A 139,511-nucleotide genomic window follows, 5' to 3' on the forward strand; every position below is an offset into this window, starting at 1 on the left:
GTTTCAGGTTGGCAGGTTGTCTGTGGGCAAGGACTGGCCTGCCACACAAGGCCTATGAAAATGTGGGATCATTGTCCAGGATGGGTTGTAGATCCTTGATGATGCGTTGGAGAGGCTTATGCCAGCAATGCCCCTCTGCTATGTACATCGGCCAAACTGGACAGTCTCTACGGAAAAGGATAAATGGACACAAATCAGACATTAGGAATGGCAATATACAAAAACCGGTAGGAGAGCACTTCAACCTCCCTGGCCACACTATAGCAGACCTTAAGGTGGCCATCCTGCAGCAAAAAAACTTCAGGACCAGACTTCAAAGAGAAACTGCTGAGCTTCAGTTCATCTGCAAATTTGACACCATCAGCTCAGGATTGAACAAAGACTGTGAATGGCTTGCCAACTACAGAACCAGTTTCTCCTCTCTTGGTTTTCACACCTCAACTACTAGAACAGGGACTCATCCTCTCCTGATTGAACTGACCTTGTTATCTCTAGCTTGCTTGCTAGCTTATATATACCTGCCCCTGGATATTTCCACCACATGCATCTGAAGAAGTGGGTATTCACCCATGAAAGCTCATGCTCCAAAACGTCTGTTAGTCTATAAGGTGCCACAGGATTCTTTGCTGCTTTTACAGATCCAGACTAACATGGCTACCCCTCTGATACTTGAGTCCTAGGGAAGCACCTTTCCCATCTTTGTTCCCACCACCTCCAAAGATCATTGCAGGGAAAGCCCTTCCAAGCACCTGCTGGTGTACAAGGAATTAGTGAACTTGGGGTCCTAGGCCTGTCCCACTCTCACAGGCCACTTACCTTCTGGAGACCTGGAAGAAGAGTAAGAGGATTCAAAGGGACAGTGCAGGGTCAGTTTGAAGATTTTATTTAACTGTCATAAAAGGGGAAAGCAGATGATTCCAAATCTGTTAATCTGGGTCTAAGATTTACAGACAAAATGCACCAAATCAAATTAACAAAACTCTCTCTCTAAAGGGCAGGGGGAGAGGAAGAGTTGGGGCAGAAGATGTAGCTACAGGAAAACCACACACATTTGGTCCCAGTTTGGTACAACATCAGTGTTATCAAAGCAACCAGAGAAGATGGCTGCAGAGCTGGAACATGCTTGTCCAGTAGCCAGAGGGTCCTGGAGAGTTCCTGCCCTCCGCCTACCGTGCCAGTGTGGGTGTTAGGGATGCCAGGCTGCAGTGCTGTGAGGGTGCAAGGGGAAGAGGAACTGCTCTGGAGACGGAGTCTACTTGTCAAGGCAATAAATACTGACAGGCCAGGCACAAGATTTCAAAGGCAGAATTGATATATAAGGCATTAACCGCTCTTGAATATTTGTCCATTGCAAGCTCTTTGTTCTGACCAGGTTGTGAAAGCAGCTGCAGAACTGGACTGATTTATCCCCCAGCTGAAAACCAAACCAAGAGATGGGGCAGGAGCTGCCCTGGCATTTCAGTGCTTTACAGCCAAAAAATGGCTGTAATAAATGAAATAATTTGGAGGTGACAGCAGCACTCATGACTCCCGAACCCACCGCAGGAAAGATGCTGGGGCAGACACAGGAAGGCACTGGGCTGTTGAGAGATCTACACTAACAGCGCCAACACCTCCGTAGCAGAAAGTGGGAGAGTTCTGCCAGTACGGCTTTCTCTGGACATCCCCAAGGATGGCTCTGTGAGGGTTGGGACCAGCACAGGATGCCACAAGCCCTCCTCCCCTCAGGGCAGTAGGCTCAGGAGAATGGGCCGGCAGCAAAGTTAGTTGTGACTCATTTCTAATAAACCAATTCAATGAGAGTGACTGAGATGAGAGGGCAGCATGCTAACAAACCTATGGGGTGGGAGCTAACAAGGTCAGGGCCCTTTCCTAGAAAATGCATGTTACACACATTAAGGCATCATGGTTACAGGAAACAGCCACAAATGAAGCTGCCAGCCAGCGTTCAAGACACTGGCTGGAGGGGAGGAGATGGGAGGGGCAGGGCAGGCCACAGACATGATTTTAGCCTACAGAAAGGTTCAGCGACTGCCTGGCATCACAATTCCTCAGCCACCCAAAATGAGGCACCACTCTATGAGCAGGAGCACTAGGAAAAGCCCCCTACGTGTGGGGAGCAGCTTGGAGAGTCCCTCTCCTTCAGCACCTGCCTATGGTTTATTCCAATGAAGAAATGTCAGATGCAGCAACGGGAGAAGACCCTGACCACGGCCCTGGGAGGGCACGAAGCACTCCCACTTCTGTGTGTGGTGGAGAGGCCTAGGGGACAGATGCCCCTGAGGCAGGCGGCTGGAGGTCAGATGCAGACAGCATGGTTTGGTCAGCTCCATTCAGTGATTCTCTGGGGGGAAGGAGTGGGAGGGTTACTGAGCTGAGAGCTCTTAAGAAATGGGAGGGAAAGGTGAGGTTCCAATGTCAGCACTTTGATACAGGGTGGGATTTCTACTGTAGCCACTGCCTGGCTAACTCTCTCTCTGGGGACTGGCCTGTGGAGGGGCTACTCCTTCCACTCCTTCTTGATGGTCAGGTTCCACTCCCAGGACAGATGGTCAGTCTTATCATCATCTGTGAATTTGGATTTGATGTTGTAGCTGCCCCGGGCCAGCATACCCTTGGGGGCTTCCTCCATAGGGGTCAGGAACTCGTATTCCTCTGCTCGGGGCCCATAGCTCCCAACCATGTAGTCAGTCTTGTCAACTGGAAAGAGACAGGAGTGGGGGTGGAAAAAAATGAGCCTCCCCAGAGCAGATGCTGAACTGCATGAACAGATTTTAGCCCCTCCCGACTACCTTGCCATCTCCCCACAGAAGGCACACACCCGGGCTCAAAGCTAGAGAATTCAGACACTCCATGCTATCTGAGCTCCTTCCACACGGGGATGGACACCCGCCCACCCAGTGTGGCAGGCCAAGCAACAGGAGGGGAAGAACCCACTATTTGTTCAACGCTAAGTTTTGCTTCATTCGAGGCCGATCGGCTCAAATGCAGCTGGAGCCATTGACATCATCCAGGCCCTTGCACTGCAGCAGAGCCTGAAAGAGGTTTCCCACCGCCAGTGTTGAGCCAAAGGTGCACATGAGCAGTGGTTCTCAACTGGGGGACCCCAAACCCTTTCAGGGGGGCTGCGGAGCCACCAAGTGAAACCCAGTGCCCTGATCCCCAGCACTGAAGCCAGGAGTGGCATGGGGCTAAAGCTGGGAGCCACACTGGGACCCTCCCAACTCGCACCGAGCTACTTCCCTCACTTTGCACAGCCCCTAACTACCCCATCTGCACACAGTCCCTAGCTGCCCCATCCTGGCACCCTGAGCTACTCCCCTCACTTTGCACAGCCCTAGCTACCCCCTACCTGCACCCTGGGCAGTTTTCAAACTTTTTGAACTGAGTACCCTCTTTGAGTTATATTTTTGGTTGCATCCCCCCACAGCCCAGACAGGCTGGGTAGCCTCCTGAGTGAGTCAAGGGGTGGAGGTGGCGCTGCCTCCCTGGACCCTGCTGTGTGGAGCTGGCTTGAGCCCCGCCAGCCCTTGCCCCCTCACTCCCCAAACAGAAGTAAAACTATGCCTATGTCCAAGGGTCCACCACTGGCCCAGACTCCCACGCTCCCCCCTAAGGCCCTGGCGATTTTATAGCATGTTGAGGGGGGCCTCAGCAAGAAAAAGGTTGCGACTCCTCTGTTCTAAAAGTAAAGAGCCTCTTCCCACTATGCCAGAGCCAGCTGGAGAGGGGGGGTGGCACATCTCACTGCAGTGGGCCTGGCTGGGAGACCCCACCCTTGCAAAGCAATGTCTGGGACAATGGAAGCACTTACTTTTCACTCCTTTCCTGAACGTGTGCTGAATGTACTTCAGCCCCGACACGATCTCTTTGTTCACCTGTAGAGATAAACAAGACTTCACAGCAGAGCGGCCACCGCCCTCCCCATATCTGGGGAAGAGCAGGGGCTTGTCTCAGTGCATCCCTTGGGACTGGTGACCTCCCTCTTTCAGACAGGCTTGGGTCAGTGACACTCAAAAGTTCTTACCCGAAAGGAGATTTTTATCCGATATTCCACACCCTCCTTCAGCACAAATGACTGCTTCTTGTAGCTTTCCAGGTTACCTACAGAGAAGGGAGAAGTTTGCTCAGATTCCCTAGGGACTGTGCTGTGGGATGCATTTGGGGTGGGCCCTGTACCAGAAACCGTAGCTATTGGAATATAAACGAGTGTGACATTACAGGAAGGGGACGCGTCCCTTCCTTCATGTCAGGGTCCTCCCTTGCCCCAGCTCCTGCATTAACGCCTTTGGTTTCCACAGAAGACTGCAAAGCCCAACAGGGGAGAGCACCCCAGATGCTCTTCTCCCAGTAAGGAAGAGAATGTGATTTACTCATGTGTGTTCCCATTTAGAGATCTCACCACCTCGCACCCACCCACGCTGGAAGCTACCACCATTTCTAAGTTAGGCCATGCAAGCCCTAACGAATCCACCTATCCACACCAGAGGATATGGCTCAGTTTCAGAATGACTCGCTCTCTTAATGAGATTCAACACCAAGCTCCTCTTCCCAGAATCAGCAGGAAGAAATGTGATCCTCAAACAGAGAACCTGGAGACCTGTCTCTGACATTAAAAATCTGGTATCCCAGTGGGACCACCAGTCCCATTATCAGGAAGCTACTGGTTATGCTGTAATTCCAGCCTCATGCCACTAGAGGAGGCTGGTGCAACATTCCCCATGGATTAGAACCCAGGGAAGCCTTTAATTCAACAGCTTATTTGGGAGCAGTATTTTTAAGAGTTCTGGCAACAGTAATTTGTTTGTGGAGCAATTTGGAATACTTCGTTTAGCCTGGGGCTCAGTCCTGCACCCCCCTGGCCTGGCGCAGAGTTTGGTAAGAGGAATGAGGAGTTATGGCAGGATTAGGGCCATGGGTTTCCTAACTTTAGGAAAGCAGGTTTCAGAGGGGTAGCTGTGTTAGTCTGCATCAGCAAAAACAACAAGGAGTCCTTGTGGCAACTTAGAGACTAACGTTTATCTGGGCATAAGCTTTCGTGGGCTAGAACTGACTTCATCAGATGCATGAAATGAAAAATACAGGAGCAGGTATAAATACATGAAAGCACGGGAGTAGCTTTATCAAGTATGAGGTCAGTCTAACAAGATAAATCAATTTACAGCAGGATACCAACGGAGGAAAAATAACTTCTGAAGTGGTAAGAGAGTGGCCATTACAGAAAGTTGACAAGAAGGTGTGTGTAACAGTAGGGAGAAATTAGTATAGGGAAATTAGGTTTAGGTTTTATAATGACCCAACCACTCCCAGTCTTTATTCAGGCCTAATCTGATGGTATCCAGTTTGCAAATTAATTCTAGATCTGCAGCTTCACATTGGAGTCTGTTTATGAAGTCTTTTTTGTTGAAGAATTGCCACTTTTAGCCCGTGCTTGCCAAGTGGCTCCTGGGCTCCTCCAGCTGGTAACATCTAAGTAGCGCTTACAGGACTGAATGCACAACCAACAGGAGTCCTAAAGGTACTGTGCTAGGGGACCTTCACACTGCAGTTCAGGTACAGGGAGCAGAGAGGCTGCAGTACTGTCCACCAGGCTGGAAGCCCCAAACTCACAGGAGGAGCCTGGCCCCCTGCAAGTTATATTTGGAAATACGCGTTTCATCAGGTCACTTCCACCTCTGGGCTCCAGGTTAGAATGGACAGTGGACCTGACCTGGCCCCCTGCCAGAGCTGCTGATTGTCTTCACTGAGCTAGCCTGGGTCTGTCTCCCATGGAGGATACACCGCAGTGCCCATCTTCTGCTTACCTGTCAGGTCCAGCTCCAGAGGACCAGGGGCAGTGGCACAGACCAGTGTCAGCTTGGTCACCACCACATTAGGAGTACTGGGATCTAAGATGAAGAAGAGACTGTTAGACAAGTCCTAAAAGTGCTAATGACATCCTCGCCCCAGGTCCCAACCCATATACATCCTCTCTCCTTTCATTCAGTTCCTGGAAACACAAAGAAGCAGGTAAGAACTAGAGAGAATGGGCCTGCCTGGAGCAGAGATCCAGGGTTCCCCATGTTTTATACCCAGGGAAGAAAGATGTTACTTCTGAATGAAAGGTTCTGAGACATCCCAGAAGATACTGACTCACAAGCTTTAGTCAAAGAACCGATCAACCAGTCAAAGAACCCTCGTTGGAGGGTTATTCACAACTGGTCATTTGCATCCTCGAGTTAAAGCTGGGCTTTCTGCAGCATGTATGAAGAGAGATCTAGGAGGAGGGTGGGAGGGTTCTTAGTGTCTGCCTGAAGCAGTTAGAGGTGTAAAGAGGTCTTGGCTGTTATAGCTGTTTGCTACAACTTTAATGTCTGCACAGATAGAACCACACGCTCTGAGATAACACCAGAACTCACCAGTAGCTACGCTGACAGATCCCAGCAGAGCCTCCTTGTATTTCCGTAGACTCTCATCATCCTTGTCCAGCTCCTGGATCTCTTGGATGCTTTTCTGGGCAGGTGGTTTGTAGTTGACTGAGTGTTCATCTTCCTCATTCTCTGCTGCAATCTGGGCCAGCTGCTCTGCGGTCGGCTCCTGCTCTGCCATCTTTACACACGTGAGTTACACCTAGGAGGGGAGAGTGGGAAATGGGATCAGTGGCCTGATGCAGCTGCTTCCTGCACTAGAGGCCATTCTGCTGAGAAGTCCTCAGGGCTCTTCAATAGACCCCTCATTCCTTCCTCAGCCAAAGCAGAGCTCCCCACAGATAGCTGGCCAGTAACTCCAGCTTTCAGACGGCTCAGTTCAATGCACTCTTGTTCCCAAATGCCTGTAGGAGGTTTTGCTAGCTGTCTCAGGGGAATGAATTCGGCAGGACATTCCCAGAATACCCAGCTCTCTGCAGCCTGTGCCCTCTTACAAGCGCCTGAGTCAGAGTTTGGCAAGCAAGTGCAGAATCTTTGGTTAACCCATGGAGTCCCAACTGCACCAGGGGGTGGGGAGACTTCAATCTCTGCATGCTGTTTGTTAAATTGCTAGGACAACAGATAGCCTTTCAAGAAGTGTGATTAGATAAACCTTCTACCCACAGGAACAGCTGAGTGGAGAAACCCAAAGCGTAGATCTGGGCCATTGTCACATTCTGCTTCCCTACAGCACTCAAGTCTATCTAAGAAGAGATGTCTGCTCCGTTGTTGGCCCAAGTCCCAGAGGCCTCAGCGATGATCAACAGGCCTGTAGCTCAAAATGCAACTGGATCAGTCTGTTCTAAAAAGGGACACTGGCTGTCCTCAAATTGCGAGGAAAGGCACCTGCCTTGGCCAATCTCACACTTAGTCCTTTCCAAAGGCCTGAGCCAAGGCAAGGCCAGTGAAAAGCAGCAGTTATCGGATTAACAGCATTTGTACTAACTTGGCTCAATGGTGCAAGTCTCCAGCCACTTTCTGAACAGACAGTAAGAAGCAGTGTGTGGAGCAGCCATCGTTAAGGGTGAAGCACCATTCCTACTATAAAAACCATTCACAACTCCCACCCCACAATCCCCCGCTCAAGCTTCACGGGCCACATAATCCAAGGCGAATTTTCCTCAAAAATATCAGAAGAGTTTAAAGTTAATGGTGAAGACTTTGGAAACCCATGACTGTTTGAAGCTTCCCTGTAGTGGGCACCCCAACTGTAAACACTCCAGAAGTATCACACTTTACAAACAAGCAGTGAAGGGATCCAGACATTTCCCCACCTTTTAGCCTGGTCTACGCTTAAAAATTAGATCAGCCTAGCTACATTATTCAGGCTGCGAAAAATGCTGTTCCCTGTGCAATGTGGTTAAGGTCAACCTAACCCTCAGTGTAGACTCAGCTAGGTCAACCTAGCCACCACCTCTTGGAGAGGCTGGTTAAATACATCAATGGAAAAACCCCTTCTGTCAACATAGGAAGCGTCTATATTACAGGATTACTGCAGCACCATAGCTGTACTGCTGTGGTGCAGACATACCCTAAATCAGTGGTTCTCAAACTTTTGTACTGGTGACCCCTTTCACATAGCAAGCTTCTAAGTGAGATCCCATCCCCGCCCCCCCTTATAAATTAAGCACTTAATATATTTTACACCATTATAAACGCTGGATGCTAAGCGGGGCTTGGGGCAGAAGCTGACACCTTGTGACCCCCTGAGGGGTCCCAACCCCCCAGTTTGAGAACCCCTGCCCTAAATTCTTTGTTACTCCCTATCATCCTACATGACTTGCCATCCATTCTTCATTTTGCCTCCTAAAATTTTGCATATATAGATGCAGATGTCAAAATGGGTAAGATTTATAAAATCCTGTTCACGACTGAAGGGAGCCATTTCCAATATACTGCATCACATCTACTACAAAAATACTCCAGGCTCAATCAAGTTAAATACAACCTTGTAAGGACTACATAGACTTACATAAACCTACAATACCTCTACACAGATACCCAGTGGCTGGAGGTTGAAGCTAGACAAATGCAGGTGAGACACAGAACACAATGTAACACTGAAGGAATTAGCCACTGGGAAAACTCAGCTAGAGATGAAGATTCTTACTCATTCGAAGTCTTAAAATCAATATTTTATTTTAATTTTTTGAAAGATATGCTATAGCTCAAACAAGTTCTGGGTTTGATGTAGAAATTACTGGGTGAGATTCTCTGGCCTGTGTCAGGCACGATCATCATAATGGTCCATTCAGATCTTAAAAGTCTATGAACCTTCTAATCAACATATTCCATAACCGAAGATCAATTATTCCATTTCTACTCCCCCAATAGATCACCTCAAGGAAAAAGCTCCCAGACCTCAGACATGACACACACACTGCGATTATACATCAGTTAGTTTCTTCTACTACACATCTGATACACGAGAGTGACAAAAGCATATACTGCATTCTAGAAAGACATGTCAATGTCAGGTGTGAGTCAGGTGGAGAGTGGGGGATCAGCCAGACCCATTCATTTCCAGACTCCTTTGGGAGGAAGTTTTGGTAAGGGAAGCGTGTGGGGCTGCTAGATGGACTCCAGTGAAACGTTCAACCAGGATGTTAACTGCACTTATTTTATTTAAGTCTTCTTTGGGAATAAGACTGAGGAACCAGTTCTGCTCCATTTGTGATGTTCTCCGCCACCTCCTGAATATCTCTGCTACATGAGAAGCAGCCCCAGCAGGACCATCAAAATAAACAAGAGAAAGTTTCAGCTGCCAGGGCTCTCAAGTCCAAGTACGGCTGCTTACATGGCCTGAAAATCAACTGAAGAGCCTAGAAACCCAAGCATGGCACAAGCACACAATCTCCACCTAGGAACAGAGCTGTGCATTTCTGAAGAGCTGGCCAAAGCTCCCAGGAACTAGCTTTTTGGGGTGGCAGTTTCAGTGTGCTCACTCAACACTTCCAGACTTGAGGTAAAGATTTTCTGCCTGCTCCGGCTAGCCACAAGAAAGCAAATCAATCAAGAATGGAGCAGCTTCCTTTAGTGAGGATGGAGTTGCTTAGCTAGCATCTTGACAGGGTGTCCGTGATGCATTTGGTATTGAGAAAGCCCAACAAAAAAGCCTCAGGATCACATCACAAGGCAAGGAGAGAACAGCCAAAGCATTCAGGATTATTCTTACACAGATTTTCTAACTCAGAGATGGATGGAAAGCAGGTGGCTCTTGGGCATGAACAAGAAAACTTTCCATGGCCAGTCTGCACTTAATATTCCACAATTAGCAGCATTGACCCAGCCTCTGAGCTGATGCTTCTGCTGCCACAGCACCATTGTAGAGAGCCTCTTCAGACTAGATGATCTACTGGTCCCTTCTGGCCTTAATCTACGAATTCGGTGGGAAGATGTCTGATCTCTGGAATATAACCTTTCACCTGTTTCCCTGTATTGAGCCCAATAATATGTTTGGCTAATGCATCTTTTAAAAAGGCATCCATCTAAGTCTTCATCTGAAGACCAGAGATGAAATCCACCACTTCCATTGGTTAACCTTCCAATAGTTAGTCAACCTCATTGTTAAAAAGCTGCCTTATTTCTAATTCTAAGTTTGTCTGGCTTCAGTTTCCAGCAATTGGTTCTTGTTCTGCCTTTCTCTGCTAGATTAAAGAGACCTTTAGTAGCTGGTATTTTCTCTCCATCGAGATATTTACACACCACATTTTTCTGGATTAGTTAAGAAGATTGGTCTCACTCTAAAGCATTTTCTCCACCCCTCACATTGTTTCTGGCTCCTTTCTGCACCCTCTGCAGTTTTTCAACACCCTTTTAAAAAACATTGACTCCAGAACCACACACACTAGAATCAGTCTCAGAGGTAAAAACCACCTCCTCATTCCGACTCACTACTCTTGGTTTAGACAAACAAGGGTTACATTAGCTCTTTGCTGCAGCATCACACTGAGAGCTTGTCCACTCTGACCCCTAAATCCTTTTTGGAGTCAGTGCTTTCCAAGATATAGTAACCAATTTTATAAGTATGACCTACATTTTTTATTTCTAGATGTCTGACCTTTTATTTGGTATATTGATGAATTTTCTTTGAATGGGCCCAGCTTATCAAGTGATCCACATCAGTGGTTCTCAATCTTTCAGACTACTGTACCCCTTTCAGGAGTCTGATTTGTCTTACATAACCCCCAAGTTTCACCTCACTTAAAAACCACTTGCTTACAAAATCAGTCAAAAATACAGAAGTTTTGTAGCCCGCTACTACTGAAAAATTGCTTTCTTTTTGATGTTTACCATAGAATTATAAATTAATTGGAACATAAATATTGTACTTGCACTTCAGTGTGTAGTATATAGAACAGCATAAACTAGTCATTGTATGAAATTGTGGTTTGTGCTGACTTCACTGGAGCTTTTTATGTAGCCTGCTGCAAAACTAGGCAACTATCTAGATGAGTTTAGTAACCCCGGAAGACCTGTGTGTACCCCCCGGTTGAGAACCACTGATCTAGATCACGCCGTAGGACTTCCCTTTCCCCAGTTACCATTCCACCACAAGTTTTTATCAACAATGATTTTATACTTACTTCGGGATCCTTTATAAAAATATTGAAGAGCATCAGACCTAGAACTGATCTCTGCTGAACTCCACTAGAAATACTCTCACTTAATGAATCCCCACTGACAGCTACTTCTCATGATCTCAGTTAGCCAGTTAATTTAACATGTGCTTCACTCATGCTGTCTAGTTCTCACACTTTACAAAAGTCTATTACACCTACAAAGTTACCTTTATCAACCAACTTTTAGTTTCATCAACAACTAAGGCCATGTCTACATCTAAAATTTTGCAGCGCTGGTTGTTACAGCTGTATTAGTACAGCTGTATAGGGCCAGCGCTGCAGAGTGGCCACACTTACAGCAACCAGCGCTGCAAGTGGTGTTAGATGTGGCCACACTGCAGCGCTGTTGGGCGGCTTCAAGGGAGGTTCGGGGAACGCGAGAGCAAACCGCGGCGAAGCTGGTCTCCTTTCCCGGTTTGCTCTCTCGTTCCCCGAACCCCGAGCAAGCAGGTCTCCTTCCCTGCGGTTTGCAGGGTGGTTCGGGGAACGCGAGAGCAAACCGCGGCGAAGCTGGTCTCCTTTCCCGGTTTGCTCTCGCGTTCCCGAACCACCCTGCAAACCGCAGGGAAGAAGACCTGCTTGTTCGGGGAACGCGAGAGAAAACCGCGGCGAAGCTGGTCTCCTTTCCCGGTTTGCTCTCGCGTTCCCGAACCACCCTGCAAACTGCAGGGAAGGAGACCTGCTTGCTCGGGGTTCGGGGAACGCGAGAGCAAACCGAGAAAGGAGACCAGCTTCGCCGCGGTTTGCTCTCGCGTTCCCGGAACCACCCAGCAAACCGCGGGGAAGGAGACCTGCTTGCTCGGGGGTTCGGGGAACGAGAGAGCAAACCGGGAAAGGAGACCAGCTTCGCCGCGGTTTGCTCTCGCGTTCCCCGAACCCCCGAGCAAGCAGGTCTTCTTCCCTGCGGTTTGCAGGGTGGTTCGGAGAACGCGAGAGCAAACCGCGGCGAAGCTGGTCTCCTTTCCCGGTTTGCTCTCTGTCACGGAGTAACCGGGCGATGCTCCGGAACTGCTCCCCACCAAGCCAGTCAGGACTTTGGGGAGCCTCCTCTCCCTTGGAGCAGACTTGTTCAGGGCAAGAAGCTCACACGTCTTCACCTCCTGGGTCTCTCCTTGGAGCATTCAGCATCCTCTGCCCCTCCGTGCGCTTCCCACAGCGAGTCCACCCCAGCGGGGTCCTGGAGAAGCCACCGGGTTCTGCACCCCCACTTTGCAGTCAGACGTGACTCTCAGCCAGCCAGTAAAACAGAGGTTTATTCGATGACAGGAACAGGGTCTAAAACAGAGCTTGTAGATACAGCGAACCGGACCCCTCGGCTGGGTCCATTCTGGGGGGCAGTGAGCCAGACCCCCAGGTCTGCCCTCCACCCTTGACCCCAGCCAGCTCCAGACTAACAACCCCTCCCAGCCCCTCCTCTCTGCTCAGCCCCTTTCCCGAGCCAGGAGGTCACCTGATCCCTTTGTCTCCAACACCTTCAGCTGGCACCTTTGCAGAGGAGGGGCCCAGGCCATTAGTTGCTAGGAGACAGAGGGTCAGGCATTTAGGTGCATTGGCCCTTTGCTCTGCCAGATACTTAAGAACTGCTATGGGGACACTGAGGCACCAACACAGTATTCAGAGCAAACATTAAGAACATTCCCAGTTCGTCACATCTCTCCCCCCTTCGAGACCGAACTGAGCGAGGTCACTTTAACCAGTGACCTGGGGAAGTTCGAACCCACCAACGTTCCCATGGATGCCCCAGCATCTCTCCCATTCCTCGGTGTGAGTTACACCAGGACAGTCCAGTCTCACGCCCTCCCTTAGGTCGGGTGTGCTTGATGGCACTTGCAGGCCACATGTGGGAAGGTTTATGTGGCTTGAACCCTTTTGCTATCCCCAATACCCATGGGGTTCAAACTGGGACGGGGTCTTCTCCCAGCACTCTGGGCTGCAATTCGGGCTCCCTTGGTTAAGAGCCCTCAGCTTGGCCTTGGCCAGCTCTGGGCTTGAGCAGCCGCTTCCCACCTTGTGGCCCAGACACAACGCCTCTGCCGTCCCCACCTTACACTTTCCAGCTTTTACCGTCAGTCCCACTTCCTTGAGGCAGCCCAGCCCCCTCTTCACCTGGGACACCTGTTCCTCCCAGGTCTGGATAAAGATGCACGTTATCAGTGTCTGCCAGGGCCAAGTTCTCCATCGCCCTCTGCTTGTCTAGAATCTCCCCAGGCCTAGGCATGGGGTGGGCATCGGACACTGTGATGGCTTTAAGCTTTTGATAGCCCCCATAAAACCACATCATCCTGTCTCCCTTGGGGATCAGCCCCACGGGTGAGGCCCATGGGCTGTAAAACGGCTGGATCCCATTTAAAGCCAGCATGTCCCTGACCTCTCTCTCCAGGATTTGGGCTGCTTTCCCAGTGACTCTGAATGAGGAACACCTGATGGGGAGATTGGCTCCCACCTCAGGGAAGAGATCCCCCCGGGGGTCTTCCCCCTTCTCCATCCAATCCTTCCTCTTCAGGTCCAGGGGTCCCCTCACTCTCCTCCCATCCAGCAGCTCGAAAGGGAAGAACCCTGTGGATTCCTGGGGCACCACCAGCTGTCTCCCGATTTCCCCCAGTTCTACTTCCCCTTGGGGAGCCCATTTCCGGTACAGGAATCCCTCCTCCTGCAGGACTCTGTCCCTGCAGCCTTCCCCAAGGGGGTTTGCAGCGCTGTGGCCAGCAAGTTCCCTCAGCTTCTCCAAGGAGGGATCCCTCTGCAGCTCGGTCTGGGATTCAGCTGCTGGGGCAGGGAGTGGGACCTGCTCCCTCTCGCTGGCTGGGCCTGGGGTCACAGCCCCCCTGAGCCCTGTCCCTGGTAGCTCCCTCCCTGCTGTGTAATCACTTCCCAGCAGCACGTCTGGACCAGGCAAACCTGTTTGGCAGCTGACCTGCCCTGCCTGGGTGTCCCCCCAATCAGCTGGGGTCTCAGCTCCCCCCGTGCTCAGCGCTGCCCTTGCTGTCCCAGTGGGGGCAGGCAGCGAGCTCTCTGTTCTGGTCACAGCATCAGAGCCAGCGTGAGCCCCCTCTCTGGTGTGCAGGGGGGCGGGGAGCATCTCTCCCTCCCACTCAGCCCCAGGGGGCTCGTTATAGGTAGGCAGGTATCCTGAGCCCAGCAGCCCCTCCCCCCTGCCAGCCAGGTTATTTGCATTTTCACTGACCATTTCCATCCTAGCCAATTGGTTCCCTGGATTTGAATTCAAAACATCGGCCGTTACAGGAGCGGGGCCTGGATCCTGTCCCATGGGGAGACAGTCACCCCCCAACAGGGCCTCCCAGCCGATATCCTGGAGAACCCCAACTACCAGCCAGCCCGACCCCTCCTGGGTCTGCACAGGGATCTGGGCCATAGGCAGGGTGAGGGGCTTCACCCCAGGGACCTTCATCCAGGTCCCACAGTCCCTCAGCACCTGCGGCTGCACCACCACAGTTCTCTCTGTCCCAGGGTCTTGCCCCCACAGGCTTGTTTCCCCACTGACCCCTGGGCAGCCCCCTATGTCTCTCTGCTCCACCATCACCAGTCCACGCTGCTGCTGCTTCTCCTGCAGCTGTTCCTCGGGCTCTTGCTCTCTCTCACGGTCCTCCCGCTCTCTTGGGCTCTGCTCCCACCCCATCCGTCTCCAATCTCCTGATGGGGAACCCAATCGTGAAGACCCTCGTCTGATTGGGGACCAGACTGCCGGGGATGCCTGGCTGATGCTCCAGCTGCTCTCAGATCCTCTTGTAGCCCCATCTGGGCCAGGAATCTGCTCCTCAGAGCGGTGCTTCACCTCCAACTGCACGATTAACTGTGCCTTGGTGAATTTCCCCATGCGTAACCCTCTCTTTGTGCACAGGATCACAATGTCCTTCTCAAGGAGATGGTGATAGACCATCACTTCACCGATCCCAACTGGCTCTAGACTCACAGGCCTGCGTGGTCTTGGCTCCCCCATGGTTTCGAGGAAGAACCCCTGGTGTGCCAGCCCTTCTCGTGATTACCACCTCTTTGCCAGAGTCGAGCTGCAGACTCCTCCGCCCCTGGGACTGCTCCTGCAATCCCCTGGGGAACCCTGCTACTGCAAAAATCCTTCTCTCTCCCAGGGTCGAGCGGCAAGCTCCTCCGCCCCTGAGACTGCTGGCTGCAGTCCTCAGGGGGACCCTGTTACTCCAACAGTCCTTCTCGCTGGTCACACACTCCCAGAGGTTAACTGCCCCCTGAAACCATCCCTCTCTGAGCCTTCAGTACGCCTGGTCCTCATTATCCCTCCTTTGTTTTACTGCTCCCCAGTCACTTACTGCAAGCAGCGCCATTCACGGGGTGCAGTACATCCCACCTCTGCCACCAGTTGTCACGGAGTAACCGGGCGATGCTCCGGAACTGCTCCCCACCAAGCCAGTCAGGACTTTGGGGAGCCTCCTCTCCCTTGGAGCAGACTTGTTCAGGGCAAGAAGCTCACACGTCTTCACCTCCTGGGTCTCTCCTTGGAGCATTCAGCATCCTCTGCCCCTCCGTGCGCTTCCCACAGCGAGTCCACCCCAGCGGGGTCCTGGAGAAGCCACCGGGTTCTGCACCCCCACTTTGCAGTCAGACGTGACTCTCAGCCAGCCAGTAAAACAGAGGTTTATTCGATGACAGGAACAGGGTCTAAAACAGAGCTTGTAGATACAGCGAACCGGACCCCTCGGCTGGGTCCATTCTGGGGGGCAGTGAGCCAGACCCCCAGGTCTGCCCTCCACCCTTGACCCCAGCCAGCTCCAGACTAACAACCCCTCCCAGCCCCTCCTCTCTGCTCAGCCCCTTTCCCGAGCCAGGAGGTCACCTGATCCCTTTGTCTCCAACACCTTCAGCTGGCACCTTTGCAGAGGAGGGGCCCAGGCCATTAGTTGCTAGGAGACAGAGGGTCAGGCATTTAGGTGCATTGGCCCTTTGCTCTGCCAGATACTTAAGAACTGCTATGGGGACACTGAGGCACCAACACAGTATTCAGAGCAAACATTAAGAACATTCCCAGTTCGTCACACTCTCGCGTTCCGGAACCACCCTGCAAACCGCAGGGAAGAAGACCTGCTTGTTCGGGGAACGCGAGAGCAAACCGCGGCGAAGCTGGTCTCCTTTCCCGGTTTGCTCTCGCGTTCCCGGAACCACCCAGCAAACCGCAGGGAAGGAGACCTGCTTGCTCGGGGTTCGGGGAACGCGAGAGCAAACCGGGGAAGGAGACCAGCTTGATTACCAGAGGCTTCCTCAGGTATGCTGCGATACCTGCTTATTCCACGGAGGTCAAGAAAAGCGCTGGTAAGTGTCTATATTTGATTACCAGCGCTGGATCACCAGCGCTGGATCCTCTACACCCGAGACAAAACGGGAGTACGGCCAGCGCTGCAAACAGGGAGTTGCAGCGCTGGTGGTGCCCTGCAGATGTGTACACCTCCTAAGTTGCAGCGCTGTAACTCCCTCACCAGCGCTGCAACTTTCTGATGTAGACAAGCCCTAAATCAGGTTTGACAAGAGCTATTAACAAGAGACTAGGGAGAGGCAGAGTCTCCCAATAGCTGCCATTGAGATGCACTGCGGAACTGCAGAGGGAGAGTCTCCTGTTTCTCCTGGGTGGATGATGCATCATTTGCTCCCAAACTCCAACTATTCCCCTCACACCAGAGGAAGGGAAGCCTCCACTTTGAGTTGTCATAATTAATTACTAATTAAACTTCAAGTCAGAGCAAAGGGAATCTGGAGAAGGCCAAGCTATCCAAAGGTAGAACTCGAATCCAGAAGTGACCTCCCCTGCAGACACTTGTTAAAGCGGCCCAGTTAGAGTGCCTCTCTAAGGCCACTACCTGCACTCTGGCCAGTGCTGGACACTGGAAAGTTGTCAGAATTTCAATGCAAAACACAGCAGACCAGCACAGTGCTAATGCAGCTCCTCCCAGTCCTGCACTCCGCTCTGGAAGCTGGCTTGGCTCTGCATGGGTGTGTCCGCATGCTTTGGACATTACCGAAGAGCTGCTGCCACCAGCAGCAGCAGCAGTCTTGCATTGGTCAGAGCAGGAAACCAGTTTGACAGGCCTCTGTCTGCACCCCAAGCATGGAGCTGTGCCCCATTTGCTCAGCCCTCAACAAAGCAGCTGGGGGTATCCGTGTTGTCCCCTCCCCTAGCAATACCTAATCTCCATCAGCAGGGCCAGCTCCTGCTTTTTTGCCTCCCCAAGCAGCGGAAAAAAAAAACGCACCCTGATCAAGCAGCCTCTGAAGAGCTGCAGATGGAGTGAAGGACTCACCACCGAAGATCTGGACATGTTGCCCCTTTCTAATGGCTGCCCCAGGCACCTGCTTCCTTTGCTGGTGCCTGGAGCTGGCCCTATCCATCAGACTAATCTTCCCAAGCATCCAGACCTCCCAGCCCCCACAACAGACACATTTTGAATAAGCATCCTGCCTCAAGGGGGACAGAGGTGCTGCTCTGCTAATCACCACCTGTAATTGCCCTCATTATAGAATTAGACTCATTGGCATGGATGGACGGGAACACCAGAGAGCCTGGATGAATACTTTAAGGACCATTGAAGTCCCCCATTAGCCACACAGGAACCAGCCCTTTCTCTGTCTCTCACACTGACAAACTAGAGAATTTCTAAGGCCAGGAAAAGTTGCTGCAGATAACAGCTGGGAAAAGCAAACCCCAGCCCGCCAGTCACCTGGGAGGTCAGGGCTGTTGAGCCCTGTCCTGAGCTGCTGGGTGTATCTCTCCTCAGAAGAAATGGACAAGAGTAATGCTGCTGCAGTTTCTTCAGCAAGGCCCCTAGGCAGAGCTAAGAACAGTAACTTCATAAATCAGAAGCCACACAATGCAGCAGAGCTCTTGGGAGGGGAGGCCTGTGAGACCCCTGTGTGGGTAGAAGGGTGCAGAGGTACACTGCAAAGTACTGGGAGGGCAGGGGGAAGAGGGGAGAGCAAGGCACTTCTACCTACACTGAAAAGCACATGCCTGAGGTCACAGTCCCTCCGCTGTTTCTTCAGGAAAGGCACCAAGCCAGAAAGGAAGGAGGCTTCCAGGCACACAAAACTTTTCCCAAGGCCCCTGACCTCTTCCTTTGGGCTTCAGAGAGAAGCCATTTACCACAGTTTAGGGCTAGGAGGATAGTGGGGGCCTTAGGGTAACAGGCACTTTGCTGTTCATTTCCAGGTGCCCCCTGCTGGGTGACATTGCTAGACAAACCAAAATCAAGGAATCATTTGGAACTAAACTTCCCAGAGCCACCCTATGGCTTGTGCTCACGAGTCCCATACCATCAGGAGCACAGGCCTAATGTGTTTAGCAGGCACAAGACCTCCTGCAGAAGAGGCAGCCGCCCCACCACATCTTAATTCCTTCTTCTAAGGACATTACTCATTTTACTGGCTTAGTGGCGCTAATGTCCTGATGTGATAATTGATAGTGTGTGACAGATCACAGGTCAAAACACAGGCATTGCAGGGAAACTCCCTTCTCAGGCACCTCCAGATCCTAGCTGCCTAAGAATGCTCACTGTTAGAAGGTTCTGTCCTACAGATGCTGAGAAGGTTCTGTCCTGCAGATGCTGTAATGGACCTAAAACATAACCATTGCCTAACATGGACTGTCATTTTCTTCCTGGTCTTAGAATCCTTCTGATCGTTGTCATTGTCCTGAACACTGGATTCCCTCCCACTAGCCTAGCATCTCATCTCTGATCACCTTCCTTTGGACTTCCCCAAGTTGCAGTTTTCAACCACAAGGTCAAACCAGAAAGATATTTAACTGCAGACAGATCACCATTTACCATGACAATAGGTTTCTGAGTAGTAGCCATGTTAGTCTGTATCAGCAAAAAGAATGAGGAGTACTTGTGGCACCTTATGACACCCAAGAGTCTACAGTAGGGAAGAACCTCAAGCCAGTTTTGGCAGGATCTTCCAGAGTCTGTCACCAAACTTAATCTGTAACACAGCTAAAGAGCCTCCAGGCTCCTGAGAGAGTCCGACTGTCTAGAACAGGATAATACGTGCCTGTTGCTGGCTAAAGCCACTTCTGAGTGGGAAGAGAACTCCCAGACTCTACTGCTTCTGGAACAGTCAGGTTCTAGCCTGTCTTGCTCCAAGCAACGATGCAGCTGCACAAGGCTCCAGATGCACCTCATGCTATCCAGAACCTTGGAGATCACAAAAGAGGAACCAATGCTTGTGAGAAATTGGAACAGGTTGAATCACTTCCCAGGAGAGGGAACTCTTACTGTCTTTATCTGTCTATCCAAGAGCCCTGCTGTTTCAAAACTTACAAACTGTTAGTTCCTCCAGGGTTAAGCAGGCAGGACATGAGCACTAGAAAGAGACCCAGTCTCCTAAGAAACTGCAACCTGGCTACAGTTACAGCCTGATTAATGATGTAGCAACAGAGAAGCCAGCAGTATTGCAAAGAAGGACATCAGCCTCTGCTACCCAAGAAGTCTGCTGGTGAGAAGATATGCCCCAATTTCTGCCTTTTACACGAACAATCCCCAGAACAGAGACCTCTACAAAGCAACTAACACTACATGCTCTACATTAGAAGCTCTGTGGCCGCATCCCCAGTCAAAGCCCTTAGACATTGTGTCATAAACAGATAGTTAAGGGTTAATGTCTCTTTTACCTGTAAAGGGTTAACAAACAGGGACTCAAACACCTGACCAGAGGACCAATCAGGAAACAAGATACTTTCAAATCTAGGCGGAGGGAAGCCTTTGTTTGTAGTTTTTGGGTTTTGCTTTGTTCTCTCTAGGCTCTGAGAGTGACCACACATACCTACAGGCTCTCTAATCTTCTGTTCCAATTTTATAAGTAGAAAGACAGTTTAGTCTTTTTAATTGTTTTTCTGTATTTGCAACTGTGTATCTGGCTGGTAGAGTTTTACTGTGTATTTGGGTGAAAGTATTCTAAATTGTGTTTCTGCTGGAGAAAGCTTCTTTCTATTGTCTATACGCTAAAAAACCCTGTATATTGACCATCTTGATTACAGAGACAGTTTTTATGTTTTTTCCTCCTTTATTAAAGTTTTCCTCTTTTTTTTAGAATCTAATTGATTTTTTGGTTATCTTTTGTAAGACTCCAGGGAAGGGAGCCTGCACTCACCAGGGAATTGGTGGGAGAAAGGAAAGGGAGGAGGGAAGAAAAACCTGCTCTCTGCGTTTCTCTCTGGGGAAGAAGGGAGGGGGAAGGGGTGATTCAAGGAGTTGAATCACAGTGGTCTCCTAGTGTACCCAGGGCGGGAAAGATCTGGGAGGAGGTAAAGAGGGGGGAGGGAATGGTTTATTTCCCTTTGTTGTGAGATTCAAGGAATTTGGGTCTTGGGGTCCCCAGGGAAGGTTTGGGGAGACCAGAGTTTCAGAATCCTGATTGGTGGCAGCCTATCAGATCTAAGCTGGTAATTAAGCTTAGGGGAATTCATGCTAGTACCCATATTTTGGACACTAAGGTCCAGATTTGGGAATCATACTATGACACACTGCTAGAATACAAATAAATAACTGAGTTTGACAGAAGGTCCCTTCAAGCAAGCTACAATTCTGGTTGGCCTGGGGGGTAAATGTGTTATGCTCAGTGAGGGAGACTGGGGGTCAGAGATGAGTTTAGGCTCATCACCGTGCTATCCCATGGTGGCAGCGGCATGGATGTGTGCGTCACCTGGCAAAGAGAGCAAATGAGGACTGACTAATCACACCAGCAAGCAGGTTGACAGGACATTTCACATAAATTGCTCCCAAGCCCATACCCACAAGAATTCAGAAGAAAGGGAAAGTTAGAGGCTGATCATCCCACAGGGAAAGCCCCTCTGATGCCCTGGCACAAAGTTACTGCAGAATTCCAACTGTCAGGATTCCCAGCTTATCTGGAGGCTTTAGGTCCACCCACTGCCCAGTCATCAGTAATAACGAAAGGACTCTACAAAGGCCCTGCATCCCCTCAGGCATGCTGCAGTTTGGATCCAAGTGTCCAAGAAGCTTCTGACCACCAGAAGTTGGACTGGACTACAGGGTTTGGATCACTCGCTAAATTGCCTTACTCTCTTTACTCCCTCTGAAGCATCTGGGACTAGCCACTGTTGGAAGACAGGATATTAAGGTAAACGGACCATTGGTCTAACCCAATATGGCCATTCTTATGATCTCTTTGCAGATGACCCAGCTTGGGGCTAGAGTAAGTACACTAGATAACACTCAGCAAGTGGGGAGCAGTCAGATAGTCATGTCAAGACCCTTAGCACTCAATGGCAGATGATTATTAGCTGTACTCCCCATTAAAAGTTCTTGTAGTCCTGTACTGAACAGTGGTAACTGTCTGAATTCTGTGCATGCTGCAGTCTGGTTAGTGACACCAGTTAATGCACAAACTTTTCATCATGAGACAGCTGCACATATTGACAAGAATAAAAGCAAAAAAGGTGTGGAGGGTCTTTGCTTATTTCCCTATTGGAAACATTACAATGCCACCCCACAGTGTGGTACAACTGATGGAGTCTCATGTCGACATAAGGGGATTACACAAACCCTATAGGTGAATGATATACGCAAGGTCAGACCAATGCAAAAACCAGAAACCTGGTTACATGTGGAACAGACAAGATTGTCAATGACCATTGCAGACTCTTGTATCTTTGCTGTGCACTGTTCACAGTTTTCACATAAAGTGTTAACACACCTTGTGTCAAAATGGTTAACAACATCATGACAAATCTGCTACCACCTTGCTCTGTCACGGGCTGTTGCTTCCCAACTGATGGGGGTCAACCTGATATGCTTTCAAGTCTGACTTTATTGGGTTTTTATACTGTTTGTACTGGCCACCATGAGAACAGATGCCTTGCATTATTTGACCATAAAACATGGTCTTGGGTACTCATGAGTTGGCCGTACAAGTGAGATTCCAAAACCACTGCTGCTGAGTTTTGATGAGCACGCTTTGAATGCCTGACGTCCAAAAGTGATTAAGGATTTTGAAACTGGGAATTTTGTCGCACCATTTGCAGGGTCAACTGGAACAAATACGGCCCATGTGGAAGTTTCCCGAGGTAGCAGCAACATGTTGCCAATATCTCACAACCATGTAAAACTGCTACAAGTGCAACTGCCAATAGGCAGCTTATCGCTTATTTTGATGGTCTTATTGTTCCATAGGTGGTACAACTAGTACAGGGCTAGAATAACTGGGGTTCTGAATACTAGGACTGAGGTGCACTGCAAGAACTCTGGGAAACACAGGACTGAAACAGCAGAGCATTCTGGACTATAACTGAAATTTAAGCCAGAATATAGGTGCTTCAGGTTGCTGAGAGCCATAAGGCTGTAACAGTAGGGTGTGCTGCAGGTGAAGCTTGAAAAACATCAACAGAACTGTGTAGGGAATGTTTACACAGCACTTCCTATACTATGCCGAGCTGTGGCCAGCACTACCGCAATTTCATATATTTAGTTTTAAAAAAGGGAAGCTGCCATTTTCAGGGCTGTTAGGAAAGAGGCTGGAAAACCATGGAAGCCATCATCCTCTCCCTCCCCGACAACTTTCTGATGGGGCTTTCACATACTGGAAGCAAGTACTTCAGGTATCTTAACAACCAGACTGCATACTCTTCATGTATATCTGCTTTGAAATGCACTGTGTCTGGCATTACAGAAGAAACAGCGGGACTTACTTTAACCATTCTAACAAAGCAGGAAGGCAACATAGGGAAACCACTTCCAGATTTCCCATCACCAGAGCAATCCAAAAACAAGCAGTGAAAATACCCCACATTTGAGGGAGGCTAGGAGAGCACCTAGTTGGTTGAGAAGTACAAGGATATGAACATTCACTGCACTTATTGAATGATGCTCAGAAAAGCAGGTTGCCACTAAAATCAATTCTGAATCTAAGAACAGCAGCACACAGCAGTAATGAGCCATCATAAAGCAGTTTCCCATATGCAAATACTCTGAGTCTAACACCCTAGCAGTCCAGAGACCTCCTCCCATTGAAGTCTAGCAACAAGTTTTAATTTGCTTCTCCCACACCATTGCACCAGTTTTTAAAAGACTCCACCAACAGTACTCTAAAGACTGTGCTGTAAAGTGGGGGGAATTCATACTCATGTGTATGGCCTCTCTCCACTCCAGGTACTAAAGATAAGCTACAAAGGGGAAACACCAAGTTACTACCAGAGGCGTAGCCACGTTAGTCTGGATCTGTAAAAGCAGCAAAGAGTCCTATGGCACCTTATAGACTAACAGACGTATTGGAGCATGAGCTTCTGTGGGTGAATACCCACTTTGTCGGACGCACTGAGTTAGTGTCCTTTATGGTACATAAAAATAGTGTAAAAAGGTTCCGCAGATCTTATATTAAGAATTCTGTTTGATATTCTGTCTCTGAACACTCTGGATGACTGCAGAACTACACATGCCCTAAAAACAAACCTGATTAACTGAGAAGGGAAATGGTTAAATGGTATTTAATTCACAGCCAAAAAACAGCTGGAAGATTAGATTAATGAGCAACCCAACTCCTTCAGGGAAGGCTTTTGGATGCACCCACTTCATGTATCGGGGCTGTCAAAAAAAAGTGTTCAGCAAAACGGCCAAGATGACTTTATATTCCTGATGTTTCAAGGCAGCCAAAAAGGATTTTTTTGAGACAGTCAAAGTCCAGGCGCCCGTCCCTCCCATGACGCCAACTAGGGCGGCTACCAGAAACAAGGAAGTACCCGCTGCTCCCAAGCACCAGCCAGTACCGGGGCTGCTCGCCGCCCCGCGCGCTCCTAGCGTCACCAGGATCCCGACTCAGCCGCTCTAGGGCCTCCTTCCGGCTGCTCCCTGCGGGCCTGACAGGGGCCTCGCACCGCGCGGGCAGCAGGCCGGGCACGTGCCACCCCAGGGGACACCCGGCCCGTGAGCGACAAGGGGGCCCGCCGCCGCGCCCCCTCCGGCCCGGGGGCCGAGAAGCAGCGCAGCTCGGGGCCGCCCCGCCCGCGCATCCCAGCCCCACCCTACCTGGCCCGTTCGCCTCCTCGCGCTGCTGTGACAACGCCACCCGGATCCGCCCAGCCGCCCCCGCGCGCGCCCCCGCACTTCCGGGACACTGCCGTCACTTCCCGTTATAAGAGGACAGCCAGTGCGTCACTTCCGAGCAGGACTCGCCGCGCTGATTGGCCAGAGAAGAGCGTGTGGGGCGCGCGACCGACGGTAAAAATGATAGAGTTCGGATCCTGGATAGAGCGTCTCCAGAGGCGCCGTTACCCTCCAGACTAGGGAGCGCTGGACTTCCGGCTTCTGAATTGTTAGCGGAAGCCCTAGGGTAGAACCCCGCCCTCTGACGAGGATGACGTCACCCCCGGCGGGAAGCCGGACCGCTGGGCGGGAGTTTCGCTGGAGCTGGTCCCTGCTGCTGACCGCGCCGGGGGGCACGTGGTGGACGGGGCAGCCCCCTCACGCTGCACCAAGGGCCTGGAGCCTCTTCCCTCGCCACCAGGACACAGTTCAGGGGCGGGGGGGCCCTTAACTCCGCCCTCCCTGGTTTTCTGCGGACTCTGCCTTGGTCGCTCCATTCCTTGTCCTGGTTCGGGTGGCTTTCAGCTGCCGCCTAAGGGGAGTGTAGGGTGATCAGACTGTAAATGTGAAAAATCGGGACGGGGTGGGGGTAAGAGGAGCCTATATAAGACAGACCCAAAAATAGGGACAGTCCCGATAAAATCGGGACATCTGGTCACCCTAGGCAAGTGGGGCAATAGGCCCCGCGAGCCCTGGCCCGGCAGCGGTCCGGCTCTTCAGTGGCATTTCAGCGGGGGGCACTTCAGTGCTGCTGAAGACCAGTACCGCCACTGGGTGACTGCAAGCGCCGCAGCTCCCCCGCTTTGCCCCAGGCCCCCTGAATGCTCTGGGTGGCCCTGGCTGTCTTTCACCTTCTGGAAGGAAATGAGTTAAAATTCCTCTTTAATGTTTTGTTGATTTTTTTTCCTGTGCTGTTTTAGAAAGGGTCAGTTAGGGGGCCACAGCTGAGAGGCAGCTCACCCTGCTCCCAACCTCCTCATTGCCCCAGTAGAGTTGAAGGGAAGTTGGTAACTAAGGGCCTGTGAGGAGCACATCCATGTTCCATCCTGGGGGGAAGGAGTAGCCCCTGCTCACAGTGGGGATCAGTGCAGAGTGAATTTCCATAGTCCCCTTGAGAGGGTGCAAGGGGATCCTAAAGCCCCTTTTCTAAGGGGGAAGCGGGTCAGTATGCCCCTGTGCTCTTCAGGCATAGGGAAACTCCTAAATACCTTTGAGCCTCCTTAGATTTCCAGCAGGGGACAGTTTGGCGGGATGTTGTCCCTTTGCCAGCATTATATGCCTGTGGGGATGCACTGAGTCTACCCCTTTTCAGCTCCCTTTGTCTGAGGGAGTGTCTGTCCCACGCAGCGAACCCGACCAGTTCCTACTTCCCCATCCTTGTCTCAGGGTGTCTTAAATGCAGGCTCACCCAAGCTCTTGCCCAGGTTTTAGCCCTGCTTCCCTAATTTCCTTACACAACCCTTATAGCTGGTCTTATGTGTTTTGAACCTAGGCTTGCTTACCTGGCTGGGGATATAGGTACCCAGAGCTCCATGAAGATCTTCCTCATGTAGAAGTTAATCTAGAGTCACTGTTGCTCATCCTAGGTCTCCATGATGATATCCTACCTCACTGTGCTAGTTGTCCTGCAGCATGCTGCATATATGGGGAATCCACAACGATCAAGCAAGCATCAGCTTTCTCCACTCTTGTCATCCAATATGCATGACCTCTCCAAGATGTACCACCACCTTCCACAGCTCAGCAACCCCTCATAAAATGCCCTCCTTTGTGTCCCATAGTGCAGCAGGATGTAGGTAAAGGCTAACAGCACAGCCACAATCAGGAACAGCTCATCTATCTGTGCTGCATACACCCCTTAGCACTAGCTGGAACAAACAATTGAAGAGCATGCAGAGCTGGAAGTGCCTCCATTAAGTATGCTGGTAGGCTAAGAACACTTCTGCACAGAGGCCCAAAAGACAGGTTCAAGTTTTCCAACAATACATTGCAAAACAATTCTAGGGTACTTAGTATCCTTGGACCCACTCTAGAAATACATTTGCAGAAATCCTAGTGCCAAATCCAGGTAACTGGGGGACCCATATAGATGCAGCTGCACAGATATGAGTCATGCAATTCTGCAGTGTGGATGCTCAGAGGCAGGCTTTGCAAACCTGGGTGTCTGTGTCGCAATACAATCTACAGTGATGTCATTCCCTCAGTGCTATATCTGTAACATAGATTGAGCTGTCTTTAAAAAAAAATGTCATTTGGGACGGGGATCTCAATCTCATGCCTAAGGCACACAATTTTCAGCATGGAAAAGCTGAGTCTACTTAACTCTCCAAAAAAGAACAGGAGTACTTCTGTATTTTCCACTGCATGCATCTCTAAGGTGCCAGTAGGAAGATATCTGATGAAGTGGGCTATAGCCCACAAAAGCTTATGCTCAAATAAACGTTAGTCTCTCAGGTGCCACAAGTACTCTTGTTCTTTTTGCCAATACAGACTAACAGCTGAGACTCTGAAACCTGTACTTAACTCTCATTGCTTATTTTAGCTGTGGAGCACCTGAACAATAGTGCTCCACTTCCTATAACCTGACTTCCCCCAAATGATGCAGAAGTTCTCATCTCTAACCTTGCAAATCTAGAAAAGGCCTCAGTTTGTCACTTAATGATCACATGTTGGGCCTAGAGGCAAACATTTGGTAAGTCCAAACCAAGTGCTCATGGTTGCATTGGTACAAGGGCCATGTGTATGATTTGCTTTCTTCTGATTTCTAGGTTTAGCATTCTCCAGTATGAACACTAATGAGAAGGCAGAAGGTGTCCTGTACCTTATCAGCCAGGTTTGCTTTTAGACACATACAAGCTGAGATTTCCTTCACTGCATCTCCCAAAAGAACTTGAAGGTAGCTCTTTCCCAGGCCCAGCTACCAGTAGATTTTGCCAGAAGTTTGTTAATCAGACACCAAAGCCATTTATAGAAATAATTCAATAGGGAATTGATAGTTGAAAGACTAAATCTTTACTTGGCATTTTGGAGTCACTGAATTTGCACAGCAACTGTTTACAGTAAAAATACTGAAGAGGTGGGACCAGCACTGAACTTTGGAACCAAGTGTTAAATACAAAACAACTTCAACAAGAATTTCACCTCCTCCCAGAGACCAGCAAGGAGGTTTGCGCACCTTTTATTAACTCATTACACTGGAGTGAGTCTTCATTTCTTTTCAGGCAGGTGTGTAGATAGAGCAGTATTTGATTGTGCAGCTGTACTCAGCACAGGGAAGTTGGTGTGCACAGTTTACAGGCCACCACTCACACTGTGAGGACAGCAAAGATCTGAGGCAGAACAGCAACCCCCCTTCCTCAGAGGAGAGTGACTTGACACCAACATTTAGAAATGGGCCTGCATACCAATTCCCCTGACCCTTACCCACAACATTCACATTCCTGCAGCCCCAGGCCAGGCTCTATCCCTTGACTCCAGCTGCAACACGAAGCAGACGTTTACAGCTCTAGACACATTTCTATTTTATTACAGCAAAGGTGAAAAAACCACCTCAGCCCAACAGGCAACCAGTAAAATTTATCCCAAAAATAACTCGGTACAAAACAGATCTGTTTCAGAATTAAAAAAAACCTTTACATGAGTTTAAAACCTATTCCAAAACATAAAAGTAAAACAAATTCCATCCTTGATATTAGTGGCCACAGTCATACACCCCTCCCTCCGGAGAGCATGGAATGAGATGTCTGGAGTCCTTTCCATGCAGGGGATGTGCTCACTGTTTTAACTGGTGTCCATCTAGAAGAAGAGAGAAGCTCTGTTATTCACAGTGCTGCAACACAGAACAGGAAGAAAAAGCTTTCCAATGGGTCTCAAGGAAACTTTACTGTTAAAATATAGGTCTATTAGATGGAGTTAGGCATTTCTACACTAGAAAAGTGCACCATTTTAACTAGATCGATTTAATACTCTCTTGTTAAGCCAGTGGAACATAGCAAGTTACTAGATAAGAAAAGGTAAAACTGGTTTAAATGCATTAGAGATTTGTACCAGTTTAACATGGTACATTTTAAAATTACTTATATTAAATCTGTGTCCATTTCTGTTACAGACCTTTGTTTTCCTGCACATACATAGTTGCTCTCCACTGTATATTTTCTAGTGGTTTGTCCAGTCTAATTCTAAAAGACCCCATTTAAATGCCACTATTTCACCCAGGGAGTGGATTCTACAGCTTAGTAGGTCTCACTGTCAATTTTTTTTCCTGTTATTCTGCTTAAGGCTCTCCTCCCCAATCACCTCTAATTTCATCCTATTCCTTATAGTTTAATTGGTGAGCTGTGGGGTATACTCAAATGTAGGATCTTCTTAAATTATGAAAAATCAATAGTCAATATGGTAGGTCCTGTCTTGTATGTTGATACTAAATTCATGTTAATGTTACCAGTTTTCAATGTGCTGCAGGTTTTTGTAGTGACCTCACATAACAGCCTACAGAAATTGCAAGGAGAATCTTGTTTTGGCAGCTGGGTAAGGTTTAAGTGGAACTCTTAACATCCTGAGGATGCCTGGGAGGAACTGTGAGATCAGCATATGATAGGCACATGTTTGTGCTGCACTGATCAGCAGTACAAAGTTGACATTTAAACAGTGGTTAAGGTTCACAGATAGTTTGATGAGATGACTAGGACAGCTCATATGCCTCTCAATGTTATTTTTTCAGACCATCTGCAGACTCAAGTAGACATCACTGCATCAATGAGCATTCAGTTCATAATTTAATATTCTCTTTACAACCAGGACGAGAAATAATGATTTCTGTAAAATAACTCAGATTCTAAAGCACAATGCTGAAACAAATTCATTCCATTCAGGATATTCTATGAGACACACTGGATCCCACCTATCACCTCCCCACTTTGGCCAGGTCTGTTCTGTACTGGCAATACGTACCTACTAGGCTGCAGCTTACATTGGCAAAATGGCACTTTAGATGATTTAGCTGATTCTTGCCCCTGAGCAAAATAAGCTATGTTGGCAAAAGTGCTCCTGGTATAACTGTCAGGGATCACACATCATCATACCCGACTGACAACTTTGGAGCAGTGGTTCTCAACATGTGGGCTGCTTGTGGCCCAATCAGCACACAATTGTGGCCCATGGGACATCCTCAGGGCCATACCAATATTGTATATATATTGTGAATGTGGCCCACATAACACAGAGATGCATATGTGGCCCACAATGGTATATAGGTTGAAAACTACTGCTTTGGAGCATAAACCTGGCCTTTAACTTGACAGTTTTGCACAGGCAAGCCCAAAATTGTATTGGTCATGTTGCCAGACTCCTGCCCATCCACCGTTCAGTCTCTTGCAGCCATGATTCTAATCTCTAGGTCCTTTTGTATCATTTTCCCTCATTGTCTTATTTCAGTATCACTGGGAGAGTTTCAGCAACACTGGTCCCAACCTGGATCAAATCACCAGAAATGCCCTCTCAGCTATCTACTCTGTTTGTGATCCTGTGTTTTTGGTTTGAGCCAGTTTCTAAGCCAAGTTTTCCAACTGAGATTTATGAGATTTTTCAATTCTTTATTAAAATCCCATGAGACCATGCCTACTGCATTTCCCCCAATGCTATTTTTGTAGTTCTATCAGAGAAAGCAATCAGGTTTGCCTATCAAGATTTGCCCTTTATAACCCCGCAATACTGCTTATTGCTGCGCTTCATCTTCTAGATACTGACTGATTTTCTAATCACATTTCTTCCATTATTTTATCAGTGGCGAGTGAGTCTTACTGGACAGTAGCTGACAGGAATACTTTGATTCTGCTAAACGGACAAACCTGCTCCCTTCAATCTTCAAGCACACCCCAGTTATCCATGACTGGATTTTTAAATGGTCAATGGTACAGTAAGTTTGTCATCCAACTGCCTTAGGCCAGGAGGTATTTCATATGGCTCAGCCAATGGGTATCCCCCCCCAACACACTTCATCACTTGCTCTTTAGCAAATTTAAGCTATACAGCCTTTGGATTTATTAATTACATCAGATGGCTTATACATGGGTCCCGCTTCCTCCCTTGACAACAGCCACATCCTGCTCCCACTTTCCATAGCAGTCTCAACAGTCTAGTCTGGTTGGTTTGCCTCTCTGTTTCTATTACTGATTCTTTATTACTGGTGTACAGGGCAATGGAGGTACCACCTATAAATACAACAATTCCCCATCACCCCTCATCACAAGAGCAACACCAGCTCAGGCTTGTTAGTTTTCCCAGCCCCTTCACTCACCCATAAGATCTTGAATACATATTTAAAGTAAGTTAGCTGTGCAGTTTTGTGTTCATTCACGTGTTCCCAGGATGTGCAAAATGCAGTGTGCAATTACATGTGAGAGTCTAGCACAACTGGACACCTAGCCTGTTTGAAAAACTGGTCCTGGATGTTGCAGAATGTCCCCACCACAGAGATGGCTGTTTCTCAATCATAAGCAAGAGCAGCTGGTGGAGCATTTGGGGGAATGAAGTTAACTACAAGAACTGCTTAGCCTCAAGGAGGCTTCTTTGGTTCTGTGTTATGATAAATACTCCACTCTTTTCTGCAACCATTGAGAGCTAACCCTTCCATTTCCAGATGAGGACTGATTGAGCACCCACACTTACCCTGGCATTATAAGCATCCAACTGTGCATCTAGTTCTTCTGCAGAGAGCTGCTGTTTGGAACTTCTTCCAGCCCCTCTGCCTCTCCCTCGGTTCCCACCACGGTTACCTCGCCTGTTGCCACCTCCACCACCAAATCCTCCTGAACCACCACGGTTTCTGGTCATGCCTCCTCTGTTTACACTGTGAAGCCGAGAAAGAGCTGTATTACAGGCACAGTACAGTCTAGTCAACCCCAACAGTCACAAAGAAATGCAAATTCAGTGCCCAGGCTAATCAAGTGCAACAGGCCAATTTCACAAGCCCATATCAAAAAAAGCTTCTCACCTCTGTGCTGGTCTCCGCTGTGTGTCTATCTGTGATGTAACCAGCTGAATGTTCATAGGGCGCCCTAGAAGAGAGAAATAATTAATCTGTATACACATGCCACTTGTATCTAGAGTCCTCCACCCAGCGAGTGAAACGTCCTGTGAAAACAGCCAAACAGACTCACCATCCAGGGGGACTCCATTGTACTGCTTCATAGCTTTCAGAGCATCTGCCTTTCTTTCAAAATGCACATCTGCTGTCCCTAAACTGCGTCCAGACCGATCATAATGCACCGCTGCCTTCTTCAAAGTCCCAAACTCTGCAAAAAGCTCCTGTGCAACAGAGAGAGGGGAACTGTTAACGCTAACCAAACTGCCACCAGAACATCTATCTTACAGCATCACCAGGCGGGAAAGAAGAAGGGTTGGCAGCTTCTCTAAAACAAGCTGTCAAAACTGTAAACATAAGCAGCCCAGGAAAAACCATCTATGAAAGAGGGAACTCAAAGTCGCTCCAGAAGAAAACTTAATGGCCCTGGACTGAAGGTAAATTCTTTGAGGGGGTCAACATACATGTGGACAAGGGTGATCCAGTGGATACAGTGTACTTAAGACTTTCAGAAAGTCTTTGACAAGGTCCTTCAGCAAAGGCTCTTAAGCAAAGTAAGCAGTCATGGGATAAGAGGGAAAGTCCTCTCATGGATCAGTAACTAGTTAAAAGATAGAAACCCATGGTAGAAATAAATGGTCAGTTTTCAGAATGGAGAGAGAGAAATAGCAGTGTCACCCAGGGATCTGTACTGGGACCAGTGCTGTTCAAGGCAGCCAGAAATGATTTGGAAAAAGGAGTAAACAGTGAGATGGCAAAATCTGAAAACAATACAAAATTACTCAAGATAGTTAAGTCCAAAGCTGACTGCAAAGAGTTACCAAGAGATCTCACAAAACTGGGTGACTGGGCAACAAAATGGCAGATGAAATTCAATGTTGACAAATGCAAAGTAAAGAGCATTGGAAAACAATCCCAACTACACATTCAAAATGATGGGGTCTAAATTAGCTCTTACCACTGAAGAAAGATCTTGGATTCATTGTGGACAATTCTCTGAAAACATCCACTGAATGTGCAGTGGCAGTCAAAAAAAGCTATGGGAATGTTAGGAACCTTTAGGAAAGGGATAGATAATATCATAACGCCTCTATATAAAGTCATGGTACACCCACTCCTTGAATACTGCAAGCAGATCTGGTCACCCCATCTCAAAATAGATATACTGGAATTTGAAAAGGTATAGAGAAGGGCAACAAAAATGATTAGGGGTATGGAACAGCTTCTGTATGAGAAGACTGAGGAGGGATATGACTGAGGTCTATAAAATCATGACTGGTGTGGAGAAAGTAAATCAGGAAGTGTTATTTACCCCTTCACATAAGAACCAGGGGTCACTCACTAAAATTAATAGACAACAGGTTTAAAAACAAACAAAACAAAGTTCTTATGCACGCAAAGTGCAGTCAACCTGTGGAATTCATTTTGGGGATGCTGCGAAGGCCAAAACTATAATAGGCTTAAAAACAACAACAACAACAACAAAAAACACACCACACACAACCATGGTAAGTTCATGGAGCAGAGGTCCATCAATGGCTATTAGCCAAGATGCTCAGGGATGCAAGCCCATACCCTGGGTGTCCCTAGCCTCTAACTGCCAGAAGCTGGGAGTGAGCGACAGGGGTTGGATCACTTGAAAACTGCTTGCTCGGTTGCTTGATCCAGTGCTTAACTTCCCTTACAGATATGAATTTTTTCCCAATGTCTAACCTAAATCTTCTTTGCTGCAGTTTAAGCCCATTACTTGTTGTCCTGTCCTCTGGGGATAAGCAGAACAATTTATCATCCTCCTCTTTATAACAACCTTTTTACATACTTGAACACTTATGCCCTGCTCCCGTGTCTTCTCTTATCCAAATTAAACAAATCGTTTTTTCAATCTTTCCTCCTAGGTCATGTTTTCTAGACCTTTAATTATTTTTGTTCTTCTCTGGACTTTCTCCACTTTGTTCACATCTTTCCCAAAGTGTGGTGCCCAGAAGTGGACACAGTACTCTAGTTGAGGCCTTATCAGTGTTGCATGGAAGAACTGGCTCATGTCTTGGTTACAACACTCCTACCACATACTCAAGTGATGGGTTGTTTTTTTTGCAACAGTATTACACTGTTGACTCATTAGTTTGTGATCAATTATAACCCCCAGATCTTTTTCTGTAGTACTCCTTCCTAGGCAGCCATTTCCCATTTTGTATGTGTGCAACTGATTATTCATTCCTAAGTGGAGTATTTTGCATTTGTCCTTGTTGAATTTCATCTTATTTATTTCAGAGCATTTCTCCAGTTTGTCAAGATCAGTTTGTATTCTAATCCTGTCCTCCAAAGCACTTGCAACCTCTCCCAGCCTGGTATCATCCGCAAACTTTATAAGAGTACTCTCTATGCCATTTTCCAATTCATTTATGAAGACATTGACTAGAACCAGATCCATGATGGATCCTTGCAGGACTCCATTCAATGCTCTTCCAGCTTGACTGTGAACCACTGCTAACTACTCTGAGTATGGTTTACCAACCAATTGTGCACCCACCTTATAGTAGGTTCATCTAAGCTATGTTTCCCTTGTTTGCTTATGACAAGGTCACGTGAGACGGTATCAAAAGTCTTACTAATGAGCTGAAATATATCACACCTACTGCTTCAGCCCTATCCACAAGGCTTGTTACTCTGTCAAAGGAAATTAAGCTGGTTTGACATGATTGATGACAAACTCATGTTGCCTGTTACTCAATTGTCTTTCTGGGTTCCCAAATTAAGCTGACTGGTCTATAATTCCCTGGATTGTCCTTATGCCCCTTTTAATAGCTAGGTACTGTATTTGCCTTTTTCCAGTCCTCTGGGATGTCTCCCATCCTCCCCGAGTTCTCAGAGATAATCACTAATGGCTCAGATCGCTTCAGCCAGTTCCTCACGTATTTCAGGACATATTTCATCAGGGCCTGCCAACCTCAAGCCTTCTAACTTGTTTATCATGTTTGAAAAAAAACTCTTAATGCTCCTCAAATCTGAGTTAGCATATCTGATGTCACTTTAACAACTAGGGCCAAATTCCTCAAAGCTATTTCTGCTCCTAATTTCCACTGAAGTCAATGAAATTTAGTGGTCTAAGTACATTCGAGAATCTGGGCCTAGATAACTAGGGAGAAGCTAGCCTTCAAACCTGTGAGCCTGCATTTTAGTCATATTTGGCTACCTCAAAATACTGAGGATGTATTTTTCAATGGTCAGTGAAAACTAGCCTTAAGAGTCTTTCCATATGCCTTAAGGAAGATGGGTAGAGCAAATGACAAACACAGGGGCTGCCACATTTCAGCTGAGAGATCTTGGCTCCTTTACAATATCATGGGAGTTACAGATGCTATAGTAAAACAGTGCTTAAGTCATATGCTTTTTGCTATATCCCTTCCCCCAGAAGCATGTTCCCACCTCAGTTGATTCAGGACTCCCCAACAAGCCAGTACGTTTTGTCTAGCAGCATATGAGTTCAGAACTAGGAGAAAAGCAAGGGTGGGGGTGGGGAGAAAGAAAGATCTCTCTCTGTCACAGTTAGGAGAGAATAAAAATGCAACCCTGTAAAGCATTCTACTAATGCATTTACTGGTACCTGCATGTCTCAGATTTTGGGCAAGTTACATTAAATTTTCAGACCCAAACATCATAGCCTTCCCACACAGGCATCTTTGCTCAGTCATTTAGTATACATTAAGCGAACTAGAGAGGAACAAAATACATGTTTTTTGCACTCCAGTCACATCAGACAGTACTAAAACAGCCAGTCAGAAGTGGTGACTGCAACAATAACAATAGTCCAAAGTTAACTGCCTTAGAGATCACTATGTCATTCCATGAGGAAGGGCCCACAGACCTCAGAAAATGCAACATTAATCCAAAATGCCCAAGCGTTTCCTTTGTGGGGGTGGGGGGCGGCTCTCTTACCTGGATATCTGCATCCGACACACCGAAGTCCAGATTTGAAACCAGGAGCTTCCCCCCGGTTTCCACGCCAGCCCCAGCCCCGAAGCCGCTGTCGAACAGATCATGCTGCCACTTTTCGGGGAGTTGCTTAGGCTGAAACAGAATAGTCTCATTAACCACCTCGGTCCAAACCCCCTGCCCGGGATCCCGCCACCCCACAGGGGTCCTCGGCTCTCCTCTGGCTCCGCTGCGGGAAGGACCCTGAGCCCGCTCGCCCCACCTCATTGCTCAGCCACGAGACGACTGGCTGCTGCTGGCAGGGAACAAAGGGCCTCCGGCCGGGCCCACCTCCTTCCTGCCACGGCCGGCTCCGAGCCAGCTGCCCGCCTCTACCCCCCGGATCAAGCCCCAGCCCCCTCGCGCCTGCTGCTCCCACAATTCAGTTTGCGGCTCCTGCGGCCCCGCCCCTGGCTACGGGGCCTCGGCCGGCCGGCCGCCCCCACCGCCTCGCTCCGTACCCGGCTGTAGGGCGCGGGCCGGTTCCTGCCGCCGCCTCGGGCCATGACCGGCCTGTTCCGTAGGGGGCCGCCGCCTCCTGCGCGCCCGGCTCCAACACTGCCCCGCCCGGGCCCCCCTCCGCGGGCGGCGCCTCCTCGGCCCCGGCCTCCGCGGCCGCCCCCGGCGCGGCCGGCCCCCCGCTGGCTGCGGTTCAGCTTGATGATATCGTCCAGGGACATGTCCATCTTGTCGGCCATGATGGCGGCTCCGCTCCGGGCCTGCACTTCCGGCCGCGCTGCGCCGACGCCGGAACCGGAAGGGGCGGGCCAGAGCGTCAAATGGGGGCGCAGGTGCCGTACGCCTTGCTTTATAGGGCCCTGACCGGGGGGGTGCGCGAGTCTTGCCGGGGGCGGGACTTCCGGCACGCGACCATTGAGATTCCCGCCGGCCCGAGCGTGTGAGCTGGAGTCCGTTGTGTCGTCTCGGGGGTGGGGCTGCCGGGATCCAGGGGCAAGGGACCCCCGGGGGCGGGGCCGGAGAGATCCCGAGGGGGAGGGGTCCCCCGGGGGGGCAGGGCCGGAGAGATCCCGAGGGGGGGATCCCCAGGGGGCGGGGCTGGAGAGATCCCGAGGGGGACGGGTACCCGGGGGCGGGGCCAGAGAGATCCCGAAGGGGGGGTTCCCCGGGGGCGGGGCCATACAGATCCCGAGGGGGAGGGATTCCCAGGGGGGCAGAGCCGGAGAGATCTCGAAGGGGAGGGGCCCCAGGGGCCGGGCTGGAGAGATCCCAGGGGGAAGGGGTTCCCCGGGGGCGGAGCTGGAGAGATCCCTAGGGAGAGGGATTCCCCAGGGGGCGGGGCCAGAGAAATCCCGAGGGGGGGATCCCCAGGGGGCGGGGCTGGAGAGATCCCGAGGGAGAGGGATCCCCAGGGGGCAGGGCCAGAGAGATCCCAAAGGGGAGGGGTCCCAGGGCGACGGAGCCAGAGACATCCCCAGGGGAAGGGCGCTCCTGGGGCCGGGTGTCAGACTCACTTCGGCTTGCAGTGATTCCAGGTCGTGCTGAGCTCTGGGGGCTGCAGACCCCCGTTAGGCACGTGTCAGCACCTTTCCCTGGGGGTGTGGGGAGGCCTTCCCCCCTCAGCCCTGGTCCTGGCAAGAAGCAATCATGTGACATGCTAATAGGAGCTGCTGAGATCAATTTTAATTCTGTCCCATAGAAACACTAAGGTGCCCACGTCCTCCCAGCAGTGCAGTGAGGAAGCCTGGAGTATAAGGGCAGGGGGGTCAGGCCTCTTAGGCACCTTCTTCTCCTGCCATGGAACTGGCAGTCAGACCAATTGGGTGACCTTGATCAAATCCCTTCCTCTCACTGTTACTCAGTTTCCTCATCTGTAAAGTGGAGGGTGCTGACCTTGATATGCCCAGTGATGGGGCAAGGTCACTAAATGGGTGTTTGTGAACCAGGACAGAGGATCTGGGATGAGAGGTTCCTGAGAATAGAGGTTCACTAGTAACCACTGAGCTGTGGGGAAGGGAACAGCCCATCCACATCCCACTTTGAACTGCCATGGGGAGGAAGCAATGCTGGTAGCCAAAGGAGGCTGCATTGCCCCAGGGGAGATGAACTGTTTCAGCTGGGAAACCAAAGGGTTAGAAATTAAACTCAGTCTGAGCGACTGCTTCTCCTGCCAGGTGCTGACTTGACTCTGACGCACACAGCCCAGCCAAGATGAAGGTGAAGATAAAGAGCTGGAATGGTGTAGCCTCTTGGCTCTGGGTGGCCAATGATGAGAACTGTGGCATCTGCCGGATGGCCTTTAATGGCTGCTGCCCAGACTGTGAGTAACCCCGGCCCCTTGCCCCCTGCAGTATTTCAGCCTAGGTGCTCCCTTCTCTCCTCATAAATTTTGTCCCTTTGTAGGTAAGGTGCCTGGAGATGACTGCCCCCTGGTGTGGGGCCAATGCTCCCACTGTTTCCACATGCATTGCATTCTCAAGTGGCTAAATTCACAGCAAGTCCAGCAGCACTGTCCTATGTGCCGGCAAGAGTGGAAATTCAAGGAGTGACAGAGCCCCCCGCAGCCAGCAGATCTACTTGGATTTAATGGACTGTTGTTAAAGTGTTTTGTTGGGATTCAGCCCCTCTGTCCACACCCTGGAACAGCGAATTATTTGTACAGCATCATATATATACCTGGCCCTTATAGAGAACTTTAGCAGATAATTCTTGCCCCCAAATAATTGACTTGTCATAGGCAAAAAGGAAGCCTGGGGCAGATGGAGCAGTGGAGACATGACTGGTGGTGCCTGTTAACCATCTGTATGATGCATGTTAACCTTTCCCACCATGATTCTGTTCCACATGCTGTCAAAGTTTTCAGCATTATTAATTGATTCATACTGGGCACAGTCAGTATTTCAACTTTCTCTGTGCCCTTAAGTTCTACACAGCACGTGTGGGCCTCAGTAAAAAGCCAGGGGTTGGCCTGGGTACATCTCATGTTGTCTCTTTTATGATAATGGCTTCTTTTGCCATGCAGACATGGGTCTGTGGGTTGGGTGCCTTCTTTAAAACACCCTGGACCTGATTTTTTAAAGAGGTGCTTATCCTTTGCAACTCAACCCAAAGGCTGGAGCTCAGAACTTTTGAAAAGCTGGCTTCTTGCATCATGGGAACTTTCCCATCCCTTCTCTCTGAAGAGACCTCTCAGGCCTGTCCTGACCCTGCCTCCCTCTATTCTCTGAGAAATCACCACTGTCCAGTGATGTGGGTATTCTGTACATTACTGGTGAGAGAGAGTCACGTCATCTCAAAGCTTTCTTTAGTTGAAATGGGATTCTTAGGGCCATATGCAGTTCTCCATCCAGGCTCACTGCTCCTAATGCCTTTGGCAACCATTTCCCCATGCACCACAGGCAGGCTGGGCCCTGAACTGATACCTTCAAATACAGCAGTAGAGAAATGAAGGCTGTTGTGTGGCCAGTAGGATAAGGGACCTGCCTCCCACCACAACCAGAGATATGGCCACAGGTCAGGTGTGCAGTTCAGTAGCAGAATCATGTAAATTCTTTTAACCCAAGTTGCTTTGGGACTAGACCCCTTGCCAACAGTATAAGTCAGTTCCCAGCTGTAATGTGCCAATCCCTAGACTGGTTTCAATAAACTCATGGCTGTGATTAATTTCTCTTCATGCTTTTTGCTTTTGAGCTACGGGGGGGGGGGGAGTCCCCAGAGCTGGTCAGATACCCACAAGCACACCACAAACAGCAGAGAAAGGTTGTTGCCATGCCATCAACAAAGACTTTCCCCTGGTTTGTCAGTCGTCTCTGCCATGTAGGCCACCCCCAGGTGGAATGTATAGTGGGAGCCTCTTCATGTGGAACCTGGCATGTGATAGATGCTTATCAGCCTAGAACAAGAACTTCTCCTGGAAATGTGACATGAGGAGATCCTTTATTAAATCGGCAGTGGGTGGGGGCAGAGAGTACAATGTGTTCCCTTAAGGATGGTTGAACCAAAGACACAAGATGTAACAAAGATCCCTTTGTGGGGTTCTGGAGGAGAGAATGATACACAATGGGAATCAATTAGTGGGACCAAGAGTCTATGGGGTGGCTTCTCATTTCGGCCTGGTACCTGAGTCAGCCAGAGTGCAGCTTGTAAATCTCCTCACCTGTTCAGTCCCAAGCCCCTAGTTCAAGGGTGGGCAAACTGCACCCCACAGGAATGCCACCCTGCCATAAACAGATAGTTAAGGGTTAGTAGAACAGGAGTACTTCATGTCTCTTTTGACTGTAAAGGGTTAACAAGTTCAGTGAGCCTGGCTGTCACCTGACCAGAGGACCAATCAGGGGACAGGATACTTTCAAATCTTGAGGGAGGGAAGTTTGTGTGTGTGCTGTTAGTGGTTGTTCACTCTGGGGGCTCAGAGGGACCAGACGTGCAACCAGGTTTCTCTCCAATCTCTTTGATACAGTCTCTTAAATGTCCAGAATAGTGAGTACTAGGCAGATAAGGCGAGTTAGGCTTATGTTTGTTTTCTTTATTTGCAAATGTGTATTTGGCTGGAAGGAGTTCAAATTTGTATTTTGCTGGAAGGGTTGTAATTTGTACTTGTATACTTAGGCTGGGAGGGTATTCCCAGTGTCTATAGCTGAAAGACCCTGTAACATATTCCATCTTAAATTTACAAAGATAATTTTTACTGTTTTTCTTTCTTTAATTAAAAGCTTTTCTTGTTTAAGAACCTGATTTTTTTTTTTATTCTGGTGTGAGATCCCAGGGGACGGGGTCTGGATTCACCAGGGAATTGGTGGGGAGAAAGGAGGGAAGCGGGAGAGAAAGGTTAATTTCTCTCTGTGTTAGGATTACTTTCTCTCTCAGGGAGAGTCTGGGAGGGGGAGAGAGAAGGAGAGGGGAAAGGGTTTACTTTCCTTGTGTTAAGATCCAGAGGGTCTGGGTCTTGGGGGTCCCCGGGAAAGGTTTTGAGGGGACCAGAGTGTACCAGGCACTGGAATTCCTGGTTGGTAGCAGCGCTACAAGTACTAAGCTGGTAATTGAGCTCAGAGGAATTCATGCTGGTACCCCATCTTTTGGACGCTAAGGTTGAGAGTGGGGAATTATACCATGACACACCCCCATGGCACCGCAGGCCCCACACTGCTCCAAGAAGTGGCTGGCACCATGTCCCTGTGTCCCCGGGAACGGGGAACCACGGCCAATGGGAGCTTCAGGGAAGGTACCCGCAGGCGAGGGCAGGGGCCGCAAGGACGTGGTGCTGATCGCTTCCGGGAGTGGTGTGGGGTTAGGGCAGGCAGGAAGCCTGTCTTAGCCCCACTGTGTGCCACTGCCACGCCAGAGCCGCTCCAGGTAAGCGGTACCAGGCTGAAGCCTGCACCCCACCCCCCTCCTGCACCCCCTGCCACACCCTGCACCCTCATGCACTCCAACCCCCTGCCCTGAGCCCCCTGCTTCACTCCGCACCCCCTCCTGCACCCCTGCCCTGAGCCCCCCATTCACCCCTCCTGTGCCCCAACCCCTTGCCCTGAGCCCCTTCAGGCACACTGCACCCCTCCCACACCTTTGCCCCAGCCCTACATGCAATTTCCCCACCCCTGCCCTAGTTTAATACTGTGCCCTGGCTCAGGTGGCCAGCTGCATGCACACACACACGGGCTCTCTCTGATCTGCCAGAGGACACCAGAAACCAGGCAAGGGTGCCTAACAGGGAGAGCCTGCGGTCTGTTCGCCTCGCCTGCCCTTCACTTAGTGCAAACGGGGCACTAGGGGGCACAGAGCACGCGGGGGCTCAGTACGCGCCAGACACCGCTTGCACCATTGCCACAAGCAGCCCCAGTGCAGGGGCCCACCTTGACTTGGTGTGTGCCTGGGGCGGCATGCCTGCGGAGGGTCCGCTCAGGGCCGGCTCCAGGCCACAGCGCACCAAGCGCGTGCTTGGGGTGGCACGCCGCGGGGGGTGCTGTGCCAGTTGCTGGGAGGGTGGCAGGCGGCTCCGGTGGACCTGCTGCAGACACGGGACCAGCTGACTGTCTGCAGAAATGCCTGCGGGAGGTCCACCGGAGCCGTGGGACCGGCGACCGGCAGAGCGCCCCCTGCGGCGTGCCGCCGTGCTTGGGGCGGTGAAATGGCTAGAGCCGGACCTGGGTCCGCTGGTCCTGTGGCTTCAGTGGAGCCTGGAGCCGCAGTACCAACGGACCCTCCGCAGGCACGTCTGTGGGATTTCCACCAGAGCCGTGGGACCAGCGACCGGCAGAGCCTCCCCCTGCGGCGTGCCACCGTGCTTAGGGCCGCGAAATGTCTAGAGCCACCCCTGCTGCAAGGGGGCTACTTCCGTGTGTAACCCTTCTGCCCCTCTGAGTTGGCAGCAACAAGGGCCGGGTTCAGTATCCAGGGGTTCTGTTTTAATAACACCATGCATAACCGGCTCGAGCCCCCACCAGTGACCGGGGACACTTACATACCAGCCCCCCGGGCGCCTCTAGGAGGCAATGCTTCCCCTCTCGCAAGCACTGAGTCTGAGTGTAGCAAAATCCTTTTAATAAAGGACGGAAACAATGCGGCATCACATTGGAGAAACACCACAAACAGGATTATAACACAAACCATAAACAAAACCCACCTTTAAGTACATTTGGCAATGTTCTTTTTCCTTTAGGGTCTTAAGTTCAATTACCCCAAAGTTCAACAACCCAAAAGTCTCTGGTTAGTGCCACCCCAGAATTCAAGAGTTTATCTGCCCAGCCTGGGTGGAAAGGGGAGGGGAGTCCACACAGGGTGTTAAGGGGCACCTTAGGTAGGCCAGGGCCAACTGCTCCACCTCTCCGTGAAGTTCACGACCCCCAACCACTTGACTCCGCTCACTGTTCCATGGGCTGCTTCAACCCGCTGCAAACCGCTCCGCTCTGCCAGCCACTTAACGATAGATCTTCAGGCTGCCCCACAGGTTAACACAGCGCCCAGCCCAGCCCCTTCAGTGAGTTCAGCTCGTAGTAGGGGAGCCCTGGTGCTGGTGCACCATTAGCCCAACATGAATTCAGCTCAGCAGTCTCTAGATGGACCACCCAACTGAGGTTGAGTCATCTCTGTCACAACGCAGTCCCACAGCTCCCCATTCACACAATCAGGGTGACAAACTTTTTTTTCCTCCTGCCCCAATAACAAAGAAATTGGGGATCCCAGAGCTGTTAAAATCACCATCCCAGGCTGCTGTGGGCTATGCTAAGTGGGGGGTGGAGGCCAATGCAAATCTTTCCCCACTTTGAAATTCGTTCCACCCTCCCTACAATTCACCAGCAGATGTCAGGGTAGCCGCTCATCCTGACTCTGCTCACACGTGGCAGCGGCAGCTGGGGAAAGATGGGGGAGTTGAGGCCGGGGGTTGTGCGGGGGGTGCTGGCTTGACGTGGTGTCCATGAGATGCAGGGTTTACAGTGTGGTTCAGTGGGTCCCAGGCCCCCACTACACACCTTGTTCCAGCGCCTCTGGTTGGCGGCAGCCCAGCTAAAGAAATGAAAGGGGGGGCACCGCCCCAGGGACGGGACACCCCCAGGGAGACGCGGGTGCTAGGCAGGCTTTACCGACCCCCACCCAGCCGCCTTCCAGCCCGGGGGCCCGGACACCCCGTACCTGGCTCAGGGGCCCGGGGCATTTCAGCAAAGGGGTCCGGTCTGCGGCTCTGAGCTGCCGCTTGTGGGGCCGGGACTGTCCGTTTGCAGCCATGCCGGCGGCACCTGGGGCAGGACCCAGCCGGGGCAGCTCGCAGGCTTTTCTCACCAGCGCGTTCGCGCCCCGCACCGCTTGTACCAACGGGAGCAGAGTGGGGTCCCGGGCGAGTCCGGAGGTGCAGGGCAGGCGGCGCCCCACACATCGGCCGGGTCCCGGGGACCCTGCCCCGCCCGCGGACTGGCCGCCGGCTCCGCTGAGCCCCGCCCGGGCGCCGCCTCCGCCCCCGCGGAGCCCCGCAGCGCCAGGCACCTCCCCCGCCAGCCCGCACTATAAGGGGCGGCCGAGGGATGGCAGCGCCGCAGTCGCCCGACGGCACTATGCAGCGAGCCAGCGCCCGCACCCTGCTCTGCCTCGCCCTGGCCGCGCTGCTCGGCCCGCCCGCCCAGGCGTGGTACAGGCAGGCAGCCGGACCCAGCGCCTACTCGGTGGGCAGAGCCTCGGGACTCCTGTCCGGGATCCGCCGCGCGCCCCACCTCCGCCGCGCCGAGAACTGGACAGACAGCGCCGAGCGCCGCGCCGCGCCGCTGCCCCCCGAGCCGCCGGGCCCCGCGCTCCGGAGCACGGTGAGTGGGGGGCCGGGGCCCGGCTCTGCCGCCTCCGGCAGCTCAGCGCCCCCTGCGCACCTCTGGGGCCGGGCCAGCAGCCCTCCCAGCCTGCACCTGCAGGACCCACCCCGCGGGGCCAGCAGCAGCCCCTGGCCCGGGGAAACGGGTCCCTCTCACCGCTGAAGATGCAGCAGGTGCTGGGGCGGCTGGGGTAGGTGGCTGAGTCCTGGTCCCGGTCCTGACGGTTCTTTGTAGGCTGTAACCTCCGGCTTCTCCGCCCCTAGGCTCTGTGTGTGAAGGACCTTGCCCTGGAGCTGCCCAACTGCCAGCTGCTGTCTGGAGCCCCTAGCACCATCCAGTGCAAGGCTGATGTCACCATCTCCCTGGACCCCTCAGACTGCAACAGCACCTAATCCCCCTGCCATGGGGGAGCAGCACCCTATCATCTGCATCTGACAATAAAGGCACCTTTAAACCATCTCCTCTGTCTCCTGCCTGGGGGAGGGAGGGAGATGCCAGCCCCAGGAGCGCTCTGCCCCCACGGTTCTGTGCACACCTGCTTCCCCCTGGAGGGACCTGCCTTCCACCCCTGCTCACCCCTTGGGGATCCCTGAGGGGCTGTGCTAGAAGGGAGGGGCCCCAGCTAGGAACTTGCCCCCCACCCCACCAGCCAGGGCAGGCTGAGCATCGCCCCAGCCCCAAACACCACCCCTCAGCCTGGGACCAATCACTCTGGCCAGCCAGGGAGATGCAGGACTCAGGCCCCAGCAGCTCCCATTCAGGGCCAGCTTTAGGTCTATTCCACCAATTCCCCCAAATCAGGCCCCAAGCCCAGTGAGAATCCTTTCCCTGGCTAGAGGCGCCTTTTCAATTTTTACCTACCTGGCAGCACTTTGGGTCTTCAGCGGCACTTCGGCAGCGGGTCCTTCGCTCACGCCGGGTCTTCGGCGGTGGGTCCTTCAGTGCCGCTGAAGACCTAGAGCGAGTGAAGGACCCGCTTCCGAAGACTCAGAGCATCACCTGGTGAATACAAGCCCCATATATTTTTGTGCATGTGTGTGTTTTTTTTAAGTCATCCCTGCCAGGGCCCCGTCGAAACTGTTTGAATTGGGCCCTGCACTTCCTAAAGGCGGCCCTGCTCCCATTCACAGCATCAAGCCCTTCCCCCGTTATCTTAACTCCCTGCCCTGGCAAATGCCATCCATTCAGCCAGCGCTTTCCCGCCTCCCTGCCTTTAAAGCACAAATATGGGGTGTGGAAACAGCATTTATTTACATTGCTCACTGCAGTGGCAAGGAGCTCAGTCACTCAGGAGGGATCGGGGCTAAGTCTGGATCCAGGTCTTCTGCTCTCCCTCTCTCCCCCCCCCCCTGCCCGAAGGCTGGGAAACGGCAGCAGGCTCCTGTGAGCAAGGGGGGCTTCCAGCCCTGTTAACTGAGACAGCGTGAGGAGTGTGGGATCGAGCCTCGGCCGGGCCTACTGACCATCCCTAGCTTGAGCTGCATCAGGGGCTCAGGGTGAGGCCAGCCCTTGGTTTCAAGTTGGAGGCTCCAATTGCTCCTGCAGAGAACCTGCCCCCAGTGCTGCTTAGCCCCAACCAGTTCAGTGGGGGGCTGTTGAAAGGCAACAAGCCAGCCCACTCAGGGGTAGTACCCACCTCCCCTCTGTCAGGACACAGCACAGGCTGGGGCAGGAGCTGCAGTCATGGGGCAGTGCCCAGTGCAGAGGAAAATGGGAGATTCAAAGCACATGTACAACCCTAGAGACCCCACCTCAGCCCTGCCCCTTAGAGATTAGAGTCACCATGCACAGGGGTAGTGCCACCTCAACCTGGGCAAGATGTGGGGGAAGAGGTCCTTATCCCAGATGGAGCCAAGCAGGAGTTAGTCCCAGAAGAACAGAAGGCTTAGGGATGATGGTGCCAGGAGCCAGGCAGGCCCTTTGACGCCATCATATGTTCCTCTTCTGCCCACTGAGCAGCTCCATCTGTAGCATACGGCATCTCACTTGAACTCTAGCAGCAAGTCTCCCCCCAGAATCTGAGGCAGAAAGCAGCCCCTGGCACTGCACGTCCCCTGCCTGCGCTTCGCAGCAGAGCTGCTGCCTCCAGGTTTTCCTGGATGATGATGTCCATCACCATGTGAAATACGCCCTGCACACTGTATGTTTCTGTGGTGGTGGTAGATCAGTTTCTGGGGGGTCTCATTGTACAACAGGAAGAGGCTGGCGATAAATCGGGCTGCAGCACCCACATCACAGTCTGCACCTGCAGGGGAGCAGATGAGGGCAAGTGAGATGGAAAATCTCCACCATTTGCCCATGGTGCATTTGTCCATGTGCAGTACACCCACCATGCAAACTCCCATCCCCACAGCGCTCTCCCAGGACAGGATAACAGAAGAGGGCCATCCCCAGTAGGGGTGGGGTGGACAGTGCCTTTGCTGCTTTTAACTGAATGGCAGCCCTCCTGCCCCATCTGGTACAGAGGGAATCCACTTCTAGGAGCAATCTACTGAAGGTCCTGGCCTATCCGTAATGGACAAGCCTATGTGGCTCACCGAGCCCAAATGGGCCAGCACAGGCCCAGGAGCTCACCATTCAGAGGGGCACAAGGAGGCTGTGGCAGGAGAGCTATCAGCACTGGGGAAAGGCAGTTTAAGGGGAGGCTGGAAAGGGGAGAGTGAGGCTGTTCCAGGTCTTGGGGCAGCAACAGGCATGAGCCAGGGGAGAGGCTCAGGCAGGGTAGTCCCTGACCGGGTGCAGAATGGCTGGGATGCAGGCAGGGCTTTAGACAGAGTTGGAGAGAGGGGCAGGTCGGCCTTTATAAACCAGCCACCCAGTACGCAAGTGTGACACAATTTACTGCCATGGACACTACTGGTGTCATGTCAGTCTGTGACATCACTAATTAGAATGGAGATGTCTAACCACGGGCAGTGCTAGGAAAGGAACTTAAGGAAGATAGCAGGAAACTGGCAAAAGGCCAGGTGTCAGCGCAAGGCTTAATCCTGGCTGACCTCAGGGCCGGGTCTCCCACTGTCTGCTCCGCAGCTCCAGGAGGGACACAAGGTTATTTCTTCAGGGGAGAACTGGCTCCAAGCTGGGACAGAGCTGCACTTGCCACCCCCACACCTCTCCCAAGGAAGAGAACGGAGTCTGGCAGTGTTTTGAGACCATCCCTTGACTCCCCAGCAAACCCTGCTTTCTGCTCCTAGCTATTTATTTCAGCTGGGCTCAGCCAACACCTTACACACCTTCTTGTCTCATGCTCATTCAGCCTCTCCACCAAGGCTGTAACATCCCCAGCTTCCCTCGTGTGTGCTGACTGCCATTTTGCATTCTGTATTGAAGAACCAGCTGGCCTTGACAAGGTCCAGTCTGTTATGGTGCAGTCCAGCCAGGAGCCTGGCACAGGCCAGGTACTGGACACCTGGCTGCATGACAATGACTAAGGAGCCATCAGAGCAATCTAGCATCAGCGTGGATTGTCTCTCACTGCTGGTCCTACCCATCTCACCAGTAACTCTCTACAGATGCCTGACTGGAGTTTCTCAGTTTAGGCACAGGGTTAAAGGGAGTAAGATTATTTTAGAGAAGGTGCTCTCAGAGAAGTGGGGTCATCACACGCCAGAAGTCTGGGCTGGAGGGAGAGACAGAAGGATTCTGCCTGGCCTGACATGCAGACTTCAGACTCCCAGAAGGGATGAGCTCAGAGTAGGGGAGGGGGCATCTGAGGACTGTTTGTCAGTTTGCAAAGATCCATAACTCTCTAGCCCTTATAAGAGTAAAGTGACCGTGGATAAGAAATCCCCTTGCTAAACTTGTGTTCCCTGCCTTCCCACCATGTTGCTCCTGAAGGGCTTAAACTAGAAGCCAGAGCATCCACAGCTAGGTGGAAATCTGGGCATAATGTGAGAATGACTAGGGGCTCGAGAGGGATGAGGAGTGTGCTCTAGAGACCCAGAGTCTCGGGCTTAAAGCTAGGTGGATTTGGCCCAGGTACAGCAGATTAGTGACTGTCCAGAAGAGGGGACTAAGCTGGGTTGCAGCACCTGGCTTTCAGTCCCAGCAAGAAGCACCCTTAGGAATGGTTCTGTTCCTTGGGACCATATGGCACCAACTACAGACCTCGAGAAAAGCCAAAGGAGCCCCCAGTGCAGATGTTCTCAAGGCACAGGTGTGGGCTGTGATGCTCCACAGGACACAAAAGCCTCAGCTCCTCGCCATCTTGTGGTTTCCCCTCCCGGAGCTGAGCAAGACCATGCCCTGCAAGGTGAGGCTCCCGGGGGCTACGGCTGCTCAGTATGCTGTAGGACTTGGCCCTAAGGAAACCATTCCCCGCTGGTTTGCTCCAGTAGAGGGGATGAGGGTGTTAGAGTAAAGCTAACGATTAATAGGCCCCAGGGCTCAGCAGTGCCAGGTAAACTGCCCCCTGCCTTGTAACTGCTCTGCTACATGAACACATGGGACCCCAGCCCCCATGCCGGAGGCTAATTAGTGTGTCATGAGTGCACATGCTGCCCTCTCAGACCCCAGAACAGGGATGCTGCGACAAACCAAAATTCCAAACACTGACCGCTCCTGCCATGCCAAGATCTCCTGTAAAATTCAGCAGCTAGAGAGGATCTTCACTACACTGAGGCTCTGGTTTGCTAATCGCAGCTCAGGCAGAGGAGCAGGAACTTAGAGATAAAATCCACTTGCAGACGTTTCTTTTATAAAGACACATCTGGAGAGGCAGGGAGGTCATCTAAACCATTTCCCATCCTGCACCTGGCTCCCTACTGCTCGCGCCACCCACTGGGTCACATCTGGCAGTCTGTTTATGTGCTGCTTCTGCCCCTTGTGCAAACCCAGGAGAAGGAGCAGCAGCACCATGCCCTGCCACCTCAGCTGCAAAGCATCCTGCTTGGTGAGCACCCAGGGACAGAGTGGGGTGGAGGGAGCCTATTCATGTACTGAGGAAAGGAGAGACGCAGGTGCCTTCCCAGGTGCAGGATCTTCTCTTGGAGAAGGTTGATTTTATTCAGAAACAAGATCTGTGAAAAAAGCAGGATGATCAGAATCTGCCCTGGCCCTACACTCGTTTCCCAGGTCCCCTCCCAACCATGGCACTGCAGCATAGACGCCACCCACCCTCAATGCCTTATCTGCAGGATGATGCTGGGATGGTTAATGGGCAGCTTTGCCTAGTCTCTGCTGAGAATCCTCACTTTGTAGAGGGAGGAGATTTAACATCTCTCCCTCCCACGCCATCTTCCAGCCCAGCACTGCAGGCCAGTGGAAAACAGCAGCGATTTAGGGCATGGTTCATGGTAGTCCCATGGCTCCTTTACTCTGCCAGAGCCAGACTCTGGGAGTTTGCCCAGTGCAGGGGGATTCCTTGGCTGGCAAAGTGCTGCTCCCTTGTATGTTGCTGTGCTCCAACTACTGCCAGAAGGCAGCTGGGCGCAAGGTAGGGCAAATGCTGAGGCTGGTGCCAATACAGTGCAGCCCCACAGGCACCATGAAGCCACCTCTCCCATCGCCTGTGGTCCAGCACCAAACTCGGGCTGGGCGCAAGGCATATTAGTAAAGTCGATCTGACAGTGGCACCTAGACGCCCCTGCCCAGATCAGAGCCCCTCATGCTGAGAGTGCTGCACAGACAGTGAGAGAGGGCCCCTGCCCCAAATGGCTCCCAGTCTGAAGAGACAGGCAAAGGTTCCCCTCCCATCTCTGTGCACAGTATCACCCAGCAAGCTAGTGGCAGAACCAGGAGCAGAACCCAGGACTCCTGAGGGCCCTGACAATGGGCCCTTAATCCTCACAGTCCCCTGGAGATAGGGGAGAGTTCACCCCATTGTATAAATGGGGTACAGGGAGAGGAAAGCGACTCACCAAGGTCATATGGTCCATGGCAGAGCTGGGAGTCGAGATTCCCAGTCTCCTGCTTTAAAGAACTAGACTAGGCTCCTGCCTATGCCAAATCCACCTGAGGCAGCCAGAGGGCCCTTGTGGGGAACGGAGGAGGTGGCCGGAGGTCCCAGTTCTGGGCCCAGTTATCCTGTCAGGAACTGGATTGATTGACCACCCCTGGCTTGGGCTGCAGGAACTCAGTGCTCATAAGGCAGACGCCACTGTTTAATCATATCATTAGCAGAAATAAATGAACCAATTAGTGAGTGAGACAAGTTACAGGGCCCAGCACTAACTAACACTGTCAAGCAGAACCAGCCCCCCTCCAGAGAGACAGCAGCAGCTGCTTTGTAATTACAAGTGGCAGCACCACTCAGAGAAGGAGCTGGAGCTGAGGCTGCCAGAAATGGCTCCTGTGTCTCACCACAGTGCCAGGATCCCCACAGCAAGAGCCTGCTGTGCTCAGGTGAGGGGAGCAATGGGCTAGCAGGACCATCCCATCCCTGCCGCATGCTGCAGCTTGCCTGTATGCCACCTAACGTTGGACAGTGCAGGGTGGAAAGAGCTCTGAGCTCACTGCCCAGTTCCTTACAGCTCCTCCTGCTGGGAAATGCTGGGACCAGAATCTATGCAGCCAGTGCTTCTGCACTCCCCTAATGGTGCCTCTTGCTGGGACTCACCAGGGAAGTGCTTTGGAAGAACACGGTGTTGCAGACAGAGGAGAAAAGCTTCATGCTTTCCTGAAGCTGATTCTGAGGAAGAAGGAAAACGATCTTGAACACCATGGAAGTGCACTGGATCGCCAGCAGTGCCAGTGGCCAACACCAGCTAGCCCCCTGGGGCAGGGAGCACCCCTCCGCTTCTTCCCCCCAACCTGGGTCCTGACCTCCGCACCTCCCTCTTGTGCTCTGCTCAGCACTCAGAAGCAAGGGGGCATGCTAGCTGCATTCTCTCATTAGGAAGGGCCCAGAACTATGCCCTAGGAACATGGAAGGGGGAAAACTGCACAGGCCAGGGGCATGAGAAGAGATCTACAGATGGCTTACGAAGGGCTGTGGGCCAGGGCATGAGAAGCCAGCAGCTCAGGGGTGCAGCTGGACCACTGGCTTTATGGGAGGGTGCAGGGGAGAAAAAAAAGGGAGGGGGGGTTCTGGGCATGGGCAGACCCGCTGGTACAGTACAACCCAGGGGAGGCCCCGGGGAGAACACAGGTGAGATTGGCAGGCTGCTGCCATGCAGCAGGCATGAGTGTTCATGCCCCAGGAGAGGAGCAGGTCAGGCACAGATTGCGCAGCAGATAGAACACTAGTGCCTTGAGCATGAGAGGGCCCAAGGGCCCCGCACTCGCTGAGCCTGGCCTTACCAGCACTGGCTCCTCTGAGGGGGCCTCATCGTATGCACTGAGAGACTCATAGACTCATGGACTCCAGGACTGGAAGGGACCTCGAGAGGTCATCGAGTCCAGTCCCTTGCCCTCATGGCAGGACCAAATATTGTCTAGACCATCCCTAATAGACATTTATCTAACCTACTCTTAAATATCTCCAGAGATGGAGATTCCACAACTTCCCTAGGCAATCAAACGCCACAAACAGCACGGCTTGCATGTCCTCGAAGCAGCCAAGCCCCTTCCAGCACTCAATGTACTGCCCACCCAATCGTAGAGCCTGCAAGACACAGGGCAGGGTACCGTAGAGGGTCCACCCAGCGAGGGGCAAACAGCTTCCCCAGGAAAGGGATGAGCAGTAGGTCAGACAGCGAAGGGTTAATCCTCCCAGCACCACCAGGCTGCTCAGCATCACTATCCCTATGGAGGAGATACAGAAAGGAGGCATGTGGGAAGGGGCTGCAGCCAGGTCACACTGCCAGGAGTGGAACCCAGGAGTCCTGCTCACCAGAAATGCTTCCTCACTGATCTTTAGTGCAGTGGTTCTCAACCAGGGGTCCGGGCCCCCTAGGGAGCCATGAGCAGGTTTCAGGGGGTCCGCCAAGCAGGGCCAGTATGAGACTCGCTGGGGCCCAGGGCAGAAAGCCAAAGCCCCACCACATGGGGCTGAAGCCTAGAACCATGAGCCCCACCACCCAGGGCTGAAGCCAAAGCCTCAGCAATGTAGCTTTGCAGGGCCCCCTGGCGAATGCCCTGCTTGCTATCCCCCAGTGCCAGCCCTGGCTTTTATATGCAGAAAACCAGTTATTGTGGCACAAGTGGGCGGTGGAGATTTTATAGCATGTTGGGTGGGCGTCAGAAAGAAAAAGGTTGAGAACATCTGCAAGCACCTAGTGAGTGATGTGCCATTGGGGACGTTCTCAAACCCATCAGACCTACTGCCTACCCCGAGAAACGGCCCCAGAAAAACCATCAGTCCCCACTGGAGCCCCAGCTCGGGCCCGCAACAGCAGCCCTCAGCCCCCCGTCCCACCCAACCTGATTGCTGCTCAGGAGAGTTTACGTGGAAAGCACAGGCTGCCAGACGGCGGGCTCTCTGCATCCCTTCCATTTACATGGAACTGGTTCTGCAGCCCTGGTGCTCCAGTGGGTGAGTGACAAACACGAGTGATCAGCTCCCTCTAGGTGGCAGTTGATGCTCAAATGAGCCAGTGGAAAATTACTGCCAGAATGCAACTGGCAAATTACAGCCCGGTCTGCAGCTCATAAACCCGGTGCCATTCCCCGGCTAGCAATTGTGCTCAGAGTCACTGGCGGCACAGGCTCAGGCTCTGCCCAGCTCTCCTCTGTTTCAGAGACCAGCACCAACAGGGATGCCAGCACCTCGGCCTGGCGCCTCCCAGCTGGGGACAACAGGGATGAGACAGCAGGGAGAGCTTGAAACTGGCATCTGCTGCATTTTCCAAGGGCCTGAAGGGCTTCTGGCAGCAGCCATGCCCAGGGCTGTGGGAAAGGGTGCAAGAGCTGAGAGTTGGGCTCATGCCAAAAGTTATAGCAGGCAGCTACTCAAAACAAGAAGGAACTCCCAGCCCTATGGGGGAGGCACTGTGGCCCAGACCCTCCCATGTGTGGCCCAGGCCATGTCAGAGGTAGCAGCATCTTCCTCCTCCAGTTGTTGGGTTGGTGCCTAAGCAACCCCAGGCAGCAGCATAGAAATAGGGACTGTGCCCTCAGGGCAGGGTCTCTGGATGATCAGATTCAAACCAGCGAATCCAATCAGCTCATCAAAACAACCATAGCCACTCCTGTGCCTGCCCAGAGCCCATCCATCTGCAGAAGCCCCAACAGCCAGAGGAGTCTAACGCATCTGGCACTCAGCTATGCCACATGAGAGCAGAGGGAATGGCCCCCAGCCTGAGGGGCCCCCACAGCAACGCACCAGCCCCAGCGCTCTGCAGCCTGCCCCTGATGAGCAGATGCCTCGGGCTGCATTTGAGAACACTAGCCCGCCTCCAAAGCCCTCACCAGCACGCCAGCCCCTCTTGCTGCTTCTGCTGAGACGGCCAGTGAGGGGGCAGTTAGTGCTGCGTGGGGTGGATAGACAGGCAGAAACCTGCCCACGTGGAATTGGGTCTGGATACCACTGCCAACCCCCAGATCCCAGTGCCAAACACCTTGACCTTGTCAGGTATTCCCCTCCCCCGCCACCTCAGCTACTAGAGACATTTTAGGTCTTTATCAAACCAAGCAGGACTCAGAAGCCGCCTGTGTGGGAGGACAGAGCTGCTCGTGGGGGTGGGGGCAAGGGAGAGCCACATGCCAGATAAGCCCACACAGGGGGATTAATGGGAAATCGATGGGGCTTTGCTGGTCAGGGCCAGTCTCCCGATTAGTGCAGTCAAGTCACTACTGGGAAAGTGTCTGCTTAGCAGGCTGATTTCCTCCTGCCCCAACTCCCCAAGGCTCTGGGTGCTGCCAAGCCAGACCTGGCCCCATAGTCTCCTCACAACTTATCTAGCCACTCCCTACAGCTGCACGTCTCATCTGCTGGCCACACATGTCACCGGAACACCAGGTCCTTGATCCCGAAGTGGGTCTCAGCGGTGCCACTTGTGCACAGTCGGACATGAAGCATGTTGTTTGGTGTGGGCCAGAACTCAGAGTGGATTCTCAAAGAAACTGGCGAGAACAGGGGGGAGATCCTTATAGCCTCTCTCATCTACACAGCATCCCGCCAGAGTCCATCCACTCCTCCCTAGCCAGCTCCCCCGCCACAGAGCCTGACCAGTTCCCCTCCTTCACCCAGCCAGACTGTCCGGCCCTTCTTTCAACCCCACATTCTCCCCCTCGCCAGGCATCTCTCAAGGCCTTGAAGTGACATCACAAGTTCAGGAGAGCTCCAGTTCCCAAGCTGTGCCCTACCTCAGTACAGGTGTTTGAGGTAGTTTCTGACCCAGGGCTGGGCCCCTGAACCCCCCAGGAAAGAAACCAAATCAAATCCTTTTCATGTCCCCAGCCAATGGTCCAGGTCCCTCAGCAGTAACAGGCAGCTTCTTCCAAAGCAAACCAGCCCCCAGCCCCACAAAGAGCACACTTGGCCTCGTGCCCTGGCCCACCTCAGATCCTGCAGCGACTTCACGCCTCTGCAGCTTTAACCAAAAGCAAACACCCAGCAGATGCTGGGGTCCCTCAGCAGAGCCCCTACTGCTGCCCAGCCCTGCATACACCCCTAAACTGGAAGATGCCGGTTGCCCTTAGGGATCCTGAAGCAGGGGGGCATTGCAGAACTGTCCAGCTGAGAACTTAGAGGCCCCCACAAGCCTGGAGCTCACTGGCCAGAAGAGGGGACTGGGACCAGGGAATGGAACATCACAGGGCCAAGCTGTGGCAGCTTCAGAAGCTAACACATCCATCCACCCCAGCCCAGCAGGGGTCACCCCCGGACTGGGGCTCACACTACGCCTGAGGACGTGGATGAGCAAAGCCCCAGGATGAGGCTGGAAGAGAAGCTCAAAGCCTGGCAGTGTCAGTGGCAGCCCCTTGACATAAGAGTCACTGAAGCTGCTGGTGCAGCCCAGGGCTCCGCCACCCCCTCCTCCCCCAGCCCGTCTCGGAAGCAGCACTACACAAGCTGCTGCAGGCATATTTCCATAATTTCACATGCGCCACAAACGACTCGGCAGCTCCCAGTCAATTCCTCATCAGGCAGTGGTGACACTTTATTGACTCTCCCAATCTCTGCTCTCCTGGGGCTGACAAGTGCACAAAACGCTTCCCTCCAGCAGCAATAATGTGCTTGCAATTTCCATACTAATCTCCCCAGCCAGGAGGAGCCATCCCACAACACAGACAGGCTTTCCAAACACTCCTCTGAATAAGAGCCCCATTCTGATCCTTCACCCTTGGGCGGGGATGACAGGGGCTGTCTATCCCCTGTCCTCCCATGGCCCTCCAACATCTTGGGGAGGGGACACGGTAGTACTGCTGCTGCCCCCTGTGCGTCCCAGGCTTCAGCACAGATGTGGCAGCTCTCCAACCCTGTGCCTTGGCTGCAGACAGCACCCCCAGAGCACTGACTGGTGAACAGTTCATGCTTCCTTCTCCCAGCTTTACTCAGTTCAGGCTGCTCTCCCCAATGGGCCTGGCTAGCCAGTAAAAATTATCCTTTAGATCAGGAGCTGTAATTGCTTCCGTGATGCCAAGGCAGAGACCCAGGAGCTGCCATCTCAGGCTGAGACTCTCCTCTTCCCCAGCAGCACCAGCAGAAGGATGCAGCAAAATCTGCCCTTTAATTCTACTTCCCTGCTCTGGCAGCTTTGGCCGGAGGGCAAAACCAGTCCCAAGCCCCAAGAGAGAAGAGCCTGTCAACAAACATTCAGATCTCTCCACAGCTGCTATGCAGCCTCAGCTTTCCCCACCCAAAGCTGCCCTAGTCCCAGGATCTCTCAAGCAGGTGGCACTGTAGGAATGGCACAGAGCCCTGACTGCAGAATTGGGGGCAGTTTATATCATGGTCTGTCTCTACCCCCACAGCAGGAGGTGCTGGAGCATTAATGGGAGTTGGAGAGAACACAGTTATTCTGGTCACAGCCAGGGCCCCCCAGGTATTCTGAGAGCAGGTTCACTAACCTGTGCATTCTGGAAGCCAGGGCCCCACGGGAGCCATACAGTAACTACAACTTCCAAGAACATCTCTGAAACAGAAAACAATCAAAGCCCAAACTTGAAATTCATGAGTCTTTCCCCCAATCTAACTCCAAGTTTTCTTTCCTCCCCTCAGGACTTGCAGGCCACAAGCAAACACAAGCACAGAAAAAGGGTCTCAGAGGCACTAAGAGACTGAAGAATATAAAATGCAAAAAGATTTCTGCTCAGGAATCACAATAAGAGGCCGCGAGGAACTGCAGCTCTGCCAGGCACTGTTTATTCCATCTCATCAAGAGAAGCTGAAGTTCCTGAGCAAATGAGTGACACAAGCAGTCAGGCACCGAAGCACTGGGGAGAGCAAAAATTAAATAACATTGACATTTTTAATAACCATTGCAACTGTTTGGGCCCAGAGGCAGCATCTTTCTATGGAAACATTCAGCCAGGGGTAGAATTGCCACTTTTGTTGGGTTGTTTGTATTTAATGACAAACTCTTCTTGAGTCTGACTTTGCAGAGGGAGCCGAGAACTGACAGGTCTCACCACGCCAGGGAACGAATGTGTAAATGGGAACGCTTCCACCCCAAGACGAACGCTGAGCTCTAGGAAGGCCCAGAGTGGCTCAGGAGACACAACTTGCCCTTTTGGCAGCTTGAGGCAAGAGCAGGCACAAGTCAGCAGCTGATGGATCTGCAGAGGCACCCAGACGTAGCTAGGAGATGAGCGCCAGCTATGGTGGCATCAGACACCAACAATGAGAAAATAAAAGTCCAGAATAAAGCATCAGCCACGTTTAGCTAACCCTCCAGTAACTGCCCCCCGACCACAGCCATCTGCTGAGGCCAATGCAGCTGCCGTTCTGCTTGGGGCTCTCCAGTCTGCTTCTCTCTCCCAGTGCCACCTCTCCTCCCCCACCACAGATGTGCAAAGGAGCAGCCCCAGAACCACTGCTCTGTGCCCTTAACCCCTCTCCAGCAGGCACATATGCCCCCAGCACAAACAAGCCCAAAGTCCTCCTCGATGGATGGAACCAGCAGGATGCCCTTGCCTAGCCCCCAACAGCCGATCACAGCCCCAAGGGCCTCATTAGCTCACTTAGCAGCGGGGTGGGGCCCCTCCACAACCTCCCCCACCCAAGGGAGGCTAGGCAGTGGGCCAAGCACAGTGCAATGTGGGGCCCCTTTCTCCCAGGCCCAGGGCTCTGCTCTGCCCAGCGTTGACTAACTCAGTAAAGGAAGCACAAGCTGAACTCACGGAGAACTAGAGGCAGCAGAAACCAACACCGATCAGGAGAGAAAGCCCCACTCTGGGCTGGGAGGCTGTAGAGAACATCATGGACCAGGAGGGATCCCACCCACCCCACTTCTGCCTGGCAGGCTCAGCAGAGACCACAGTCTGTTCTCCCTGGCCATTGATCCAGTTGTTATAGGGGGTCCTAAGCCACTCCCAACCCTCCACTGACAGGGACCACTCTCCCTACCAAAATGCAGCTGCCTGGGGTAATCTGCATAGCACAAGAAGGGAAAGAGGATGTTTTGCTGGGAACACACACACAGCTGAGGTGGCAGGGGAATGGAGCAGGCCACTAGGATAACACTCCTACTGCAGAGGATGATTTATGGGCAGGAGGGACCCACAGTTCTGAAAGCATTCAGAGCTAGCCACGCGGGTCATCCACCACAGCAGGGCCAGGCTGAGCTCCAGCTGCAGCACCCACACAGTGACCATGCACACACAGCTGGTTGCACATGGGGCACATACAGGCTCCTGGAGCTGAGGCCACTGCACATGGGACTGTCACTGCCAACTCCCAGCAGCAAAGGAATTCAACAGGCCTGAGTTTACATCCTCCCCAAGATCAGCCACACAGGACAGCCACGGTGCAGTGCACTGATAGGGCTGCAGGACTCACTAGAGTACAGTGTCATTCAGCCCATATTCGTAGCCTCTCCTGGTTGCTGCTTGCACCCCAGCATCAGCTCAGAGGCTGCACAGAGCATCTGACACCCAGGGAAGCACCATCTGGGTCTCATCCAAACAGTGGCTGCGGGACAGCACGGAGCGGGCATGCACCTAGGACAGGGAGAGAAGGGCCCAGATCAGTTGGCCCTACATGTTGAAGGCAGAAGGAACCATTGTGACCATCGTCCGACCTCCCACACAGCACAGGGCAGAGAACCAGTCAGTGACCCTTGCATGGAGGGAACTATTCTTCCCTACTATGTACATAACAATAGCACACCCACTGACTTGGGGTTGACTGGAGTGAGTCCCCTGCTCTGGGGCGTGATGCTTATACTGCCTGTAGCAGGGTGACCACCTGCTCCAGCCTGGAAGGGGTTGGAAAAGCCCTGCAGAGGGCTGGGGCTGGGCAAGGTAAAACCCTGGCTGATTGGGAGAAGTGGCTGCAGCTGGGGCCATGCCTCAAACTGAGCAACAGGGCCTTGTAAGGCAGCCAGGGAAGCCAGGAGCAGCAGTAGGGGGAGAAGGGCCTGGTTGCAGGGAGCTAGAGACAGGTTACCTGAGTTGGGCAGGGCTGGGGAGCTCCATCCTGGAAAGCCCCAGGCTGTGGCCTAGCAGAAGGTCAAGAGGTCCTGGGGGTTGCAGAGGGCAGCCCAGGGGTAGGTCAAGGCAGCAGCTCCAACCCCAACCTTGCTGGTGATGAGTGGCTGATACTGCAGTCTGCCCCAGGGCGTGGGGTTAGACGATGACTGGCAGTAGCCTGATACTGAGGTGAAGTGGGGATAGTGGGTTGGGGGTTCCCCTGGGAGGGGGAGACCCAGAACTGTGGGGGTACTGCCAGGGGGCAGCACCCCAGTTAAAGAGTCAGCAGGGTCCAGGGAGGGACACGGGGGGCCAGAGGACAAGTGGATCACTGGCCTGCAGAAGGTGCTTCCTGGCTGGTAAAAGAGCTAATTCCCTGAGAAACCAGCAGGAGGCGCGCCCAGGGGTGAGTCTGCACATCTACACTGCCCACAATGGCATCAGCCTTGGTTGCTGCCATCTTACATCTTGAGAGGCTCAGGCGGTCCCTGAATGGCAAGAAGCCAAGATGCCAACATCAGAACAGGGCTCTTCTGGAGGGAGGAGAGTGCAAAGCCAGCAAGGAAAGTGTCATAACTTAGTCCCAGATTTGGACCTTAGCGTCCAAAATATGGGGGTTAGCATGAAAACCTCCAAGCTTAGTTACCAGCTTGGACCTGGTAAAGCTGCCACCACCCAAAAAATTAAGAGTGTTTTGGGGCACTCTGGTCCCCCCAAAAACCTTCCCTGGGGACCCCAAGACCCAAATCCCTTGAGTCTCACAACAAAGGGAAATAAACCTTTTCCCTTCCCCCCTCCAGGTGTTCCTGGAGAGATACACAGAAGAAACTTCCGTGAATCTAAGCAGAGGGATTCCACCCTCCCCCGTTTCCAGCCTGGAAACACAAGCACTTCCCTCTTCACCCAGAGGGAATGCAAAGTCAGGCTAGTAAATCTAACACACACAGATTTTCCCCCTGACTTCTTCCTCACACCAATTCCCTGGTGAACTGCAGACTTAATTCCCTGGAGTTCCCCACTAAAGAAAAACTCCAACAGGTCTTAAAAGAAAGCTTTATATAAAAAGAAAGAAAAATACATAAAAATGGTCTCTGTATTAAGGTGACAAATACAGGGTCATTTGCTTAAAAGAATATTGAACAAACAGCCTTATTCAAAAAGAATACAATTCAAAGCACTCCAGCAACTATAGACATGTAAATACAAAACAACAAACCAACTTTGTACTCACAACTTGGAAACAGAAGATTAGAAAGCAGGAAATAGAAAAATCCTTCTCATAGCTGAGAGAGAGTCAGGCAGAAGACCAAGAACAAAGGACCCACACACAAACTTCCCTCCACCCAGAGTTGAAAAAATCCTGTTTCCTGATTGGTCCTCTGGTCAGGTGCTTCAGATACTTATTTCCAGGTGAAAGAGACATTAACCCTTAGCTATCTGTTTATGACAGAAAGTCCCACCTCCCTGCGCAAAGGGGGAAATTCCTGCCCCCATCCAGCACTGAGGTGAAAGCGCTCTCCAGGCCATCAGCCCCCGTGGGATTTCCAGATGGCTGCACTGGTATCTGCAGGGAGGCTGGGCTTTTGGGAGGGGTCCCCCAGGGCCTGCCCAATGCAAGCCCCAACCCTGACAGCAGCCAGGCTGATGTCTGAGCATGTCCCAGGCAGAGACAAGCCCAGGCCAGCAGCACTATTCCCACTCACTCACCAGAAGTGTCTTTCGCCACCCGTTCCACTCTGCCGAGGGCAAGAAAAGACCCAGATCCTGGCCAGGATCCCACTCCCCAGGAGAAAGGCTGGGAAAGCCAGACCTGGGCAGAGGGGACCTGCATTCTACAATCACCTTAAAGTTGGCTAGTTTCTTGGGCTGAAGCCCTGGCTGTAGATGATTTTCATCCGCTTCACCAGTGTATTCTTGCCACTTTCTGCACCACCGGCAGGGGCCAGGCAGGAACCCAGTGTGACAACCAGTGTCGGGAGGGGACGCAGGGATGTACAGGGGGCAGGAGAGGAGGAGGAGACCAGGAACATACCTGGGCAGATGCTGGGGGGGAAGAGAAGAGAGGGGAGGCGAGCACTCACATTGAGCCGGGAGGGTCGGGGGGGGAGGGGGAGGGAGAGGGAGAAGAGAGAGACTGGAATGTAGCCAGGCCCTGGGGAGACTGGCCACGGAGGACAGGGGGCAGGAGTGGCCCGAGAGCTGGGGAGCGGGGAGGAACAGCCCCCAGAGCTGGGGAGCGGGATCCCAGGAACAGGGCAGGAGTGACCCCCCCAAGCTGGGGAGCAGGGCCCCGGGGGGGAGGGGTGCAGGAGCAGCCCCCTGAGCTGGGGAGCAGGGCCCCTGAGCCTCCCACGTCCCCACCCAGCAGCAGGATCCGCACAGTGCCCAGCTCCTGCTAGATGAGGCAGCAGAGCCCCACGGACCCAGGCCTGGGGACTTTTCCAACTTCGTCGCTGCAGACAAGCAGCTGCAGGGCCTGCCCCGCCGACTGCAGAGCAAGGAAGGCAGCAGCTGCCGCCCAGCTGAAAGCGCTGTGCAGCCCCAGCCCGGCACCAGCTCTCCAAGCCGCTGGGGCCGGGGCAGCGCCAGTCGGACACGGGCTCGCTGCTCCAGCCGCCCCCTGGCCCACTCACTCAGAAAACGTGCAGTGCTGCCCCCAGGCCTGGGGGCTCCTCCACTGCCCCGCCCCCGTGCGGGGCCACTCGCAGCACTCAAATGGCTCAACACGTTTATTAATTTCCAAGAAACGTACAATAGCAACAGACGGAAAATAGTCAGGCTGGAGCCACCCAACATTCCCCCAGGGGGGACTCAGCACCTGCTGTTCCCACGTGCGGGCCGGGCAGGTGGACTGCCTGCTCCGTGGTTAGAACAGGCAAGGCAGCAGCCCACTCGCAGGACAGACAGACAGGCCGACTGCCCACTCCCTGGTTAGAATACAGGCGAGGCAGCAGCCCACAGGCAGGCAGACTACCCGCTCCCTGGTTAGAACAGGCGAAGCAGCAGCCTACGCACGGGATGGGCAGGCAGACTGCCCGCTCCCTGGTTAGAATACAGGTGAGACAGCAGCCCATGTGCGGGACGGGCAGGCAGACTGTCCACTCCCTAGTTAGAACAAGCGAGACAGCAGCCCACAAGCAGGAATGGGCAGCAAAGGCAAGGAGAAAGCCCGCTGTGGTGTGTACTGAGGGCCAAAGTCCACATCCTTGCTGCTGTAGGAAGAGGGGCCCAAGGAAAGCACATGCTTAGTGCAGCTAATGGCCTCCCTGATTCCCCTTGGGAAACTATTGGCACTGAGCCCTTCCCCCATGCTCCTGCTTGCTGCACTGCCCACCCCACCGATCCCATTTCTCAGTATGGAAGTGGCAATATATTAGCACCAGCCACAGGCACCACAGAGCCTTTCCCCCAGCTGTTTGACTCAGTACCAACAGAGCTGAAGCAGCTCTGAGCACTGCAGAAGGGAGTGGCCTGTTCCCAACACCTGCCCATACACAGAGCAAGTAGCTCAGCATACAGTAGCTGGAGGTCGTCTCCCAAAGACTGCAGCTGATGCTCTGTATCAACTGTGAGGGCTACTGCTACAGGTTAAGGGCCTGAATGATTCTCACAGGTGCTAAGCACCCACAAGCTCTCACTACAAATTCTAGGTGCTCAGAGGTCAAAATCAAGGGCTTGGGCAGGAGCAGACTCTTCAGTTTGTAAAATTCTTGTTGATAGCAAAAAAAGGAAAAAAAACCTGGAAGGATGGTTTGAAGCAGACAGACTCCTAACAGCATAACCAACCAAAATCCCACACCAAGTGGAGCAGAGTCCTGCAGAGGGCACAGCACTTCCCACATGTCAGAAGCCAAAACTGGCAGAAGGTAAAACCACAACACGTTAAAACATTAATTAGAATTAAAACTTCCTTTAAAGGAGTAAAACAGATCTCCCCCTAGGAAAGAAGGTGGCTGGGGGCTGATTAAGAGAAAACTAGGAAGCAGCATCCTAGCTTGTCATCTCTGCACAATCTGCAGTAGGATATGAAGAGGGAAGAATGTGTGAGATGATGTCTTGTTGGGGACAGCAGCACTGTCCTTGCCTAGGGTAGGCAGGCTTCGCTTACTTCTCCAGAAGAGAGAACACTGCTGTGCTCTCCCCCTCCACACACTTGTTCTGAATCATCCTAGCTCTGCAGGCCTTTCTCATGCTCCTCTTCCTCCATTTTCTTCATGGCCTCCAGCACAGCCAGCTCTTTTGCTTCTTTCTTCTGGTTCCTGGCTTCAAACTCCAACCTGCAACAAGCAGGAGATTCCATGAAATTCCCACTCTCCCATTCACCAATATTCCCAGCAGCCTTTGCCCAGCCTGGAATAAGGGGGCACATAGCCCTTCTCTTGACCAGCTGGCACGTCAGAAGCTTTACTGTAAGCCCTCTGCAGAGCCACAGCCTCCAGAACAGCCACAGCCCTAACTCAGCCTAGCAAGTAGTTAGCATTATGTAGTGCAGGCAAAGGCACCACAATTTAGACTGTAAGAAGAGCTGTTTGCCCTTCCCCCCAGCCTCTGTCACCTGCCAAGCCGTGAAAGCTGAGGGAGTCTATGATGTGCAGCATACACCAAATGCAAGAAACTACTCATGTGCAGTACAAAGGAAAGGGGCAGATCCAGGGCACACACCTAATGAAGTGGTAAAATAACCTCTTATACTGATCACAAAGATGATCCTGAAATCCATACACAGCTCTGCCAAAGCCTCAGTCCTGCCCAGCCCTATTACAGTCTTAGCCCCTCCTAAAACAGGTGGCTCACTCTGCCAAAACTACTAAACTAGGATTTACTAATGGCCCTAGCCAATGTCCTTGGAAATGAAAGGCTTAGGCTTGAAAGGGCAAAATGCCAACAGCTGGCCAGAGGTGATAGCATAATGGGTTCCCCACAGCAGAGGAATTCCTACTCCTCCACAGTTAATAAGAACAGTAAATAAATAAAACACAAGCTTCTGAGAGAAACTCAAAGAGGGCACAAAAGTGCTTTAAGACTGAATGAGTGAAAGCATCACTGGGAAGTAGGAACTACATTAATTTTAGAGCTGAGGTAAGGTATGTACATGTGTGTGCTCAGCTGCAGATTTACATACGTGGGCATGTATGTAAATGGACAGTCAAGCTACTCATTTTCATGTACAGTTTTAGAAATTGGGCCCTAAGTGACTTTCCCAAGTTAAAAAATAAATCTGTGGCAGAGCTGGGAACAGAAGCCAGGTCTCCTAACTCCCAATTCTGTGCTTTAACCACAAAAACTTCCTCCTCCTGTCTGTTCACTATGGTTTGTTCTGATGCTGGTTATGAGATCAATCCAGGGCTAAATGTGAGAAGAACCACCTGAAGGTCAGGAAAGCCAACCTGTTCTTGATGATTCTTTGCACAATCAGGTCTGTAGTGAGGTTGCTGCCACTGTCCACCAGCCGGAAAATGCCACGTCTCTTGGGCTCCTGAAAACAAACACAGCAGGCTAAGATGGGAAGAACATCAAGGTCTTTGGATTTAAAGCCCAGTGAGTGAACAATGAGCAGAATCCAAGGCAGGTCCTGAGGGCCCCCAGCCTGGCACAAGATGTAGAATCCTCTCTTAGGAAGCAAAGAAAATCTCTGCTGAAAGCCCAGAAGCTGCATGGGTGCAAAGGCAGAAAGTGAGCTGGGTGCGCCACAGATTGGCTGCCCAAGGCTGGCGTAGCAGAGCTGAGATTAGAGGATTTTCCACTCTACCATAAAGGCAACAAAACAAGTCAGAACAAAACAATGATTAATGGAAAGGAACCATTCTGGGTGTTCTGTCGGTTCTGATGCTGCAGCTACATCAAGGGAGGATGGAAGCCAAAGCTACCTGCCAGGAACTTGTTTTGGCAACACACAACCTGACATGCACACTGAGCTGTGGAGTATCACCGGAGCAATGCCACATTCAGCATAAAGGGGGTCAGTGGCGGCTGTTGGAGGCTTACCTGGTATGGATCAGAGCCATCCTTATCTGGCACCACCTCAGTCAGCCCATGACACACAAGTTCCACCTGAAGAGATGAGCACATGGTCACTATTATAAATTCCTTTCTGAAAGTGCCACTTCTCCATGTCAATACCACTGGAACCAGATGGGGACCTGCCCCAAATTCTATGCCCACTGTAGGGGCAGCTTGGCGATACACCAAAGCCAACAGCTCACCCCATAAAGGCTGACAAAAGCACCACAGAGTCATGAGATGAGACATTCACAAATTAGCTGGTGTTGTGCCAACTCCCCCATACCTAAGTGCTTCCCAATGCCACAGTGTACCTTAGCCAACAGAGTCCTTAGCTCTGCCCACTCTCAGTATGCACAGACATATAGTCCAGCAAGTAGCACCTCACGTACACACACACACACACACACACACACAGCCAAGAATGAAAGAGGAGCTGGCACTCACCTTGAAATGATCCAGCAGATCGGCAGTAACTGCGTACGGGGCGCCAATCACCACCTCGGACACATACTGAAGAAGGAGAAGCCAAGCATGACTAAAAGAACGCAGAGTCTGGCCCATCCCCCAATAGTGGGCCAGCTGCTCAGTTGTGTGTGTTTGGAGATTTTAATAGGGGAACTGCAGTATTTGGAAAGGGGTCTCTACAACCAGTGATCATAATACAAGCGCTTTCTCTCCTTTAAAGAGCCTGGGCCTCATTATTGTTCTCCAGGTAGCAACAGGCTAGTGGTGGAGCCAATATGCAGTGAGTTTGCACCACAGTGGCAGACACCAGGAACCTGATAGAAGTAAAGTACTTCAGAGTCTTGCTGCTGGAGAACTGCAACCGTGCTTGTGCTATGTGAATTAAGTGTAAAAGGATCTAAAGTAAGAGCAAACATACATGTTTCCTACATTAATTCTGGTTGTATGCACACAGCATAACCACAGATGAATGACCCAGGGAAAGTATTTCTGGTGCTCCTTTAATCAGAGATTCCTAGAGTGCTACAAGAATCCTTTCAACCAGTGCAAAGTGCAGTCACTTCTTTGAAATAATATAGCAACCCTTCTACAGTGCTCAACAACGCTTATCCAGGACACTGTGGTTAACATCCCAACTCTTCATAAGAACGCCTTGGGATCTTTAACGACAAGTCATCATAGCCCTGGTTTTACCTTTATAGCGTTAAGCTGAGGCATGGATTCCATATGCCTTGACAGAACTCATGCCAACTACTTGAATGCCAACACTGGCTCCCACAACACTTGGATGTTCAAGTGGTCTAGCACTGACCAAGCCTGCCCTTACTTAGCTCAGGCATCTTATGAGAACCTAGCCCATCGTGGCTTGGCAAGCTGGTCAGCTAAAGTCACCTGACTGGTCAATTACTACCTATTTGACCATATTTCAACAGTGGCAAATATTCCAGCAGGAATACCCTGATGGGGGCAAAGCCCTACTGTTTTGATTGCATCATGGTGCCATGCTTCCATTTTTTACAGCTTCATATCATTGTGTTTCATGTTTTTCTGAGTTAAAATAACTCAGGTAACTTGATTTTTGTAATCAGGCATATGCATCTGTCTAAAGCTAAGCCTACTGGAGGCCATAAAGTCTTATTCTTTTGTTATTGTTCTAATAAATCAGTGCTTTTAAAACATCTGACCATGTTTGACATCGACAATATTTGACTAGTCAATTTACCAACCCTAGCCCAAGGCACTTTGGCTGCAGAACAGGACAGCAGTGTCTAATTCAAGAAGCAGAACTGTAGCCAGACACTCACCCTGCATGCCAAGACGCTAAGAGTTCTCTCGTGGATGTTCATGATGGGATAGTTCTTCCCTTTGTAGCGATTCACTTCCTATGGGCAAAACATAGCAGTCACCATTAGGGCAAGAGATGAGCCCTCCACCCTGCCCCTCTCCCTCTCCCTCCCTACATGAAACTCATTCTGTCACTGTGCAGGACTGTGACTCTCTCCTGAAAGCTTCCAGAGAACAATCTGTCTGGCTCAGAGAACATGGCCCTGTAACGAGGATGAAACAGGCATCCCTACTGCTCTGAGCCCACATAGAGGACCTGGACGCCAGGACAGCTCTCTGCCAGGACTTTAAGCAGCACTCTATACTGACCTGATCAAAGTGCAGCCCAGCAATGATGTAGGGTCTCTCGGCCTGCAGGTGCACTTTCTCCAAGAAATCCACGTGCCCAATATCTATGGCTTCTGTTAAGGATGTGGGACCAGCATCGCAGCTGGGGCAGCAGGAGGAGGAGAGCGATGCTAAGAAGCTGCAGTATGAGATGGGGAACCTGAGGAATTTTTGTCACTTGCTGCCCTTGTGTCCTGGGCATCTGCCCTCTTCCCATGAGCTCTGGACACCTACCCACACACCTTCCCAGACACTGTGTTAATCTGATTTTATTCAGCCTCTTCCAAAATTTTCTAATGGCTTTAGAAGCTCTGTGGAAGCTGGCCCAGCCCTGGAGACTGGGACAAACAGGGTAAGAAAAATATTCTCACAGGCTGATCCACAGCATTGGCTGACCCTACTGCATGCTGCGTTCAGTACTCCCTGAACAGCTGTCACTTAGGTCACTGTGACAGGTGGCTTTTAAGAGGGAATAAAGGAGATCTTGGAAGGTCCAACCATCTTCACTCTCCAAACCCTATTAGCTGTAAATCCATCACTAAAATGGAGCTGCAGCTATTTTCTCAAGCCCATTTCCCTATGACAGGCCAAAAAGCCATCAGTTGAAGAGCCCTGTTCCTTCCCCTCTTTCTCTCCAGAGAGAAAAGGAAGAGGCAGTGCACAGTCCCAATCCTCTGCTCCAGTGGACACGTGTAAGACAGACAAAGACCACAGCCTTCCCTACCCATCCCTATCTAGACAGCACAGAGTCTAAGGATACGGAACAGGTCAAAGGCTCCAGCCACATAGATGATGGTGTCTCCTGGCTGCGGCTCCTTCCCAGATGCAAATTGGATGATCTTTTGGGATGTTTGCAGGAACTGAGAGACTCCAGTCCAGGGGCTGTGACCTTTAGGGCCCTAAGCAAAGGAGAATAATGTTTCAGTCCCAGTAGCACAAAGCAGGTTCAAATGGAATCTGGGTATCACATAAGTAGCCCGAGAGACAGGGCTATAGGAGGAGGATGCTGGCAAAAAAACAAGCAGGAAACCTGGCTAGCAACAGCTTGCATTCCTTCCTGGGATTCAGTATTCAGGCATGACCACCTCCCCTTACTCACACAACAGCTTCTTCTGACCCATCTCTGCTAGCTAGTCTCTGAGCTCCACCAAGAACCTCATAAGGAGATGCTGGAAAGAAAATGGGAAGGAGGATGAGCAACAGAGCACCCTAGGCCTGGTACATTAATTTAGCAGGCAAAGATAAACCAAGATGGGATTAGATTTACCAAACTGGGAGGGGTTGCAAGTGCTTTGGAGGACAGAATTAAAATTCAAAATGATCTGGACAAACTGGAGAAATGGTCTGAAGAAAACAGGATGAAATTCAATAAGAAAAAATGCAAAGTACTCCATTTAGGAAGAAACAATCAATCAGTTACACATATAAAATGGGAAATGACTGGCTAGGAAGGAGTACTGCAGAAAGGGATCTGGGGGTCATGCTGGATCACAAGTTAAATGAGAGTCAGCAGTGTAACACTGTTGCAAAAAAACAAAAACAAACAAAAAAAAAAAACAAAAAAAAAACATAATTCTGGGATGTATTAGCAGGAACGTTGTAAGCAAGAAACTAGAAGTAATTCTTCCGTTCTGCTCCGCACTGATGTGGCCTCAGCTGGAGTATTGTGTACAGTTCTGGGCACCACATTTCAGGAAGGACATGGACAAATAGGAGAAAGTCCAGAGAAGAGCGACAAAAATGATTAAAGGTCTAGAAAACATGACCTATAAGGGAAGATTGAAAACATTGGATTTGTTCAGTCTAGAAAAGAGAAGACTGAGGGGGGACGTGATAACAGTTTTCAAATATGTAAAGGTTATTACAAGGACGAAGGAGAAAAATAGTCTCTCTTAACCTCTGAGGATAGGACAGGAAGCAATGGGCTTAAACTGCAGCAAGGGAGGTTTAGGTTGGACATTAGGGAAAACTTCCTGTCAGGATGGTTAAGCACTGGAATAAATTGCCTAGGGAGGTTGAGGGATCTCCATCATTGGAGATTTTTAAGAGCAGGTTAGACAAACACCTGGTCAGGGATAGTCTAAATAATACTTAGTCCTGCCATGAGGCAGGGGACAGGACTAGATGACCTCTCAAAGTCCCTTCCAGTCCTATGATTCTATGAAACAGAACGGGGTTTGCCCTAGCTCCACCTACCACAAAGCCCCCCACTCACCCACCCTTTCATCAGGCAAGACAGGATTTTAAACCAATTATTAAAATGAGAGCATCCAAAATCAATAAACCAAAATGTCCAAGTCCAATGTGAGCACAATTCAGGAGGACAGAGTTTTAGCCCCATCGTGTGGCAGGATTGTGAAACAGCAGTAGATTTAATCACCAGCTCATTTTCATTTACTCTGGAAACCCAATGCCAACAGTTCTAAAGACTTAAAAAAGTATGAAGAGAACTCAGCTAAGAACAGGGACGTTCCCCAGGGAAAACATTCCCCACAGAAGGGATGCTATGTAATGAATCAATAGGATGCCTGCATGTCTCAAGATGCTTTCAGGGAGTGTGGAACCCTCCAAATCCTACAGCCAGTGACCAGCTGTGATGAAGGGGATACCTTAGAGACCATCTGGAAGAGCACAAAGTTTAAAACAATAAAAAACAAAGAATGACCCAGTCTATCCAGAAAATGGACAAGGTAAAATCCAGAGCATGGGAGCAAGTTCTTCTGGGCAACGTTCCAGCTGCAGAATTAGGAGTGTGGGGGGTCTGATAACATACCCTACATTTTCACAAACCCAGGGGGCCGGACCAGTTTGTTCATCAGAAATAGCCACAGAAATGTCAGTGTGACAGGCTGAATGTTGCTGTAGCGTCAGGAGCATTTTCCTGGTGAAAGGTTGGACCTGCAGGTCCCAATTTTTCTGAACTGAGCACGAAATCACTATGATTGTACATGTAATCTGAGGGCTCCAATAACGGATGAAACTGAATTTGTGCACTTAAGTACAGCATGCCTCATGCCCAATCTCCTCTGAGCACACTTAGTTTAAAAGGAGCATCATTTGAGCAGCGTCTCCCCTTGGTGGGAACATGGCTCAAGAGAAAGGTCCTGGGAACCATGGAAATGTGGCGAAAAATGGAACTTATGAGCAAGAAAGAGACACAGCAAGATGCTCAATGAGTGCTGCAGACCTCTGCTGTGTTTACAACACAGCTCTGTCCATCCAGCTTCCCAGGCCCACTCCAGACTCACCTGTTCACTTCCGTGGCTACTGCAGAGATTTTATAGGCCTGGCAGGGGGTTTGCTTTGGTTGTCACTGGGCAGGAAGACCACCTTATACTGCAGACTGTAAAGCACATGTGGAATCCTTCTCAACTAGTCCACGTGTGCACCACCTGGCTCCCCGCTGCTTGGAACCCACACACTCACCTTCCCAAAGTTATCCTTGTGCTTCCGGTAATCCAGGTCTTCATCCTGCACAGAGGAAGTGGAGAATCAGAATGCTGATTCTGAGGTGGATCTCTCAGCCCAAAAGAAGCTCCTGCTAGCAAAAGCATAGGGGAGCCTAGGCACCAGATGGGCACCAGAAAGCAATCCTGTATCAATTGATTTATCAGCATTTAATACCCACACTTTGTGACCTGGCCCAAAAGCCAGAGAGAGCATGGCTCAGCATCTGACCCTGATCTTGCCCATACGTGGCAACACCCAGCAATAACCATAGGCCCCAGAGGGGCAGCTTCCTCCCTGGAATCTCCAGGGCATTCTGTTCTACATCCAAGAATAGGATGGTGTCTCTGTAGAGATTGTCATTCACTCAGAGAGGTCACTGGAAAGAGGCGTGTGTTCCCCTCGATGCTGCCTCTTGGTGCCAGGGGGACCAAGCCTTGAGTCCCCTGCACAGCAACACAGAGTGTCAGCCACTATCCTCTCAGGGGGCCCTACTTCACGGATGTCTGAGCAAAGATAAGCAGAGGATTCAGCCAGCCCTGCCCACATCTGGCTTGCAAAATTCATCAACATTGTGTGCAATAGACCCAGGAGTTTCAGTGTGGAGCTTAGCTCTGTCGTTCAGGATGAAGGTGACTGATGAGGAAATGGCTAAGCAAAGGCACTGGGAAATTCCCCAGCCCCATGGTTACCACCAATAGCTGTCTGACTCACTATGTTGCTGTGGTGAGCCTTGGTCATGAGCAACATGCGACCAACCAAATCAGTAGTGGACACTCCCTGCGTGCGATTACATTCCCTGCAAGAAAACAAGCAACGAATAAGTAGAGGATGTAGAAGCAGTGGTCCCCTCAATCTGCAGGAACATTCATGAAACTTGCCAAATCAGGGGCTGAGGCTGGGAGAGGCCATTTCCCCCACATAGGCAAATGTTCTTTTCCATGTGACATGCTATCTGAGTCTCTGCATCTTTCCTGCACCCTTTGCTCACCACTCAGTGTGTGCAGCTCCCAGGAAGACTCACCTTGTTCAACTCCCCAGCACTGCTTTCTGCAGTCCGTGACTTCAGTGCCACATGCCTTACAGCTCACTGGGGACAGGAACAGCCCCATGCTATCTATAGGATGTGAGGCCAGCCAGCTGTTGCCTGCTGTGCCTCCTGGAGGCCACAAAAGAAAGGACAACTAAAGCAGCAGGGACACACCACAGCTAGTAAAGACAAGGTGAAGATGCAACTGGAAGATACCAGCATCTCAGCTGAGCTCCACCCCCTCTGATTTAAACAGGAATTCCCAGCAGGTCTGATTAGAACAGGAGTGGTAATGGGTTACCTGTATCTTCCAGCTGCCTTCACCTCTTCATAGGTGTCCTTGCCGTCTACAGTTAGTGTTATGTCATCTACAGAGAGACAGAAACATTAGAGCACTATCCCCTCCTACACCCTGTGCAAACTGAATGAGCTGGTGGGGAACTCAATGGCTAAGTGTGACCAGCACACAAGTCAGAACAGGAGCAAAAGCTTCATACTTCTGCTCTAAATCATGGTGTATACACAGCCAACCTCTTCCATGCCATGGAACAGTTGGGAATTTGCCACTCTTTCCTGACCTGGGAGGAAAGCAGATTAATAGATTCTAAAAATCATTTAGTCTGACCTTCTGTATAACACAGTCCATGGAATTTCATCCAGTTACCCCATACTGAGACCAATAACTTATGCCTAACTAAAGTATCTCTTCCAGAAAGGCATCCAGTCTTGACCTGAAGTCATCAACAGATCGCAAATCCACATCCCTGGGTAGTTTGTTCCAATGGTTAAATCACCCTCACGCTCAAAAATGTGTGCCTTCTTTCTAATTTTAATTTGCCTGGGTTCAGCTGCCAGCCACTGATAAATCTTGTTCTGCCTGTTTCTGTTAGATTAAAAAGTTCTTTGGCACCTAGTATTTTCTCCCCATTAAATTACTGACACACTGAGATCAAGTCACCTCTTGATCTTTTTTGATAAGCTGAACAGATTGAGCTCCGTAAGTCTCTGCCTGTAAGGAGTCTTCACTACAGAGTTAACTCAGGCACTGCTCCCTAAACTCTCCCACACGCCTAGAAGCACAGACAAGTCACACATAAACTAATCTAACCCAGAGGCCAGTCATCTAAGTTACCTTTTGCAGCAAAAATATTCCCTATGGCATTGTTACAGTCTTCAAATCCTCTCTGTGGCTTTTTGCTGCAGCCTCTCCATTTTTTCAATGTGCACAGCAAGTCGCTATGCAGTATTCCAGTAGCAGTCTCCCCAATACCATATACAGAGGTAAATTCCTGGGGAGGTTCCCCTCAATAAGAACATAAGAACGGCCGTACCGGGTCAGACCAAAGGTCCATCTAGCCCAGTATCTGTCTACCGACAGTGGCCAATGCCAGGTGCCCCAGAGGGAGTGAACCTAACAGGCAATGATCAAGTGATCTCTCTCTTGCCATCCATCTCCATCTTCTGACGAACAGAGGCTAGGGACACCGTTCTTTACCCACCCTGGCTAATAGCCATTTAAGGGCTCAACCACCATGAATTTATCCAGTTCTCTTTTAAACACTGTTATTGTCCTAGCCTTCACAACCTCCTCAGGTAAGGAGTTCCACAAGCTGACTGTGCGCTGCGTGAAGAAGAACTTCCTTTTATTTGTTTTAAACCTGATGCCTATTAATTTCATTTGGTGACCCCTAGTTCTTGTATTATGGGAATAAGTAAATAACTTTTCCTTATCCACTTTCTCAACATCACTCATGATTTTATATACCTCTATCATATCCCCCCTTAGTTTCCTTTTTTCCAAGCTGAAGAGTCGTAGCCTCTTAAATCTTTCCTCATATGGGAGCCATTCCAAACCCCTAATCATTTTAGTTGCCCTTTTCTGAACCTTTTCTAGTGCTAGAATATCTTTTTTTGAGGTGAGGAGACCACATCTGTACACAGTATTCGAGATGCGGGCGTACCATGGATTTATATAAGAGTAATAACATATTCTCAGTCTTATTCTCTATCCCCTTTTTAATGATTCCTAACATCCTGTTTGCTTTTTTGACCGCCTCTGCCCACTGCGTGGACATCTTCAGAGAACTATCCACGATGACTCCAAGATCTTTTTCCTGACTCATTGTAGCTAAATTAGCCCCCATCATATTGTATGTATAGTTGGGGTTATTTTTTCCAGTGTGCATTACTTTACATTTATCTACATTAAATTTCATTTGCCATTTTGTTGCCCAATCACTTAGTTTTGTGAGATCTTTTTGAAGTTTTTCATCTCAGCATTCCCATCCTGTTTCTTTCTGAGTCCTCCAGCCAAAAAGGGCACCCCACCCAGAAAGTGCAGGTCCCAGAGCACAGGGAAATGAATGGGTTCCAACCCCGGGGTTCTGTAGTTTTTGATCATGGCTCTGGGAGCAGTGATTACAACCCCCTGCAGCAATAATGCTCCTGCCTATGTCCCAGACAGACCTGTGAGTTGGGAGAACCTGTGTAGCTGAATGTCTGAAAATCTCCCCCTGCCATAGTATGAAGCAGTTCCATACCGTCCCCGTATTACATGGTGAAATACAAGGCTGTACTGCAAGGAACAAAGACCTCTAGCGCCAGGGAAAAGCTCTGAACCTCTGGCAGAGACATGGAGTTGCTGCTGTTCTGTCACATTTCCAGTTAAACTAGTTTATTTCATATTCCCCTTTGACATCACTGTGCCCTGGAGAAGATATACCATGGAGGGTGGGGAAGGAACTTTTCTGTTCACACAGAGGCTGTGAATGATCTGACAGAGGGGATGAGTGCAGCAGAACTAGAGCTGAACCCACCTGGCGTTCCCTGCATTTGGCCCCTTAGCTATACAGAGCACCCACAACACTTACTGCCGTGCACACAGAAGTCACAATTATACTTGTCCAGGGTTTCCAGTGTGGTGACGTAGGGAGCTTGTACGGCAATCTCATCCACCCACTTGATAGCTTGCACCATTTTGTACCTCTCCACCTGGGTAAAGACAGGTGGTCCTTTGTGCTTGGCAATCTCCTCTGGATAACAAAGAAAACAAAGCCAGTTACAGACACACACACACACACAGTGCTGCTATAGAGGCAATTCCACCAATTCCCCAAGAGTCCCCTCAGGAGCCCCAGTTCCCAGGGCGGCCCCATTATGGGGACAGTCCACAAAACCATAGCTTGGTATATGGGAGCCCAGTTCAGAAGGGAACAGAGGGCAGGAGTGAGGTCTGACTGACTCCATAACAGGCCTGAACATATTTTACCTTAGACCCATTTTGTAGGTGTGTAACAAGAACCCATCCCAAAATCCAATCTGAGGGAAGGGTGGTCCATGCCTCAAATGCTACCTGCTCTTACCCTGCAGTTCTCAGCAGCTAGAAAGTGAGTGGGTCTGGCTCCCTGGCAGCCCATGGAAGGGAATTCCCTTTGTATCCATTAGTTTCACTCAGAGATGTGGCTTGGGCACCAAGTCACTGCACATGGATTTCTCTAGAGTCTAGGGATGGTAGACACCCTGCAGACAGTTACCAAGGCATTGGGGGAATCCAAATGCCAGTAACAGAGGGTCAGGAATGATCCTCACTCCCAAACAAGGCTGGGTCTATGGTGGAAAATGAGTGCCACTGTAATGAAATCAATTTAAAAATCTATCTGAACACACGGGTGCAAATCCCAAATAGACACACGTACACCAGTTAGATAAGTTATTTTAAGCACAGTCTGAGTACAGTAAATTGGTTTAAGGGTATCTCTGCTGGGAGTTTGCACTTGTGTGACTAGTAGACTTAATTGTTTAAGGGGGGCAGTATGACCAATGGTTAGACCCAGCATTGGGACTCAGGAGACTTAGACTCTATTCCTGCTCTGTCACTGGCCTCATGGTGACCTTAGGAAAACTGAGGCACAGGAAAGGGGAAGGGGAAGGGATCTGCCAATCTGTAAAGTGGGGGTAAGAATACTGCCCTCCTTTGTAAAGTGCTTTGAGAGCTAAAGAAAAAAAGCACTACATAAGAGATGGGTATTATTATAAGCTACACTTGTGCAAGGTTTTCTAATATAGGCCAGACCGTAGAAACAGTCCCATGTGCTCTGGACTGTGAAGTCTTTCATAGAATCATAGCAATATAAGGCTGGAAGGGACTTCAAGAAGTCAACAAGTGCAGACCCCTGCATGTAAGCAGGACCAAGTAAACCTAGGCCATCCCTGACAGATGACTGTCCAACCTGTTCTTAAAAACCTACAATGATGGTGGTTCCACAATCTCCCTTGGGAGCCTATTCCAGAGCTTAACTATCCTTATAGTCAGAAAGTTTCTCCTAATATTAGCCTAAATCTCCCTTGCTGCAGATTAAGTCCATTACTTCTTGCTCTATCTTCACTGGACACAGAGAACACAGTTGATTACAGTCCTCTTTAGAACAGACCTTAACATATTTGAAGACTTATCAGGCCCCCTTTCAATCATCTTTTCTCAAGACTAAACATACTGAGGTGTTTTTTTGTTAAGCTTTCCTCATAGGTTAGGAGAGCACTGCTGTTGCCCTCCTCTGGACTCTCTCCAATTTGTCCACATCTTTCCTATAGCGTGGCATTCAGAACTGGACACAGTACTCCAGCTGAGGCCTCTCCTGTGCTGAGTAGAGTGTGACAATTATCTCTCATGTTTATATACATTATCTACCAGTAAGCAAAAGGGTAACTAAGATGATAGCAACAGCCAGACGGATACTAGCCAGAGATACCCCTCCTTTGATGGCTCTGTTGCTGCTAGAGGAGCTGTAACTGGCAATTTGTTGTGCCTCAGGCTCACCATCCTCATTGCTGATTTTGTTGGCTGACGCTAGCAGCAGCAGGAGATGAAGGACTGAGAAAGCCTCTTACCATCCGTGTGGACTCCCACAATGAGATAGTCTCCCATGGCCCGAGCCTGGCGCAGCTGATTCGAGTGGCCATAATGCACCATATCATAGCTAGAAAGACAAAGGGTCAGTGTTAGGCCTAGTGTACAATTAAGAGGGCTCAGCTGCATAACGATGTGATTTGATCGTCCTCCTGCAGTGCAGTCAAAGACCCTCTTCCACTCACTCCTTCCCCACAAAAAAGATTCAAAAGGTTAAAGTCTCCAAGCAGCTGAATTTCTGGTAGTCACTTTTATGCAGCTAACCTAGGCCAGAAAGCTGTATTATCACTCTGCAATAAATTGGCTGGAGGAACAGGGCTACTAAGGGAGCCCACAGTGTGTCATCCACACAAAGGGCAAATCAGTGCTAATGTTACCAGAGGCTACATTCCATCAGCCAGCTCTGCTCCTCACATGACTGAAGAAGCCTGTTATCCTGTGACACCTCGGAGGAGATCCAGAAGTAATTTCCTCTCCCTCACACACTCTGTGGCAAAAGAAGGTAAGAACTTGGGTGCCCAAAGATCCAAGCAAGACAGGGAGGACTTAAACTCTTCCCTGGTTTTATCATGTCTCACAATTAAAAGGAATTTCATAGGAGCTGGTGGTACACTGAAGCCTCAAGGAAGCCCCATTCAGTTCCCAGTACAGGACAAAGACAAAGACCAATGCCCTATAAACACCTAAGAGACAGAAATAGCAGGGACAGTCCTGGAGCATCTTCTCCAAGAACTGTTCCTCAGTGGAATTCACGCTGCAGGGCTGGCTCCAGAGCTCAGGTGTTCATGTGTGTGCACACCAGGGTGGATAAAAATGATTTTAAAAATTGGATTTTATTTAAATACAAATCTTAAAAATTAAATACATGTTTATTATTTTACTTAAGCAAAGTAAGCAGTCATGGGATAAGAGGGAGGGTCCTCTCATGGATCAGCAACTGGTTAAAAGATAGGAAACAAAGGGTACAAATAAATGGTTATTTTTCAGAATGGAGAGAGAGGTAAATAATGGTGTCCCCAGAGATCTATACTGGGCCCAGTACTGATCAATATATTCATAAACAAACTGGAAAAAGGGCCAAACAGTGGTGGTAAAATTTGCAGATGATGCAAAAACTCGAGATAGTAAGTCCAAAGCAGATTGCAAAAAGTTACAAAGGGATCTCACAAGACTGAGTAACAAAGTGGCAGATTAAATTCAATACTGATAAATGCAAAGTAAGGCACACTGGAAAACATAATCCGAACTATACATATACAATGATGGGGCCTAAATTAGCTGTTACCACTCAAGAAAGATCTTGGAGTCATTGTGGATAGTTCTCTGAAAACATCCACTCAATGTGCAGCGGCAGTCAAAAGAGTGAACAGAATGTTGGGAATCATTAGGAAAGTGATAGATAAGAAAATAGAAAATATATTGCCTCTATACAAATGCACAGCACCCCCACAACTTGAATACTGCATTCAGATCTGGTCGCCCATCTCCAGAAAGACATACTGGAATTGGAAAAGGTACAGAAAAGGGCAACAAAATGATTAAGGGTATGGAAGAGCCTCCATATGAGGAGAGATTAATAAGACTGGGTCTTTTCAGCTTGGAAAGAGATGATTGGGGTGGGGTATGATAGAGATCTATAAAATCATGACTGGTGTGGAGAAAGTAAATAAACATAACAAGAATTAGAGATCACTAAATGAAATTAATAGGCAGCAGGTTTAAAGCAAAAAAAAGGAACTATTTCTACACACAGCATACAGTCAATCTGTGGAACTGTGCTAGAGGATGTTGTGAAGGCCAAGACTATCAGAGTTCAAAAAAGAACTAGGTAAGTTCATGGAAGATAGGTCCATCAATGGCTATTAGCCAGGATGGGCAGGGATGGTATCCCTAGCCTCTGTTTGCCAGAAGCTGGGAATGGGCAACAGGGGATGAATCACTTGATGATTACCTGTTTTGTTCATTCCCTTTGGGGCACCTGGCATTGGCCACTGCTGGAAGACAGAATACTGGGCTAGATGGACCTTTGATCTGACCTAGTATGGCTGTTCTTATGTTCTGTTTTTCAAAAGAAACCTTTAAAAATAAAATTGAAATTGACTAATGCCTAAACTTATTACATGCAGTATTGTTGTAGCCGAGTTGGTCCCAGGTGGATGAGGTCATATCTTTTACTGCACCAACCTCTGTTTGTGAGAAGCTTTCGAGCTTACACAGAGCTCTTCTTCTACTTCTAGTTGTAGGAGGAAAGAAAGGAGGCAGGGAGGCAGCGTGGGCAGGAGTTTCTTAGGGCTTGTTTACACTGGCGATTTACAGTGCTGCAACTTTCTCATTCAGATGGGTGAAAAAACACCCCCCTGAGCGCAGCAAGTTTCAGCGCTGTAAAGCGCCAGTGTAGACAGTGCACCAGAGCTGGTAGCTGTGCCCCTCATGGAGGTGTGGTTTTTTTTTGTTTTTTTTTTTTAAACACAGTGCTGGACGAGTGCTCTCCCAGCACTGGTGCCGCGACAACACAAGCCACGTTAAAGCACTGCCGTGGCAGCGCTTGAGCGTTGTGTACGTAGACTAGCTCTAAATGGGTTAAAGATTGTTGTAATAAGCCATAAATCCAGAGGGGTGTTAATAGGCCTCTTCACCATGAACAGTCCCTTGAAATACACGTTAACTGTTTATGCTAAACAATCTGTCCCACTTGTATTTAGCTGTGACACTGAGCCCTGATCTACACTGGGCCAGGGGTGGAGGAATCTAAGTTATGTAACTTCAGCTACATGAATAACGTAGATGAAGTCGACATACTTAGATCGGCTTACCCGTGGTGTCTTCACCGCGGTGCATCAACTACTGCTGCTCCCCCCTCAACTCTGCCTGCGCCTCTCGCTGAGCTGGAGTACAGGAGTCCACTGGGAGAGTGCTTGGGGGTCGATTTATCACATCTAGACTAGACACAATCAATCAATCCCCGCTGGATCGATCGCTGCCCGTCAATCTAGTGGGTAGTGAAGACATACCCTCAATAAGTTTCCCAGACCTGAAGAAGAGCTCTGTGTCACCTCAAAAGCTTGACTCTCTCACCAACAGAAGGTGGTCCCATAAAAGATATTACCTCACCCACCTTGTACCTCTAAACTTATAATATTAAAATAATTTCAATTAAATACAAAAAATATTAGGCAGTACATGTTTGCGACCAAGTTTTAAAGAACGTCAAAACACTTAACTGCTGGAAGTCACTGGCTAAGTATCTGGAATCTCACTTTATTGAAGTGCTAAACCAAACTTCTGACAGCAGTAGCCTCTTCTGCCGGTGCAGAGGGAATATCTGCATCATTACAATTTCTTCAACTATATTAATTCAATTACTAGTTCAAAGTTAAAAAACTAACTGGAGTTGAAAAAACCAGGAAAGCTATGAATAAAAATTAGGTGAAAGAGGACAAGGACTACTAGTTCTGAATCTTGAAGGACAAAGGTGATCGGAAACATTCAGTTCAATTCATGAATGATAAATACTTCTAATTACTGAACTAGCTAGTTTTAAATGTAAAAGTTGTTTAGATAAGAAGAAAGTTTATGCATCCAGCACATTTAAGGTGGTTGTATTTTTTTTTTAAAGTGATGTTTTTGTGCATTTTTAATTGCATTTGAGTTTCTGTCCAAATACAACTTCACACAAATTGCAAGCAAAGAAGTTAAGCTATATAATTGATCTATGTCAATGGTTTTCAACCTGGGGTCCACAGACTATGTTAAGATTTCCAAAGAGGTCCACTCCTCCATTTGACATTTTTTGAGGGTCCACAAACGAAAAAGGTTGAAAACTGCTGATATAAATAATGTATATACACACAATGTATCTTCTGGGTTAGCACAAATCAACATGTTTTAATGGTTATCAACCAATGATAATCAACCTTGTTTAGGAAAATAACTAAGTAGTACAAATGCAAACAATTACAATTGGTGACTTAAATCAAGGTTTTCTGCTTGTTTAAATTATGATTTAAATTGCTTTAATTTAAATCATCCATCCTGCCCAGGAATGCTTTAATGGCCCAGGATCATACCACAACTAGCCTTCAAGGCCTTTCATGACTCTCTTCTCACCTCACACCAAGTCACCCCCACACCCATCCTTCAATCTGCCAATGCCTGCTTCTCTCACACTTGAAGTCCATGCTGCCCCCTCCACCCAGGAGACACCCTTCCCAAATTCATCTGCAAGACCCCATCTCTCTTCTCTTTCAAATCCCTCCTCCAGGTGCATTGCTTCTATGGTCTCTACAAGTAATTAGCCAAATCAAAGACAAGTTGAAAGGAAGGCATATTTAGTTAATGATAATTCATTATTATAATCATGTTTAAAAGATGTATCCCTCTCCTGTGAAGGTGTATTGCCATTTTAGATAATGACCTCATTAAAGTAGAGACCATGACTTGCATTCCTGAGTAGGGTCGTTGGTTGCTACTGCTTTTCGAAACAACTAGTAAAATCAGCTACTAAAAGTCTGGCCAAAAGACTAACCAAAGTTCTCCAGACCAGCACAAAGCTTCATCAACAGATCCCTGCAGAAGAGAAGGAATTTTGGGACGGTATTCCATTTCTGTGGTCAGACCCAACTGTTTGGATGCATAGGAAGACACATGTGCTTATGAGCACATCTTGGCAGATGACCCCTGAAACTCTACAGCACAGGATAAATGGGGATATAGAGAGGCAATTCTCAAGTGAAGGCTCCAGAACACAGTAACCCACAAACCCAGGAATGCTGCACAGAGGACTGATCAAACTCCACAACTAAGGAAGGTAAGAGAAAAGATAAGACTGGCATGCAGAACCCAGGTCATTCTAGCCAGCTCACACATTCATGTCACTGCATACAGGAATGCATTTGTGCTGCATCCAACAACTGCCTATGCTCAGCCTGCCCATTTGAAAATAAGGGCCATTAAACACACACACACCTGAAATTCAAGGAGTAACTCAGGTGAGCATGCAAAACCTTTGCACGATGGCCTTGACAAGAAGATGGATGTTGACAGAAGAGTTTAAGTTCCAAAGTCCTTCTAATGACGCAGGACAGGGAGTGCAACAGACTAACAAAAACACCCAGTTATATTACTCGAGATAACTTGTTTTATGTTCTCTCTTTCTTTATATAACATATAGAAAGGATAAACTCTCCTGCTTTGAGGTATAAATCATCCGACAGGGGAAGTTCCTTCCTAACTTATGGGCAGATTATTCCAGAATTGTCTGCTAGATGGATTCCTGCACCTCCTTTTGGAGCACCTGGTACAGCTACTGTCAGAGACAAGATTCTGAAAAAGACTAGTCTTGGTCTCACCTGATATCACCCCAAAGGGGCACCTCTGCTTGACAACCCAGCAAAAACAGTCCAACCAAGATTTCAGATGACTGCAAAACTGCACCTACCCACCTGATGCCATCTCTTCCTCTGAGACCATGTATTACAGAGACAATAGCCACTCCCCGAACAGTTGCATCTTATGTCCAGGACATTCAAAAAGCAGCAAAGAGCCCTGTGGCACCTTATAGACTAACAGATGTATTGGAGCATGAGCTTTTGTGGGTGAATACCCACTTCGTCATACGCATGCGTATTCACCCACGAAAGCTCATGCTCCAAAACGTCTGTTAGTCTTTAAGCTGCCACAAGATTCTTTGCTGCTTTTACAGATCCAGACTAACACGGCTACCGCTCTGATACAGGCCATTCAATTCACGGCACATCCCTGGGTCCCTGGTCACACCAGAAACTGGATTCCCACGGACACCACTGGTCAGCTTGCGCAGAAGGAAGTTTCCGCTCCCTGAGGCCCGCACCGGCCAACCTGCCGCCTGGAGACAGGGCTGATTGCCTTCTCCCCAGGGCAGGGTATCAAACCTTGCCACAGTGCGAGCCGCTTCTCCCCAGCCTGTCTCACAGGCACCCCCCGGCCCCAAGGGCTCGTGTGGAGGCGGCTGAGGAGCCGGAGCCGGGCCCGGGCCTTCAGGAGCTCCAGGCCGCTGGGCAGCCCCGCTGAGGACGCGGCGGCGGCGGGTCCAGGACCAGGCAGAGGGAGCCTGGGCCGCGGCGCCGTCTCCCAGGTAACGGGGCCTCGCTCACCATCCATCGCACCACACGCGAACGGGCCTGTGGGCGGCGGCGCTGCCCCCCGCGGGGCTGGCGGACGCCTCGGCCGCTCCGTTCCTCAGCATCTCGGACGAGTCCTGGACCCCACGCCCGGGGCCGCCACCGGCCGGAGCCGCCTCAGTCACCTGACCGGGGGGCGGGGACAGGCCGGTCCAGGGGCCCGCCATCATGGCGAGACCACGTGACCACACTCCCAGCCAGTCCCCCCCTCCCCCCGCACCCTCGGGGCGGGACCGGCCCTGGCGGAGCGGCTTTAATGGCAAGGCCGCGGCCACATGCCCCCAGCAGCAATCCCTCCCCCCGTGCCGCGCAGAGCTACCTCACAGCCGCACCCAGCCCACGGCAGGACGCCATCGGGCTCCTGCATCCAGCCCGGGGTCACCCCCATCAGCCAGTCACAGACCCGCAGGAGAGCCCGGGCTTTCTTTACTTAGCGAAAAGAACCCCCCAAGGCAGAGAAACAGCAGGTGCACCAGCCTGCCAGTGCTGCTAGAGAGCAGAGTGTAAGTGCTGAGCTTAAGGGAAAGGTTTCAGACTGCAAGCCCCGTTGCCCAACAGCTAGCTGTCCTCTGAGCTTTGTCGTCGCGTAGTAAAGAGTTGCGTGAAAATATGGCTCCTGCAGTTTTTTCCAGTTGCCCCCACCTCAGACCAGCAGAGTCTGTGTGTGCAGTCCATGGCAAACCCAGCCGAGTCTACAACAGTAGGGCAAAGCCATCCTGAATGGCAGCAGCTGATGTATTTCCATAAAAATAGTGTTCAAATGGCAATTTACAAAGTCAATTTACTTTTTTCCTCTTGGAGCCTTTTGCACAACCCCTGCCAAACCAGCCACCCGAGAGAGAGAGGCTGAGCTGAGAAGCTGGCTCTTGCTCCTGCTCTTGCATCTGTGCCTCCTCCAGGCTCCATGGCGGTGCCACAGGTCTCCGACTGTGACTGCCTTCTTCATCAGGGCTAAGGGGAATAGCCAGAGAGAAGATAGGATCCTTTGTTCTACCAAAACAAGACAGATGTGTAAGAAAGGCTCCTCAGCCTGCTGCTGGGGAATTCAGCACTACCACACAGAGGAATAAACCCACTGCTGAAAATTACACTCCTCCATCTTGGATGTAGCCAGTGAGCAGCTAGTATTCACTCAGTCCAGAGAAGCAGCTATGTGACTAAAATCACCTCTTGTGCCCTCCCCTGGAAGACAGGCTTTTGGACTGCTCTGCCATTGCAAACATCTCACTGCCCCACCTCTGCCAGTAGTTGTTGACAGTGCCTTCTGGGTCCATATCTACCCAGAAGAAAATCACTGTTAAGCTACAAATATTAAAATATATTGAACAGGCAGAGGAATGTTCTGCAGTAAACAGGCACAGAAGGGTGCAGTCTCAGCACAGGCCTGGGAATTTGGAATTTCCCCATTATAATCCCCGTGTCAGCAAATCACTTCCCTTCTCTGTGCCTTAGTTTTCCCATCTGTAAAATGAGGATGGCAGAAGTGACTTTCTTTGTAGGAGGGAAGTGAAGCAGGGGGTGAGTTCTCTATGAAATAGATTAATATTATTGTCGGTAAACATGAGGCAGCCACCAGGACTGAGGCTCCTCACCTGTCATAGCATGGGATCTCCAGACCAAGTTCTTCCATCAATAATCTCATAACATCATCACATTTCCCATGTAGTTTCAGGGCAGCAAGATCATCCTTTGGAGTCCACTGTGGGAGGCCAAGGAAGTGAAGATAAAAATCCAGACAGGTTGAATGAGCAACCCTTGTATGATCCCTGCACAGCACCCTATCCAGACCTAACAGCCTTGTTATTGTGGCAGGGGACCCACATCCCAGCCTGTCCCCTGCTCAAATTCACACTAGCTCCCAGACTTCTTGTGGGTATGAATTCCAGCTTCCCCTGTACAGCAGGATGTAGGCGCAGAATTATTTCACATGAGGCTTTTCCCATTTTTTAACATCTCACCTGCAGGTTCACAATGTAGAGTTTTGGACGGCGACTGGGGGGTTTGCTCATGCACCAAAGATGTGGATACTTTTTCAAAACCTGGCATAAAATAGAGACTGTCAGTATAGCTAAAGGCAGATGTGAATGCTAGAATATATCTGTGAGAGCAGGTGGAATTTATTACCAGGAAGGGGATGAGGGAGGAGTCAGAAGAGAGACTACCCGGCACCAGGATTTATCACATGTGGTGGGCGAGGCCTGACACCAGGATGTTTGGGAGGAGACTGCTCCGCGTCAGGGTGCATCACCAAAGAAGAATGCTGCTAACAATCTTCACTGAGCGTCTACAGTTACCTTTAAGCTGGAACCCAGACACAGAATCACATCTGCTTTGCTCGCAGCCTCTGTTGCTGCTTCCCAGTTCAGAGGTTCCCTCAAGGTCCCTTTCTCCCCGAAATGGACGATTGTGTCTCTCAGCTGTGCCCCACACTTATGGCACATCCTGCCTGTATGATGTCTGTGCAGGGCTGTGCGCTCCGTCACATCAAACACTCGCACATATTCTCTATTGGGTGTGCAGGAAGTACAGACCTTGTGCAGGAAGGAAGCAAGGAAATGCAGTTATGTAACAGGGAGGTTTGCCAGGGGCCTTGCATCAGTTAGCCTTGGTTTGAGGCACAGCCCCTTTAACAATAGGTGTTTCGCCCTGGTAGGGAATTCAGACCCAGTTGGTAAGGAGGTCAGGTGACTGCCTGATGAGCACCTGATTCCTATAAGACTGAAAGAGCTCGCTTTCTAGGTAGGAGCTACAGGAAGTAGGGTAGTTCCCATTGCAGGGGTATGCCTAGGCAGATTGTCTATAGGAGGACTGAGGAAGAGCTGCTGGATTTATGCTAAACTGTTTCATTTGGGGGTTTTCTAAAGACTGTCAGTGCAACCAATAAATGGTGCTCTGAAGAAAGGGCCTGAACAGACCCCGGGTGCAGTGTTTAATCCTTCATGGACTGAGGAGACAGGCCAGCAGCCTACAACCTACAACCCACATGAGCCCACAGAATAGCAAGCTTGTGCCCTGGCTACTCACCTCTATGTACATGTTTCCATGAAGCTCAGATATTGCTGCTTGGGGTAACCCACTCCGTAGGTGGAGCCCATCACAGTTCTGAGACACCACATGCTGTACCTTGGAAGGAAGGAAGCAGAGCTGACATGGCAGAGAACTCTGGATGCAAACAGACTGATCTCAGTACAACCCCAGAATCTGAGCACAGTTGGCAGAGACCAAGCAGAGTGGGAAAGAAATGACTGAGAAGACACAGAAACTATCACACATTTATGACAGAAGTTAAATGGCTCCCACTGCTAAATAAAGCTCTGCTAGGAGTTATCACTATCACCCACCCACAGTAACAGGTTTATAAAAAAGTGCAGGAGGAGGGGGGAGCTATGGAAAAGGTGCTGCTGCAAAGGGTGGGAGTTACATCCAGGGGTGCAAGCGGGCTGGCACAGCATATCAGTAAGAAGCTGGTACCAGCCCATATGCAGTGACATTAAACCGCTGCCGGAGGGTTCTTTGCCACGGCAGCAGATTAATACTGCTGCCCTCTCTCCCCCAAGTCAGCAGCAGTGATGTGGGGTGGGGGAGAGAGGGGCAACAACCTTAAAGCGCATAATTGTCCCACACTGGGCTGACGGGGTGTCGGGCAAAAAGGCCAACTGCCCCAGGGCCAGCAATTTAAAAGGGTCCAAGGCTCCAGGCCGCCACCACTACCGGGGCTCCAGGCCGCTGCCATTATCAGGGTAGCGGCCAAAGCCCTGGGCCCTTTTAAATCACCATCGGAGCCCCAGGCAGTGTGAGCCATGCAGTGCGGATGGGCTGGCTGGGGGAGGCTGACCCCCTCCAGCCCCGCCCCTTCTGGGGGCCCACTCCAGGCCCCCGTAACAGTAAGAATTTTATATTACTTTCACCCTGTTTACACCAATAAGACACTGGGTTATTACAGGAGCACAAATTCTGCTGTTTCCATGTGGACATCTGGCCTCCTTCCGTAAGCAACAGTAACCCAAGGAACACCCCCAGCAATGAGTCTCTATTGATTTTCCAGTCTCTCCCTTCAGATCCAGGTACCAGAGCACTAGTGAGCTTAGGACCTTACCAGGTTGTGCTTGTGTAAGCAGGCAATGCTCATATGGGTGAGTGTGGGCTCCGCTTCACTCAGATCTGTAGCCCTGGCAAATGGAAAGGAAAGGAACAGAAGAGGATCCGTTAATCCCACATTCAGATTTCACTTTCTGCTGTGCAGCCCAGAAAGATACTCTTGGGAGGTTTGCAAAGACTGTCACCCCATTAGAGCAGAAGTTAAAAACTTAGGAATGTCATCTGCTTACCTGATACTCCTCCCTTTCTGCAGTAATGTCCAAACTCCATTAGGACCTCTGTAGTCAGGGATTGAAGCTGCCTTCATTACAGGAGAAACAAAAGGAAAATTAGACCTGCTGAGAATGCTCCCCACACGACCAGTCCAGCCTTGTTAGTTTATCTGACTCTCACTTCCTACATTCCCCACAAATTCATCAGCCCTCTCTCATACAGGTCTGTCTCACTTGTTTGAACTCACTCCGACAATTCATCCAGAATCATCATCCTTCACAGGGCAATATTCTGTCCATCTGCCCCATTCGTTCAGTTTCGGCATTTTTATATTACATCCCTAGTATTCTCCTCCCTCGCATAATTGATATAATTTCTGCTACTTTCCCCCCCTCCTCAGTATTTCCTATTTCCCCACAAATAACTCAATTCCTGAATCTTTCCATAGTTCCTCCAGATATGGTGGCATCTTTCCTGGCCTATGCTGGCCATTCTACAGCACCAATGTCTATAGCACAGTAGCATCCTGACACCTCAGTCTGAATCATGCCCCATTCTGATAGGGACTGTAGAAAAAGAGAAGAAAATATGGTTCCTGCTTCAAAAACTTCACAATCAAAAGTGATAAGTGACATACTCAGGCGAAGAGTGCCTGACTTCAATGCCCACTTCTCCCACAAGGGACTACAAAAGGCAGACCATTTTTATAGATATTTATAACTTAAAATGTATGAAGTGCTTGCTAGACCTATCTTCCCTTCAACCTAGCCATCATTAACTGGCCAATTTCTTATTGGCTATAGGACAGAAGTCAGTCTTGAAGAGAAATCTGAAGGAGTGGCCTTACTGATCAGATCAAAAAGGACATTCTTTGTACAGTGATCTTGGCTGCTGCCTAGCACTTCACACTATCCCAGAAGGGCTCTGACAAATAGCTTTGTATGCATCAGAGCCTCAGCCTCTCCTGACCAACAAGTGCCTTTCTGAGACACAAACATGAAGGTGTCCTGCCCATCGTCCAGACCCTAACCGTGGGCCAATCTCAGTCAGGATCCTAGGACTCCTAATACTTTGCTTACACACCTTCCTGGCCTCATGCAATCCACTCACTAGCCAAGAAAGATCTCTCTAGAATTTATGGCATAGAAACACTGCTGAAGGAGCTCCAGCTGCCTTAAACACTTATCCCATTCAACCCTACCGTGCTGATCCCAGCTCCTGTATAGATGACCAGGTGTTTCGCACTTTGGACAGCTGCAGCCAGCTCAATAACCTTTCTCTTTAATTCCTCTGGTTCATCACAAACCTAAAGAGAAGACAAGGAAGTTACAGCAATCTCTCTAAGGTGCAGTGTGTCACTCATGCAAATTGCTGGTTAACTCCCTTCTATCTCTTCTCTTTTTACTGAATCCTTACTGGCTCCAATTAAAAAAAATAGAAAAAAAATTGTTTGAAAAGGATATTGTTTTCGCATGTGCATACCTTGATCCTATATATCAATGCCTACTGTCACAAGACGACAAAGTCAAAGTAAAATTTAATTTAAGTGAAATGTGAATGAAAACGGAAATGTTTCAGTCAGAAATAGAAAATAATTTTGTAACAGAATATCAGACACATCTGAAACTGAAAGACTGGATGATAAACTGCAACTTGTTCTTAAAGCTCATGAAATCTCCAAAAATAAAGAGATATATGGGTGAAGAAAAGCTCAAAAAAAAGGATAAGGACAATTCTTGATTCATTTGCAGATGAGCCACATCTCATTAAGAAATATATCTTATTAAACTACTGGAAACATCATAAGAATGTCATGCCAAAGATGAATCAATTTACAGTTCCAGAAATATAAGTGAGTAGTGAAAGAACATTTTCAGGCCTCAAAAGTATCCTTTCACTGCACAAGTCCAATACAACACAGAAAATCTTACAAGATGTTATTTTAGCTTGCTCAAACATGTTCATAAAAAAAAATGCTATTGACAGCACAAGAACACTAGGAAAACTCATATAAAAGTTAATCAAAACAGTTTCAGGTCTTTTTTTAAATTTAAATCAGACTGAAATTTGATTTGAACTAGTTTGAATCTGTAACTGAAGTTTTTTTGGATTTTTTGATGGCTTGAACCAGAAAAGAACCCAAACACATTTAATACAATTGAACTCAAACCTGAACCGAACCAAACCAAAATAAATACCAGTTTGACTCCCTGGCTCTCATTCTGCATACCTGGAAGTTGCAGTGTCTCATCCTAGGGAGGGGCAGGGGGGGTGGGGAGAAGAGTTGGCATATAAAGCCAGTCAGGAGCAATTTCTTCTCTGAATAGAAGATAATTGACATGGACTATTAAACCTTGCTGGTGGGTTAGAAATCTTCTAGACGGTGACACCTTTAGATGTCCTTTCCCAGAAGGACATTTCTCCACTGAATTTGATCCATTTTCTAACAGTTTCCCCCTCTGACTAAATCTACAGATTACAGAAACTATCCTCCATATTTTTTTTTTTTTTTTACTGCCACTCTCATTATGCTAGTGGAGCTCATGCAACAAGAGTTCCGTAAGCAACCTGGAAGTCCTTACCAGAGTCTGCCTCTTTTCCCTTTTTTGGTTAGAGGAAGCTCTGTTTGCGGCTGACTTTACTCTTTAATGAAAAAATATTTGTTGCATCATTCTAGTTATGGTGGAAGCTTTTACCAAAGGTTAGACCTGAGACTTGCTAGTCTAGTCTGGAATTTCATTCCATACCTGACTCCTCTCAACTGAGAATTTTCCAGCTCTCACATGCTTTGCTCTAGGTACTGTGATCCTCATAGTCCCAGAGACGTGCAGGGTCCTGATCCTTAGCAGCTTTGAAGATTAGGACTATGCCTTTGAAGTGGCAGGGCAAGTAGACAGGGATCCAAGGGAGGGCGGAGGTCTGATGTGCTCACGTGGCTTAGTGGTTCATTACATAACAATGATTATAGCGGGGTCCGCAAGAGCGGCATTCAACGTCCCAGCACGCGCGAGCACCCACCTCCTCCTGCCTCCTGCGCAGCCCTTCGCGCTTCTTGCACCGCCGCTCCAGCTCCCGCACGATATCCTCACACTCGCTCAGGAGCAGGCTCTCCTCAGGGTTCCGCTCCGCCACCGGCTTCTTCAGGATCCGGGACACCTGGCATCCGGAGAGCAAAGACACGGGTCACCCACCGCGCCCGCCCGAGGGGAGCCAGGAGCAGAGGCGGGGTAGGACAGCGCTGCGGCGTATGAGTCCGACGAGGGACCCGGGGCTAAAGGCAGGAGGCGGTACCTGTCTGCGCCGGTCCCGCTGCTCCTCCTGCTGCAGAATCTCGGCTCGTGCTGCCGCTTTCCGCTCCGTCCGGCTCAGGTTCCCGCCAGCCGCCATGACAGCTGCAGGACGCCGGCCGCTTCCGGATACAGAGCCAAAGCTTGTACTTCCGCTTCCGGCTACAGAGTTGCGGGGGAGGCCCACTTCCGGGCCAGAGCGGTTATTTCCGGGTAAAGAGAGTACTTTGGGTTACAGGACGGTGCGGGCGCGCGGGCAACTAGCAGCCAGCCAGGGGGCGGAGCGATGCGCTAACGGCGCCTGCGCAGTGAAGCGCTTGGGCTCAGCGCCGGCTGCGGAACGAGCGAGGCCCCACGCCGGGAGGCGCTCCCCCCCCCGCAGTTTGTACCTTCCCCGCGGGTGGCGGGGGGAGCCCCTCCCCCACCCCCTCGCGCTGGGGAGTCCCGCCAGGCCTAGAACCTCCCTGAGCCTGGGGCCAGGAGCCCGTGCCTCAGCCTAGAACCCGCCCAGGCTCCGAGAGGCAGGTCCCCACGGGGCGGGGGGGCCGGCGGCGGCTGCTCCAGGAGGTGTGCCCCAACCCCTGCCCCACGCCGCGGCTCCTGGAGGGGAGAGGCGTCGAGTGACACTTCCCCGCCAGCCCGGGCCCAGTGAGAGCTTAAGTCTGCCCTCGAAGAGGCCACGCTGAGCTAGCCTCAGAAGGCGGAGATGGCACGAGCTAGGGCTCAGCGGCACCGAGGAGAGGATAGAAGCTGATGCAGTACAGGTAGGAACTGAAGAGAAACCATCCGGAGTCCCCTTCACTTACATCACAGGAAGGCAGAGAACTCCATATTGACAAATTGTAGAAACACTTGTATAAAAATGCAAGAAACCTAAATACTAAGATGAACTTGACTGCCTAGTAAATGAGAATACTGATATAATAGGCACCATAGAAACATAGTGGAATGATAATCAACGGAACACAGAAAAGTCAAATATGGTAAAAATCTTAAATGAATGAAACAGTACCGTAAAGTCTCCATGCATGGAAGTTCTGTGCTTGAAAAATAAAGGCCTAGCAGTAGGAGTATATTACCTGATGAGGAGGGTGATGGTGATTGTGAAATGCTCGGAGAGATTAGAGAGGCTACAAAAACAGAAAACCCAACAATAGTGAGAGACTGCAACTATCCCCCCATGTAAATTGGTACTCGTCCCCCTCAGGATGGGATGCAAAGACAATACAGTAGAAGTTTCTAAACACTATTGGCTGCTTCTTGGAGCAATTTGTCCTGGAACGCACAAGGGGAAGAGGTAATTCTTGATTTAGTCCTAAGGAGCACACGGGATCTACTCCAAGATGTGAATGTAGCTGAACCACCTGGTAACAGCAACCATAACATAAATAAAAATAACATCATTGTAGGAAGGAAAATACCAAAGAAACCCACCATAGTACCATTTAAGTTCAAAAAGAGGAACTATACAAAAACCAAGGCAGCTAGTTAGATGGAAATTAAGAAGAACAATTAAGAGTGAAATGCCTGCAAACCGCATGGAATTTTAAAAAAACACCATAATAGAGAGACAAACAAAATGTATACCCGAAATTAAACAAAAACAACCAAGGACAAAAAAAAAAAAAGTCACCATGGCTAAATAGCGAAAGAGAGGCAGGTAGAGTTCAAAAAGACATTTTAAACAGTGGAAGTAAAATCCTGCTGAGGAAAATAGAAAGGAACATTACACTTGACTTGCCAGAGGTTAAAATATAAGGCAGGCCAAAAAAGAATTTGAACAGCAACTAGCAAAAGACACAAAAACTGACCAGCAACATTTTTTTAATTATATGGGAAGCAGGAAGCCTGCCAAACAGTCGCTGGGGCCACTAGATGACTGAGGTGCTAAAGGAGCACCCAAGGAAGACAAGGCCATTGCAGAGAAACAAAATGAATTCTTTGCATCAGTCTCCACTGCAGAGGATATGAGGGAGATTCCCACACCTGAGCCATTCTTTATAGGTGACAAATCTGAGGAACTGTCCCAGACTGAGGCATCAATAACAGAAGTTTGGAACACACTGAACAGTAATAAGTCACCAGGACCATATGATATCACCCAAATATGAAATTGCAGAACTACTGTGGTATGTAACCTATCGCTAAAATCAGCCTCTGTACCAGATAACTGGAGGATAGCTAAAGTAATGCCAATTTTTAAAAAAGCCTCCAGAGGCAATCCTGGCAATTACAGGCCGGTAAACCTAATCTCAGTACCAGTTAGACTGGCTGAAACTATAGTAAAGAGCGGAATGATCAGACATAGCGGAACACGATACAATTGGGAAGAGTCAATATAGCTTTTGTAAAGGCAAATCATGCATCACTAATCTATCAAAATTTTTTGAGAGGATCAAAAAACCTATGAACAAGGGTGGTCCAGTGGACATAGTGTATTTGGACTTTCAGAAACCCTTGACGAGGTCCCTCACCAAAGGCTCTTAAGCAAAGTAGGGAGTCATGGGATAAGAGGGAAGGTCCTCTCAGGGATCATTACCTGGTTAAAAGATAGGAAACAGGGTAGAATAGTCAGTTTTCATAGTGGAGAGAGGTAAACGATGTCCCCCCAAAATCTGTACCGGGACCAGTTCTGTTCACCATAATCATCAATATAGAAAAAAGGGTAAACACTAAGGTGGCAAAGTTTGCAGATGATACAAAATTCCACAAGATAGCTAAGTCCAAAGCTGTTTGTGAAGAGTTATAAAGGGATTTCACTACACTGGGTAATTGGGCAACAAAATGGCAGATTGCATTTATCAACAATTAATTTAAAGTAATGCAAATTGGAAAACAATCCCAATTATACATTCAAAATGGAGTCTAAATTGGAAATATCTTGGCGTCATAGTGGATAGTTCTCTGAAAACATCTGCTCAATATGCAGTGGTAGTCAAAAAAAAGCCAACAGAATGTTAGGAACCATAAAGAAGAGGATAGATAAAACAGAAAATACCATAATGCCACTATATAAATACATGGTACATCCACACCTTGACTACTGCATACAGTTCTGGTCACCCCATCTCAAAAAAAGATACATTAGAATTGGAAAAAGTATAGAGAAAGGCAAAAAAGTGATTAGGGGTATGGAACGGTTTCCATGTGAGGAGAGATTAAACTGGTACTGTTCAGCTTGGAAAAGGGATGACTATTGTGGGAACATGACAGAGGTCTCTCTCTGTATGTATATACAAGGTTTATGAATAGTGTGGAAAAAGTAAGTGCTATTTACCCCTTCATATAACACAAGAACCAGGGTCACCCAATGACATTAATAGGCAGTATTTCTTCACACAACATACTGTCAACCTGTGGAACTCATTACCAGGGGATGTTGTGAAGGCCAAAAGGATAACAGGGTTCAAAAAAGAATTAGATAAGTTCATGGCAGGGATCTAACCCCATGCTCTGACTGCCAGAAGCTGGGACTGTCCTAGAGTAGATGGCTCTCTCGATAAATTGCCGTCTTCTATTCATTCCCTCTGGAGCATGTGGTACAAACCACTGTCAGAAGACAAGATACTTGGCTAGGGATCATTGGTCTGATCCGATGTGGCCATTCTTATGCTCTCCTTATGTTCTTATACTGCCAAAGGCAACACAATGAGTTGCAGGCACATCATGGTGTAGTTGCAGCTTGGAAGAGGCCTTAGAGCCAAAGCCTGCCTTCGCTGTGGAGAGGCTCATGACTCTATGGGCTTTAAGTTGGGTAGCATTTGCCCTGGTCTCTTTGGCCAGCTTGCCCTCGCCACACTGATGTGTGTCCACTACCCCCATCAACCCCCAGGGGTATCACATCCCTGGGGCTCTCCAGTGTTCACAATGAGACGTGTGCAAGGGGATACTGTGAACCTCTGGGCTCTGATTCTTTGCACCTTGGAGCCTTTGCTCTAGGCTTCTCTCTCCCTTTATTGCCCCACTCCCAACCTCTAACTTCATTCTCTCCTCTTCCTCCTGCTGACGGAGGGGATTTTAGCCAAGGCTGGTTTGTGTGTTTTTCCATGGGGCCAAGTCTCAGCATCAGGTCAATGGATCCCTCTCTATTCAGTGCTTGTAAAACTCTTTAAATAATGTCTCAACCTGGGGAAAGACATGACTAGGTTCTCCCTCTTACCCCAAACTTCAGTTCTAGTCTAGAACAGCATCTCCTCCATAAAGAAGCCATTCCATCACGCAACAGTGTCCATGAAGTGAGGTGTGAGTGCCCCTTGCACTCCAGTCCAAAGTACTGCATCTTTCTCCTGAGACACAGGATGACAGGGGACACACCTGGAATCGATTGTGTCTTCTGTTCAACACATTGGAGTCTTGTCTACATGCAGCTTTTGTATTGCTTTAACTATACTGGTTTGAAACTCAGTTAAAGCTGTACAACCCTCTAATGTGGATACAGTTATACCAGCATAGCTTATTCCCATAAGTGGCCAGAAACAAACAATACCACTATAAAGGAGAGATGAGTATGTAAGGTAGTATCTTATTGGTCGATGGTTGTGTGTGATGTTGGTGGAAAGGACAAGCTGTTAAGTTCACAGAGCTCTTCTTCAGGTCTGGAGAAGGTAAACACATCATCCAAGCTAAATACATCATGGGAGAAATTGTTAAGCATAAGTACTTCACACATGCTGTAGGACAGTGATTCTCAAACTTTTGTACTGGTGACCCCTTGCACATGGGAAGCCTCTGAGTGTGACCCCTCCTTTATAAATTAAAACCCCTTTTAATATATTTAACACCATTATAAATGCTGGAGGCAAAGCGGGATTTAGGATGGAGGCTGACAGCTTGCAACCCCCCATATAATAACCTCGCGACCCCCTGAGGGATCCTGACCCCCAGTTTGAGAATCCCTGCTGTAGACGACCATTTAATTTTAAGTGGACAACTAATGGTTATCAAGCAGTAGGGTGTGTTACAAACTGTAGTGAGTCATCAAACCAGTGTCTCTGTTAAGGCCATGTTTTTTAGTGTCCAGCAGAGCTATGAATTTAAGTTCCCAGGCTCAGATAAGGAACCTTTATACCAAGAACGGCATCTCCAGGAGGGGACTGTACAATTTAAATTTCCTGTAAAGAAATCACCACCTAACCAAACAGTGAAATTGTTTAAAAAAAAAAAAAAAGCTGCATAAACCAGGCCTGGAACAAAAGTAAGTGTCTGCAAAATGGAAGAGTTTCTCAGTTCAGAAGAGCGCCCCCAATGGAGCAACAGAAGAGCCTGAAACAAACCTTACCACAAGGCTGCCCGCCAAATCTCCAGGGAAGATGCTCTGGAATGGGTCTCTTTAAAAGAAGTTTATTGGTCATATACAAAATAAAGAAAGCCTCATATCAACAAACATACACTATATACAGAAATAAATTAACACCACCGCCAATGGGGCCGCAACAGCAAATCCCCGACAGTTATCAACAGATACCTATCTACAGATTGTAAAAGGACAATAATTTAGTAATAAATACTGATTATTAGCTGAACTTGGCTTTGTTATAGAAAAGCCTTGGACTGAACATTTTATTACACCCCTGTCACAGAGATCTTGCCCCCGTTTCTAGTCATTTTTTATATTTACAGATTAGATTCTGTTTAATAAAATATATATTTTTTTCATTTTAGAGTCCGTTTAAAACGGAAAAGAAGCAAATACATGATTCAGAACTGAGCCTTCCAGGCCCGGTCCTCATGTTTGACACAAGCCAATATCGACACTGCAGGGCAGCATAGCCTGGGCAGCAGCCAAGGTGCCCTTGTCCTGTCACTTCGTGCTCAGGATGTTATTTCTCCAATAAGATTCCAATTTGGCCAAGGGTGTAATAAACTCCAGGCAGACTGCAGTGAGGTCACACTTCAGGCAGGGCTCAGCAGTTTGGTAGCTCCTTCTCCCCTTGGACTAGGGCAGGGACTCCACTCCCACTGCTCCACCATTGGACTCTGAGAATTCATGGCAGCACAATACTGCCCTCCACTAGGGAGTGGTTCACCTAGCTGCCCAAGTGAGGAACCGGGGCTGCAGAATCATTCACACAGGCTGTACCCAGAGGTATCATACACAAGCATCCAAAGCTCACTCATGCACCCAACCTGACTGCTCCCAAAGGGAGCAAAGACAGCTATTGAGGAGAGAGTGCTGCCCCAGCCAGGCTGCCCCTTAGCACCTGCCAGCCCTGCAGCTGAAAGGCCCAGCACTACCTCATCATCTCTGAGTGCGGAGGAGAGTCACAGTGTACTCACAGGTCCCCACCCTTCCCTTTACTATGGGGGAAGGCAGCAATGTACCCTGGCAGGAAGGGAACCTTCCTCTGAGGTGAGAGCGTTAGTGTTTGTTCCTGCCAGAAAAACCACAGCTTGAAGCACGGAGCTTCATTCAGGAAGGCACCTGCAAGCAAAAGGAGCAGTCCCCTCCCAGCGATGTCCTCCCTGTGGGCTGGTGAAAGGACAGGACACAGTCTCCATCTAGCCATTATCCTCTGGCCACTAGGGATGTGGTGGGGGGAGGGCAAGGGGGGGACTCTGCTCATAAAAGGTTGGAAAAGATATTCCACCCCCAGCTCTTTGTAAATCCCCTCCCCACCATGCATTTCATACCAGAGACACAGGGATGGTGGTGACCATCCCGGATCTCACACACACACCAGCCGACCCAAGGGGAGAGTGCTCTGCATGCCCGTCCCCACCTGCATGAACCCTCTCAGAGCAGTTCTAGCTCTTGCCTGCACACTGCAGTCTGCCTCTTCCTCTCCCTAAAGAGCAATATCCATCACATTGCCTAAGCCAAGAGATCACTTTACACAATTCACCACAACATACATAAGTCCCTGTGCACATCCTGGGTGCGACAGCCACGCCTACACCCAGCCGTGCGAGGGTTGATACACTTCACGGGTTTGCTTTGCAGCCAGGCCAGGAGCAAAAACCCCACCCGCTGCGTCAAAAAGGTACCAGAGAAAGAAAACACAACACCCTTCACAGCAGGAAACCAAATGAACAAGCACCTCGAAAACAAGAACTGTCACACTCTGAAACGCTATATATAAGAGAGAGAAATCAAGTGAAGGGTTGGGGGGGCCTGACTCACACTGGGACAATCCATAAACACAAGAACCTGACTGGTGCTGGGGTGAGTGGAGGAGTGCCTCCTTTAGCATAAACAAGGGATTCCCTGAACACAGGGGCAAGAAGGTATTCAGATTTGACACTTCACTAAAATCAAAGAACCAAAACCACTGATGTGGAGCACAGACCACAGGGAGCTGCCTGGAGCCCCTCCAGCACACCGGACACTGACGTGGGGCAGAGCACCAAGCACAGAGAAGGGAAGCAAGTTGCCCAAGGTCACACATGGAGCCAGTGGCTGAGCCAAGAGTGGAACCCAGGAGTCCTGGCCCAGGTGCTGAGTTCATTACTCCACATCACGCAACCACAGCTTTGCTGTCTTTGCACCTAAATCCTCTGTTGAGATGTGATGTTACTGAACATGCTCAGTCAATCAGAGAGTTGTTTGGGATAAGAGACTAACAAGCACAATAAACAAAAATGTCAAGAAGTGGAAAAGATTCTGTCTTGAGTCAGTGTCTGCTGCCTGCTCTCTCTCTCCTCCAACACTCATGGCACCCCGCCCTAAAGCATCCTCTCCCAGTAAAGGCATGGACTAGGACTCCTCTGAAGATGGATGATGGTTGAGATGTCAGTCAGGGAGGGAAGTTCCAGGCTGTTAGATTAGGGTTGGAGTAGGACTGAAGAGGATTGGCAGCGACTAACAGGGATCTCTCTAGCCATGTATATCTTCTCAGGAAGAAGGTTGCCACCTGCTCCTTCTGTTGCACAAAAGCTGATGGGGCCTCCTCAAACCAAACCCTCTTGGAGCAAGAGCACAGCACCCATCTTGCTATATAAATACAACCCTGGCAACAGCGTACGCTGCATCCCAGGCAGGGCAGACATGCTAGGCTGGCTCAGAACTGCCTTCTGCACTCAGCTTCATGTGGGGTACCTAATTTCAAGCTGGTTCTGAGGGGAGTCTGGAATTGTTATTCTGGGATCATTTCAGGGGTCTGCAGTTGAAGAACACCCAGTGATTGGCATCTTCTGAGCAATGGGAAGACAAAAGACCCAGAAGACTGGGGAATTAAATTCCAAGGAGCCGCACTGCATGCTGCATGGTCACAAACCCTTCTGGAGAGTTACAGTCTCAGCAGGTTCCTGGGGGCTAAGACCAGAGATTGAGGACATCTACTTTTCATAATGGAGACTAGAGAAAGCCCCATGGTTTGGCAGGGGGAACATGGGGAAGGTGAGGAGACATCCCAATCCTCTCCTCTGTCCAGTGCAACTCACTGGGAAGTTCGACCCCAACAGTTTCCTCCTGGATCCCAGATCGAAGCAAACCAGAAAAACCCCTCAAGCTCCAGAGTAAGGGTGGGACATACTGGAAAATCCTTCACAACGGACTACTGCTTTGCCCTGAGCCCGTACATTCCAACCTGTCCTTGGCCCTCCCTCTTCTTACTGAATGCTTGGCTTTTGGCAGGCATACCTGCTTCTCAGTAAAAAGCAAAAATCTCTGATCATGAGTGGGGTGGGCATGAAATCTGTGCCCAGCCAGATAAGGTCAGCAATACAAAACGGGCTTCTAAGCTGGTGCTGCAGTCTAGCCCAGCACCAATGTACTCTGTTCCCTACACTCAGTCTTCATCCAGCAGCCCAGAGATCACCATATGGAGCTCAGTGTACCCTGTCAGGCTGGTCTCTTCCCACTGTCCTGCCACCTGGGGATAACAATGAGCTTTAACTTTCAGGGGAACAGTTTGTGGGAAGGGATCAAGACCTTAGATAGCATCTTAGCTCCGTCGCACAGCCTTGCAAACTACATGCCAGCCTCACATACACATCACACCTAGAAGAAGCTGCACCAGGAAGTTGGGGAGGTTGGATGCAGAGGAAAGAAAGCAACTATGCCCTGGCTTCCCTTTCAGTACTATGCAGACACTCAACAGCAAGGGAGTCCATCACCAGGACTGAAGCAACTTCCTGCCCTGCTCAAATGCATGAGGCTCATGGCCAGCATCTAATGAACACTTGAAGTTCTTACTGCAGGATCTAAAAGGAAACCAAAGCCCAGAGCTATTTCCCATTAGTCTCCTCCTAAACATGACCTCTTGGAACAGTATCCATTGCTTCACTTCCCCTGCCATCTTTCCTGCTTGAAGAGTAGCGGGAAGCAGTCGTACAACAGTCTGCCATGTTCAGGTAATAGAGCTACCAAGAACAACCCGGTTAGCAACAGCCTCCAGTAGCAGCTGTACCTCTGAGGCAGGTGGCTACCAGCTAGGGAAACAGGCTGTTGGGCTATACAAAAGGACGGTGCAGAAGAAGAGGCTCCTGGCACCATCTTTTCACACCCATCAAGTTGTTCTGACTTCAGTTTAGAAAGGTCAGGGCCCTCACTGGTTGAGGAGCAATCTTGCCTATGTGCCAAGGATCTACTGCAGGCCTAGGACAGTGCCCATGTCAATCCCTGGGAAAGCAAAGGCAGCGTGAAGACAGGACATCCAGACAGCAAAGGCAGCTATTGGCACCATCACATCACAGTGCCACACAAGAGCTCAGAGAGCACGGACAGCGCGACACAGTGGGAACATGAAGGAAGCCAGCGAGTTCAAGAATAAGTCACTTTTGGTACAATTGCAAAAAAGATATCAAACAGGACTTGCCTCTTTTTTGTCTTTTCTAAATTTTATAAATAAAGTCTGATAACTCTTTATAAAAACTAACCTCGGAGCCACAGGGAGTTTGCAGGAGGTCATGAGAAACTTTAAAATTATTTTTCTTTATTTACTTTTCAGCTAGCAGAGTCTTGAGAATATTTCTCCGTTTATATGGTCAAATATTCCCGCCTGCTCCGGTAAAAAAAAGCTGACTATAAATATGCTCTCTCCTCTGATTTTAAACTTAGATAATTTAATAACTCTTAAAATGAATGTTTCTCTCTTTAAATAAAAGGACTATTTAACCACAAACTGGTTGTGTAAACCATCACACTAGAGACACTTGATACCCTCAATAGATGGGAAAAACTAGTGATTTTGGTCTTGTTCAGTGCAACATGTTAGGCACAAAACTGGCCTTCAGTCACTATGGTACCTCCTCCTCCCCCTATTGCTGGCCCCCACAGTGTCCCCATCATCTCCCCCACACACACACCTCTAGAGCAGAGACACCAGGGAACTGCAGTTTCCTCCCTTCCATTACTGCATGTGTGTGGCTGGTGCAGTGAAAGTCACAAGAAAACCTGCCTTTGGGACACAGGCAGCGCCTCTAGAAGTTAACACAAACTCAGTTACACAAACTACCCCCCCTAGCAATCACTGATACCAAGTGAGACAGAAGCAGCAGATTTGGGCACCTGGCTAACAGGCACCGAGATATGCCACTTGGAAGTATAATGGAATAAATCCTTCGGAAGTGACTGAAACCAGGGGATCCCAACTCCCTGCCACAGAGCCTCCTCTGCCCTCCCATCCCCAACCCACTGAGGAGCGTCATGGGCCTCAAGCACACACCTTCCTCCATGCTGTGCAGAATTTCTTTGGCTAGAACACCAAGGTCTTTCACAGTCTGTATCCCAAGGATGCCCCAGAGGGCTGTAGACCCATAGGTGGGAGGCTCTGTTTGCACAGGATGGGGAGTGTCACCACTGGTCATATCAATCTGAACAAGACAAAACACAAAACTGGAGTGATCAGCAGGCCATTCCCGAGCAGAGAGGAGGGAGTCCTGACCCACCAGGAAAGGGGTTTGTGCTTTGGGGATTCCAGGTTAGCTTTGCACCTAACTGCCCTGCACAGACAAGCCCAGGCAGCGCTGCTTTACTAAGACCGGGCGTCCGTTTTGGATTTCACTATTGTGATGACACTGGTGGTGGCGACTTTGCCAGGGACAAGGGGCCCCATGCTGGAGGTGATAGGGCCCCGAGCTGGGACCACAGGGCTCCGGGCCACGGTTCTGGCGAAGTTCTGGAGCGCCTCATACTTGGAGCGGAGGGCATCAAGTTCCATTTTCATGCTGGCATTCTCAGAGGCCAACTTCTCCACCTCTTGCTGCAGCTCTGCCTTCTGCTTCTCCAGTTCCTCCTTCTGGGTGACACGCTTGACACGACAGCTAGCCGCGTAGCCTCGGTTCTTCAGCGTGCGCCGACGCTGCTTCAACTGGATGATCTCCTCTTTGGACAGGCCCCGTAGATGCTGGTTCAGCTCACGCACAGACATGGTCACCAGCTCCTCATCTGTCAAGCTGGTCCCATTCTCGCCCGGCTCCCGCTTCACCTGCGGGGAAGAGGAACACATGCATTATTGCGATCGCCCACAGAGTGCCAGCTGCTAGTCACCCATGCTCCCAGGCCCCACCCCCCGCCCTTTTACCTTTAAGGCTTTGTTTCCTTTGTTGGGGGTCGTCATAACACGAGAGCCTTGTCAGTCAGGATCTGAAAGAAAGGAAGGGAAGGTCAGAGGTTGGCCTGTGGGACCAACTCCCCAGGTGCAACCTAACCTTGCACAGCACCCAGGGGTTCCAACAGAGAAGGCTGGGGCAAAGCCTACTGCCAGTGCCAGTCTCTCCCATATGCTATGCTTAGCAAGCACCTGTCTCCCAGTCTGAACCAAACAGACTCACAAGCAACTGATCCTGCCCCTCAGCAGAAGCTGCTGCTCATCTCTCTCCCTCCTCACTCGAGCGCCTGTGAAGACTTAAGCCAAGTGCTGGCAGTGGCTGGGGAGGGAAGGGGGGTGGGGGTGCAGAAGGAAGGTTAGAAACACTGAGAGGAGTCAGAGTACAAGGAAGCCACATATTTAAAAATAGCCTAGCCGGCTGGGTCCAGAGCATGGCTGCTCCAAGCCTGTCATGCTGACTCAGCACATTGGCAACCTCTGAGCCTCTCTCAGCCACCCCCCTTCCTCAGAACCCCCAAGCACAACCAACCAGCTGGAGTCATTTAAGTGTCCTTCCTCCATAGGGGGCCTGAAAACAGCCACCGTTACCTGTGACCCTTTCTGGCCCCCCGTGTGAATTTTAACCCTAGCCTGAGAGTCCAGAGGACCCAGACCCGTGAAGTCGAAGGAATGGTGATTCCAGAAGCAACTGCGCAGGTAGAAAGCCACTGGCTCTGCTAGAATCCCGTTTGGCAGCCCCAGGAAGCAGATAGTCTCCATTCTCAGCTCCCGCCACCTGACCTGCACTGTCCCTTTCACCCCACAGTCCAGGAGTGCATGTCTACTTAGCAAAGCTCCGCGGCTCACTCAGAAGTGAGAGGGTAGAGGGACCCTGCAGCACTAGAAAAGTATTCGCCCTGCCAGCCACCACAAAATAATCCCATTGTCTGTTTGGACTGATATCACACAAGCCCCACTTCATGCCTAAGTATTTCCTCAACCCCTAGCCTAGCCAGCTTCTGGCAACCCAGCCTTTCTGCAGGGGCTGGGCACTTTCCACCTGACAAGCTCCTCCTCCTGTTAAAATGTCAGGCCGAAGGCCCACCACCAGGGATAGTCAATAGGTAGACTGTGGGCCAAAGCAAGACCGCTAGATGCTTTTGAACAGACTCTGAAAACGTATCATCATCATTATTGTTGGGATTGGGGTTTTTTTTTATTATTATTTTCTCTGGAGTCTGGGCCTTGACCAAGAAATATGGACCTTGACCAAAAAAAAAAATTGATCATCCCTGCCACCACTTTCCCCTCCTCATTCAGGGTAGCGAGTTCAGAGACCAGGGGTGATAAATTAAAGATGAAGAGGCCACAGAAAGAAGAGAGTGGATCCCTTTGCTATCACCAGTGGGAAGATTTGAGCTCTTCCCTTCACACAGCAGCCACCTGGGATTCAGACACTGAAACACTGACAGCTGTAATGGAGACTCATGCTCCTAGGTCCTTCCTCCTCTAGGTCTGCAGTTCTAAAAAGACAGTAATTAACTACTGCCCTGTCTAGGGTTTGCTACTGTGAAGCCTCCTGAAGTCTCATTTGATATAATCACAGTTGTGCCCCCAACAAGAAGAGACCGTGAGCCCCCCTAGAGATCTGCCACTGCCAAGTCCAGGATGAGCACTCCCATCCAAATCCAGATTGAGAACGCCTTTATATTCATGTCCTATCCAGACGTAAGCACAGTTAACGCTTTCATAATAAAACATGCAAGAAATCACATGCAAGAAACATTGACACAATGCTGAGAATCTGACACAAAAGTCAGTAAATGTCAAGTTATGGTGCTCCAGCAACTGTGGCTCAGGCATCATGCAATGCATCTATCACCACCCACCAGAGAAGAAAGGCTTCAGCACTTTCCAAGATTCCCAACAAACAGGCAGGATTCAAATGCTTCTAAAGTGCCAGAGGCTACTGAGAGGTAAGTAATTTATGCCCAGAGGACACAGCCTTAGCCACTCACAAGATGCTAACTGTGCTCAGACAATGCTGCTATAAAAGGTCATTTCTGCCAGCCAGCCTCCACAGGAAGCAGCTGCACAAAGAGCAGGCTAGCATAGACTATGAGCAGGACAGTTTGACGTGACACCATGCTTCGTAAAATGTATTCTTCCCTCTGGTCATTTCATTCCCTTTCACTTTCAGAAGAAACATTGAATCTTCCCCACACCCCACTACAATGGAGTTGAAATAGTCTGTTTACTTCCTCATTCATGGAAAAAGGGCTCTTAATGGCAGGGGCTGCAGAAGGGCGGGGGGGGGGACCTTTCACATTTGTAGACCCTACAAAATTAGCCTTGGCACTGATATTTTAGATTATATAAACATTTAATATCCAGAATATAGTCCCACACAAAGTATTAATATGGGGGAGAGGGACAGAGGCAGATTCACTCCAATTTAGAGCCTGAGCTGCTCAGCAACGTTCCTCAGCATGAAAATTCCAGATCTCCATTAAGCATGTCACAGGAGCTGCCCAGAGAACACTGCCTCACTTTGCCCTTCATCTCGTGCACTGTGCAGTATTTACACACGCCCCTTTACTGCTAAAACATTGAATTTCTGCAAACTGGGTGTTTGAATGCACTGGGCTGTCAGGAACAGGTGCTATCATCCTCCTCATTCCTCAAGCTCCCCAAAATCATACAGCCCATGCAAACTGCTTCCAGATCTGAGAGTCACTCTGGGAACAAGAAGAGATCTGAGAAGAGTCAGGGACAGGCGGGAGCTGAAAGGAACCAGTGGTGGAGAGGCAATGGCTGGGTGCTTCCAAGCCACTGCAGGTGGTCAGAAAGATGGGATAGGATGAGGATAGGAGAAAGATCAACAGCTTGGAAGGGAGCCAAGGAGTGGGAGAAGCTGACAACAACTAAACTCTTCCGTGTGTTTTAAGGGTTAAAAGGGTTGAACAGAAGGAATCCAATTTGTCAGGCCTTGTTCTCTATCCAAGCCTAGCCCCCCAGCACCTCTGCAGCTGTAAGAAGATTCCAGTCGAAAGCATCTGATGATTCTGCCCACCACAGAAGAGATCAAAGGTGGAGAAGCATCACTCGGAAGGTATCAGTGCCTGAGTTTCCATCACTGAGGGGAGCACAAGGGAAAGGCTTGCTGGTAATTTTCCAGCCCTGACAGGAAGGCCAAAGGTAGGGCTATTCAGGAGCCTACACAAAGGACACTCAGAACCGTCATCAAGGCAGAAACACACTTGGTCTAACTCCCCAGACTGCTGATTTCTCAGCTTTTCAATGGCTTCATGAAGAAAGATCACACTGAAAAGTGCCAAGTGCAGTGGCTCCAAGGGGAAAAATGCAGCCTCAACACATTTAACCAGAACTCAAAAGGCCTGAACTCAGCACAAGCACAGCCAACTCTCTCCTCAGCTAAAAAAAGGGCACAACAGAGCTGACAGCAAAACGCATGATTCAACACAGGCCCCATTCTCAACATTCCCGATTCACAGAACTGTGCCATCAAACTAGTGTAAACATGCTGACATCACTCCTTCCAGAAGCACAGCCAACCTGGAGACAGCTCCACTAAGGGAGGCCCATCCTCAAGGGATGTAGCAGCCGGAGGAAGGAACTGCAAAGGAAGAGGTTTTCAGGGGGGATGGCAGGCCAAACAGTGGTGCTTACACAGGCAGTAAGGACACCGCTTGAATATTCTCCCTGATTGTACATGTGGAAGTGGAGACAACACTTCCTCTGAAACTCATCTCTTCAGATCACCCACTGATTCAAGCTGCAGCAGATGGGCCCCGAGTCGAACTAGTGCCCAGAGCATCTCTGCAGTGTAGCTAAAATACCTGTCTCCATGTGCACAATTTAGCTGAATTCAGACAGAGAATGGGACTAGTGATTCTCAGATACTCCTTCCCTCAGCACGTTAACCCCTTTCTATACGCACAGCTCTGCTGGGCAAGGTGTATCACTTACATAGGAGATGGGAAGCGGCCTAAGATGGTGTAAAGCAGAGGCCTTCCCAGCTCTGAGCAGCACACCTTCATGCAGTAAGCTGTCATCTGAGAACCCTGTCTCCCAGGAGCAGGAAATGCCAGAACACAAGAAAGGAGAATAATTCTACTGTTGAGCAGGACCTGCAGCCCACCCTGAAACCAGGGAGGGAAAGGTTCCAGTGGCATCTGCTGCTCCCCACTGCATGCAGCTCAAACTTTCTAAACCCTTCCAAACCTTGTCAGCTCTGGGCAGGGAGCAGGAGACTACAATTAAGTGTCAACCAGCAGCATGTCCTTCAATGAGCAGCAACTCACCTCACACTTCTCCCTCAAAGCTGGATACTGGTTGGGCTCAGGAGAGCCCACAGAGTGCAATTCTCAATCTTTTCTAGAGGATGCAATGAGCCTCTGCACCTCTAAACCCCTTTCCCCTAAGAAAATATGTTAACAGTAACACAGAACAAAACCTCCCTCTCTCCCAACGGTACAATGTCCAACAGCTGCCCCAACTCAGAAGCTTTCATTCCAAGTGACACTGTATAGACAAAACAGAACAGAGGAGCCCTGTACACCCCCGAGTCACGTCTCTGGGCAGGGCTGCCCTGCAGGGGGGTGGGGAGGTAGGCAATGCAGGTGCCCCCACGAGAATATAGTATTCTATAATATTGCAACTTTTTTTTTTTTAATGGAAGGGGCCCCTGAAATTGCTTTGCCCCCTGAATCTTCTGGGCGGCCATGTCTCTGGGCTACAGAGACAAGCAAACACTCAGGTCTAAAGGGATGGCAGCTTCTTGGCTTGTCCTTTTCTCCCGCTTTTTCCTTCATGGGGAGACCAAAGATGAAAGAAATAGTCCAGCCTCTGGGGTGACTGACAACACAGATGGCTGAAGAAAGTCTTGTCAGCCCTCACCTGCCACCTCATACAAAAGAGCAACCACCACCCCTCAGCTCAGAGAGCCCCAGATCACTGCCAGTGAGGTTACTGAACAGCAGACTGTGGAACACAGCAGGTGCGTTGGCTCTATCAGAGTCTTCTCCTGCAGTGTACATCTTCACATCCAAAGGGAGTTGCACCTGCTGCTCTTCATATACCTCTACTCCATCCAAAGGAGCTGGGAGAGCAGATAGAAACCTGTACCTCTGCAGATCACCCAGGTAAAAGGGAGCAGACGTGCTGCAAAGACTGACATTACAGTAATTCCCAAAATGTAGGGCAAGAGGCCATCCATGTAATAAAGCAAACCAACCAAAATAAACATAGAACATGCTTATCTGGACCCTTCCTTCCCACTACATCCATCTGTAGATCTCTCTCAGAATGAGAGCACTTCAGCTCAGGAAACAGATCTTCTGTTGTGCTTGGCAAGTGCCTGGTACATTTTAGAGGCTACTGCACTCAAACCCAAAGATGAGGATTCACATGGATATTGGAGAGCGTGACCTAGTGTTTTTAACACAGAAGCGGGATGCAAGACACTCAAATCCTACTCTTGGCTCTGCACTTACTGTGTGGCTTTGGGGAAATCAGTCTCTCTCTGCCTAAGTTTCCACTTCTGCATTGTGGGGATAATATTGCCCTGCTTGCCTCACAGCTAGGAGCTTAATTCATTAACATTTTGTACTAAATGACATTATGAATAAATGCCTTGCCACTACTAAACATTTTGATTTGATAGGATCTTTAGAAAAAGTTGTGTGTGGGCTGGGGAAACGTAACACAATGGCTGACATTGTGTCAACTTTGTTTCTATGACAATGTGTTTTTAAAAGATCAAGCAACTAAAGTTAGGGCTTGTCTACACTTAAAATGCTGCACCTCTGCAGCTGTAGTGTTGGAGTAAAAACGCTATCTAAACGGACAGGAGATATTCACCAGTCAGCGAAGTTAATCCACCTCCCCAAGAGGCAGCAGCTAGGTTGATGAGATAATTCTCCTGTCAGCCTAGCACTGCCTACACCAGGGGTTAGGTCAGGTTAACTGGGTCGCTTGGGGGGGTGGATTTGTCACATCCCTGAGCGATGTAGTTATACCAACCTAATTTCCTAGTGTAGAGCAGACCTTACACTAGCCAGGCTAGAAATGTATAAGGCATATATAAACCCTCCTGCTTCAGGGTCTAAGACAAACAATAACTGGCAGTCACAGACAGGAGAAACTACCCCCATGGGCTGGTTATTCCATAATTGTTCATTACAGTGTTTCTTGCACCTTCCTCTAAAGCAGCTGGTTCTGGATACTGTCAAAGATTGGACTAGATGGACCACTGGTCTGAGCCAATCTGGCAATTCCTGTGTTCTTACAGGTACAGCACATAAATCTAGAAGTAGGCAAGTATCAGCAAAGAGCTTTAAATCCTTTGGTGAGACATCCTTGAGAAACACAAAACGTCCTTACAATTACCCATTCCGTAGCAATTAATTCATAAATACTGCTGTTATTGTTAAACTCATATGCACCCTTGACAGAGCTGGGTTGCCCTCAAAGGCAGAGGTCTTCAGCATATTTACCAGCAGGGTTAGGTCTGACCCCACTTGTTTTGGTTCACTCTGCCTTGTGACAATGCATTTGGGTTTAGCAGAAATCTTGCTATGGGAGGAAAGATGGTGCACGGCTGCACACAGGTGTTCACTATTACCCAGGATTCTTTGGTGTCTCACAACAGTTGGGTTTAGCTGATCTTTGGGCACTTAGAGGAGAGTAACGCTACAGATCTATTCATTCTGCTTATGTTTAGGGTATTCCAGCCTCCTTGACCGAGCCCCTGAAAGGGTTGTGTTTATAGTTATGAAGACCATGTGTCTCTCAGGGGATCTGCTGGGGACTGTACTGTAAGACTATCAGCCTAGCAGATCAATCAGCTTAACACTAGCTGAGGCAGGAGAGGGGCACAAGCATGCAAAGAGACAGATCGCACAGACCTCGAACACTTGTGTGAGAAGTACACAGAGCAGACAGTCTGATGGTCTCACACTGAGCCCAGGCCCAGGCAACTAGTTCCGAACAGGAAGTGTTTTCAGAATCCTTGTTCCCACATCACCACGTACATCCACCTCCCACAACAAGCCTTTTCTGTTTCCTTCCTACATCTTGTCCCTCAGCTGCCCAAGTGGTCAACGCAGAGACCCAATATATGGATGCCACCCAACTCTGTGCTCACACATTCTGGTCAGGATTTTAACTCCACCATTCATCCCACTGCCTGCACCTGCAGTTCCATCCCACAGCAGCTAGGCACATGAAGGGGAGACCTGCTGCCCCTCATGACAGTGCTATCTCCACAACAGCGCTACCATGTCACTTTCTCAGCAAGTGAGTCAGCATGTCAAGCTCTGACCCCTAAACATCTGTTTGCAGACACAAACTGACCAGCACATTGTGCCCCTGTCACTGAGCCCCCCCACCATCTCACTCCCCTCTCAATACCCCGTTCCCCCTTGCTGCTGTCTACCCAGTGAGCTCATGCTGATGACTCCGCAGTGTCTCTGTTCAACATTCACAAGGTGCATGTAGAATGGGAGTAGGGGTGCAGGCACCAGCTCCTCGGAAACACCATCTCCAGTGTGACCCACAGCAGCTCTAAGACACTTCCCACCACAGCCCCAGACACCTGATGAATCAGCAGCATTCGCCTTTAACACCCTCAAGCAGGTCTGCACATTGCAAGGGGCAAACAGCAGGGAGAGAGCAACACATATCCTCCCCCAGCCCCCCAGGGAAGGTGGGGGGCTCCCTACTCTCCCCCCCCGCAAGTGCCCCAGGAAGGCGGGGGGGGGCCTCCCTGTTCTTTCTCCCCTCTCCCCCCAGTACCCTGGGGAAAGGCAGGGGGAACCTCCCCGTTCTCTCTCTCCCTCCAGTACCCCGGGGGAAGGCGGGGGGGAACCTCCCCGTTCTCTCTCTCCCCCCAATACCCCGGGGGAAGGCAGGGGGGGAACCTCCCCGTTCTCTCTCTCCCCCCAGTACCCCGAGGAAAGTCGGGGGGGAACCTCCCCGTTCTCTCTCTCCCCCCAATACCCCGGGGGAAGGCAGGGGGGGAACCTCCCCGTTCTCTCTCTCCCCCCAATACCCCGGGGGAAGGCAGGGGGGGAACCTCCCCGTTCTCTCTCTCCCCCCAGTACCCCGAGGAAAGTCGGGGGGGAACCTCCCCGTTCTCTCTCTCCCCCCAGTACCCCGGGGGAAGGCGGGGGGGAACCTCCCCGTTCTCTCTCTCCCCCCAGTACCCCGGGGGAAGGCGGGGGGGCTCCCTGCTCCCTCCCAGGAAGGTGGGGGCCCCGTCCTCGCTCGCTCCCTCACCCTCCTCACGGTGCCGCCGGGGCCGAGGTGGCGCTGGGAGAGACCGAGATTCCGGGATCCGCCGCCGCTGCTCACGGACGCGTCACGTGATGTTTGGGTCACGTGGCTCCATTCATGAAGCGGGGGCCCGGCGCAACCGCCCCAAGTCTTAAAGGGGAGGTGGTCGTGGTCATTAGTGTCGGGGCAAAAAAAGACATCGCGCAGGTGGGCCTGGACCTTAAAGGGCAGGGGGCCGAACGCGCACATGTGTCGGGTGGGGCGCTCCCCAGCGAGCTGGCACTGCCCAGGGGCCCAGAGATGGGGCCTCTGCCCCATGGGCCAGCCTGGCCGGGGCATCCAGGGCTCCCATGCCCCACATCGACCGGGCAGAGGTGAGCAGTTGAGCTGGGAGCCAGGTGCTGCAGCGTTCACCCTGTCCCACAGGCCAGGTCAGCCGGGGCCGGGGCCACTGCATTACCCGCCCTGCATGGCACCTGCATTTGGGTTCGGTGCCGTGCTGCCAACGAATACCCGTGTGGTGCGGGCTGTGCAAATGATCCCCCACTAAGTCACTCCACAAAGGCCTCCTGAGAGCTGGGGAGACACTAGGGTGACCAGATGTCCCAATTTTATAGGGAGAGTCCCTATTTTGGGGGCTTTTTCTTCTATAGGCTCCTATTACCCCCCTCCCCAACCCAATTTTTCACACTTGCTGTCTGGTCACCCTAGGAGACACGGGTGAGATTGGATGCAAGATGGAGGAAAATAAAGGAGAAGTGCACCCTAGCTTCTGGAAGGGAAGCAATCCTCTGGATGCAATAGTTCTGTGTAGCATTTCTGGATCTTGAGAAAGGGTGTGACTTGGTTCCATGGAGCTGGTGTTTGGAATATTGAGATTAGGGGGACGTCAAGAAATGGAGATGAGAGAGATGCTGTATCGAAGATCAAGAGCTCTAGTAGTAACAATACATGGAATGTGAACAGTGGTGCTGGTACTGCACTCATGGGAGGGACACAAGGAGGGGGCATGTGATCTCCCCATATGACCTTCCATGTGACTGCTCCCCACCTCCAGCCAGGGGCCTCATGCTCTCCCCGTCCCCTCCGACAGCCCCCTTTGCATATACAAACATCAACATGCTTAACTACTCACTTTCCCCCCATATATGTAGTATTCAGTCTGTTTATATGGGAGTTGGGTGAGGAGCCATTTCAGAATATGTAGGATTTATTAAAAGAGAAATTTTAACTAGAACTGTATCCTAAACTGCTTTACGGTATTGTGCCCAAACATTAAATTTCAATGGGGGATTCAACAGAACAGACTCCTGAAACTCTTTCCAGTCCACAAAAGTAGTCCATAGTCATGCAAATAGTCCCACTGTCTTCAGTGGGACAGATAAAATGATTAAGGGTTTACAGGATTAGGTTTCAAATTTGTAAATTGTTCTGGATTAAACTGACAATGCCTGAGCTGTCAGATCAGAAGGAGCTTCATTTGAATAAAGGTGGGCAGATGTGTGATAAGTTTTGGCTCCTTGCTAAAATGAGGAACATATTTTCTGCAAAGTTCTTGGCAGATTCCTGAGGCAGCTGGTTAAAGACCATCAATGTCCGACATTATAATTTTCACTCATCATTCTCTCACCCACAAAGCTGGAAAATTAGGCTTTTGTTTTCTTTGTTTTGCTGCTCCTGTTCCAGTTAACAAAATGCATGTTAGATTAGTTTGGCTGCAAAGAAAAATTCTAGGTACACTGGGGATAACCCCTGATTCCCATCAGACTGTAGAACTGGGCTGACACCAGAATTCAAACATCCTCTGCAAGCAGAGGCATTCCTCTAATTATTTGGACTTCATGTGATACAGTATGGGTGCCATGGATAATTCAGACCAATGGGGAGAAACAGAATAAAAATCAGTGTTTAATCACTTTCTGTACCCTGCACCCATCCCCTCTTGAGGACTCCTGAACAATGTAACAGCGCAAAACATATTATAACAAATTTAAACAAAGACTTTGTTTGTTAGCATATCTATTCCTCTGTTAAAGCCATTTAAAGAATGAATGTCCTCCCTAGCCGCATTCTGCTCCTTTAAGGAGCACAGCACAGTCCCAGCCCTCCTGGGGGTCGGGGGGGAGGGCTAGCCCCAAGTCTTTCCGGTACCCCATACCCGCTAAAAATCTCTTGCCGGTACTGCATACTGGCAAGTACCAGCCCACTAGCACTCTGAATGTGAGTGTTTTGAGGTACCTTGGTCAGGTACATATTTTTAAATTTGTGCGCAGTAAAAAGCTTCTGCTAAACTGTTGTTGCAGTTCCTCCCTTTACCCAACAGAGGGCGCTGTGACCCGAAACAGCAGCCACCCCCAGCGGAAAATAACTTGTGCAGTTCCAGCTTTTGCCCACCAGAGGGTGTGTGGCGGTAGAACACAGCAGTCACTCCCGACCAGCTAGGGAGGAGAAAGAGGCTGCCTTGTTCGCACCTCCTGTCAGGCCAGGTCAGGAGACAGTGTGGGGTGCTGCCGGGGGGGTCAGACGGGGCTCATAAGGGCTAGTGGGAGAGGACAGACTGGGGTAGGGGCTGAATGGGAGTGGAGGCACAGGGCCAGGGGGAGGGAAGTGCAGGGCCATATAGTGATGGTGGAGGGGTGCAGAGCTACATAGGAACAGGGGAGTGGCTGGGTGGGGGCACAGAAACACATGGGGACAGGGGGAGAGGAGTGTCTAGGTGGGACACAGAGAGTTGGGGGCAGGGTATAGAGCCACATGAGAGCAGGGGAAGGGGTGCAGGGCCACGTGGGGATGTGGGTATCTGAGTGGGGGTGGAGGGACACATGTGGACAGAGAGTGCAAGGACACCCAGGGCTGCAGAAACACATGGGGACAGGAGCAGATGTGCCTGACTGAATGTGAGAGGCTAAGGGTCAGCCAGGGTCTGCATGGGGAATCTTCCTAATAATCCCTCCTCACTCCCCCAAAAAAACTGTTCCATACTTTTCTTACCCATACCTAACAACCCTCCAAGTTCACACCCAGCTCCTTCCCAGCAATTTACTTTCCTCTCCTTCAGCTCCTCCGTTATCCAACTCCCCAAAGCCTTTGCACTGCTTCTGAGGGGTGTGGGAAATACAGTTCTATATTGTAGTTTAAATCAATGATTACTGAGAATTCTGTATTAATATGCCTAGTAAGGAATCTATTTGCAAAAAAAAAGTCCTGAATCTTTTTGGATGTCTGTATTGTTACAGATATACCTGATGACAGGTATTTTGAAATAAATTACTAAAAATAATTGAAACTGGTGTAATTATACTGTGTTATTTTGACAAAAATGCAGAATTTTAAAATATTCTGTGCAGAATTTTTAATTTTTTGGTGCAGAATTCCCCCAGGACCAATTTATCTAAAGGCATCAGAGAATCTGCTCAGACTTCAAGCTGCAAACTTTGGTTAAGTGATGGCTCTGAATCCAGGTCTTAAAGACTTGAAAAAGTGGATGGAGTCTAATCCTTCAGCCCCATTGGTTCTGCCCTCTCCCCCTGCTTCAGTTCCTCTGGGCTTTGACCCCTACCCTTTCCCAGCCATGGAGGGACAGGGTGAGGCAGAGGAGCCCTCCCATTGGTAAGGAGGGGAGGTTGCAAAGCTGCCCTGAACTGCTGGTCTCGTTAGTTCCCCGCAGGCCGCATCCCTTTGCGAACAGCTTTCGCTGCCTGAGGGAGGGGATGAGAGGTAGGGAAGTGGGCAGCCAATCACCAGGGTTTTGCCTGCCAGGAATGTGGGAGGAGCTGAGCACATGCCCATCAAGTGAACCCCAGCCTAGCGTAGGCATCACAGCCACCTTGGGCTGTGCTCTCTGGCCTGGGCAGCTTATGGGCCCAGCTGCCCATTGTCCTTGCTTGCATGCAGGCAGTCACAGAGCAGGTCTTACCTTGCACCATGAGAGCCCCAGGCAGGTTGGGGATCATCCAGCCCTGCAGAGCAGGGCTGCCAAAGAGCAGCCCCATTCCACCCTCCAGGGATCCCAATTACATCACCACCAGCAAGGATAGGCAAGGGGCAGCCAATCCTTTCACTTGGCCCACTGTAGCAGGCAATCTGGTCACCAGGGCCAGGAAGGAGGCAGTGTTGTGAGGGGAGGGCCCCACCTGTTCACAGACACATAGAGGATAATAATCATAGAATATCAGGGTTGGAAGGGACCTCAGGAGGTCATCTAGTCCAACCCCCTGCTCAAAGCAGGACCAATCCCCAGATTTTTGCCCCAGGTCCCTAAATGTCCCTCTTAAGGATTGAACTCACAACCCTGGGTTTAGCAGGCCAATGCTCAAACCACTGAGCTATCCCTCCCATGGGACGCTAGGACACGAGGCAATGGGCCAGAGCAGGGAGTAGGCCCAGCCCTGTGGGACAGGAACTGGTCCAGGATGGGTGTGGGGCAGGCTCACTCTCCACTCACACACTCTGGGACTTCTGAGGTCCTGGCACTGAATGGCCCCTCATATCGTCCCCTACAAGGGGCAGGATCCAATCCTCTAACCCCCATGTCAGACCCCTGAGGCCAGGACTTAACTGCCCCATCACACACCCCTGGACCGCCAGTGGGCTTTAGTGGCCCTCTAGTTCCTTAAAGTTGCCCGTCCCGTAAGTACGGCAACTTATAGAGCTTAGATTTGCCCCTAGGAACTCCCCTTTTTGCTTTTCTCCCACACAGCCACAGCATAAGAATTCACTAAATGTTTGAGACAAGACTTCTGCTACAAGCACTGTAACAGTCGTCCCACCACCACCTGACTTGTGTCATCGGTAAGCTGGAATGTCCCCTGAAGATGGGTCTGGGGAAAGGGCTCCATCAACAAAAGAGAGTCATAGAGTGCACTGAGAGTGACCTGCTGGTAATACCCTCGTCTCCCCTGGAAGGCACACCACCAGGACAGGTCCCTTGCTCCAACCCTAGATCCAGAGGGTGGCTAGTTGTACAAATTGAGCCTTCAGCCTCCTAGGGGCAGAGAGAACCCCAGTCTCCTTCCCAAGGCAGCTGTCAGAAAGCTTCTGCTGGGAAGGGCAAAGGTCCCCTTGTGCCCCTGAGGTAAAAAGTGGATGAGTTGAGTTTGTTTCTGATACTGCATTGTCTAGTGATATTAATCTACCAAGGAGTGGGGGGTGTTACCATCATGTTAGCGGGAGCGGCGAGGCAAGACACTTGTTGCAGGTTAGAGAGTTTTCTGCATGTCATGTTGACAGTGCAGCAGCTAAGCACATTGTAAAACCTGCACCTTCAGCACACTCACTAACAAAGACTTTTAAAGTAAAGCAGATTTTGTGGGTAATTACAGACTGATGGAATTCTCCCTTCTCCAGGATAATCCAACCAACACAGCTGGGGGCAACTGTCCTGCTGTGGAAAGTCCTATCTTCAAACTGCTTCTCCTCTAAGTAGGTGCACCACAGACTGACCAGAGCAGGAAAACTGCAAAGTCACTATGTGGATCACAGCCAGCAGCGGGGAACAATTATTCAGGGAGATTTCACTTGGAAATGAAGGTCCCCATAGGACTTGTTTATATGTGCAGATAAAACAGAGGCTACATTTTTCACTGCCTCTGTTCAGCTCTGTGGGGCTTACAGCTGTTACCTGGGCACCTTCTCAGATGATTAGCAGGTCTTCATCTTTTTGCTAGATGCCTTGGACTAATCGTTGCACTGCACCCAGTCACATTGTCCAACCCTTCTCTAGTCAGCAGCTCACATCCCTGTCTCCAAGAATCTGCCTAGCCCAGCACTTTTCTGTTTAATGTATCTTAGGGAAACAACCCCACCCCCACCCCAAGTCTGCCCGTCATAATATTCCACCAAACACGTCCCTCACCATCAGATCACTCACCCTATTTACCCCACTTAGCACATCCTTTTCCTGGAACACATTATCTTTGAGCTAGACAGTGCTTTGCAGAGGAACAGATGCAGTGTGCAAACACTACATTCAACTTTGCAACAGTTTAACCTACTGCTCACGAGCCAGGATTCCCCTGGGATCATGGTCAAATCCTTCCCTCCCACCTGGAGTCCCAGTAGCTAACAGACCTGGGCTGGACACTCAGAACTCATCTCAGTGTCTCAGCCAGGGCAGTCCTGAGGGGAAGCACTACCTCTTCCTATCCAACCTCAGCCCCCTTCTCCATTGTTAGTCTTTCTGCAGGGCCTGCGACTTCCTAACCTTAGGAATGTCCCCAGAAACTCATAGTCACCCATGCTGGGCCCTTTGTTCCAATATTCAGGAGTCTCCTCAGAGGAAATTAACTCTATATTAAACCAAGGAAGCTCAGAGCTTGTCTCTTCTAGCCCCTTTCTCAGCATCTGCTGTACTGTGGGTCCTGCTAATAGACAGTACAGGTGTTGTGGTAACAGACAGCTCTTAGGTTAGGTCTATACTACGGGATTATTCCGATTTTACATAAACTGGTTTTGTAAAACAGATTGTATAAAGTCGAGTGCACGCGGCCACACTAAGCACATTAATTCGGCGGTGTGCGTCCATGGTCCCAGGCTAGCATCGATTTCTGGAGCATTGCACTGTGGGTAGCTATCCCGTAGCTATCCCATAGTTCCCGCAGTCTCCCCCGTCCCTTGGAATTCTGGGTTGATGCGGGCCTGATGGGGCAAAAATCATTGTCGCGGGTGGTTCTGGGTACAGCCTCACCCCTCCCTCCGTGAAAGCAGCAGACAACCGTTTTGCGCTTTTTTTCCTGGGTGAACTGTGCAAACGCCATAGCACAGCAAGCATGGACCCTGCTCAGTTCAATACGGCAATCGTGGACGTTGTAAACACCTCACACATTCTTGTGCAGTCTATGCTGAACCAGGACCTGCAAAGCCAGGCGAGGAGGAGGCGGCTACGGCAGAGCGGCGACGAGAGTGATGAGGACACGGACACAGAATTCTCTCAAACCGCGGACCCCTGCGCTTTGGAGATCCTGCTTTGGTAATGGGGCAGGTTCTAGCCATTGAACACCAATTTTGGGCCCAGGAAACAAGCACAGACTGGTGGGACCGCATAGTTTTGCAGGTTTGGGACAATTCCCAGTGGCTGCAAAACTTTCACATGCGTAAGGGCACTTCCATGGAACTTTGTGACTTGCGTTCCCCTGCCCTGAAATGCCAGAATACCAAGATGAGTGCAGCCCTCACAGTGGAGAAGCGAGTGGCAATAGCTCTCTGGAAGCTTGCAACGCCAAACAGCTACTGGTCAGTCGGGAATCAATTTGGAGTGGGAAAATCTACTGTGGGGGCTGCTGTGATGCAAGTAGCCAAAGCAATCCATTAAGCTGCTGCTACGAAAGGTTGTGACTCTGGGAAACGCGCAGGTCATAGTGGATGGCTTTGCTGCAATGGGATTCCCTAACTGTGCGGGGGCGATAGATGGTACCCATATCCCTATCTTGGCACTGGAGCACCAGGGCACCCAGTACGTAAACCGCAAGGGGTACTTTTCAATGGTGCTGCAAGCACTGGTGGATCACAAGGGACATTTCACCAACAACCACATGGGATGACCAGGAAGGGTTCATGACGCTCGTGTCTTCAGAAGCACTGCTCTGTTTAAACGGCTGCAGCAAGGGAAATACTTCCCAGACCAGAAAATAACAGTTGAGGATGTTGAAATGCCTGTCGTTATCCTGGGGGACCCAGCCTACCCCTTGATGCCATGGCTCATGAAGCCATACACAGGCAGCCTGGACAGTAGTCAGGAGCTGTTCAACTACAGGCTGAGCAAGTGCAGAATGGTGGTAGAATGTGCATTTGGCCATTTAAAGGCGCGCTGGCGCACATTACTGATTCGCTCAAACCTCAGCCAAACCAATGTCCCCTTTGTGTGCTCCACAATCTCTGTGAGAGTAAAGGGGGGAGACCTTTCTGGCGGGGTGGGAGGCTGAAGCAAATCACCTGGCCGCTGATTACGTGCAGCCAGACACCAGGGCGATTAGAAGAGCACACAAGGAAGCGGTGCGCATCAAAGAAGCTTTGAAAACAAGTTTCATCACAGGCCAGGGTACAGTGTGACTGCTGTGTTTGTTTCCCCTTGATGAACGCCCCCCCCTTGACTGACTCATTCCCTGTAAGCAATCCTCTTCCCCCTTCAATTACAGCTTGCTTAAGGAAATAAAGTCACTATTGTTTAAAAATCATGTATTCTTTATTAAAAATCATTATAAAAAGTGGGAGAGAACTGACAAGGTATCCCGGGTGTGGTCTGGGAGGAGGATAGGAGGGAAGGAAAAGGCCACTAAAACATTTCAATGTAGTGACACCTTTTTGTTGGGCTATCCATGGAGGTGGAGTGGGCGGGTGCACGAAGTCTTCCCCACGCGTTCTTACACATCTGGGTGAGGAAGACATGGAACATGGTGAGTGGTGAGTGCTGAGGGTGGTTACACAGGGGCTGCAGCAGCACTCTGTGACCCTGCTGCTCTTCCTGAAGCTCCACCAGACGTCGGAGGATGTCAGTTTGATCACGCAGCAGCCCCAGCGTTGCATCCCGCCACCGCTGATCTTCCTGCCGCACCTCTGATCTTCCTGCCGCCATCTCTCATCTCGAGCATCCCTCCTGTCCTCACGTTCACTGGCATCTCTCCTGTAATTTGATACCACGTCCTTCCACTCATTCAGATGAGCTCTTTCATTGCGGGTCACTTCCATGATTTCCGAGAACATTTCGTCTCGCGTCTTCTTTTTCCTCCGCCTTATCTGAGCTAGCCTTCAGGATGCAGTAGGGAGGCTTGAAAAGTTTGCAGCTGCATGAGGGAGGGAAAAAAGGGAGAGAAGTATTTAAAAAGATACATTTTACAGAACAATGGTTATACTCTTTCACAGTGAACAACACTATTCACCTTACATAGCACATGTTATTTCACTACAAGGTCACATTTTGCATCTTAATATTGAGTGCCTGTGGCTCTGGTGTTAGAGATCTCGCAGACACAGGTCCGGGCAGCAGAATTCAGCTTGCATGCGTCCACAGTAAGCCATTGTCTTTCGGCTTCTGCAGTCTTCATATACACAGTGCCCTCCTTTCCCAAATACCAAGCAAATCCCGTTCAGTGATGCTTCTTTCCTGTTAACATACAGCAGCAGAAGCCACCCCCCACCTCCAATTCTGTGGGATGATCACTTTACCCTTCCCCCCACTGCATGGCTGGTATCATGGAAGATCACTGCTAATCACTCCCCTTCCCCCTCTCCCCCCACCCCCACCGCGTGGCTGGTAGCAGGGAAGATCCCTGATAGCCAAACACGAAAAAGCTCAGCGCTATTCCCCTCCTCCCCTCTCCCCACTCGGCTACATGCAAAGAAGGATTTCTTTTAAGCAACAGGCAAACAGCCCAGTAGGAATGGCCATGTCTGTCCCCTTACTTAAATTCCTGAATTTCAGTCAGGTTACCATGAATGATATCACTCTCCTAAGGATAACACAGCGAGATAAAGAACGGATGCTGCTTGAATGCCAGCAATCACCGGGACCATACGCAGCTGGGCTTTGTCATGCAATGATACCCGATTACTTGCTACATGCATGGCGTGGTAAAGTGTCCCACCATGGTGGACGGAATAAGGCTGCCTTGCCCAGAAACCTTCTGCAAAGGCTTCTGGAGTACCTCCAGGAGAGCTTCATGGAGATGTCCCTGGAGGATTTCCGCTCCATCCCCAGACATGTTAACAAACTTTTCCAATAACTGTACTGGCCGCGAATGCATCCCAAGTCCTCAGGGCAAATCAATCATTAAAAAACGCTTGCTTTTAAACCATGTTTTATATTTACAAAGGTACACTCACCAGAGGTCGCTTCCATGGCTTCACTGTCTGGGCTAGTGGCTTGGGAGGGCTGGGAGGGTAATTCTGTCTGGGTGAGAAAAAGCTCCTGGCTGTTGGGGCTAACGGAGTGCTGTGTGCTCTCTGCAAGCTCGTCCTCCTCTTCCTTCTCATCCGCAGAATCCTCAGCCATGCCAAGGATTACAACCCCCACCTCGGAATCCACGGACCGGGGTGGGGTACTGGTGGCGCACTCCCCTAGAATTGCATGCAGCTCAGCGTAGAAGCGGCATGTTTTCGGCCCTGCCCCGGACCTTCCGTTTGCTTCTTTGGTTTTCTGGTAGGCTTGTCTGAGCTCCTTAACTTTCACTCTGACCTGCACTGAGTCCCTGGTGTGGCCTTTCTCCATCATAGCCTTGGAAATTTTTTCAAATGTTTTTTCATTTCGTCTTTTGGAACGGAATTCTGTTAGCACAGAATCGTCTCCCCTTATAGCGATCAGATCCAGTACCTCCCGTGCGGTCCATGCGGGGGCTCTTTTTCGATTCTCAGGAGACTGCATTGTTACCTGTGCTGATGAGCTCTGCGTGGTCACCTGTGCTGATCAGAGCTCCACGCTGGCCAAACAGGAAATGAAAATCAAAAGTTCGCGGGGCTTTTCCTGTATACCTGGCCAGTGCATCTGAGTTCAGATTGCTGCTCAGAGTGGTCACAGTGGTGCACTGTGGGATACTGCCCAGAGGCCAATACCGTCGATTTGCGGCCACACTAACCCTAACCCAATATAGTAATATCGATTTCAGTGCTACTCCTCTCATCGGGGAGAAGTACAGAAACCGGTTTAAAGAGCCCTTTATATCAATATAAAGGGCCACGTTGTGTGGACGGGTACAGCGTTTAATCAGTTTAACGCTGCTAAAATCGGTTTAAACGCGTAGTGTAGACCAGGCCTTAGATTAGAGGGGCTAGTGCCTTGCCCCTGGGTAGCGTGGGTGAATTATGTCAGTCTAAACAAGTAAAGGTGCTTATTTGGAGACAAAAGCCCAGCTCTGTGGAGCTGCTCACTTGAAGGAATGGGTCGGTGATAAAAGGGTATGTGATGCAGAACTGCCTGAGTAGAAAACGTCTTGTCTTGTGCAGGTATAAGTCAGTTCCTAACCACCCCCTGGGGTGTGTGCGGTATTATGAATGAGATCCATCTGGATGAGGAACTTGGGAGATAAACAGGGGCTGACAAACTGACCAAATGTCACACTCTTGGCATCAGAACTCTTTGTTGCCAATTGGGCCCTGCAGATATAAATACCTTATACAAGATATCAGCCCATCACCATGCTGTGCTACTCACTTCTCCCCTAGAAATTCCCTCACCCCAACGGCTCTTCACTAGCTCCTCTTTGCCGTATCTACATTTTCTCAGTGCTGCTGAAATGGCAGGGAGCAGCAGGGTCACTACTGGAAATGCTGACACAGGAAAGAGGGTTTTGCAGCTGCTTCTTGTTTAGGTGCCTGTGACAGTGCTTAAGCAAGTCACAGCCAAAATGTATTAAGCCTGTGGGGGAGGCTTACTTCCTGCGTGAGAAGTGCTACTCTCCCCAGGCCAGGCCTGGCCCAGCAGCCACCTGTGCTCTGAGCATTGGGGGAGTGGGTACTGCATAAACATGAGGACATGGTTTCTGGCCCAAAGAGCTTCCAGTCTAAAAAAATATCAGAGGGGTAGCTGTGTTAGTCTGGATCTGTAAAAGTCTAAAAAAATGTCAGTAGAAGGGTAAGAGAGGGATATGTGCATATTCATGGTACTCAGAGGCACAGCAACACACAGGACGTAGGGTGACATGCTGGCTAAAGGTACTATGTCCTGAGAGGGATATGCTCTCAATCTAGGATATTCAGCAGTAGCTGTACACTCCCATGTAATACATGGAGGCGGCGAAATGAAGCCAAACCCTGTATATGTTTTGAATGGGGGTTGGTGGGCCCTTCTCTGAGGGACCAGACCAGCTGAGCTAGAGCTCTCTGAAGTCCAGCTTGTAATGTGAGTGCTAGAGCAGGGCTTTCCTTCCAGGGCACCCTCCCATGAGTGATGGTAAGGGCACTGGCCTATCCTGATGTGCCTTCTCTGGAGGACAGAAACCTTTTAGCTCTGCATGTTGTTCTTTACTGCACGCTGCCAGAGCCACTGTTTAGAACATTCCTTTCTCCAGTGAAGGCCAGTGATTGCAGAGCACGTGGTGGGGAAGCAGGCAGTGCTGTACCCTTTTCGCAATGTAGGCTGCAGTAATTCATGGCTTTGCAGGTCGGCCCTAGGTGTGCTCTGCTTGTGCCCCATGGTGGTGCTGTGTTCACCATCACAGGCACAGCTAGCTACAGGCACAGTGGCTTTTTGCTAGAGGGGCAGAAACCCAGGCCAGGCTCTCAGGGGATTACAATTTCAAGACCCTTAACTGGCACAATTCAGCCAGAAAGGTTTTTCCCTCCATGTTTTAGACCACTAAAAGTCAGAGCTAATGAACCTATGAGTGCAGCCTCTGTGCTGTTGCCCCCAGGAGCCAGGGTGAACAGCATGGTTGGACCTTCATCTCCCACCTTTAGGAATTAGCTTCCAATGACAACAAACCCTCCCCCATGGCTCAAAATGAGTGCAGTGAGACACTGCAACAGCTGGGCACCCTGCCAGTGAAGGAACACCCTCCATGACCACACAGATCACACTAGCCACAGGCTGAGAAGCAACGTTTATTCTGGAAAGAGCGAGGGGGAGCAAGTGTGTCTAATTCAGCAATAGTGTCCCATGCTGCCTCTGCTGAGCAGGAGCCAGGACAGCGAGAAAGCTTTTACCTTTGTGCCACCGGCAGTGTGTCTCCACTGCAGTGGGGAGTGAGCCTCCCAGCCCAGGCCAGATGTACTAGCCAGGCTTGAGAGAGTGCATGACAAACACATGTGCAGAGTCTGACTAGCCCCCTTCCCAGGAGGGTGGGTCAGTCTGAGCTGAGCCATGTCTGCCTGTCTGGGGAGGGAGGCTCTCTCCCAGCCGCCGCAGGACACACCCTACATGCTACCTGCACTGGGGCTCAGCCCCAAGCTCCGTGCACATAGGCCTGGCCCATGAGGCTCCAGCACCACCAGACTGTAAACCTCAGCTCTGAGACAGAAGCCATGGGCGGGGGGGAGGAGACTACGCAGCAAGTGAAGTGCCACTGCCACCTCCCTTCTGGGGCCAGCAGCAGCCAGGATGCTGACAGATCAAGAACAATGCTAGCACCTGCAGACAGACTTTCCTTCCAGCTCTTGCTCTCTTCTCCCCACCACTCTGTTGGAATAGAGGTAGGAAATGATCTATATCATTGCCATGCCTGCTGGCTTCCACTGCACCCAAGGGAGGGCAGGGGGTTGTTGTCTACCCCATGCAATTCTTTGGTGCGTGACAGGGTTTGCATGGAGAGCGAGGAAGCTGTGTAAACATAGATCAGCTTAGCCCCTTGCTGTAAATGAGTCACACAAAGCAGTGAGTGAAATATTGATAGGCATCTGCCTGTGCTGCTAGTCCTGGAGTAGCTCCTAATGTAACTGGACAGGGGTTCAACACCCACCTCCATGGGTGGTGTCTGCCAGCCCAGGCATTTCTCCTCTCTCCCTTTAGTGCACCACCTTCCAGGGAGCTGGAGATGGGAGGCCATGTGACTGATAAGAGGAGAGGCAGGAAAAGAGAGAAGGAATGCAGCAGGGCCAGAGGAAGAACTGACAGGGGCTGCAGTACAGAGTGGAGAAAGTTTGCAGTTTGAGCTGGAGCACAAAAGGTGGTGAAGCTGGAAACCATCAAGGACTGATGTAAACATTGGGGAATTAGATGAAATTATAAAGGAACCACATGCATATGAAGGAATCCTGTGAAATCAGCTCTAAGGGAAGGTCTGACAGCCTCTGCATACACAACTGGACAAGACACTGGGAAATGGGCAAATCCTGCTGGGGCCTGGAACCAGGTGTGACAAACTGTGGGTTTTCCCTTCCCCTCTCTGCCCCCAGGGCAGCAGGTAGAGAACACACTAAGGAGCAGAGAAAGCGTTTCAGACATGGGATGAAACCTTAAGTATTCAGTGGTGGGAAGGCTGGGACGGGACCCTATTCAGGCAGCAGGGAAAGGGAACACTTGCTTGAGTTGAGGCTTTTTAAGCTGTTCATCCAGGAAGGGTGCTGAAGGAGGAGAAGTGGCTGGGGCCCAACAGTGTGTTCAGGAGGGGGATGTTCAGATGGCCTGGCCTGCAAATCACACCAGGCACAGGAAGAGAGACACATGCTCCGAGATCTGCACAGGAAGATACGTGGTTTGCACCAGGCAGCTACTGAAATGTGAATTCTGAGCAGTGAAGAAAAAGAGACGGGGATAGGAGCCACGGGGCCCATGAGGGCCCGCTCTAACCTTCAGAGCCAAGTAGCAGCAGGATACTCCTTAAAACAAACCCATCAAAATAGACTACTGCCCAGGAGATGATTGGGGGGTAGATTCTAACTTTACAGAGAAGCCAGCCTTCTGGCCAGAGGAGACGCTTTGTGCTCCTGACAACCAGCTGTGCCAGTGACGGAGCAACCGCCCTCCCACAAAGGGCAGAAAGTGCTAGTGACTGTGTTCCCACCCTCAGCTGGAAGTTAAGGTCCCTTCTCTATAGCTTTGCACCGCCCCCAAAGTTGCTGCAGGCCAAGAGCCAGGCAAGGGGCTGGGAACGCCTAGGACTAGAGCTTTTCCTTTACAGAGTGAGAAGAAAGTGCATGCAGGGGGGGCGGGGGCTGGTGCCTGGAGGAGCCTCATCCCTTCAGTTCTTCTTGCTGTTGGGTGCCCAGCTGCTGCTGAACAGACTGACTTTGCTGGCAGAGGCCATGGAAACAGAGGGAGACTCCAGCTTCACCTTATCCAGAAGGGTCTTCTTAATGGCAGCTGGGGAGACCTTCTCCTGATCCGCTAGGTGCTGCAGCTCCCTGCAGGAAGAGCCTGTCAAATCAGTGGGAAGAGCAGAACCACAAAGGAGAAGGAGGCATCTAGAGAGAAAGGAGCAGCAGAACTCTGCAGCCTTCCCTTTAAGGCAACAGCTGCCAAGTGTCAGGGAGGCCTTACGCCTGCTCACCTTGTACGAATGCAGGAAGCCTCCACGGCATTGATGAGCAGTGAGCGAAAGCCTCCACTCTCCAGGAAGTGCAGGGCATGGATGGTGGCTCCCCCAGGTGAGCAGACATTGTCCTTCAGCTGCCCAGGATGCTGCTCAGATTCCAACAGCATTTTGGCAGCACCCTGCAGCAGGACAGGGAGGGAAAACATGTGTCAGAAATAGGACCAAGAGGATTCCTAACAGCTGCAAGTTCCAGTTCCCTGCTGCTAGATGGCTGCAGTAGGCAATAGGACCCTTTTTCACATTTGCAGAGCTACTGGAAACCCAGCGCAGAGTTGCAAGTCTGTAGAGGAGTAACAGCCTTACTCTTTCCATCCCAGCCTCCCTCAAAGCCATCAGCAACTCCAATAATCTCTGGGAAATCCATCTAGGGTGATCTTTATGTGAAAAAAATGTCAGTGTGGGCCTGATTTGATCCAGTTTGCAGACTGATCTGGATGTGACAGATGTGAACTGAATGAAGTCTGGAAGAAAAAATACTGACCAGTAAGGCCTGGGCTCCAAGTCGGACAGCTAGCCTGCGGGGAAGCCCCATCTTCACACCTCCATCTGCCAGAGCATCCAGGGCTGTGAATGCCTGAGAGACCAGAAACAGCATGACAGTAATTCTGAAGTTTGGAGACTAATGTATGCTCTCAAGGCTGTGACATTCTCAGGCAGAGGGACAGTGCCCAAAGCTCTGGAGTCACTGTGGACCTTCACCACTTAAAGGGACTTGATAAAAATCACTCTTTGTTGGGGACAATCTCTTAAGCAAATGAAGATGACAGACTGGGCAGACAGGAACTCAATCCTTAGGCTCCCCAGCATGTGCTGCAAACCAAGCCTCACATCCACCCAGAGGGCCTCGGTCTTGAGCAGGGCGATTCACTCTGAGGCCATTCCATCCTTGGCCTCAGATGAAATTGCTTACAAGTGGCCCAATTAGCCCCCAGTTTTTGTAATGTGGACTCTTGTCCACTAGGCACTGAATAGAAACCTACACTCATTACTCAGAGGCCAAGCATAGTCTAGCTGTTAACAGGCTCTCGTTGAGCTGGCCTGGCTTTGAATGAGACACCTACAGGTTATAGATTACACACTACAGGTGATTAGAAATTCAAATATATCCCCTTGGTCAAATCTGCAGCCTAATCTGATACCATTTTAAGATGCAGGTGTGTTCTCAGCATTTCAGCCCCAATGTTCTCCACTTGACTTGCATAAGCCAAGGAAGTGGCACCTACATAAGCAGGGCCACTGCCGCTGAGCCCTGTAACAGCATCTATTAGGTCCTCTTCTACTTCAGTGCAGAAGCCCACACTGGCCATCAGCTGTTCCAGGAGCTTCCCATCTTCCACCTCTGCATGAGTCCCCGTGGCATAGACGGTAGCACCTTCCCGCACGATCACAGGTGTGTTAGTCATGCACCTGATCACTTTTGGGGTGGGAGAGAACGCAGAGAGTTTCTTGGGATGGGAAAGAGTTGGAGACAGAACAGGAAGGAGAGAGAGACAAAGAACCAGATTTAATACACCTTCTACATCTGGAGTAACTCCCCCTCTAGGGAACTCCCAAAGGTCAGCGGGAATCCAGCAGGGTAAAGGACCTCTACCTCACCCCAACCCCAGCCACCTCTGCAGGATGGTCCTCAAGAGTCCCTCTGTTAAGCCTTTGCCAAAGGGGACAAGCCCTTAATGCAATGTCCCTGGCAATGTAGTTGAAACTCTGTTACAGAGTGCTGGGCAGATCCATCCCATCCCTTGGTAGCAGAAGCATTATCATTCTAGCATGGCCCCTGTAGTTTCCCTGGGGACAGCTCCTGCAGACATCTAACATCATGCGTTTCCATGAATGCAGAGGGGCTGGCAGCCCTCAGCAGGGAAAGACAAGATCTATTAAAGTTTCATATGATTATGGGGAACGGACAGGGACGATGCCAAGGTCCTATTAACATAGGCCCTGATTCTGAGATGCTTCCCAGACATTGCATGACAATCTTGCAGCAGAAGGGTTGGAAAACATATGGACCTCCCTACTGGCATAAGAAGGATTCCCTGGTGGTCTTGGGCCAGAACAGACCTACACCCTTTGTAGGACAGGGACATTCCATCCGTGTCGCTGGAATGCATAGCACTCTGATTATTGCGGGCTTCCAGACTGCCCCTTACGGACCACTGCAGCCAGGGAGTATGTTAGTGACTGTTTTAGCTTATCCTGGGTATGATTAGGAGGTGCAAATAGGACCTAGTGCAACCTTTGCTCCACCAAAAATTGGCTGCAGTCCAGAAATAGGCCAGAGTCTCATGGGCACATAGTGCTTAACTCATGAGCTGTAGTGCTCTCAGTGCCAGAAATGAACATCGTACTCAACTTCTGGCAGCTGGGAGAACAAGTCAGACACCCAGACCTCCAGCCTTCTGAGAAAAGCTTTCTAAAGTTGTAGGGTATGTCTACACTGGAAGCTTTGAAGTGCGAGTGTGGTCGCGTGAGCACTGAGCATAGCTCTCCCAGTGCTCCTGGTAATCCACCTCCACGAGGGAATTGGCTCCAAGTGTTCGGAGCCTGTCTATACTAGCACTTCAAATCACCCTCCTGAGGCAGTAAGTTAAAGCACTATAAAATGTAAGTGTAGACAAGTCCTCAGTGCCCTGATTTCAAGAAGCTTCAGGTGCAGATGCATGTAGCCTGTAGTCCTATTTCCAGGCCCTCTGACCCCATCAGAGCTATGCAACACACTGTCCCTCACCTTCTCAATGGAGCTGATAGTGACACCAGCAGCACATGAGACCACGATGTGGCGATTCTCTATGTCTGAGCCAATCTCGTCCAGAATGAAGGGAATGATGGGAGGTTTCACAGCCAGGAACAGAACATCGCTGTTTTTAACTGTTTCCTTGTTACTTATAGTGAGGTTTACACCTATTTTCTGGAACAATTTGAGAGTTACATAACAGTAGCACCTCATTCCTAGAACGTCCTTGCATTCTCAGCTCTTAAAAATGGCATTTGGGATCGGGATTCAGCCAAGCTGGGTCAGCCACCAGCAGAGAATAATCTTGTTCACTAGGAGTCATACAGAGACAGACTTCATCAGGAGAAAGTACAGCAGTAACCCAGTGAGAAGAGGACAGTTGTTTTTTTTTAAGTTACCATAGGGGGAAAAGCAAAGTTACATCCCCAGCTTTTATAGCTCATGATCAGTTCCACATAGCACTTTCACTGTAGTGCAGTCATGCACTTTGAATATGTGACTATTGACTCTGTTTGTACCTTCAGATTCCCAGAGTGGTTCTCAACTGGCTTCTCTGGGCAAGAAAAATTCTTTGCCTCAAAGATGGGAACACTCACCTTTCCTGGCTCTGTGTCAACTGCTGGCAATAAGTGAACCCACCTGCCAATGGCAGGAAGTTCAGATGCGATACGATTCAGACCCAAGAGTCTTACTGAGCCAAGCAGAAAACACAACATGCAATATTAAACATGGGAGTCCTACTTATGGCCACTGCAAACATATTGAGATCTTTATGGGATTTCTGGGGGTAGGATTTTAGCTCTTACAAACACTAGAACTTACCCTCAGTCCAGATACAGTTGGGAGGTCAGTGTCTGGGGAACTTGCTGTGATCTTATGAGCAGCCAAAATTCCTAAGAAAGGGGCAGGTTAACTTCAGTTTGGGTTCCATGTGTCCTGCTTACCCCAGAGTGTCTTCACTGTTATTTATCCAGGTTATTCTGAACTTGGTTATTCCCCCACTCTTATGTTGTCCCCTCACAACACCTCTCTTCTTCTGGCTCACTGATGTAAATACTGATCCTAATGGCTCTCTACTAAAAAACCTTCTCCCATTCTCAAATTCTCAAGAACCCTGTGCCTTAGGGATGAAATACACAAATTTGCATCAAATAAATAGGGCAGTTTTAATTCACATATTTCGTTATATCAGTGCAAGTCTACCTGTGGACATGTACTTTGATATACAAGTGTCATATTTAAGTTTTGCTTACAGCTTTTTAAAATTTTCTTTACACTCCCCAGAGGGCTCACCTCCATTATTTCCATCGCTCAACTGTGTCTCCCCCAGATCCGTGGGAAAGAACAATTTTCCTTCTACAAATCTGCAGACTCCATGTAACCACCCATGAACGCTCCTGGATGCTAAACTCTGCTGCCCGACCTCCTGTTACACTCCATGAGATGCTGGGCTGCCCACCCTCCTGAGCCAGGTTTCTCAAGAAAACCCACCGCCCGCAGCCCTGCGCTGCGGAGCAGGGACGAGGCTGGAACGCCCCAGGCAATCCGGGATCTCCCAGCGCGATCCCCCTGGGAGGAGCCCAGCACCCACCTGCGGCGGTGAAGCCCCTGGCCAGGGCGAAGGCGAGCTGCCCGGCTCCTATGAAGCCCACGCTCATGGCGCGTCTGGCAGGCGGCGGGACCCAGCGGGACACACCAGGGGAGCCCCGGTTACGCGCACGGGTCCTGACCCGCTCCCAGAGCCCCAGCCCGCTGCCCACGTGGCCGCTCCGGCGAACGGAGAGTGCCGGCCCCTCCTCTCCGCGCGTGGCACTGGGACGGCGCGATAGAGCCCCGCCAATCCACGGGAGAGGGGGTGGGGCCTCGCCGGACTTTCAGCCAATCAGAAAGATGAGGCGGGATCACCTCTCAGCCCTCGCCACCCATTGGGGCAAGCTGTGTTTGGAATTGCATCATTCGCTGCCTACGAGAGCTGCAAGAGATCAACGCTCCAGACGCCGATTGTATCCCGGCATGCAATACTGTAGCTATCCTGACGGAGGGCCCGCTCTGCCTATGCGGCGCTGTGGTCTGGGCGCACGTTGCCTTCTGGGAATTGTAGTCTCGGGAGAGCAGAGGGGCTCTGCTCAGTTTTAATATGGGAACAGGCTCTGGAACGTTCTAGATTGGCCTTCCGCCCTCGCTAGAGCATCGCACAGCGCGCGGGGCGGGCCAGTGCCGGCTTCCCGCCTGAGCAGACTAGTCATGAGGGGTCCACATCCAGACATACGCCCAAGGGGACCCAGACCGGGCCCAGACGGATGTACGGACGTAGGGAGGGGCTGGCTCAGAGCCCCTCAGGTCCGGACGGACAGACGGACATAGGGAGGGGCTGGCTCAGAGCCCCTCGGGTCCGGACAGACCGGTGGATGTAGGGAGAGCCTGGCTCAGAGCCCCTCGGATCCGGACGGACAGACGGACGTAGGGAGGGGCTGGCTCAGAGCCCCTCGGGTCCGGACAGACCGGTGGATGTAGGGCGGGCCTGGCTCAGAGCCCCTCGGGTCCGGACGGACAGACGGATGTAGGGAGGGCCTGGCTCAGAGCCCCTAGGGTCCAGACGGACAGATAGACGTAGGGAGAGCCTGGCTCAGAGCCCCTCGGTCCGGACGGACAGATGGACATAGGGAGAGCCTGGCTCAGAGCCCCTCAGTCCGGACGGACAGACGGACGTAGGGAGGGCCTGGCTCAGAGCCCCTCGGATCCGGACGGACAGACGGATGTAGGGAGGGCCTGGCTCAGAGCCCCTCGGGTCCGGACGGACAGATAGACGTAGGGAGAGCCTGGCTCAGAGCCCCTCGGTCCGGACGGACAGACGGACGTAGGGAGAGCCTGGCTCAGAGCCCCTCGGTCTGGACGGACAGACGGACGTAGGGAGGGGCTGGCTCAGAGCCCCTCGGGTCCGGACAGACCGGTGGATGTAGGGAGAGCCTGGCTCAGAGCCCCTCGGATCCGGAGGGACAGACGGACGTAGGGAGGGCCTGGCTCAGAGCCCCTCGGGTCCGGACAGACCGGTGGATGTAGGGCGGGCCTGGCTCAGAGCCCCTCGGGTCCGGACGGACAGACGGATGTAGGGAGGGCCTGGCTCAGAGCCCCTAGGGTCCAGACGGACAGATAGACGTAGGGAGAGCCTGGCTCAGAGCCCCTCGGTCCGGACGGACAGATGGACGTAGGGAGAGCCTGGCTCAGAGCCCCTCGGTCCGGACGGACAGACGGACGTAGGGAGGGCCTGGCTCAGAGCCCCTCGGATCCGGACGGACAGACGGATGTAGGGAGGGCCTGGCTCAGAGCCCCTCGGGTCCGGACGGACAGATAGACGTAGGGAGAGCCTGGCTCAGAGCCCCTCGGTCCGGACGGACAGATGGACGTAGGGAGAGCCTGGCTCAGAGCCCCTCGGTCCGGACGGACAGACGGACGTAGGGAGGGGCTGGCTCAGAGCCCCTCGGGTCCGGACAGACCGGTGGATGTAGGGAGAGCCTGGCTCAGAGCCCCTCGGATCCGGAGGGACAGACGGACGTAGGGAGGGCCTGGCTCAGAGCCCCTCGGGTCCGGACAGACCGGTGGATGTAGGGCGGGCCTGGCTCAGAGCCCCTCGGGTCCGGACGGACAGACGGATGTAGGGAGGGCCTGGCTCAGAGCCCCTAGGGTCCAGACGGACAGATAGACGTAGGGAGAGCCTGGCTCAGAGCCCCTCGGATCCGGACAGACTGGTGGATGTAGGGAGAGCCTGGCTCAGAGCCCCTCGGATCCGGACAGACCGGTGGATGTAGGGCGGGCCTGGCTCAGAGCCCCTCGGGTCCGGACGGACAGACGGATGTAGGGAGGGCCTGGCTCAGAGCCCCTCGGATCCGGAGGGACAGACGGACGTAGGGAGGGCCTGGCTCAGAGCCCCTCGGGTCCGGACAGACCGGTGGATGTAGGGCGGGCCTGGCTCAGAGCCCCTCGGATCCGGACGGACAGACGGACGTAGGGAGGGCCTGGCTCAGAGCCCCTCGGATCCGGATGGACAGACGGACGTAGGGAGGGCCTGGCTCAGAGCCCCTCGGGTCCGGACAGACCGGTGGATGTAGGGAGAGCCTGGCTCAGAGCCCCTCGGATCCGGAGGGACAGACGGACTTAGGGAGGGCCTGGCTCAGAGCCCCTCGGGTCCGGACAGACCGGTGGATGTAGGGCGGGCCTGGCTCAGAGCCCCTCGGGTCCGGACGGACAGACGGATGTAGGGAGGGCCTGGCTCAGAGCCCCTAGGGTCCAGACGGACAGATAGACGTAGGGAGAGCCTGGCTCAGAGCCCCTCGGTCCGGACGGACAGATGGACGTAGGGAGAGCCTGGCTCAGAGCCCCTCGGTCCGGACGGACAGACGGACGTAGGGAGGGCCTGGCTCAGAGCCCCTCGGATCCGGACGGACAGACGGATGTAGGGAGGGCCTGGCTCAGAGCCCCTCGGGTCCGGACGGACAGATAGACGTAGGGAGAGCCTGGCTCAGAGCCCCTCGGTCCGGACGGACAGATGGACGTAGGGAGAGCCTGGCTCAGAGCCCCTCGGTCCGGACGGACAGACGGACGTAGGGAGGGGCTGGCTCAGAGCCCCTCGGGTCCGGACAGACCGGTGGATGTAGGGAGAGCCTGGCTCAGAGCCCCTCGGATCCGGAGGGACAGACGGACGTAGGGAGGGCCTGGCTCAGAGCCCCTCGGGTCCGGACAGACCGGTGGATGTAGGGCGGGCCTGGCTCAGAGCCCCTCGGGTCCGGACGGACAGACGGATGTAGGGAGGGCCTGGCTCAGAGCCCCTAGGGTCCAGACGGACAGATAGACGTAGGGAGAGCCTGGCTCAGAGCCCCTCGGATCCGGACAGACTGGTGGATGTAGGGAGAGCCTGGCTCAGAGCCCCTCGGATCCGGACAGACCGGTGGATGTAGGGCGGGCCTGGCTCAGAGCCCCTCGGGTCCGGACGGACAGACGGATGTAGGGAGGGCCTGGCTCAGAGCCCCTCGGATCCGGAGGGACAGACGGACGTAGGGAGGGCCTGGCTCAGAGCCCCTCGGGTCCGGACAGACCGGTGGATGTAGGGCGGGCCTGGCTCAGAGCCCCTCGGATCCGGACGGACAGACGGACGTAGGGAGGGCCTGGCTCAGAGCCCCTCGGATCCGGACGGACAGACGGACGTAGGGAGGGCCTGGCTCAGAGCCCCTCGGGTCCGGACAGACCGGTGGATGTAGGGAGAGCCTGGCTCAGAGCCCCTCGGATCCGGAGGGACAGACGGACTTAGGGAGGGCCTGGCTCAGAGCCCCTCGGGTCCGGACAGACCGGTGGATGTAGGGCGGGCCTGGCTCAGAGCCCCTCGGGTCCGGACGGACAGACGGATGTAGGGAGGGCCTGGCTCAGAGCCCCTAGGGTCCAGACGGACAGATAGACGTAGGGAGAGCCTGGCTCAGAGCCCCTCGGTCCGGACGGACAGATGGACATAGGGAGAGCCTGGCTCAGAGCCCCTCAGTCCGGACGGACAGACGGACGTAGGGAGGGCCTGGCTCAGAGCCCCTCGGATCCGGACGGACAGACGGATGTAGGGAGGGCCTGGCTCAGAGCCCCTCGGGTCCGGACGGACAGATAGACGTAGGGAGAGCCTGGCTCAGAGCCCCTCGGTCCGGACGGACAGACGGACGTAGGGAGGTGCTGGCTCAGAGCCCCTCGGGTCCGGACAGACCGGTGGATGTAGGGAGAGCCTGGCTCAGAGCCCCTCGGATCCGGAGGGACAGACGGACGTAGGGAGGGCCTGGCTCAGAGCCCCTCGGGTCCGGACAGACCGGTGGATGTAGGGCGGGCCTGGCTCAGAGCCCCTCGGGTCCGGACGGACAGACGGATGTAGGGAGGGCCTGGCTCAGAGCCCCTAGGGTCCAGACGGACAGATAGACGTAGGGAGAGCCTGGCTCAGAGCCCCTCGGTCCGGACGGACAGATGGACGTAGGGAGAGCCTGGCTCAGAGCCCCTCGGTCCGGACGGACAGACGGACGTAGGGAGGGCCTGGCTCAGAGCCCCTCGGATCCGGACGGACAGACGGATGTAGGGAGGGCCTGGCTCAGAGCCCCTCGGGTCCGGACGGACAGATAGACGTAGGGAGAGCCTGGCTCAGAGCCCCTCGGTCCGGACGGACAGATGGACGTAGGGAGAGCCTGGCTCAGAGCCCCTCGGTCCGGACGGACAGACGGACGTAGGGAGGGGCTGGCTCAGAGCCCCTCGGGTCCGGACAGACCGGTGGATGTAGGGAGAGCCTGGCTCAGAGCCCCTCGGATCCGGAGGGACAGACGGACGTAGGGAGGGCCTGGCTCAGAGCCCCTCGGGTCCGGACAGACCGGTGGATGTAGGGCGGGCCTGGCTCAGAGCCCCTCGGGTCCGGACGGACAGACGGATGTAGGGAGGGCCTGGCTCAGAGCCCCTAGGGTCCAGACGGACAGATAGACGTAGGGAGAGCCTGGCTCAGAGCCCCTCGGATCCGGACAGACTGGTGGATGTAGGGAGAGCCTGGCTCAGAGCCCCTCGGATCCGGACGGACAGACGGACGTAGGGAGGGCCTGGCTCAGAGCCCCTCGGGTCCGGACAGACCGGTGGATGTAGGGAGAGCCTGGCTCAGAGCCCCTCGGATCCGGACGGACAGACGGACGTAGGGAGGGCCTGGCTCAGAGCCCCTCGGGTCCGGACAGACCGGTGGAGGTAGGGCGGGCCTGGCTCAGAGCCCCTCGGGTCCGGACGGACAGACGGATGTAGGGAGGGCCTGGCTCAGAGCCCCTAGGGTCCAGACGGACAGATAGACGTAGGGAGAGCCTGGCTCAGAGCCCCTCGGTCCGGACGGACAGATGGACATAGGGAGAGCCTGGCTCAGAGCCCCTCGGTCCGGACGGACAGACGGACGTAGGGAGGGCCTGGCTCAGAGCCCCTCGGATCCGGACGGACAGACGGATGTAGGGAGGGCCTGGCTCAGAGCCCCTCGGGTCCGGACGGACAGATAGACGTAGGGAGAGCCTGGCTCAGAGCCCCTCGGTCCGGACGGACAGATGGACGTAGGGAGAGCCTGGCTCAGAGCCCCTCGGTCCGGACGGACAGACGGACGTAGGGAGGGGCTGGCTCAGAGCCCCTCGGGTCCGGACAGACCGGTGGATGTAGGGAGAGCCTGGCTCAGAGCCCCTCGGATCCGGAGGGACAGACGGACGTAGGGAGGGCCTGGCTCAGAGCCCCTCGGGTCCGGACAGACCGGTGGATGTAGGGCGGGCCTGGCTCAGAGCCCCTCGGGTCCGGACGGACAGACGGATGTAGGGAGGGCCTGGCTCAGAGCCCCTAGGGTCCAGACGGACAGATAGACGTAGGGAGAGCCTGGCTCAGAGCCCCTCGGATCCGGACAGATTGGTGGATGTAGGGAGAGCCTGGCTCAGAGCCCCTCGGATCCGGACGGACAGACGGACGTAGGGAGGGCCTGGCTCAGAGCCCCTCGGGTCCGGACAGACCGGTGGATGTAGGGAGAGCCTGGCTCAGAGCCCCTCGGATCCGGACGGACAGACGGACGTAGGGAGGGCCTGGCTCAGAGCCCCTCGGGTCCGGACAGACCGGTGGATGTAGGGCGGGCCTGGCTCAGAGCCCCTCGGGTCCGGACGGACAGACGGATGTAGGGAGGGCCTGGCTCAGAGCCCCTAGGGTCCGGACGGACAGATAGACGTAGGGAGAGCCTGGCTCAGAGCCCCTCGGTCCGGACGGACAGATGGACATAGGGAGAGCCTGGCTCAGAGCCCCTCGGTCCGGACGGACAGACGGACGTAGGGAGGGCCTGGCTCAGAGCCCCTCGGATCCGGACGGACAGAAGGATGTAGGGAGGGCCTGGCTCAGAGCCCCTCGGGTCCGGACGGACAGATAGACGTAGGGAGGGCCTGGCTCAGAGCCCCTCGGTCCGGACGGACAGATGGACGTAGGGAGAGCCTGGCTCAGAGCCCCTCGGTCCGGACGGACAGACGGACGTAGGGAGGGCCTGGCTCAGAGCCCCTCGGATCCGGACGGACAGACGGACGTAGGGAGGGCCTGGCTCAGAGCCCCTCGGATCCGGACGGACAGACGGACGTAGGGAGGGCCTGGCTCAGAGCCCCTCGGATCCGGACGGACAGACGGACGTAGGGAGGGGCTGGCTCAGAGCCCCTCGGGTCCGGACGGACAGATAGACGTAGGGAGAGCCTGGCTCAGAGCCCCTCGGTCCGGACGGACAGATGGACGTAGGGAGAGCCTGGCTCAGAGCCCCTCGGTCCGGACGGACAGACGGACGTAGGGAGGGCCTGGCTCAGAGCCCCTCGGATCCGGACGGACAGACGGACGTAGGGAGGTCCTGGCTCAGAGCCCCTCGGATCCGGACGGACAGACGGACGTAGGGAGGGCCTGGCTCAGAGCCCCTCGGGTCCGGACAGAACGGTGGATGTAGGGAGAGCCTGGCTCAGAGCCCCTCGGGTCCGGAAGGACAGATAGACGTAGGGAGAGCCTGGCTCAGAGCCCCTTGGGTCCGGACAGACTGGTGGACGTAGGGAGGGCCTGGCTCAGAGCCCCTCGGGTCCGGACGGACAGACGGACGTAGGGAGAGCCTGGCTCAGAGCCACTCGGGTCCGGACAGACTGGTGGATGTAGGGAGGGCCTGGCTCAGAGCCCCTCGGGTCCGGACGGACAGATGGACATAGGGAGAGCCTGGCTCAGAGCCCCTCGGATCCCGACAGACTGGTGGATGTAGGGAGGGCCTGGCTCAGAGCCCCTAGGGTCCGGACGGACAGATGGACGTAGGGAGAGCCTGGCTCAGAGCCCCTCGGGTCCAGACTGACAGATGGCGTAGGGAGGGACTGGCTCAGAGCCCCTCGGGTCCGGACAGACAGATGGACGTAGGAAGGGCCTGGCTCAGAGCCCCTCGGGTCCGGACGGACAGACGTAGGGAGGGCCTGGTTTACAGGCCCTCGGGACCAGACGGACAGACGGACGTAGGGAGGGCCTGGCTCAGAGCCCCTCGGGTCCGGATGGACAGATGGACATAGGGAGGGCCTGGCTCAGAGCCCCTCGGGTCCGGACGGACAGATGGCGTAGGGAGGGACTGGCTCAGAGACCCTCGGGTCTAGATGGACAGTTGAATGCAGATATGCGGATGATGCGATAATATATGCCAGGGACAAGGTCAGCCATTAGGCAGACCCAGGATCAGGTGAGTGTAAATATAGGGTAGCTACAAAATATCAGAGCAGTAGATCAGCCTCTTACTCTGACAAGGGGAAGGGCCCGTAGCAGGACTCATGCCATCTCATATATGGGCACTGGAGAATTCATTGTGATTAGCCATTGAAAGGATGTTGTTGCCACTCTGGTTGGCCATTACTTTTCTTGGGAGCACTTTGGCAACTTTGGTTGGCAGGGAGCTGGTGCCAGAAGCATCCTGAGTGCATCCAGCAGTATCATCACCAAGGTTACCCCCATCACCTGCTGAAATCCAGGGATTTACTATACCAATAGGGTGGCTTTTATCTGATCCTGAAGTTCATTGTGACCACACCTGATGAGAAGAAAGAACCTGCTACTCATCCATCCCGTCACTTATATGCAGTGTCCTTTATATGCTCTCTGTGTTTATGTAAAATAGAAGTTGCAGTGCTGACATTAACATGATTTATATTTAACAGGAATAGAGTGGCATGGGGCAAATCTGATGAGGTGCCAGATCAGAGAATGCATCCCTCAGCACTGATGAGCAAAGAGCTGGGTAGGTTTACAAAATACAATTTGACAGGTATATGTCTAAGTATAACACCTGCAGTGAGCCCAGTTAGGATGGCACATTATTATTATTTGTTATATGTATTGCAGCATCCTCTACTAGCATACAGGAAGAGGTATATTGGTCTCACATCGTAGGTGGGTCTTGAGGGATTTGAAGAAGGTAGAGGTTGTGTCTTTATGGATCAGTTCAGGGAGGCCATTACACATACAAGTGTCTCACAATTGAGGATGATAATTCAGTGGCTTTCAAACCCTGTGCACCAGGGAATGAGCTGATCACCAGCTTGGTTAGAGTCAAGAGAAGGAGAACCTCCCCATACCCCCTAAAAAAGGATAGTATTGTCATCATAAAGGGTTTGTTCCTTTTTTGAAGCATCCAGCATTGGCCACTGTCAGAGGCAGGATATCAGATTGAACTATGTGGATTATTTAAAATACAATGATTTTTGCATTCTTAACTAATTAGCCCTTGTAAAGCTCAGCTGACTACAGCTTCCATTTGCCATCCCACTTACCCACACACCAAGTTCTTGAGCCTCCTGCTGTCCATCCCTCAGAGGAAAGAGTTGGGAGGGGAGGGGATTCTATACTGGCCTGGAAGTGAGTAGGATGATGCTTCAAGTTGATAAGTGAAAATGGAATAAACATATCTGAAATGGAAGAGTGGTCCATAACATCACCTTGAGCTCACTTCGATGAAGAGGGCTATTGAGATTAAGCTGTTGTTGTAGTTGCTTGTGTAGACTGACAAATCTGGACAGTTGCCAGATTGTGGAAATAAAGTCTTGTTAATTACAGCATTTTATAAAACTGCATGAATACTGTACCTCTTGGTCCAGGACTCTGTCACTTCCTGGCCTGTGACTAGATTGTGCATATGTTGAAATAGGAGCGAAGTGTAGGGGTGGGTGTGATGTTCTCCTCTGGTGTTATCCGGACCAGTGATCTCCTTGGTCACTCCAGTCCTTGACTCTGGGAGCCAGCCTTACCCTGATCTGCTGTGAGAACGCCCACTCTGGGGCTGTTCACACACAGCCTCTAGCATGTAAGCTGCTTCTTGGATTGTGCAACCGAATGGGACCAGATATATTGGCTAATGTCAGACACAACCCTAGGAACCTCTGTCTTGCAGTGTCCAGTTATGCCCACTGGATGCTGCAAGTGTATATGAGTTTGTCAGTTTAACAAAGAAATTGATATGTACCAGGCTTGTTATCCCTAGGGGAGTCTCTGACATGCTTCAAACCAAATGTGCTGCTTCAGGTAGAATAAACGAACAGATTTATTAACTATAAAGATAGGATGTCTCCATTAATTTAATCTATCTCCTAGAGCTGGAAGGGACCTTGAAAGGTCATTGAGTCCAGCCCCCTACCTTCACTAGCAGGACTAAGTACTGATTTTGCCCCAGATCCCTAAGTGGCCCCCTCAAGGATTGAACTCACAACCCTGGGTTTAGCAGGCCAATGCTCAAACCACCGAGCTATCCCTCCCCCCATGTGATTATAAGTCAAAACATAAGTCAGATTTGGTCAAATTAAATAAAAGCAAAATGCATTCTAAGCTAATCTTAACACTTTCAGTCCCCTTACAAACTTAGATGCTTCTCCCCACAGGCTGGCTGCTTGGTTGCTCTTCAGCCAGACTCTCATTTGATCAGCACTTCAGTCACTTACATAAGAACGGCCGTACCGGGTCAGACCAAAGATCCATCTGGCCCAGTATGCTGTCTACCAACAGTGGCCAATGCCAGGTGCCCCAGAGGGAGTGGACCTAACAGGCAATGATCAAGTGATCTCTCTCCTGCCATCCATCTCCATCCTCTGACAAACAGAGGTTAGGGACACCATTCCTTACCCATCCTGCGAATAGCCATTAATGGACTTAACCACCATGAATTTATCCAGTTCTCTCTCTCTCTCTCTCCACTTGGTATAGTGTCTGTAGGTGTTGTGGAAGAGAGAGGAAGAGTATGGCAAAATCTCTCCCTTTTACCATGTCCTTTCTTCCCTCTTGGCTTTGCCCACCCCCTTCCGAGTCATGTTAGCATTACCTCATCGCTGTCCCAAGCTGACCAAAGGAAGGGGGGGGCGGTAACTCACTCCAGAGTCCAACAGATCCTTTTGTTGTTGCCTAGGCCAGCATCCTTTGTTCCTGTGAGGCTGGGCTGGGTTTGTCCCGTATATGGCCTGAGAAGATGTGAACTGCCTCTCTGCTTCTGGAGAGTTTTTGTCTGGGCTTGCTTTAAGCCATGAGGATTCATTTTCAGCCTTATAACTATATACATGAAATTATAACCTATAACATTACTATAACATCACTGTAACAACAATGCTCAGTACTTCATGAGCCTTCGGAAGACACCTGACATGACAAACTTTGCATTAGATACACACAATCATATTATAAGAATGAACATGGAGGTGCTGCATGTTCCCCCAAGGTACAGAGCATCACAGTGGGATCAGGATTTTATTTCACAGAAACAAAGGGTCAGATTTTCAAAAGAACTCAGCACCCATATAGGCACCCAGATAACGTGAGCTCTTTTGAAAGTCTCCCCCTAAATTTGCTTCATCTATGAGAGTTTCTTCAGGATGAATAGAAAACAGCTGTGGAGATTTGCAGTTACTCAGCACAGGGCTGAAAACAGCTAGGAATGTCTCAGCACATTGCGTAGGTTTTCTGAGTTGGGAAGCCGCAGAGGCAATTTAGGAGTCGGCCTGCCATGTGTTCATGCTCCACATTCTGGGAATATTTTAATCTAGTGGTATCTTTTTACTCAACTGTCAGTTCTTTAGAATGTGGCTGCACGTAGAAAAGTGAGACCTTTATAAAGGAAACAAATGAAAAAATTGCATGTGTTGGAAAACCTTTTAACTCTTTGTACAAACCATCCTGTCTGGCAGTCCAATACAAATTTCAGGAAAGAATTTGGAGAGAAAAATCATGTTTTTAATTTTAATTTGACTTTATCTATTTACAAAAGCTCTCCCCATGACAGATCAAATAGGACACAGATCTAACCTGAAATCTTTAAATGCACGTATAGATCTGTCATATCTA

General features: G+C 51.0%; 7 protein-coding genes and 1 long non-coding RNA gene across 25 annotated transcripts; 2 read left to right on the top strand and 6 right to left on the bottom strand.

The window, feature by feature from the left end:
• Positions 1 to 867: 867 nt before the first annotated feature.
• ARHGDIA (Rho GDP dissociation inhibitor alpha) lies at positions 868 to 24,199 on the bottom strand. Of its 2 annotated transcripts, none has more exons than XM_050920067.1 (6): positions 24,085 to 24,199; positions 6,399 to 6,609; positions 5,805 to 5,888; positions 4,028 to 4,104; positions 3,815 to 3,878; positions 868 to 2,700 (listed from the first exon to the last, which is right to left on the bottom strand). In XM_050920067.1, the coding sequence occupies exons 2-6, from the start codon at positions 6,586 to 6,588 to the stop codon at positions 2,501 to 2,503; spliced, it is 615 nt and encodes a 204-aa protein (XP_050776024.1). In that variant the 5' UTR covers positions 6,589 to 6,609; positions 24,085 to 24,199; the 3' UTR covers positions 868 to 2,500. The 2 variants fall into 2 exon arrangements, with proteins under 2 accessions (XP_050776024.1, XP_050776025.1); XM_050920068.1 differs by lacking the exon at positions 24,085 to 24,199 and adding an exon at positions 23,826 to 23,930.
• Positions 24,200 to 27,645: 3,446 nt separating this feature from the next.
• On the bottom strand, positions 27,646 to 35,922 carry ALYREF (Aly/REF export factor). Its single transcript, XM_050920055.1, has 6 exons — positions 35,656 to 35,922; positions 35,159 to 35,290; positions 31,299 to 31,446; positions 31,133 to 31,196; positions 30,808 to 30,988; positions 27,646 to 27,936 (listed from the first exon to the last, which is right to left on the bottom strand). Exons 1-6 carry the CDS (start codon positions 35,890 to 35,892, stop codon positions 27,922 to 27,924), a joined length of 777 nt encoding a protein of 258 aa, XP_050776012.1. The 5' UTR covers positions 35,893 to 35,922; the 3' UTR covers positions 27,646 to 27,921.
• A 79-nt stretch (positions 35,923 to 36,001) lies between these two features.
• ANAPC11 (anaphase promoting complex subunit 11) lies at positions 36,002 to 38,293 on the top strand. Its single transcript, XM_050920091.1, has 3 exons — positions 36,002 to 36,092; positions 37,327 to 37,472; positions 37,556 to 38,293. Exons 2-3 carry the CDS (start codon positions 37,364 to 37,366, stop codon positions 37,699 to 37,701), a joined length of 255 nt encoding a protein of 84 aa, XP_050776048.1. The 5' UTR covers positions 36,002 to 36,092; positions 37,327 to 37,363; the 3' UTR covers positions 37,702 to 38,293.
• Positions 38,294 to 43,166: 4,873 nt separating this feature from the next.
• Positions 43,167 to 43,980, top strand: NPB (neuropeptide B). Its single transcript, XM_050920084.1, has 2 exons — positions 43,167 to 43,443; positions 43,710 to 43,980. Exons 1-2 carry the CDS (start codon positions 43,168 to 43,170, stop codon positions 43,836 to 43,838), a joined length of 405 nt encoding a protein of 134 aa, XP_050776041.1. The 5' UTR covers position 43,167; the 3' UTR covers positions 43,839 to 43,980.
• A 1,115-nt stretch (positions 43,981 to 45,095) lies between these two features.
• Positions 45,096 to 50,727, bottom strand: LOC127032685 (uncharacterized). The gene is made up of 4 exons (XR_007768860.1): positions 50,686 to 50,727; positions 50,003 to 50,074; positions 49,399 to 49,543; positions 45,096 to 48,464 (listed from the first exon to the last, which is right to left on the bottom strand). It is a non-coding gene; the product is annotated as an uncharacterized LOC127032685 (long non-coding RNA).
• A 177-nt stretch (positions 50,728 to 50,904) lies between these two features.
• LOC127032638 (ethanolamine-phosphate cytidylyltransferase-like) lies at positions 50,905 to 89,419 on the bottom strand. Of its 13 annotated transcripts, XR_007768851.1 has the most exons (24): positions 89,183 to 89,329; positions 88,910 to 89,047; positions 87,093 to 87,197; positions 85,909 to 85,979; positions 85,677 to 85,749; positions 84,605 to 84,703; positions 83,875 to 84,111; positions 83,539 to 83,619; positions 83,173 to 83,279; positions 75,404 to 75,492; positions 73,387 to 73,548; positions 70,818 to 70,884; positions 70,201 to 70,285; positions 69,466 to 69,510; positions 66,800 to 66,938; positions 66,022 to 66,104; positions 65,673 to 65,750; positions 64,348 to 64,413; positions 63,886 to 63,951; positions 63,288 to 63,376; positions 62,009 to 62,177; positions 57,269 to 57,429; positions 55,339 to 55,403; positions 50,905 to 50,989 (listed from the first exon to the last, which is right to left on the bottom strand). XR_007768851.1 is itself a non-coding variant. In XM_050919956.1 (21 exons), the coding sequence occupies exons 1-21, from the start codon at positions 89,276 to 89,278 to the stop codon at positions 62,069 to 62,071; spliced, it is 2,085 nt and encodes a 694-aa protein (XP_050775913.1). In that variant the 5' UTR covers positions 89,279 to 89,328; the 3' UTR covers positions 60,612 to 62,068. The 13 variants fall into 13 exon arrangements, 6 of the variants coding, with proteins under 6 accessions (XP_050775913.1, XP_050775918.1, XP_050775914.1 ...); XR_007768857.1 differs by lacking the exon at positions 57,269 to 57,429; XR_007768854.1 differs by lacking the exon at positions 55,339 to 55,403 and having other exon boundaries at positions 50,911 to 50,989.
• A 9,611-nt stretch (positions 89,420 to 99,030) lies between these two features.
• Positions 99,031 to 109,063, bottom strand: MAFG (MAF bZIP transcription factor G). 2 transcript variants are annotated; one of them, XM_050920078.1, is made up of 3 exons: positions 108,948 to 109,063; positions 100,641 to 100,702; positions 99,031 to 100,544 (listed from the first exon to the last, which is right to left on the bottom strand). In XM_050920078.1, exons 2-3 carry the CDS (start codon positions 100,674 to 100,676, stop codon positions 100,092 to 100,094), a joined length of 489 nt encoding a protein of 162 aa, XP_050776035.1. In that variant the 5' UTR covers positions 100,677 to 100,702; positions 108,948 to 109,063; the 3' UTR covers positions 99,031 to 100,091. The 2 variants fall into 2 exon arrangements, with proteins under 2 accessions (XP_050776035.1, XP_050776036.1); XM_050920079.1 differs by lacking the exon at positions 108,948 to 109,063 and adding an exon at positions 100,891 to 100,974.
• Positions 109,064 to 117,121: 8,058 nt separating this feature from the next.
• PYCR1 (pyrroline-5-carboxylate reductase 1) lies at positions 117,122 to 128,413 on the bottom strand. 4 transcript variants are annotated; one of them, XM_050920035.1, is made up of 7 exons: positions 128,224 to 128,413; positions 127,455 to 127,525; positions 126,627 to 126,806; positions 125,125 to 125,346; positions 124,383 to 124,475; positions 123,857 to 124,020; positions 117,122 to 117,721 (listed from the first exon to the last, which is right to left on the bottom strand). In XM_050920035.1, exons 1-7 carry the CDS (start codon positions 128,288 to 128,290, stop codon positions 117,607 to 117,609), a joined length of 912 nt encoding a protein of 303 aa, XP_050775992.1. In that variant the 5' UTR covers positions 128,291 to 128,413; the 3' UTR covers positions 117,122 to 117,606. The 4 variants fall into 4 exon arrangements, with proteins under 4 accessions (XP_050775992.1, XP_050775990.1, XP_050775991.1 ...); XM_050920033.1 differs by lacking the exon at positions 117,122 to 117,721 and adding an exon at positions 122,354 to 123,770; XM_050920034.1 differs by lacking the exon at positions 117,122 to 117,721 and adding an exon at positions 122,354 to 123,710 and having other exon boundaries at positions 128,224 to 128,410.
• Positions 128,414 to 139,511: the final 11,098 nt, after the last annotated feature.

Source organism: Gopherus flavomarginatus, chromosome 12 (assembly GCF_025201925.1).
Source record: "Gopherus flavomarginatus isolate rGopFla2 chromosome 12, rGopFla2.mat.asm, whole genome shotgun sequence".
Lineage (NCBI taxonomy): Eukaryota > Metazoa > Chordata > Testudines > Testudinidae > Gopherus > Gopherus flavomarginatus.

Coding starts and splice junctions, on each gene's coding strand:
- ARHGDIA (XM_050920067.1), bottom strand. CDS start 6,588: ATGGCAGAGCAGGAGCCGACCGCAGAGCAGCTGGCCCAGATTGCAGCA. Junction 4,105..5,804: donor TCTGGAGCTGGACCTGACAG/GTAAGCAGAAGA, acceptor CCTTCTCTGTAG/GTAACCTGGAAAGCTACAAG. Junction 3,879..4,027: donor GGATAAAAATCTCCTTTCGG/GTAAGAACTTTT, acceptor TTATCTCTACAG/GTGAACAAAGAGATCGTGTC.
- ALYREF (XM_050920055.1), bottom strand. CDS start 35,892: ATGGCCGACAAGATGGACATGTCCCTGGACGATATCATCAAGCTGAAC. Junction 35,291..35,655: donor GGCCCGCGCCCTACAGCCGG/GTACGGAGCGAG, acceptor ATTCTGTTTCAG/CCTAAGCAACTCCCCGAAAA. Junction 30,989..31,132: donor CAGCGGAGACCAGCACAGAG/GTGAGAAGCTTT, acceptor TCGGCTTCACAG/TGTAAACAGAGGAGGCATGA.
- ANAPC11 (XM_050920091.1), top strand. CDS start 37,364: ATGAAGGTGAAGATAAAGAGCTGGAATGGTGTAGCCTCTTGGCTCTGG. Junction 37,473..37,555: donor TAATGGCTGCTGCCCAGACT/GTGAGTAACCCC, acceptor GTCCCTTTGTAG/GTAAGGTGCCTGGAGATGAC.
- NPB (XM_050920084.1), top strand. CDS start 43,168: ATGGCAGCGCCGCAGTCGCCCGACGGCACTATGCAGCGAGCCAGCGCC. Junction 43,444..43,709: donor GCCCCGCGCTCCGGAGCACG/GTGAGTGGGGGG, acceptor CTCCGCCCCTAG/GCTCTGTGTGTGAAGGACCT.
- LOC127032638 (XM_050919956.1), bottom strand. CDS start 89,278: ATGGCGGCTGGCGGGAACCTGAGCCGGACGGAGCGGAAAGCGGCAGCA. Junction 84,704..85,676: donor GCTTACACAAGCACAACCTG/GTAAGGTCCTAA, acceptor CTTCCTTCCAAG/GTACAGCATGTGGTGTCTCA. Junction 73,549..75,403: donor TGTGGGAGTCCACACGGATG/GTAAGAGGCTTT, acceptor TTTGTTATCCAG/AGGAGATTGCCAAGCACAAA.
- MAFG (XM_050920078.1), bottom strand. CDS start 100,676: ATGACGACCCCCAACAAAGGAAACAAAGCCTTAAAG. Junction 100,545..100,640: donor AAGGAAACAAAGCCTTAAAG/GTAAAAGGGCGG, acceptor TCTTCCCCGCAG/GTGAAGCGGGAGCCGGGCGA.
- PYCR1 (XM_050920033.1), bottom strand. CDS start 128,290: ATGAGCGTGGGCTTCATAGGAGCCGGGCAGCTCGCCTTCGCCCTGGCC. Junction 127,526..128,223: donor CAGGGGCTTCACCGCCGCAG/GTGGGTGCTGGG, acceptor CCCCTTTCTTAG/GAATTTTGGCTGCTCATAAG. Junction 125,347..126,626: donor CTATCAGCTCCATTGAGAAG/GTGAGGGACAGT, acceptor TCCCATCCCAAG/AAACTCTCTGCGTTCTCTCC.